Here is a 144,179-nt window from a genome sequence, read left to right as displayed (position 1 = left end):
TAGAAAAATCTTTGAGTTTTACGTCCCACGAATATGCCGGTTAGGCTAAAGGAGACGGTGATGATGAGTAATGAATGAAAATGGTGCAATGAGGAAAGTGGGAGGAAACGGGAGAACCCCGAGAAAACCCACGCACACGGTGTTTGTCCACCACAAAGATCTCTTGGCGGGGGCTGGGATCGAATCCGGGACCCCAAGCACCAGAGGTGAACGCTCTACCACTGAGCCAACGCGGCCCCTGCGGCCCTAGAGAGTTTGCCTTGTATGTCAAGTAGGAAATCCGACTCTGATAGAAGTTGCTATCTGTTGTGTGATAATATCAATGAAAACACTGATATCCATTTTTTAATTTCAAAGATAATCATTTAGTTAAAATTGTACTTCGAATAACATGTATACGATCTAAACCTAAACATGGCGACTTGAGTGATCGTCACCTGTTTATATAGAGGCCTATAAAATGTATTAAATCTGCATTGCAACGTGTTTAAGAGATTTGCGTATCTTGATTTCTTGACCGACTTCTTACCGTTTCTTAGTTTTTTCGGCTTAAATACTTTGATAGATTATTTGGAGCGTAACTAACTTTTCCGGAACCTAAATAAGCGTTTTTAATTCGACGTACTTAGCGAAGAGAACCAAAATAAGGCACATTTCAGTATATCTGTTCTGTTCATGGAACTGAGAACCACCATTCGGTATGCTTCGAGAAGAAAACGGAAACACAACCCATATTGGACGTATTGGTTCTGTTTGGACAATACCGAAATGGATTTTTGAGACATCGGTTTGGTTCACGAAACCGCTAACCAAAGTAAAATTGAATTACCTTTCTAAACGTTCGTATTTCATCATCGTTTGCGGACACCGTGTGCTTAATACCGTTACAATCTGCAGTTGCAGTATTGAGCAACAATATCTCGAGGAAACCACCTACAGTACACGAAATATTTCGATTTTGTTACAACATCGTTTTCTGTAAAATATTGGTTCTCGAAAAATCTATTTCGATTCTGGAACCAGAACTAATTTTCTTAGAAAATCAATTTTGATACCAAGTTCGAAAACCGTTTTTATCAGGACTATTCTTTCGGTTCCGCGTCTAGGATCTTTCTATCGGAAAAATGGATTCCGGTTCCGAAAACGAAACTGAGTGGAATGCATTTACTCTTATCGAGTCCGTTGTCACTACCAGTATTGTTCCTAGCTACTCTAAATGTTTAAGTTATTTTTACTCGATTTCTCCCCCCCTCTCCAAATTCAATACTGCACTTTTCCCCACGACTTCCTTAGGGTATAATTATTTTTAGTTTTGTTAATGTTGGCTGGCAGCCAACGCAAGTGGAAGGTTACAATACTTTGTGGTCATGAGCATAGGCATAAGCTTTAATTTCTTGAGGGGGGAGAACAAACGGAAGGTCAGACTAATTTTCGAGGGTAGCTTTTTGGGGGGGAGGGGGGAATAATTCTTGTCGAGAAGGATAATTTTATTTTACTTGACCTACAATACATTACAATTTCTCGGGGTAAGGGGAGCAGTCGGGGTGGGGTTGCCTATCTCTTGTCTCCTCTTCTCTGTCACTATCACTCGGTGCATCATGTTAGGATGTCATAATACCCCGAAGTTGATCTCAAGAACTCCTTTTCGTGAAACAGAGATACCTTATATTTCCCTCATGACTTTACGTTATAGATTCACTTCATGTGCCACGATATTCTAAACTGGATCATAACCATAAATTTAGAGATGCGCATAAGACAAGATTTGAGCCTATCTCCTCTCAAAAATGTGCTTTAAAAGTGATGTTACGGTTCTAAAATGTATATTTCTCTATTGGAAGAGCTGTGTCTCGATTTGAAATTTGTCAGGAAAATTGAAGACTCGCTGTAAAGTACCAAACACAATAGTTACTGTAACAGTAGAGATAAAAGATAGTAAATTGTGCCCAAGCGTTAAAAAAAAACTATTGCTTAGAAACAACCTAACATATAACCAAGTATGAAAATGTAACTAAGGCATAAACGTATTTAAAAAATAAAATAAGTGAAACAATTTCAAGGTGGCTCCTACATTGTTTTCTACAGCGAGTCCTCAATTCTGTCTCGTCTCGCTAGAAGTAGGAGATACAATTTTTCTAGTTTCAATATTTTATCTCCATAATAGCAAAAACTGTTAAAATACAGCGCGAAATTAGTTTTTTAATATATGGAATTAGAGTTCAAAGAATATTTACTATCTCAGCCTTTATTCCTGTATTGAAACCGGAAATTGCAACTCTATTGCTTTGGTTTTCAATATTAGATCCACACACATTGTTTGAAAGATTATTGAAATTTCGTATGATTAAACGAAAGTAACTTCTTAATCTCGCTATGTTGAGGTCACCTAATAAATTTAAGCATATTTTTCGATACATTATTATTAGCCTCACAATATACAATTCTTCACTGCAAAAAATAAATCACTATTTGAACCTTTTTAGAAACAATTTTTGGTCATTGTTTAACATGCGTAAATTTTCTTAAAGTATTCTATTAGCAAAAGATAGTGTAGAAAACCTCCTAAAAGTGGTTAATTTAGGAACTTCCCTAAGAGTGCAGTCACAGAAACGATTTTGAACAGTTTGAGAACACTTCACACGTTATCATTATTTGCACTTCAGGATACTCGTATACTCATTGAACGCATAAAAAATTCAGGTACATTGGACACTTTTAGGGCATTTCCTATTCACCATTACTATTATGCATTCCAGACATTTTTGGTGCACAGATAGAACACCGCAGAATATTTTTGAACATGGTAGACAATGGCCATAAATCGTTTCTTAAAAAGTGTCCAAACACTGATTTATTTTTTGCAGTGTTCCTTGTATTGGCCAATAAGCAGAGAAATTCGGGTACGCGTAAATAGTTTAGAAAAGAGAGAGGCAGGAAAACATAACTTCATAAGTTAAACGGTATGGACTTCCTACACATTCTATAAGGTCTACATTAAGAATAATGGGAAATATTCACGGAGTTTTTCTTGGATTCAATGGGATGTATATTACAAAAACAATAAATATTAGGTTCCGTTAAAGGTCGTTTTTCCGGGACATAAGAGGAGGTCCCAATGTTCTGGCACTGATGTTCTCTAGACTTCCAAGGGCATGCATGTGGTATGAGGCTTTTTTATTAATTTTTGAGATAAATTTTATAAAAATTAATGTCATTTTATGGGTTCTTTTTCTGTATACCAGCAAGTGATCTTTACCTAAGAGCACTTTCTATAATTTCCAACCTAATGTTATATCTTATTCCTTCGGAAAAATTGGTCTGAAGTAACCACTGTTAATATTGTATATTGAACGTTATTTTCACATTTGAAGAGAAACTGGAACAGAATCTTAGAAACGGTGCAATAGCCACCGACATCTTAATAAATGGTAAGACGCTATTAGTAATGTTTCGAAAATGAAATGCAGTAACTCTTTTTTTATTTAATTCTACCACAAAGGATGTCGCAAAAGAGTGTCTTATAAATATTTATAAACTAAGTTATAATTTTCAGTCCTAATACTTGTTTTAGTTCGTTTATACTTAGTATTATTAAAAGTAAAAAAGAAAATTTAGGAAGATGTTTCCTATTTTAAAGTATAAATTAATATGACAAGAAAGTCTTTGGTTTTCTCTGAAATTTGCCTACCTCAGTTTCTGAAAGATACCGAATTGGTTAAGCTAATATGTCTTGAATATCTGGTCGTGTTTGGTTTATATTATCATTTTAAATGTACATGTGTATTACCAACATTTATACGGTATAGTTTATGAAGTAATTACGCACACTATTCATTTCCCCGCAAATTTAGAAGTTCAGTTACTTCTCAATAAAATACACTATCGGATTCATGAAAGCATGTGCACCAAAGGCAAACGCCAGCCACCAGACCAGCGAACAGAGGACTTCCCAAAATAGTTGGGCGTGCTATATGCTACTGTTAAACCAAATAGCCGGTACTACTAGAATGTTAGTATAAGGAAAGTTTTCATCATTACAGAATTATACATTCTTTCCTACAATGCATTTGAAATGAATAGAGTAATTTATGTACTGTTTTTGTTACTTTTTTGATACACTTCATTACACAGATGTTTTGTGTTATTCTTCTGGGAAAGAGTGTCTGAAATAATCACTATTAACATTGTAGGCCCATATTGAGCATTATTTTCACTGCTTATAAAGCCTCTTTTAAAAAACATTCAAAGATAATCTTAGACATGATGGCCAATTACATCATAGTATACCCAAACGGTTTCATTTATTAATCATTAACATAATTAATGTTGTATAAGAAGACATCCAAATCAGCAAAAGCACGATCATTTTAAGTATAGGTTAGTGGAAAATTCCTGAAAGTTTCTCGTATAAATCCACAAACCTGTTCAATATGAGTAAGGTTACTATGTGCTGGTATATTCAATTTTTCTTTTCATTTAAAGATAGAATTGGGGATTTTCAACTATTGGTGTGTTAATAGCACCTACATCTCATTATCAAGTCATATAAAAATCATATAAAAATAAACAGTATTAGTTCAAACTGACTATATTAACGAAAAATGAAAAATATTTTGCATAAAATACGTAATATAGTTTCCTCTCTGGTGCGCCTTTGCTCTCTTTTACATAAATTAGTGCATTAAAATGTATATATTGCCATAATATTTTATTATTATTCTAGTATCTAGAGGTCTACGATAACTAGAACATGTTTCTCAGGTGGAAAATACACACAGGATGAATATAATTTCGGGATAGGTAAAAGTGTTTTTTTTTTTCTTTTAAATATTTATGGTAAATACCGCAAACCAGTTTCTAGAAAAATCGAAAACCTATATTCATTAGTAAGTGTTGCTTCTCAGGCAACATTCGTCTTATTTCTTAATCTCTCAAAATTAGCTAATTTGTACTATAGTAGTAACTGAAATGAACAGAAAGTTACACAGAGATCTAATTTAATCTAACTAATCTAACCTAACCAAACTTAATCTGAGATTTAAATTCTTAAAATCTTTGATTTTCGTTTCAATGACCTCCACAAAAAGTGTAAAACAAAGAAACTCTTCTTAATTATAATGTTGCCTTCAACAAATGAATATCACAAACAGAATTGATATTTCTAAAATGTATGGTAGAATTGCTAAAGAATTACAGGAATGCAAGTAAATACAAAAATTATAACATTGTTTAAAAAAAACTTTTTGGAGTTTCTAAACCGCCTAGGTAGTAACGGGTCTCTTTCGTTAAGTATAAGTTAGACATTACACTATTTCTGTAATAAACACAAGAAAAACTGGACTTCCATTTGATAAAATTGGAATAGAAATTAATTTAAATCCAAGAAATAAATATCCTATTTGTCTGAATGACTCCGAATCCAAGGTAACTCCCTATTTATTAACAAAGGATTACAAAAGAACTCAACAATACATAGTGAGCATAGTTTCAGAAATTACTATAATCTATATTAAAAGTCAAGCCAAACATTGACCTCATTTAGTCTTTTTCATGTTTTTCTAATTTTCAGTGTCACGGTCGATACTATTACGACCTTGATTTTCTTCGCATGGAAGATCACCCTTAGTCGCGAATGCTAGGCAACCCTACTCTTTTGCGACACGAAATGACAGGAAAGAAAAAAGTTCTTGATACACAAATATACAGTATTAATAATAGTATTACTTACATACTAGAGAAACGTTATATAATTCTATGAGATTGTGATGAGGTGTTTTGAAAAGAGAAAATTAATGGTGCAAACCAAAACATGAACTTAATTATAATTAACAGTTGTGACAAAATTGACTTCAGTCAACTTAGGTCTAAAGCTTAACGTCTTTTGTCAGTGCCGTGGGTGTACGGACGAGGACCTATCGTTTAACGAGGGATTCCAACCATATGAGCTCTCGCTGTGAATCGTGTGCGAAATTTTCTTGTCAGTTTCTTTGAAAGACATTTAGTTATGAGACAAGAACCTTCTGAAAATAATTACATATATCCAAAAGATATGCTCATATCTTTTTCTTAGTCCATTCTCTTCGAATAAGACAACAAGCAGGATAAGATCCAAGTGACATGAGACACATGAGTTTTGTGTACATAGATTCATTTAGAGACCCTTTTCTCTTTACCTCCTTCATTTTGTTTTATTGCAATTATGGGTAACTTAACAATGTTAACTATTTGATATTGATATGGAAATTAAATCATAAACTGCTTATAAATATTTTATATTTTACACCTACCATTATAAATATCCTTCATTTATTTGTGTTATCCGTGGTAACCGCCGAGTCCGTATCCTCCGAAACCGTACCCTCCATGGAAACTAGTATGGACTGGTACTGCTACTGGTTTTGGAACAGCTACAGGCTGTGGAACAGGAACTGCTACTGGCTTTGGAACAGGTACAGCTACAGGCTTTGGAATAGGCACACCAACTGGTTTTGGGTAAGGAACAGCTACTGGATGAGGAACTGGGTATGGTACTGGCTTCTCAACTGGGTATGGCACAGGTTTTTCTACTGGAACAGCAACAGGTTGTGGGACGTGTACTGGGTATGGTTTATCTACAGGTACAGCTACTGGATGTGGGACGGGAACTGGAACATTTTTAATTACAGGAACGGCAACTGGATGTGGAACTGGAACTGGAACAGATTTTGTGATTGTCACTGTTTTCACTGGAAGTGCATGTGCATATCCACCAAGAGCGATTCCATTACCAATTCCTCCATAACCACCGCCATATCCAATGCCGCCGACAGCTCCATAACCTCCATAACCTCCATAACCTCCATAGCCTCCATATCCCCCATAGCCTCCGTAGCCGAGACCAAAGAGACCTCGTTTCTCCTGTTTGCTATCCTTCTCTTTTGGCTGATCCTCTGCCGAAACGGCCAGAAACAGCAATGAGAAGCAAACCTACAACACAATACAAAAGAAATTCAATACTGATTCCACTTCACAGGTAATTCTGTAAATTCAAGCTACACTTTAAATACACGTAGTCCGTTTATTTAGTGATCAAAGCAAACGAGAGGTAAAATAAATACACTCAGTTTAATGTGTCTCATTTTTTCTGCAAAATATTCTAGATTTAGTGTATACAGAAGTATCTTCAACAGACGTTTTCAACCTTTCCCCTCTCGCGTATCACCAATGTATATTAATTAATAATAGAATCATAAATCGTACATACTACCAACAATAACTTACGAGTACCACAGGTTGAGAATCCATGCTCTATAAGACTTATGGCATACTATAACTTTATTTCACTTTATCTTGAACTGATCTGAGGCTATGTGCTTTGCCCAGTTGAAAATCTGGATAGTCTCAAATTTTTGTGGGCGTTATTTTATGAAACAGCTGTATATATATTCAATAATCGATTGTATAAATTAAAAGAAGTACTTAATATTTTACAGGCCTATCAGAATTTTATAAGTGGATTGTTCAGTTTTTAATTTTTATTTTAAACTAGCTGAATATACCCATTCTTCGCATGGGGGCAGTATTTGGAAGTTAACGCCTGTGAGAGTATCACCATTCATTTCAGCGACCGCGAAAACTATGGATTTGACACGAATATAAGTCATTTTGGATTACTTTTACATGTCTCGGTATCCACCCACCCCTCCGGTGACACCCGCCCTGCAGCCAAATAGGGTGAATTTGGAAATTAATACAATCGGAGTTTCACCATTGATTTCAGCCACTGCGAAAACTATGAATTCGACACTAATATCGGTCAGTTTCTACTACTTTTACATGTCCTTGTAGACGCCCCCCCTGAAATCCCCTTGGTTCAAATTTTAACAAAAGTGCTTCGCCTTGGTCTGGAGCCTGGATTAAGATATCCGTGACCAAAATTTGGTAACTCTTGGTCAACTTGTCTGGTCCCCAGACCGGTCCCGGTAAACGCCTGCCCCTTGGTTCGAAATTAAAAAAAAAAACTTGGACCTGGACCAAGGTAGTCGGTCCACTCGTCTGATTTTCAGATCGCACAAAAACAGACAAACACACAAACTCTTTATTTTATTTATATTAGAAGATTAGATAACAAAATTTCAATTTAAACGCTATGAAAGAAAAGGGTGAAATCTAGAATTCTCCATCCTTCCTTTCTCTGTACTGATAATTGTGTAATGTTCATACATTCACATAACATACAACAGCAGACATAGTATCATATTACAAACCTTCTTGCACATATTATTACGGCATATATCAATATGATAATTTTCAAATTTTCTACCGAACAGTCATGAATCAAATCCTCTCTTGCAAGCATAATTAAGAAGACGAAAAGTAGCTAATAGAATAGAGTTTTAAGATAAATAGCACTACATTTACAGTCATTATTTTGCTGCTCCGAAAAAGCTTTATCTGCACATGCATTGTAATGGTTCTTGTATTAATACAGAGTAGCAAGCAAAATATAGGTTATTACGAAAGAAAAAAAATGTATTTTAAAGAAAACTCTAATTTTACATTCATTATCGTTATTCATGTACCCTATATTTAAAATTTTCGCACGAGAGGGCGTAATAAATATTAAGGTGTAAATACAAAGAGCATTCTTCTGAAGGTAGGGCATGATTTGTATCTAAAAAGAATAATATATCAGTATCAATTTCTTGTAACAGGCACCTCGACATTCTGATTTGATTTTTTTTTTTTTTTTTTTACTTCTGTAGCTACTCTAAACAAAAGAAAACTATAAAAAATCATATGTGCATATAGTATTTATGTACGTGTTACAAAAGAATATAGTTAGCAATGCGGATGTTAGTAATTTCATTACAGTGTAAATTATCTGCATTGAAGGAAAGTGGTCAACTTCATAGTAGAAACCACACTGCCCCGCCTCTTTACGCGCCCACTGACGCTATTATGTAAGAGATACTTAGCATAATTAGTTGTGTCTTGGCATCTCAGGACTTGCTTAATGCTTTCGTTAATTACGGTCGATACACGAAAAGAATAACGGTATACATGAATATGCTATTCGCTTGTACATCGTATATTCCCACCAAACGAGTTTTTTTCTTCATTTACGCTTATGTAGCCAAATAATTAGGCCAATTATCTTCCGCGCACGTTGCTCTAGATTCGATTACTGTTAGGTACTGCAACTTTGATATTGACCCAGTGCAGTGAAGGAATTGAATAATCACTTGAGTTAGTAACGAATTTAGAGCTGAAAGCCATGGTTAACAGCAAAGCGTTGACTATCTTCTCCAGCTATTCAAATGTCTAGAGCTAAAAGCTCTTCCAAGACAGTAAACACCTTGAATTAGTTTTGTTTTGCTTTCTTTGTTTTAGTGGTTGCTTTTGAACACCGAAGTTACGTGATACGTGAGCCAACATTTTAAACTGAATGCTAAAAACACACACTTTCACCAGCAGTCCGGTCCACTACTCCCGTATTCAAAGTAAGAACCCTAACTTGTTATTTAGCCATATGAAGGAGATCTGTCCATCATCAAGATTGTCAATAACTGAAGCAACCCCGATAAACGTCAGAGGATACGGGATTTTGGGTGGCCCCTAAAAACGATGTATCTTTTAATTCTACTTTATTATTTTCAATTGTGATCCCTTATAGTGTGAAATTCCCATCCAAATCCTTACAGTGTGCGATCATATGCAGTTCAACTTTGCAGTGACGGTTATAAAATGACAAACAAATAAAATAAAATAGGTTGTTTAGATGGAATTTAAAGTTTCACAATGTCTGCGTAGCAAGAATGGATATCAGTTCGTAAATGAATGTTTACTGTTGAAACAGATTGAAATACAGCAACATAATGGTAGGGAATCAATTGCAATTAAAGTAAAGATTCCCTGGTTAGAACTATTAATGTTTACTTTCGTAACTGTGTTCGTAAGCTGTATGATGGATTTTCTTCTATGCTCATTGTTTTGTAAACTCTTTCATCACTAGCGGAGTTAGATTTTCTTCCACTTTCTCCCCTCCCCCCTCCGCACTCTCCAACTTAAAACTCTCATCTCTTATACGTGGAACTTTTATATCAAACACCCCATTTATATGACAAAATGTACAAAAAAATAATTTTCTCGGCAAATACGTTATAATGCTTGAAACTTCTTATGGTGCACCTAGTAGTATGTACATCATACTTTTAACAAAATTATTTTCTTAGTTTTGAAAGTGGCGGCTTACACGTTCATAAGTGAATACCATTTCAATGCATATTGTTTACAAAATTATTACAAATGTTAAGATAAGATTGCATAAAATCGTTGAAATTGAGAGAAAACATGCTGTAATATAAATGATAGAATGTAGTCATATCTAAAATTTAAATGAGAACATCATGTCTTTTCATCCAATAATTATTGATAGCTACGTTTTAGCACCACATTATATCTATATCTACATTTATATACATAACGTGTTTCAAAACAATACGGACAACGTTTGGGAGATGATTCCTGACACCAAGAATAGTATAGACGAACCTGGATGCAGAAATCTGTCATTTCGGAGTTACATGCTGCCAAAAAGATGAAAAAATGAACTTTAAATGTCCATAGCTCCAATACTATGGAACATATCCTAGTCAAGACTTCACTTAGGAACTAATATGTGCGCTTTCAAAAATACATTTTTGAGAATCCTGCGGTACTCATGCAAAAAGTTTTATAGAAGTAGTTGGTGAGTACTTCAAATTACATGCCAGCAGCGAAGCTTTCTCTATAAAAATTGTTGCGTGAGTAGCACAGGATTTTGAAACATGTATTTTTGGATAGCGCACATATTAGTCTCTAAGTGAAGCCTTGACCGGACTAGGGTAGGTCCCATAGTATTGGAGCTATGGACCTTTAAAGTTCATTTTTCCATCTTCTCGGCAGCATGTAACTCCGAAATGACTTATTTCCGCACCCAGGTTGGTCTATACATTTTTTGTCCTATCTTGGTGTCAGGAATCACCTCCTGAACGTTGTCGGTATTGTTTTGAAACACCCTGTATATGTAAGGCTTTCCATTTAGAAGTTTGTACAGTTCCGAATCTTTTCCGGAGTCTATTTCCGAATAAACTGTTATTCTTGCAAGGAAAATTAGCCCTGTATATTGTCATTTTCAAAGGAAACTGCAAATGTGCTTAATTCAATCATTAGACAAGCGGGAACATTCCATCTAACAGACCTTCAGCTACAATATATGTCATGTGGTGTCATTTAAACCATAACGCATTCCTTTTTGAAAATATTAGTTAAAAATTAAGTTAACAATTATTTTCTGTTCATTTTAAGATTTTAAGATGGGAAATAACGTAGAAACTGAAACCTTTCCACCAAGAAATAATTGCTTTCTGTGAAATATTCTAAGATACTTCTTATTATATTTTTGATACCCCCAAAAATAGTAAACATACCAGTACAATTTGCTCCCACTAATTCTAACCACTTTAAGCCCTTGAATAAAATGAACTGACGACCTTAAATCATTTAAACGACAATGCACCCGAAAGTACTACATTCTAAATAAATTAATAGTTTTCCAAAGAGGAGAACAAGACAATTTGTCACAAGATAACTACTTAAATTAGAGTGTGGTCTTGCCCAGGAAGGCATAAATTTGTATACTTCAATTTTACAGTTCGAAAGATTTCTTTGAATAAGAAAACTAACGAGTGTATGTTGTTTTCATTAACATCAGTTGCTTTGAGAATTAAAGGATATAAAACTTATGTGGGACTTCCTTTACACTAGAACAGCGGATAGGTCATTTTTGACACAATTCGTTTTTTTACTTATTTTGTGTAGCTCACATTTGATAAAGCCATGATGAGATTGTATAAGATTTTCCACTTTAATAGAAATACAGAATTAAGTTATTTGTTTTAAAACAAAATATTTGTTTTCTCTGTTGCTGTTGAAGATAAGTCATAATTATACCAGAACCGCGGCCAGGTCAGTTTTGACCCAAGACAGGTTAAAGTAATGCAAGTTAAAAGCAACTTCAATTTCAATCGGGCAGTTGAGAGTTCCGGTTGCTATAATTTTCACGCCTTCTTTTACACATACGGGGCCACTGTTGCTCATTGGTAGAGGGTTCACTTCTGGTGTATAGGGTCCTTGGTTCGATCCCAGATCACACCAGGTGAATTTTGGGGTAGACAAACATTGTGTGCTTGGGTTTTCCGTTTCCTCTCACTTTGTAAATGTAAATGTGGGACCCTAAAATTTGTTTTTCTTAATTTAAAATTCAACGTATGAAGTTGCATTACGTCAAAAGTTTCAGTATCTTTCTGCAGATTTCTGGAATTCTTAGTTTCATAAAAGAAAAATAAAATCTCTTATAGTAATCAAACTACAACTACAATAGTGCATTTGATTGTTTTTACAACCATTTTATCTTTTAGTGAAGACCAATCACTAACCAAGCTCATTCACATAGGTTATTGGGTCTCAGTATTTGTAGTCAATTTTGAAAGCAGACGTCGATTTTAATGGTAACTTCACAATGTTTTAGGACATTTATTCTGAACAATTTTAGAGCTTGCTTGTCATCATATGGTTAGGATTCTCGATTTCAGTGCACAAGACTTAGGTTCGTTTCCCGGTGGGAAGGTAAGAATTCCACGCTAAGTTAAAGGTTCCCGCCTCATACCCAGTTATGCGTCCTCGGTGCTGCAAAGAAACACTAAACTCCAATCCGCCCAACCAAGCCAATTCTCTCTCTCTCTCTCTCTCTCTCTCTATATATATATATATATATATATATATATATATATATATATATATATATATATGTGTGTGTGTGTGTGTGTGTGTGTGTGTGTTATGTTCAATAAACATGCAAACAGAATATCTTGGTTACTTTCAAAATAATTTATCCAGTATAGGTTATTTTTTAATTTTTATTGAACGGACTAAAAAGAAAAACACACTATTAAATACACTAATTAAAGAAAAAAACATAAACTGTCACACTCAGACAACTATTTAATAGCTTGGTACATTTCGAGCTCATCCATAAGGTTCGTTTTCAATCTATCAACAGAAACAAATCATAATAAGTAATACATTACAGTACACTGAATATTACGTAGCTGTAATCTTATGTCTTTACTGGGTCTTAATTCAGAGCCTGGATAGCTGACTAGTGAGAGGAAAAGAAAGGTTTCCACAACCATTCCATTACCCGAGTGTTCATCCTGTGCTGTTATGTAAGCCCGCAACACCAAAACGTAAAACTGGTTGCGTATATGCGCGCCGTTCTTTGAAAACAGTAAAATAATGTGGATTGATTTTCACCCTCCTGGAAAATTCCCCGAGACGAAAAATGAGAAAAGAACTTTGTAAAGGATTAAATCTTTTTAAAAGATCTATTTTGTACTAAATTTGATGGATTATTTTGGCCGCTCCTTTCAATGCTAAATCTTGCCCACAAACACAAAAACAAGCACTATTTTATTATGCTATAACTTTTAATATGGTATTTATAGGTAGCAATAGTGGCAAGTAAAAATAAATGAAACTCCATGACTATCTAAGCGAAGTAGTTCAACTCAATTTGGAACACATAATAAGTACCAAATTATTAAATAACTAGCAGAAGTATCCACTCTTCGCACAGGAAGAATAATATTTATGTCAAATATTCGAAAGCAATATTCTATAACGATGAGCAATTAACTAGACATTGCCCCTGTGAAGTATGTTACCTATGGCACGGGAAAAACGTTTGGGTTGCCTACCTCCCAGTCACTAGGGTTCACTTTATTTGTAATTTTTGCATAAATTTGGCTTCTCCAGGCTCCCTCGAATCAAAAATTTAGAAAAATGGCTTCTTATGCAATTAAATGTGCTGAAGATATATATATAAACGTTGGTGGTAATAGATGATTATTTTCTATGAGTATATCTGATCACATACACATACGTTATTACTAGAATCCCACAACAGACGAGAAAAAGAGGTATTCATCCCCAACTCCCTATAAGTACGAGAGTTCTACCCTAAATGATATCGGGAAAACGAAACGGTCACAATCTATAACGTTATTGCCTCTAAGATCAAACAAAAATAGTAGAAGTTTATTTTAAGCCCTTAAACTTCCAACTTAAGGGTGAATTGCATCAATTTTATATACTAACTAACTATGAGAACCCGTCTTTGCTTGTTACTTCAGGACCTGGATAAAAAGGGTAAAGACCAGTCTTTTCCGACTTAATTCAGAACACCGATTTGAACTCATTACTCCATTCCCCCGTATTTATCCTCTGCTGTTATATAAGCCCGCCCAAACTTGAGGTAGTAAGGGTTGCAAACCTACGCGGCGTTATCAGGAAGTGCTAGGAACATGCGTCATTTTCGTATACATTTCAACCCCCGAGACGAAAATCGAAACAAAGGGCTTGGTACAGAATTAGATCTGATGCAGATGTATGTGCATACAAACTTTGATGATTCTAGATCAGTCCCTTCTATCTGAAGATCAGACAACAGGCGGACAGACAAACAGATACATACATTATTAGATTATATTAGTGCAGATATATATGTATAGTTTGAGGGCAAATATTAACGTTCGATTTTAAACAAACTAGATTGATTAGGAAAAGAACTAAAACGACACGATTAGCTCTAATACATTCCTTCCCCGTTCCTCATGTCTTTCTATGTATGAAGCTGTCAAGCCCTGGTTTTCTCTCGCAATTATGTGATCCGTTGGTCCATTTCTTAATCTTGACCCCGCTATCATTTTGATTATTCATCAAATTTTTATCGTTCCTAGATAAATTTGGGTTTTTTCAGCGAATTTTCCCCGTTATATTTTACCTTCGTTCTATATGCCTCAAGGGGACGTTGGTTTCTCCTTGGTAGAGAGTTCACTTCTGCTGTGTGAGATCTCTGGTTCAATCCCAGCTCGCGCTAAGTAGGCTTTATGATGTGAATGGGTTTTGTGGAGGTTCTCCCGTTTCGTTACACTTTATTCATTTCACCATTTCATTCATATGTAGAGTTCCTTCGCTACTAAGTGGTTAGCTGTTCGCGCCTTTAGCGCGGGAGACCCGCGGGTTCGATTTCCGGCGGGAACTTAAGTGGTTCGAATTCCACGTTAATCAGTAGGTCCACGTTTCATGTAACCTGAACAGGATGTTAAACTCAATATCAATTTAACTCAACGCATTCAATCATTTGTATCATTACCGTCTTATTTGGCCTAAACGGCATAATTGTGGGGAGTAAGAAGAAGTCTTTTCTTTTTCTTTTAGATTCCTCAAATAAAAATAGTAAAGAAAGGTTAATTTATCCTGATCACTTATTAAGCTAACATTTTTTTTTTAAAAAGTAGATTCGTTCCTGCGTTTCAATGCTAGGTAATTATGTACCAAACATTGTCAACCACTTAGGCAGAAAGATTATTTCTTTCTTTCTTTTTTAAAATTTATTTTATTTTCACAAGAGATGCATACCTATAAGATATGCAACTATTTTCTAATATACAAGTTTAAACTTTCAGAAGTTATAGGAAAATTTTATAAAACTTCCTTTTCAAAAAGTCAATCAAAAACTGCCAGTGTCTTGTGAAAACTCCTCATTGCTACATGACGTAGATTTTTGAAACTAAGAGATCTACATTGTCAGATAAATTTAATCTTTGATTGGTTTATTTAGATTTACGCTCTTTAGCAGCGGCGAAGCTAAAGTGAGATCTGAACCCTTTAGTTAGTAAATTTTTTTCACTGGGAATTGAATCCAGTACACATGCACCAAAATTCATTCTAGGTATTAGGCTATAGAGAACTGCACGGGCTCGGCCCGAGCAGATCCAAGAGCAGAACTCGAGCCTACAAAGCATATATCACTTCGGGCCTGGGTCGGGCTCGGGCCATAAATTTTTAAATATATAGCCATATTTCTCGTGACTTTTCGGCCTGACTTTGTAAATATACTGTACAACGCAATTTATTGGACCATTCATTCTGAATAACTTTTAAAACACAACTGCAAAATTAAACCTCTAATTACTGTAAACAAAAATACAATTTTGCATTAATTATTAAGTTTCAGTAATTTGTCCTTATTTCCGGCTCATTTGATTATCACACGACCTCGGGCAGGGCTCGGACGTAAATGCTAAAACATATTTCGGACTCGGATCGGGCCTCAAATTATAAATTCACGGGCCGGGCCGGGCCGAGGCTGGGCTAAAAATTCCGGCCCGTGCAAACCTCTATTAGGCTAACCGTAGATAAGGGAGACGACGATGATAAAAAGAAAGAAATAGTAGAATGAAGGAAGTGAGAAAACCTATTTACACTATAATATTTTTTACTATACAAGCTTTGCTTTCAGTAGATTTAAATATAACTTAGACTACTCGCTGAGCAAAACTGTATCTTTATTGTAAAAATTATTACAATAAATGTATAATAATTTTTACAATAAATGATTGTTTTGCTCAGCAATTAGTTTAAATCAGATCTAATTACATTGTATTCATCCACCACAAAACTCACTTGCTGCAGGCTACGATTGAACCACGAACCTCACGCATCAGAGCTGAGCGCCCTCCTAGACTAGGCAATTAAGAATTCTTATTGTAACAAATAAGACATTTGATCGTTTATACATTTCTTTAGAAATACAAACGAATGACTAAAAGGTAAATTTAAAAATATCCTGAACGCCTTAAGATCAAAAGTGGTTTTGTCAGTTAGCACTTGCACGTAACTATAGAAGATCACATAGCAAACTTTGCCATTTCAACAAATATTATATAAAGGGTAAAGTCATTAAACTGTCGAAGTTAATGTGTTTCTTTACGAGTTTAGGACAGTCAATGGGATTACGCGTAACTAACTGACTGCTTTGTGCACAGTGAATTGATCTTCAGGCCACTTACTTCTCGTCATTTTTCTCTGAGTACAACCCAGTATCTCTCTATTCAACTAATTCCCCAATTGTCTCAAAATATCGGATGATCTCCGAATTTCTTTAGGATTTTTTCTCCCGAGGATTAAATACGCGACCACACGCACCAAAAAGCATTCGATCAACCTCACTCGGCTAAGTTGCGTGTGATCTTTCTTTAGCGAGTCACTAATATTTGAGAAGGTATCACTTTCTGATCCATGTATTTTTTATTTCGCGAATTGCACGGGATAATACTTAATACATGTTTTCGAGAGGCTTGTTAGTAGACGAAATATATTTTTCACTTAAATAGTTCACTGTTCACATTATCACATATGTAACGATGTTGGTTTAGAAATCAACAGGTTCCTCGTTGGTTGCTCTATATATGTATGCATAATTGACGTTCAGAAACATACAAATATAATATATGGCTACATACAGTACGTATCTCTATGTCACACTCACCAAGGTCCTCATGGCTCTGGAGGTATCGGTCGGACTCACGGATTTGAAGGAAAGAAAAACAATAGAAGCAAAAGACGGGAAAGATATATAAAATGGAAGAATAAAATATCACTGATGCTTATAGGAGCGTTATCTGTCTATATATAGGAACACATGAGTCCTTCCCACCTTACTTTCGCCTCGTGTCGATTTGCTTAGAGGCTTTTTCCTCCCAGCTAGTAACCGAAGACAATCGCCCATCCCCTCCCACCTCGTTATTCCTTGCAGTTACCCAAAGTCTCAAGTCTCTCGCATTCCCCTTCTCCCCGTTTTTCCAGCAAAATCTTTTTCCCATCTTCTCACGGCTATTATTATTTACTACGTTTCCTTCCCTCCCTGTTTCTTTCTCCCTCTTTCTCTTTCTCCTTCGATCAGTCAGCCATCTTTGGTTCCGATATAGACAGAAAGAGAAAGTAACTTTTATTGTTGGGAATTTAAAAAAAAAAAGAAAGATAAAATGGGAGAAATATATTCTGATACAAATTTCATGAATAACAAAAATCGGATGTGATTGTGCCCTAGTCATGCGTTTATACTTGCATTATTTATGCATTATGTATTACTGAATTATAAACATTTATCTCTTTTCTTTTTTGTTTTTTTGGTGTTACATGAATTGGATTATTACTGGGTGTTCTCTTCCCTTACCACACACACACACACACTCACACATATTCAAAACACAGAAACAAATAGTGCTTTAAAAAAACTGTTCTGTTTAAGGAAACAAAACACAAAGTTACACCTTCAAAAGAGAAAGAAAAATAACGGAAATGCATTCACTTAATCCATATCTGGTATTATTTTCCTTATCTGTGGTTTATACTGCATTCAATATTCGGAACAAGTTAATCAGTTCTTTTTCTCTTCTTCTTCTTCTTCTTCTTCTTCCTCTTACGAGCGATGAGAGGAGAGAAGATATTATGGTAATCCTGGAAACAAAAGTTGAATTCGATCATTTCAATGGATTGACATGTTTCATAGTTCCTAGATATGGCGATAATATGATTTTTGAATGTCTGTGCATTTTCTTCATGCCATTCGAGCTATATTTTTTTTATACTTCATTAACCATAATATTTCATTAATGACTATAAAATATAGTATAAGTAATTTTCTTTGGACTTCCAAAGATATAACTTAATTTTGGGGATATATATATATATATATATATATATATATATATATATATATATATATATATATATATATTATTTTTTATTTTTTAATTTATTTTTATTTTTATTTTATTTTTTTTTACGGACAAATTTTCTCAAGAACAACTCTGGCACTTTTGCTCGTATTTTATAAATAAATATTTCATTAACAAGCCAACAATCCTACAATGTAGCAAATCATTTCTCCCGGGAAGACCCGCACAGGGTATTTGCACTGGATTTGTTTTTTTAAGGAAGATTTTCTCCGAACCGACTAGCACAATTATGCGTATATTTACTAGGTAATTGTTTCAGTAATAACTCTACAATATGGCATCAATAATTTCTCCTGAATAGATCCTAACGGCTACTTTACTTTTGAAAGTTCTTTTCTTCTTATTTTTTTTTCGGAAGTATTTCTCATAAACGTCCCAAAGGTATGCTATTTAAGCTAAAAGGTGGATAAACGATTAACCCAAATGAGTAATTAAGAAATGAGTGATTAAGAAGAATGTGGAAGGAAACGAGAAAATCCTGAGGAAGCCCACAGACACAATGCTGTCCACTACAAGTTTGCGTGGCTGAAGATCGAACAAGAGACCTCTCACACTACAGGTGACCCCTCTACCTCTAAGGTTACCGTGCCTCTTTTAGTTTTTTTTTTTTTTTTTTTTTTTTTTTTTTTTTACATTGTTCAGTAATCATAGCAACATGACATTACTTAATTAGTGCACGAAAAAATCAGGTTCACTTTAGGTCATGTTGAACAAATTTCATCTTCAGAATCTCTTCCTGAAGTTCTTTTCCGAGATTAAAGGATTCATGTTCCAGTACTGTAAATAATTCCTTTTCCTTGTATTTAAACTTACCGTAGATTGCTAATTGAACTTGATACCCTTGTGTTCTGAAAGCCCCAATTTAAGAAATGAGAGCGAGAAAATGTTATTCACTCAAGATGTATCCAGTTTAAGTGTTTCTTAAAATATGTTTCGCATTATAGCACTGCTTAGTCAGTAAAATGGCCTTAGGGAGATAGTGGGCAAACTAGGACCAAGTGTTCTACTAGTAATCGAGAAACATTTCTTTACCGACATGTATTCGGGAGTAGGAAAGGAGAAGAGAAAAATAGGGGAAATTATAGTTATAAAGTTTCTGAGTGCTACATTCCCGATTGTAAATTTAAATAGCGGCACATAATGCAACCGTTAATTTTGGAAAGAGATGTGTTAATAGCTCCGGAAAGTTAAAATAAATAAATAAATATTGTACCAAATACTGACTGTATTATTTTTAGATCAAATTTCAACGAACTGGTGACAAATACGAAGAATTGTAAGCTCCTCCAACATCCAGTTTAAATTTACCACTTTTAAGTATGAGAAAGTCTTTAACTAGAGGTTTATTGTTATATTTGTAATGGAGTGAAAATACTGGTATTTGGTTGGTATAGAAAGTACTTATGCCTCCTTTACCAGTCGCTACTAACATCAACTAAGTCTAAATGAAATCTCCCTAAACGTCTTCAACATTAAAGCAATTATGCTTGTACTAATACCACGGAGCAAATTAGGCTTACTTAGGTATTCATTTTTTTCAATTATCATTTACCTTACTACTTTATAGAGTGGATCATATATATATATATATATATATATATATATATATATATATATATATATATATATATATATATAAAATGTATTATGTATTTATGTCTGTAAGTTCCAGCAAAATTCTGGAACGCCTAAGTCAATTTTAACCAAATTTAGTACACATATTACTTATAGTCCGAAATATGGTACTATAGGGATAAGATCCCCTAGATGGAGTCGGAGGAGTGGCATATAAAAATGATCGAAAACGACCTATATTAGTGCCGAACCCATAGTTTTCCAGGTTGCTGAGATGGTTAAGAATACTCCAGATACTGTTCATCCCCATTATCACCCTTAGAATTGAATCGAAAGATGCAAAAATAATCGAAACTATCAATATCAGTGTCGAAACCAATCTTTTTGGGTTCCTTAAGTTGATTGGTGACAGTTCAAATACCCTTTATCTTCAGTCCCAAAATGTAGTAAGACCACTAGCATTCCTAGGAGAAGTGGGAGGAGGTAACATATAAAATTAAAAACGGTTGATATTAGTGTCGAATTCATAATTTTCAGGGGCCCCGAGATGAATAGCAACACTTCCGATGCCGTTTAAGTCCAAGTTCAGCAGCCATTAGCACTCCTGGAGTCAAATGATGAAATGTGAAAACAATAATAAAAAAACTACCAATATTAGTGTCGAATTCATAATTTTCGGCATTCTTATATTGATTGGTAACAGTTCAAATGCCCTCTAAGTCCAACTTCAGCCCACAGTGAGGATAAGTCCATTAGCATCCCAGGAGAGTTTGGGAAGTCGGAAAAGTGTAAAAATAATCACTAATCACTGACTCGTGCAAAGAACGGGCATTTCAGCTGGTTATTATATACCAGGTAAATGTACCCACTTAGGCACACCTTAACACATGCAATTTTACCACAAAGTAACTTTCAAACAAGGTTTTAACTAGCCGGCTTTTGGACATAACTGCAAAACTTTCATCAAATTTATAGTAACAGTTAAATTTATAGTAACAGTCCTGTTACCCGTCATAACTAGGAAGTGTTATAGTTTTACACATAACTCTAAACATTACTTTACTCAAGAATCCAACAACGTCTTTACAACAGGTTGCCCGATTATTCATATACTATATTAATACCTGATTATGACAGGGAGAATTTGGAAAATCCTCGCCTCGAAAACCGAACATTCTAATAAATTATTTAACAAATGTCATAAGAATAGGGAAATTCCTGCTTTGCTTCGAAATAGTGGACTAATTGAAGCGAGCGTTAACGAAGCTTCTATCATTCGATTCGATTTGGCGTTTATGTGTGTGTGTCTCTGTCAGTCTGTCCGTTCGTCTGTTCCAATCTCGTAAAACTTGCCCGATTTTAACAAAACTCGATATGTACCTTCCTTAACATGCAGAAATAACCTTATGGTTTCGGATTACAATCCATCGAGTATAAAGGGATAAATCTATCCTACGTTGAAAGTTTGCACAGGTTCAAGCAAGAAAATTTTACATTATAAACCACGTTAAAATGGTTCAATTATGACCATATTTATTGTATATTTTCTTTATGGTATTGTAAATATCACCACAACTTGGAGATAAAATTTGTAAGAATGAAATGGTGAATTTACTCCCTCCTCAGTTTCAAAATATGTTCCAAGTATTTTCCATTGAAAAAAATGTTTAATTTTGGTGTAACGTGTCTTACATATTTTTTGAGGCTTAACAATCGTCTCCTCTGCAGAAAGTTGAAATCAATAGATAAATAAGTATAAAAGAAGCAGTGGATTTACTCTTCTATTCGCCATCCAGATTTCGTTTAGAGTACAACAATAAATTTTCTAAAATTAATAGATTTTGACACAGTGTAATGTACATTTTCTTAGACTCTTTTCCATAATCCACACTACTTGTCATTAAAATCAGTAAAAAATGACCGGTTCATCCCCTTCATGTGGTATGGATTATTCTCTCCCTCTTCATTCGATTTAAAAGATGTGATTTAATATATATTTCGTAAAAAGTTTAGATTTTCAATCAATAGCCTCTATTATATACGTATTTGAGGCTCAGTTTCGACCTCAACTTCTGGTCACTTGACCTCTCTTTATTAGTTGAAGCCAAAAAGAGGCATTTCATTACAATCATTCCAACTGCTTGGACTTAATTTCAATCAAGAATGAGAGAGTAAATCTCCCTATCGAATGTTTATATATATATATAAAGGTTTCCACATAATATCAGTTTTGCAATAGAAATTAATCAATTATGGGAACTCATCAATTACTCCACCTTCCCATTAATGTTTAAATTTAAAATCTATGATAACTTTCGTAAAAGATTCAATTTAGTCTGATATGATCTAACTTTATGTGAGAAGTTTCAATAATCTATGTTACTTGTAGTTTAAAGGGACCAACAATGATTAAGTACGTTCTTCTCAATTTTATGTAGCTCATTTTCCTCAATATTTGTTACAAACTTCCAGATTTTTGTAGAAGATTGTGTATGTTTTGACAAAAATTAGAAATTTACTATTATACTTTTTGTTAAAATTAGTGAGACGAAGAAGCGCTCCATTCATCAATTCACAATGTCACAAATATTTAGCTTTAGCATTAGTTTAAGTTGAATTAGAGTGTAGAAGGAGAAATCAAGATTTCCTATGAATTTATGCAGGTATCCGTAAGTTTACTCAGCAAAAACCAGAAAATTATTGATATAGTTCCATTAGTCCTATTTTTCGTCTTAGTCTTACCTTTTAATCGAGCTAAGTGTGGAAATTTGGAGCTTCTTCAACTATTGTACATAAATAATTGTTTCTAACAACTCAATATCAATAAGTATTACCGAGCTCAGTATGTTTATTTTCTTAGAAAATAAAATATTATTGTGAATAGGAAGTAGCCCAATTTTGATCTTTCCCCGTGTAGACAATTGTGGTATTTGGGTGATTGTAAAAAAGAAAATAACAAGGAATTCTTCTCTCCCTCTCTCTCGTCCTTTTTTTATTAATTCTTTTTTGTTGTAGCACGATTGTGGGATATTGACGCAGAGACAAATTCCTTGGTCGATCAGTAGTCTTTGTAAAATTCTAAACACGCGTTTCACATATTTGGCGTTGAAAGTTCACAGTGTGTATTCGAAAGCAGATGATAGGTATTTGTGGTTGGCTTCACTCAATTGTCCTTGTTAGAAAGTAAGCCAATTCACTTTTATTTGCTTAAAAAAAAAAGAAAGAAAGAAATATTGAATTCTAATACTATTTTATGGAATTATGGATATTGGTTATGAATTTGTGGAGAGAGGGGGAATTTCCCAGAAGAACGCAACAACTATTCTAAATTTAATAACTTGCAACTCTTGAATGATTTCGTAAAAATATTATTGTATTGTATTTTTAAAAAATGTGTATCTGCTGTTCGGCGTAAGACTACATATTCACACATTTTAATCACAGATACCAATTTAATGACTCAGTCAAAATATTTCATTTGAGAACACTTACATAACAAAAGCTACGTATTTGTGAACATCATTGGTTGTACATCTTTTCTCCTTGACATATTAATAATGTTGAAAATTTTAATGGACAAGCGGTGCTTCTTACCACTGTGGCTCCTGATATTGTTGCCCTCGAGACGGCAAACACATTTTCCAATTTTGAGACGAGATGAGACGAGAAATTTCTCTAAGTCTCGTGGCCAGGGACGTACGCAAGGGGTGGGTCCTGGGGTCCGGACCCCCAAAATTTCGACTTTTGTGTACATTTAGCCTAAATTTAGGGGCAATTTTAGGAATTTTAATATAAAATACCCTCAAATTGAGTTTGAACCCCTCCCGAAATAAATTACTGCATACGCTACTGCTCGTGGCTAACAATAATTTCATCAAACTCTTAGATCTAAAACGTTGTTTTAGTGTTGCATATTCACTGAATAAAGATAGTAAATTGATAGAGTGATTATACGAACATACTGAAGAGCATATGTCAACCTTTAAAGATACACAATATACTTTATTAATAAATATGATTCTTTCCTGTTATATCAGACCTTCGTGGACCTGTCGTGACTCAATAGAAATCTGACAACTTCTAGATGAAATTAAGTAGAAATTTAGAACATAAAATTTTATTCATAAATTTACAAATGAAAACGAGAAACCTTTCCGGCAATTGAGACGAGACCGAAACGAATTATTTGGAAATCGAAACGAGACCAGATTTCTACAAAATTTACGAGACGAGACACAATTTCTCGTCTCGTGGGTAACTATAGTTCCAGGTTCAATCTCTGGTGAGAGTTTTTACCCCTGACGCGGTACAAATTCTAGCTATAGTTCTGATTATACTTAAACAGCAGGTTGTGTCTCATATAGTCTCAGTGCTGAAAAGGAACGGAAAATTTTCACTGGCAGTATTAGTATTTCTTCTGCTTCAAAACACTTCCTTATATTTGAACTACAGCGAAACTTGTTTAATCGAAACATCTCAAATAGTTAATGAACAAACTTTCCGTGAGCATAATCCTAGATTCATGTCTTGCTTGTTCTCAGATACAAACTCGATTACTTTAATCGCCAGGTCTGGTCTCATTTAACCTCGGTGCTTAGAAAGGGGACATTAAACTTTAGTCAACGAATCAATCTGGTTATGGAAATTGTCGAACATGAGCAAGTGTTTATGTTGTTATTGTGTTGTGGAGTACGATACGATATGAATTTGGTTACTGAAACCTTATCCATTGCTGAAAAAAATGATTTTATTATGTTACACAACGACTTTATTAAATTTTAATATATTATAGCTATCAAAATTATTCCATCATTTTGTAAACTCTTTTGACTATTATTGAAATTATTGTAAACATTATGTTATAATGGTCGCGTCAAATTCATCGTTACAAAAAAACAGTACGTAAACAAATTCACAAATTTTCTTGAAGGGTAGTCAAAAGGTGAGAATTGTTTGTGTGCGTATTAAAAAAAAACAGCCTACTTTGATGTTGAAGTCATAGTATTTTCCAGAAGAAATGTACTCGTATAATAAATTAAGTGATACCAGTGATTTAACAATTGGAGCAAAATCGTGAAGGATATGAACTTCTCATCTTTGCAAAATGTGTTTCTTTGAGGAAGAGCGAACCTTAAGGGTCAACTCAAGTGTACATAGTTTGCTTTGAGTTTTGTGTAAATTTTACACTGGTTTTATAGCCATACGTTGTTAGGCTGTACTGTTTACCGAACTACATAATTTATACCGTTTACCGAACATTGTTAGAGTCATCAAATTTAGAAGGCTCAGGTGAGCAGGCCATGTAGCCAGAATGGAAGAAAATAGGGTCACTTTCAAAATTTTAACTGGAAGTCCAATCGGAAAACGATCTCTAGGAAGACCTAGGCGCAGATGAAAGAACAATATTAAGATAGATCTCGCAGAAATAGGAATACAAAGTAGAAACTGGATCCAGTTGGCTATGGATAGAAGTTAGCTAAGGATAAGGATAGGATGGAGAGCCTTTTTGAACGTGACATTGAACCTCCGGGTTCCATAGGCTATAGAGTTAGTTAGTTAGTTAGTTTTATAAACATACAATCTAAGAAATCCAGGAACAAACAGTCAGTAAGTAATAGAAACTGGATTACGTATTTTGTAATATTGGTTTCGTGCTTTAAAATCAAAAGATATATGGTACTGTATAACTAGGTAAAAAGAAACAAATGTAGGATTTGACCTCATTTCCTGTCGATTATCTGTGACAATTTGATTTAATGGGCTTTGCTCTCTTTAGCTCTTACAAGTCAGACATCTATTTTTTTAAACCATAAAATCTATTTGAGAACAACCTTTGTGCTACTCAGTACCACCAACACCATAACTATACACGATCATAAGAGTACTTTTTCATCTCCATGCAATACGTACAGATTAAGGCATCGTTTATGGCCATAAGAAGCACTTGCATAGGCAGACCGTTCGTCAAATGAAGTCTCAGAGACATTTTAACCACTCCATATTACGGCTAGCGTAGATAATTTACTTCAATCTACCTTCATCCTAAGGGAAGAGGGAGAGGGGATTTAAAAAAGTCGTGAAATATTCTTATATAATATCGTGACTATCATTCTTTGTCTCTTTCTATGGAAGTCACGCGTTTCAAATGATTACTATTATCTTTTTTTTCTTATTCTCCGGTTTAAGAGATGAACAGTACATACAGTCACTGTCTCAAACGGATGGAAGAAACAGGGGCGTGTCGAGGAAACAGTTATTTGGGGCAATTTAAAAAGTCGTTATTTTTCCCAGCCATATTACCGTACTTTTACTTTTCATTCTTTTGCCTTGTCAGATACTTTTTGGGCGTGTGGTTTTTGTGGAAGTCACCAATTTCTAAATGTGAAATATAACAAATTCCGTAACACTATTGAGTTTTTTATAAAATTAATAATGTGATCCAATATAACTGTTTACTGTGCGTATGAAGGATTTATGCGTTTTTCTCAGGATCTTTAAGAATATCCTTCTAGAACGGTAACACACGTCCAAGTTGCATTCTGCTTTAGATGATTTATTATCGTGAGAGGATTGGAAAACTACGTGACCTTCCCATCAAGAGAGGAATTAATTGCCAATTTACAATATGAAAATAAAATAATCCTTTGTGAATAATTGATAGATAAGAGTACTAAACCTATAGCTTACATAATCTTTAGCTCTGTATAAGATGAAGGAAGTTCTTTTTAATGTCATAATATTTGATTTAAGTTTCAGGATTTCCTTGAAATATTCTATAAATCTACATACGTACAAATGTAAATCTACGTACGTCTTGGGCAGTTATATTTTGAGTTTAGATGTACATAACTGGCATTACAACAAGCTCGTATGCAAGATGGGATTCTATGGACTGATCCATCTGCGAAGTGAATCTACGATTCTACTGGGCTTCATAGCAATATGTGTACGTGTCAATAAAGAAATAAAATATACCTCCTGTATCAACTAATATAATATGTAATTCATATCACATATAGAGATTCCAACTAATTATTTATGATTTGTATGCCTAATTGGTTTGAACTTCTTAAACTCTTTCATTTATATATAGTGTAACGTTCCTTTCCGGCACAATATACTTATATTTTATATTAAAATCTTCAAATTCTCACCGAAATTACGTCATTGGCGAATATAAAATATTCTAACCTTAAAAATAACTGGTTGCCTATAGCGAATCACTTTGCGAATCATTCGCCCATTAATATTCGTTAACGAATATTGATGACAGGATTTGTGAATTTCTGACTAAAGAAACTTATCAAAATTTGCTCGAAATGAATAGGGCATTACCTGGGAAATGAATAGGACACGATGGTTGAATTACAGTACATTGGCACTCCGTTTCCAAGTTGTAGCATTTATAGACTATTATTTTTATGGGAGTATTTGAAGGCTTATTCTTTATACAAAAAAGAGGTATGTGTGCTTTTTCTTCTCAATTATCACTTAAGTTATTTATTTATTATTATTTAAATATTATGTGTTAAATGTTGTAAATATTGGTTAATTGTTTATTTGGAAATGCCACGTCCCTATTCGCCACCAATAGTTATATAGTTTAGGTGTGACCCAAAGCATATTGTCATCTACTGATAATCGATTGGTTTGTTCGATGGATTTAAAAAAATGATATAAAATGAATTTTCTAATTGTATGTTCCATGTTTATGCTCTTTAGGCTAAAGGAGACAGACAATTAATGAAATATAATGGTCATGAAACGTGGAGGATGTGGAGGAAACAGGAGACATCGAGAAAACTCGTGGACACAATGTTGTCCGTCACAAACTTTTTTGTGCCCAGAGACCCTGCCAGGATCCAGAGACGTGGTTAGATTTGAGTTTAGCGTCCTTATCAGTTTCAAGGCTATACGAAACATCGATCTATAGTTTAAAATGGAAACCGGATTATAGTAATGCGTTCGAAGTTAATGTTCACCCACTGGAAACCGAACATAGGGCCTTGGACACCAAAGGCGCGTACAGTAGCTACTAGATCAGCGGGAAGAACATCGGTAATAGAATTTCTAACACTAAATGGTATGGTGTTAATTACTGAGCCACTGAAGAAGTCCAGGTCGTATCTACGATATATACAAATTAGAATCTGTACCAGTTTCATATGAACATTATTTTGTATATATTCTGAAACAGGAAAAAGAAAACATAACTAGAAACTGTAAAAATGTTATTATTGCTTTGTTTTCACCCAATACTTAACGGTATATGTAAAGTATTACATAAGATTAGAGACAATAATTTCACGTAATAATTAGTTAGCAACTCCCAAGTGCTAAAGGGTCTTCAGTAGGAAGTGTAAATGAGAAGTTATTAGCCCTGCAGACAGGATGCTTGTGTCTACTACATATCTTTCTCTTCTTTCTTACGTCTACAAAAAAGAATAGAAAAAAAACGTACTTTCTCTTTTTTAAAGTGATCTCACACATTCTCTTGTTTCATTCATTACTTTATTTATTCAGCATTTATTCATTCATTGAGTACAAAATACGATAAATAGCTTATCATCGAACAATTTGGTATTGTAATTAACTTTGTTAACACTTTTACAAGTGCTTGTTTTATAGGTATCTCATCACATTAAAAGAAAATGGTTCTTCACGGTTAGCTCCACAAATTTCCATACAAAAATATTCAAATTAACTTTGTCTCGCAGTAAAAGGCGAATAATGGACCTTCCTGTGTTCCTCTTCCTTGCTTCTTCTATCAGAAACGAAATATATTATTATCAATCTTACTTCGTTATCATTTTTTGTATACTTTAATATTATCATTTACAGCTGAATTTTCATAACATTAAAGATTTCCGAATAAATATGAGGAAAAAGAGTGATATTATTTTACTTGTTCAAGTTAAATAATGATAATAATTGACTGAACACTTCAGAAAAAGGTTAATTTAGGACTGTAAACGATGTGAGACAGGAATTTCAATGACGAGCTTCGAGAAGAGACAGTGCTCTTCCAACAAACGGACATACGGTACATTTTTTCGAGACGAGATATATTTACTTTATCTTTCCGAGACGGGCCAGCCTCAGCTCCTATCGTATGTAGAACACTAGATAAAGTAGAACAATTATATGACATAAGCGATCTTTTCATCAACCACAGCTTATGTCGGTTCGCTGTGAACAATGTCGTGTCTGTAGGGTTCTTTGATTTTCTTCCATATTCTCATTCCACCAGTTCTATCTTAATAATCTACTTTGTTTAAACTGTTATCTCCTTTAGCCTAGAGGTGTACGTATGTATAGTTTTAAAATAAACTCTGACCACATAAAAACAATATTCTTACACTTAACATAAATGAATAATATAATTGTGATACATTAATTTTCGTAAATTCATTGTGCCAAGAACTAATTGTATCAATGTAAATTAATAGTACTTTGTCAAAATTCAACAGATACGGTATTCTTTTATTAATTTAATCCTGACGTTAAAGACCAATGTTAATCAACCTGGAGGCACGAGGTATTGGCAGAAATAAACTAAATTCGTAAATACAAATACTACGAATATTGTAGATATGAAGCCTTAAATCAAATACACTAGAAGTAATAATGAACTTTTAATAAATGTTTCATTAACAACAAAGCTAGTGAAAAGTAATACTGCACTAAAAACGTATGCAGAAGTCTTGCTGGAAATAAATATAAGTTTCTGAGAACATGGCTATTATTATTATTATTATTATTATTATTATTATTATTATTAGTAGTAGTAGTAGTAGTAGTAGTAGTAGTAGTAGTAGTAGTAGTAGTAGTAGTAGTAGTAGTAGTAGTACTGATTTGAGAATTCAATCATCATCATCATAGGTATTCTGCCGTTATTGGCAGGTCACTTGCCGCAACTGAGAAGCTTCCATGCTCCGTGGTCTTCAGCTAACCTCTTCATCCTCATGTACAGATTTTCTATTTTGATATTTTCCATGAATTATAGTCTTTTTCGCCTCCTCCTCCCTCTCTTCCTTGACACCATACCCTCTAGCACGTCCCTCATAATACAGTTTCTTCTTAGAAAATGTCCCAGTCAGTGATTCTTCCTTTTCCCAACAGGATCTAAAATTGTTCTTTTCTCCCACAACATTTCTAACAACCTCTCATTCGTTTTCCACTCCTCCCAGCTAATTCTCTCCATTCCTCTCCACATCCACATTTCGAAAGCTTCCAGTCATTTTTCGTCACATTTGTGTAATATCCATGTTCCTGTTCCATACAGTACAATACTCCACACGAAGCGTTTTATGAGCTTTTTCTCAACTCTTCATTTAAGGTCCCACAAAATTGATCTTTCTTCCTCCTATGGGCTTCTTTCACTATCCCTATCCTTGGCTTTATTTCACGTTGCACTTTATATTATCACTAATAATACTATCCAAGTATCGAAAACTAATCGAGAATTCAATGCTGCACCTTAAATCGCCCAAAGTATCAGATAAAAAAAAAAGTGTGACCAACGACTGAGAAGAAGGGACTTATCAAGTATGTAATATTTACGAACGGGAGCGCCAAGTGAACAAGGTTGGTAACCACTTTTATAGACAAATCAAGTAGAATATGCCAGCTGAATGGTGCACTTTCTACTGGATTACGGGAATAGTAAATAGGACACTTCATCTCACTTTTGTGCCCTTGGTTCCCTGGCTCAGAACTCATGTTCCTGGACCTGAGGTGTAAGCCCGGATCAAGTTTTATTTTAGTATGAATAAGTTGGCACCCCATGTTTAATTTGGTAGGCTTATATAGAATAAATCGGAAAGTTTGAGTATTCATCTCCAAGGGCGCCCATCAAGGGGGGCTTGTCCCTCCTAAGAGGAAATTATACCTGGGAATATCGAAAACCCAATAGAATTTTTACATTAGTTACAGCAAAATTTGAAACTATATTTGAAATGTCGCCTATACTTGCCCCCTCTGGAAACCACAACATGGGCGCCCTTGTTCATCTCGTTCTATTATATAGGTAAAAATTGGCCAAAAAATCAAATTTGAGATATTTTTGTCCTAATTTATCCTCTACGATAAGACATTTTTGCATCATATGGTCCAATGGATTGGGAACTTGGTCCCATTCTCTTCCATAGGGCAGATCTATAATTTTACACTAATCTCAAGTTTTGTCAAAAGTTTTTTTGACTCATCCTGTAAATCTGGAAATTGTCAAAATGTAAAGTTCGGTTGTAAAAAAAAAAAAAATGGGTAGTTAATCTTGCTCTCTTCGAGATATATACCTTTAATTTTTTTTCTAAGGTAAGGAGAATAATGACAATAGAATGTAATGTTTTAGGTGTCATGGTTTACTCAGAACAAATCTCAATTTCACACCTTCCGATTCCTTTCTAAAGTTATCAGATCTTTTTGTCATATATTCCATATTACTTCCGAAGTAAGCTTCTAGAAAGGTTATCTATTGGATAATATGTCACGAAGAATTGCTCCATTGCTTGGCGTACACAGCAAACCAAATGCAGTTCGAAATAAACTGAAATTTTATATTTTAGATCAAAGCAATAAAATATGGTGTTAATGATCTGTATGTAGGGTGTTAGTGAGCTGTACCTTCAACCTTTAATATGATTCCTCACATCAAAATAATAAATTTAAAAAAGGAAAGAAAAAAGTTCATTTGGACTTGAGCGGAAAATTGCATAATTTGAGAGCTATGGACTCCCAAAACGCGAAAAAATACATCACAACAAGCGCTATTTTGACTATGAGAAACCAGAGGAGTTCTTAGAAAGGTTACAAGTGTTACCCAAAAATGCATATTTTACAATGTGCAATGGGTGCCCAAGGGATTCCTCACAAAACATGATTCCCAGACTTACTCGAAACAGAATTTTTATACATACACGGACTTAAAGGTAGATCCAAAGAAAGCAAAATGCAAGCCTTGACAGCAATGAATGTGTCAGCAAAAGCTCCGAAGTCTTACGATCATCAGCTCCTCAGTTCCCGAAATAAAGTGTGCCGTGATATATTTTTCATGGTTTGGACGGCCTTAGCTACGAAACTATGCATGCCCACATAAACTTTGTTTCTTACTTTGATATGAGCAACAAAAGAATTAATTTTCATTAGATGTATTACACTGGCTAAAACAGCATTGAAAAATCAAATAAATTACGAAAGTACTCTGTTAGTTCTACTATGTATTTCATCAGTATCTAAACTAGAAGTATTAAAATGAAACTTTTCCCGAAAAATACCGGAGAGTTGTTTTTTTTTTTCTCTCTCTCTCTCTCTCTCTCTCTCTTAAAGCGAAAACAAAGTGTAAAATTGTAATAATATGGTCTTCTATTTATTTGTTCGTTTGACATATGAATCTAAACATTTTAACTTGGGATCTCAAGAACATATGAGGAACCGAACTCTAGAGACCACACGTCAGCAAAAACATTTTCTAAATAACTATTCGGACACAGAGGTGGAAATGAAGGAGATGCAAGTGGAGGAAGTCTTCTTACAGTTAGTAAACCTTCAAGAAAGAAGGGAGAATAATTAGCAATATAATCACACGAAGATGTAGCACGATCAGACTATGTTGTAATGAACATCGCCTTAGTTCTGGCATTTCATATCAGCTCTTGTTTTGGTGATATTCTTATATAATGTTTACAAAAAGCAAATTTTAAAAAAATAGTCTCATGTCTATTAAGCATTTAGGAAAGAAAAGTATGTTTTATAGTTTTCTCAGTTTTAGTATAGTATCAAGTTAATTTATTCATAATTAAGTTGGTACAGCTGCAATGCAATTCGACATATGCATTTCATATGTTATTTCTATTCCTCCTCTTTTTTTTTTTTTTAACAAAGTGAATTTATAGTATACTTTAGATTTCTTTCTTTCTTTTCCTTTTGTTTTTTCTTTTTTCGTTTTTTTGATACAATGTACTTTCTTTCCTTTCGTCTTTCTATCACAGACACACATACATACATCCTGCTGTAGTACTACTTTCTGTGCACAAAAAAATTATAAAAAAATAAAAATAAATAAATACAAAAGTCTTTCTTTCCTGCATGTAAAACAAGCGCGCATTCCTGTTATCTTCCACAGTGCTTAAATTAAGGAACTAACTATGGTTTAGCTTCAAGACCTGAGGGTTTGTTACACATAACCATAGAAGGATATACGATTTGTTACTCATTATAGATATGAACTGATTAAGTGGAAGATGTTATATACGTAATATCCTGAGCAATTACAAGAAAGAAAGGAATATCTTTATATACTTATTCTAACAGAAAAATTCCAGTCAGATAGCATAAATCATTTTCATCGACGTCCTGTCAATATATTCCGTGTTCCTGGATGTTATTTTCTTTCACTTTGTGTCCTTACGTAACATGAGATTATGAATAACGAGGCTCACACGAATTAAAGTTTGGTGAGAACCAATTACTGTAAATTTGGGTATATACCGAGCGTTGTATTTCACAAGGTTTGAATCTGTAAGTTCCGTCATAACGTTCTAGAATACTTCTGAGTCCGTTGTTGTTTGTTGAAGTACAGCATCTCTGTTTAACACCGAGTAGTAATGGGTAATTCCGGAACAATTTGTTCCAAAAGAGCAAGCTCTTCATTGGAATGAAATGATCAAATCTCTGGAAAGAGCCAGATTGACTTGGACAGAATCAAAAGACGGATTTACTTACTGCCGGATTTGACGGATTGAATCAATGGATTCGGTCCATGAAACCAGATGACGAAACCGAACTACAGACGAATGGACCCAGTTGAAACAATGACCCAGAACCGGACAAAAGCAATACTTTAGAACAGGGAAACATTGTATGGCGAAGAAACAAATAAACCTACTGTGTATGTCTAGGGAAAACGCGCATTTGCTGCGGGAGACCTGGGTTTGATTTATGGCTGGAGCTCATTTGGTTTGGATTCCATGTTAAGCTGTAGATCTATGTCTCATATAGCCTCGCTGGTGAAAGAGAAGCCAAATTCAAAGTGAAACCAAGTCTAGAAAAAATAAATCTTCCTTCTCCGTAACAAACTTAAAGTATACTAATAACAAGATGTACTGCTCAATGCGATTTATTTTCCTCTCCGCTGGTCTGTAGTGGTTAACGCATGCACCTTTACCAGTCGTGGTCCTAGGTTTGGTTCACAGTGGGGAAGCATTGAACGCATTGCAATTGTTCAGTTTTCATCTTAAACTGTAGGTTCACGTTTCAAATAGTCTTCATGCTGAAAAGGACTGCTAAACTTTTAAACAAACGAAAAAAAATAAGTAATTAAATATACCGTACAACCTATCAGAAGATATAAATATTCTATGTGTATGTAATTACAGGTAATATATTAGAAGTATTTCTGTCCCTCTTAGGAGCACATATACCACGCTTAGAAAACTAACAAAAATATATGCAATCTGCTACTTAAAATGATGTATGGTTCTACATATACAATACATAAATAAGTAAATAAACAACCTGTCCCATTTGCATAAAAATTTGTCAGTTATTATTACAGCAAACTACATACAGATTAGTATATAAAATTAGTTCTTTTCTCCATTTCTTTCTAAAATTTTGAGTTTGAATTTACCCTTTGTAGCATCTGATTTTGTTAAGCTTGATATGTTCTTTCAATTGATATATGTCTTATTTTTGGACAATATTGATATATGTCTTATCTTTGGACAATATCAGGAAAACAATGATATATGTCTTATCTGTTGTCAAACAAAGATGAAACTTTAAGAGTTAATATTAATTGTAAGCTATATCTTCTTAACCATACTGTGTACCGTCGTTTTGTTAGTTAGACAATAAAAAGATTGATAAGAGTTTATTTCAGTGTAAATTTCATTTAGCTAGTGTGGTTATAGTACACATGTCTCTTTTTAGGTTTACAAAACATTTTCTCGGAGACTACATATAAGGATTTACACTCACACATATAATTGTCTGTTGATTGGTATTTGTCCAATCCTTGGACAAAATATTTTTCGTTAATCCCTTATAATATTGTAGAATTAAGGTATTTCAGCACTTCTAATATCATCAGTGCAAATGTCAGAAATAAGTTCTTTACACTGCACTGTAAATCATATGCGTTTTTCAAGAACAGACTAGTATATTCAAGTGATTAGCCTATAATGAAAACAATATTATTCAGTTTTTGTGTATGTCTCACAATTATGAGTTAACTTCTTCACCCATGTTTCTTAATTTCCATTTTCCAACTTTCTGAACTATATGGGAAGGAATTTATTACCTTATCAGTGTTCTACTGGAATTATAGTAGTTTGGTAAATGGATTGGAGCATGATTTTGGACATAATACTTAGAAAAAGCCATAAGCTTTCAGAAGAGTTTATTTAGGAAACTTAAAAGTTGTTAGTGACTAATTTTATTGCGATGGTGGTTATGATTGCTACTTATGAGATTAAGATCAATCTACTGGCAAATGATTCCTCAAATTTTATGTAGGTGTTTATGTTATTTTACATTCATAGGCGTGAAATGAAAACCAGTACTACTACTTTAGCACTAAGGTAAAGAAAGAATTGAAACAATTTTATTAAGTGAAAAGATCAGATTTCTGTTTCAAGAAGATCATCATAATAATAATCATAAGTATTCTGCCATTATTGACTAGTCACTTGCCGCAACTGAGAAGCTTCCATGCTCCACGGTCTTCAACTAACCTTCAAGGACGATTTCTCTGTTTTCATACCGTCCATCAATTATAGCCTCTTTCGCCCTCTCCCTCTCTATCCTGCTACTATACCCTCTAGTACTATTAAAAACAAAGAACATTAGAAGGTTATATGCCGGTAAATGGGGAAATCGAATGTAAAACTAACCGTTTTCGACGTTGACGATCTAGGATGTGAAGAATAAATATTAGTCCCTGATTTAAAGGACGATGGACTCATGATTCTTATTGATGTACTTAAAAATTTAAAAGAAATTAATATTAAAAAAAAGACGAGAATACGTCATAAAATAGTTGTTAGCATTAAATAACTACATAGTTCGATTTAAAGTTTAGAAAATATTTAATAAAAAAATAGAATAGTTATTCATTAACGAGTTGATTTAAGTTTTCCATGGACAAGTAAATTACAGAACTAGTATCATATTTTAAGAAATAGTTTCCGAGATCATAATTGATCAATGATATTTTAGTTAATATTTGTTCATTATTTCGTGATTAAACTTTAAGTTTTGATTTAACTTCCTTTTTTAAATATTGTAAAAGTAAGCTTTGTAAAGTGTTTATTTGTTGAAATGAATAGCATTCCAAATTAAACAGAAATGTCAGTTTCCAGAAACGAAGGTCAAGTTTTTTTCCTACAAAATGTTAATAAAAAAGCACTGATTGAAATGAATGTTCTGCAGAGATTTTTTAAGAGACTTAAAACATTCCTCGTTATTTTTACTAAAAAGAATAATTATGAAACAACAGTTTGTGTAATTATTTTTATTAAAAAAGCTTAATACAATGATTCAAAATAAATATATATAAAACAAACAAGGTGAACTCAAAGAATGTTGTTTTTTAATTCTTCGTATCTGTAAGTTATTAATGCTCGATCTGAAAGAGAAACAGATTCTATTAGTATAAAATTAATTATTTACTATCTATGACATTATACAAAAATAATATAATACAGTTACTTCATAAAATATAGTACTATAAATATAACTTTAGTTATCTGTTAGATTGTGAAAAATTAGTGAAATACCTTGGTAGAGTATCTATATTGAAAAACAAAATATGTATATTCAGTTCTCATAATTCTCTCAACTTTATTGAATAAATATGAACATTTCTACCTTTTTGATCACTGTTTTATATATCTATGCACTATTTTTTCATATAGAGCGCCCTCGTGGCTAAGGGATTAGCGTACGCGCCTTTGGCATGGGAGACCCGGGTTCGATTCCCGGCGGGAACTCATGTGGTTCGGATTCCACGTTAATCAGTAGGTCCACGTCTCATATAGCCTCGCTGCTGAAAGGGACACTAAACTAAAAATCAACAACTCAACTACTTTTTCATAAATTAATTAAAATATCTAACTATAATTGAAGCATACATTTAAGGTTTTGCTAGATATAAAAATATATGTATAAATTTATATTAAACAATAATAATAGATGTATTTTTCTCTTACTAAATTATAAGAACTAATTCCTCATGCATATGCCAAAGCTCTAGATTTACACAACACGTTCACTTAAATTTTCGTTATTATAAAAATAAGAATATACCAAGTAATTAGTATCTCTATGATCTATTTTTTATACCTATTAAATAAAGTCTAGGGAATTTATGTGTGGTAAAATATTTCCTTAACAAGAATTTTAGGAATGATCCAAAAATAATGCATCAAAACAATCTTGGTCAATAATTAGTTTTTAGATTAGGACACACAAAATTTTTGAACGGCCCCTAAATCGAGTTTTCGAATTTTCTACGGAATAAGCACATCATACTTAGTTAGGTTATAGTTTGGGTTTGGCTACACTGTATGTAGTTCTCCAGATGTAAGGCGTACAAGAAAATTTTTGATTGAAATATATTGGATCTTTTCACTCATAAAATAAAAAAAGAAATTGTGATTGAATTAACTTAATATATTATATTTTAGTAAATAAAAGTAAATTTATAATAATTATATAACATGTGTATTATAATTATTATTAATAATAATACAGTTTTTCTCAACTATACAGAAATCTTCCCTCCAGAACTCCATGAAAATCGTAAACACGATACATATCTTCCTCTGTTTAAAAGAGTTATATGTTTCTATACTTCGAAAGTAGTAAAAATATGAATCTGTTAATTCTTTGGTAAGATTGCTGGAAGCTTCTAAATTCTTAATACACCTCATTTTTTTTTTTTCGTGATGCCTACGTACAAAAACATCGTATGCGAACTTTTAATGATGAGAGCAAAAATTCTTTAGAGTTGGATTTTCAACATTTCACATACACCTACGGGAATTAATAGCAAACATAAATTAGAAATGTATTCATAAATTTGGTTTCTTCATTCTCTGTATTTTATATAATCAATAAGGAAGATTGAATCAAAATTAAGGGCAACTAATCTTTATATTTCTCGCATTAATTACAGAAGTTTTTGCGCTTTTTTTTTCTAAAACATAACTTTGTCTAAGTAACTTCATTATATATTCGTCTCAGTTTAGTACTGCTAACTTTACTTCTTTGGTTGTTGATTGCTTGTTGGTGCTCAAATATTTGTCAAAGAAAGTACTGAATGCTTAATATTAAATTTTATTTAACTTTAAGCTATTGGGAAAATTTGTTTTCATAGTATTGTAAATTGTTGCAAATTGATATTTTTTCAGTATGAAATAAGCAAATCATTATTTCATTTATATTTGTTTTTTATTTTGTTCCTTGTAAGTTTCAAACATTGCATGAATTCCAGTTGCAAGTTGTGGTTACAATGTAGGCGTCAAAAGCATGAAAATTATTTCCTGCATATATAGAGAAAAAGAATGCTTCTGTGTACCTACTTACATATATGCTAATATGTTCCTAAGTGCCTCATGCTAAAGCATTTAACATTTGTAACATTTGTTTTATACGGAATTTTCCAAAGCGTCGTCTACCCACAAACATACACACATTATTCAATACGTGACTTGTTTATTTTCTGCCGTAAATTGTGTGTGTGTTTTGTTCGGTTAATGGCTTGACTTAGTTCTTTTCTTTGGTCTCTCTCTCTCTTTCACACACACACACAAACACACACACACACTCTTAAAAATTTCCTCATACACGTGTACTAATGCTCACATGTTGTTGCAAAAGAAACTTTTACTCGGCCAGAATTAAGCAGAATTCCCTTGCTGTTTGTTTACCATTTATTGAAGTGCACATGCGAAAGTACAATTTTTCCTATGGGATTTGAGTTTTTAAATTTCTGTGTGCAAGAGAAATTGCATTAAAAAGACGTGTTTACAAACGAGAAACATGTGTAATACATATTTCTTTATTATTTCATACTCGAAGCTTAGTCACTGATTTTCCGAATAAAAGGTTTTCTTTCTTTCTTTCACTTTTTTTTTAAATCAAAAGATCCAATATATTTCAGGCAAAAATTTTCTTCTAGGTCTTATATCTCAAGAACTACATCTAGTATAGCCAAAACAAAACTAACAATTTACTCAGTATGATGTGCTTATTCTGCAAAATGTACGAAAGCTCGAATTAGGGGCTGTTCAAAAATTTTGTGGTCCATGATTCACAAAATTCAATATATTTCATTCAATCAAATATTTTCTTATACGCCCCATATTTTGAGAACTACATATAGTGTAGCCAAACCAAAACTATCACTTAACCCAGGATGATGTGCTTACTCCGTAAAAAAATGAAAACTTGATTTAGGGGCCATTCAAAAATTTTGAGGCCTATGATCCACAAAATTCAATGTATTTCATTCTATGAAACCTATTCTTTTATGCCCTATATTTTGAGAACTACACACAGTGTAGCCAAACCAAAACTAACAATTTACTCAATATGATGTGCTTATTTCGTTAAAAGAATGAAAACTCGATTTAGGGACCGTTCAAAAAATTTGTGGTCCCTGAACCAAAAACTTATTATTGGCCAAGATCGCAATCTTTTGATGATTTTTTATCATTCCTAAAATTCTTCGCCAAGATCGCAATCTTTCAATCCATTTTTTGGATCATTCCTAAAATTATTGTTGAATGAAAAGATAGCCAATAATAAAATAGTATCGAAATACTTAGTTTCCTAGATTATTCCTTTCGACACGATACTTGTAGTATTTATGTTGAACGGAGTTTAATATCCTTTTTCGGCCTTATAGGAGACTGAATCTACAGCGTAACATGGGATCAAAATCATATGAAACCCCACCGAAAATCGAACCCGTATATTTTTCTCATACTCCTATAATGTAAGATCTATAGTTTTACTAAGGATTTCTTTTCAAGATTAACCTGGTAAAAAAAATAACTCACTTTTAACGGGCAACGGGGGACAACAATGGTAATCCTCATTTAAAAATAACTGAATTTAGTACAGAACACCAATGGTAGCCCTCAGTGAGCTAAACTGTGGAAATAGTTCAAGTTAGAAACAACACTATATGCTGTTGCTTCAAACTGGAAAATTTTCCATAATTTCGCTCACATGAATGTTATCTTGCTAACTTTGTAACAGCGTTGCCTTAAATAAAAGTAAAATTTGACCAAAGCAAATATCTTTTAATAACTAATAGAGTTACAGGTTCGGTAATGCATCCTTGCCCTCATCAGACACATTATGAAATAAAACTCAAATGCTGCAGCTTACATGAAAATAGGCCATTTCTAAGAACAAATAAGATACTTTCTTTCATTTCTAACAGTATCTAATTGCATACAGATCCAAACTTTTAACGATTCAAACTTCCTTTAAAAAACAAACATAAAAGCTTTTGATAGTCACACCTGCGTTAGTAAATAGACATCTCAACTTTTAGTAATATTTTCGAAACTTCCACTAAACTTTATATTAAGAACATACCTGTGTTATTTCTTTTCTACTCTATCCAAAGATTATGGACATTCAGTCTACTATTCCAATCCGTCAGTTTCCTTTACTCCCTTTACTCTTCATACACATTCGGCCTCTTTTTACTTTCTTATCATGTTTGTTCTTTCAATTTCCAGTCCTACCACACCTTCTTATTTTATTTTGTGTCCTGCTTCTCTCATTTCCTTACTGCGTTATTATCCCTCTTCAATCTAACGTTGTCCTTGTGTTGTTTAATCCTTTCTTCTAACCTCTTTCCTGTTTCTTCTATGTAATTCACTTCGCATTATTTACACCTGATTCTATACACTACCCCTTCCTCACTTTGATCACTCTCCGATTCTCTTGTCTTCCTCTTCACTACATCTAATACTCTTCTATTACCTTTTACTTCTCCTTCCTTCAACAGCTTCTTCAGGGCTTTTTTCTCCTTCGCTTTCTATTCAAAAACATTTATTTTTCTTCTTCTTCTTCTTCTTCTTCTTTGTCTCTCTCTCTCCCTTTCTTTTTATTTTCCCTTTCTTGTTTTCCTTCTTCAATTTTACTGTATCCATCCATTCTGTTATAACAAATTATGGAACTTCTCTATGTCTCCCTTTCTCTTCACATCTTCAGTGTTTATCACTTCTATCCATCTTTCCATATTTTTAATAAAGGTTTTTTTAGTCCCTATATCACTGATTCTGTGACAATATATAATTGATGAGCATCCTCTATGGTACTTTAAGTATCCCTTCTTCCTTTCTTGTTGTTGTATAAAAAAAAATCATTTTGTCCTCTTCTCGTAATTCCACATTTAGACTTATTCCTTTTTCTTAAATTTTCGATCCTTCTTAAAACTGTTCCAATTGCCTCTTTGTTCCTTCCTGAATTCTCACGAAATCGCCCATATTTCTAGAAACCATAACTAATCTTCCCCTTTCGACTTCTTTTTTTACCTTCTGTTCCCATTTGTACATTACAATTTCTGATGATACTGGGCTTAACTCGATTCTATATTTAGTTCTTCCATTATTTTCATAATTCTCCTCTATTATACATACACTGTTCTTCCACATCACTTTAATACTTTTATTAATTTTCTTTCTTCCACTCTTTATTATCTCATCTTTCATTTCTTCTCCCACCACCATCCTTTATTAAGCTGGGAAATGTAGCTTTGAAATCTACACTAAACATCAACGTTTTCTCATTTCTTGCTCTTATTTTATCACATTCTTCTTATCCTTCTATTACTTGTTCTGCTGTCTTCTTAATTTCTTTCCCCAAAGGTTCAAAATATTATTTCTACAATCCATAATCAGTCTCAGCTTCACTTCCTTTTTTGTGTATTTTGTGAATCCTTTCATAACTGGGGGGCCGTGGTGGCTCAGTGGTAGAGCGTTCACCTCTGGTACATGGGGTCCCGGGTTCGATCCCAGCCCTCGCCAAGTGAACCTTGTGGTGGACAAACACCGTGTGCGTGGTTTTCTCGCAGTTCTCCCGTTTCCTCTCACTTTCTTCATTCCATTATTTCATCCATTACTCATCATCACCGTCTCCTTTAACCTAACCGGCATAAGCGTGGGACGTAAAACTCAAAGATTTCATTTCATTTCATTTTTTCCTTTCATAACTGGAATTCTGCCATTTTTGTTTAATTATTTCTTTAAGTCATTGTCTTCTCATTTTCTATTATCTTTTCATTTATTTCTTGTTTTATCTTTCTGTCCTCTTCACCTTTTTATATCTTGTCAAGAAACTCTTTTAATTTTCTTCATACCATTTGTTATCCATCACTACTACTGCTCCTCTTCTGACAGCTTCTTGGATTACTATGTTTTCCTTTCCCTTAAGATTTTCAACTCTTCTTTCTCTTCTTTTGTAAGATTTCCTAATTTGTTCTTCGTATTTTTCTTTACTATTGCTACGGTTTTTCTTCTTATCTCATCTCATTCTCCGTCTTCTTTTGTGTCCATAATTCATTACTTTACTGAATTAACTTGTTCTCTCGTATCTGTTTCTTCTACCTTTATTTAAACATATCATGAACTCAGGTACTTTTCTTTGTCTTCCTTTATTACTATGTTTACTATCGTTCTTAGAAATGATCTTCACTTGCTTACTAAGATATATTAGCTGTAGCATTTATATTTTATTTCGAAATTGCCTGATGAAGACAATGATACATTACCCAAGTTGTAACATCATTATTTATTAAAAATTATTTACTTTGGTAATATTTGGTATTTCTGTACTTAATTCATTCGTGTTTAAGATAAGGGTTACAATTGTTTTCCCGCACGCTCTTCCATTTATAACCAACTCGTATGTCAATCTTTCTGGATAGATACTGTTGAAAAAAATCTATTGTAATACATTTTGCTATTGAAAAGTTTGCTATTCTACTATTTTACTATTAAAACATTACTATTGGACTCTATTTTGCTATTGAAAAAATACTACGGGATTCTGAGACGTGTCGAAAGGTTATTTGACAGCACTTATGACCTATTATGTGCAGTTTGTTAACTTACAAAAACTTATTTTGATCAATTTACTCCTGTATAAAGAAAATTAACAGAATAATAGTTCATGTACTGCTTGCTTTAGACATTGTTAAATACAACTGTAATAATGTATGAGAACTATATTTAATTTTCGAAGCATTTGTCTGATCGACACTACTTACTATAAAAATTATCCCTGATATTTCACTTCACCGTCATTTGCTGGTACTGCGACAGGTTTCGGAACAGGCACTGGCTGAGGCACTGCTACAGCGTAAGGCTTTGGTACAGGTACTGCATATGGTTGAGGAACAGGAACTCCTACAGGTTTGGGCACTTCAACAGCTACGGGTCTTGGCACAGGAACAGCCACTGGTCTTGCTACAGGGTATGGAACTAGCCTTGGAACAACAACAGGATATGGTTGTGCTACTGGCACAGCATAAGGCCTTGGAACGGCTACAGGTACTGGATGCGGAACAGGTACGGGCACTTGCCTATCTACAGGTACGGCAACTGGTTGAGGAACTGGAACTGCTACTGGTTTGGTAACAGTGATGGCTTGAACAGGAACTTGAACTGCTGCCGGCGCTGGTGCTGGTGCAACATAACCGTTAATAAATCCAACTTCTCCACCGTATCCGTAACTAAAAGGTAAGAGTTCTCTCTTATCCACTTCCTTTTCTAGACTTCTTTGTTCTCCATATGCAGCAGACACAAGGATCAAAATGGTGAGTACCTGAAACAAGAGGTATAAATCTAAGTTTCAAGACCCAAACGGATACTTTATTTTAAAATAAATGCTTCAAATGTGATTTTCTGTCGTATTTTGTTCATCTTACTGTATTTACTAGTAATGAAGATCAACAATATATTGGTTGGAAGACGTGAGCTTACACAGACATGGGTAATACATATCGTTTCAGAGGTCCTTTTGTTAAAGAAATTATTCAAAATATGTAAAACCCCTTTCTGGCAGTAACGCTTGTCATATCTCTTCAGAAGGTGCAACTTCTCATGATGATTGGCATCGTTCCTTTTCATGCACAAGTGACGTCACATCAGTTGGAGAAGTAGTGAGATAGATGATTGTTATCCAATTCTATGGTATGTCGTCTAAAGTCGAAATGCACACAATAGATATTCATCAACAGATATGCAATGTATATTAAAGCATATATTTTGTTATCACTATTCTAGTTATGCAAAAATGGTAAGTACATTCTTCACCATGCATCAACATGGGTTAACAGAAATAAAATTGAGCATCCAAACGGAACAAATAATATGGAATATTAAGATTTTTTTAAATTAAAGAAAATAGTCAAATTGAATAGAATTAAATACAAATAAAGAAACAAAAGATGAACATTCCAGCGGAAAAGTACATCATACACACCGTATTACATTTATGAGATGACAAAATTTTTATTTTCTTAATTACACCTGACTAAGCATCACTAAGCAGATTTAACTAATTTCCCTCAGTAACGTTTCTTTACCTTTACGTGAGACTAAAATAGTATATTCTTAAAAGCAATAGAATCTTTGAAACTATTTTTATTATGTCTTATCTAACCCTCCTCTCACAAAGGTCCTCAAACGATTTGAAATGGGAAGAGCATATTTCTAGTCCGAATATTGTTGTTAATGATTACCTTGAGCAGTATCCACTTATTCTTTCATTCTAACGTCTCCAATTGTCCTCATAACGCTCAGAGACAGAGCAAGAAGATTTTGGCGAGTAGCGCAGATGTTAGGGTGATATAGCAGGGCGCTATTTATTTATTTTTATTTATTTATTTATTTAACAATCACCAGATACAGCTCAGAGGCCATTTTACACTGGATAACAACAACAACAACAATGGAAAGGATTTGGGAAGGTATCGTCCAGGGCCAGTTTACTAGGTACCATCCCGGCATTTGCCTGGTAGGACTGAGGGAAACCCTGGAAAACCTCAGTCAGGATGGTCGGCAGCGGGATTCGAACCCACGACCTCCCGAATGCGAAGCCAACGCTCTACCACTTGAGCTACTTCGCTCGGTGAGTATTTACAGACATTAGCACTTACAATACTTTCGGTAAGCTTACAGTGTGTTCAATGGTTAATTTATGTCAGCGTATACATTATTTTTTTCAACTACAACAGTTTATATCTTTCCCCATACGTTATAAATATAATATATTTTTCTTTGTGTATTCCACGTAATACGCTTGTAAAATTTCACTTCTTAGCCATTAACTTGTTTTTGTAGAAGCTGATTCTCCCTCTTCAGTACAGAGACATAGACCTACATTTTTAAGAGATTGGATCCGGACCGTCGTAATGCGTTCAATGTCCTCCTACTGGTATTGATCCCGGAACCCCTTCCACCAAAGGCGCATGTGCCTGCCACTAGAAAAACGGGGATGATTTTCTTTGATTATTTGCCTCTTCTCTGAAGTACATAGGTTTAATTGTGTTTTATCCGTTTAATATTCATTTTGGTTCTTATATATTTCCAACATACACATTATTATTATTATTATTATTATTATTATTATTATTATTATTATTATTATTATTATTATTATTATTATTATTATTATTATTATTATTATTATTATTAGTGCTTTGAACCATCTTGCAATTCCATATCCCAAATAAAGACGATGCAACAAACTCGGTCACAGTTACCTTAGTAGAGAAGACATTACGGAGCTACAAATATGCCTACAAATAACATGTACTAATTGTCAATTAATATATTTTAGATAAAAATCTGGTATGTTAACATGAAGTGTATCCCGTTTGACAAAACGCTTACAATGTATGTAGACATTTAAAAATATTATCCGAATGCCTGCTCACTGCTTATTCATAAATAAAGCTACACCCCTTCCTTCATAAGTACTAAAAAATTCGAAAAAAATAATATTTTTTTCTACTTACAAGTAGTATATACAGGGTTTTCAAAAGTCTGGACGGATTTAATTTGCTTATAATTTTCATAAAAATGCTCATAATGAAATCAAATAAAGTGCAAACGGTAGCGGAAGGATTAAATTTTTAGTTGGCAACACTGTTAGATAAGCGACAACTCTGAACACGTTGAGAGAGGGAGAGGGAGGACAAGGGTCAGTTTCTTACCAAATTCCATCCATTGTTGTTTTCATTATGGTTTCAATGTTGACTGTTAAAAGTAAGTTGTAAGCTATATTGGTGTGTGTGTCTTTTAAAGAAATAAATAAATGAATAACTCCTCTGAGAAGACTATTTTTTTTACCGTATCAAAGATGGCGTCGGTGAAAGAGAAAGCGCAATGTGTTCTGTGGTACGCAGAGCTAAAATCACCAATTCCGAATGTGTGGACGTAAATGGCGCCCAGTTGGAGGTGTGGCGGTGAATGAACTGAGCTGGTGCAGATTACAGGTAAAAATTTAATCCTTCCGCTACCGTTTGCACTTTATTTGATTTCAATATGAGCATTTTTATGTAAATTATAAGCGAATTAAACCCGTCCAGACTTTATGAAAACCCTGTATTAAATTGAGATTTGACAACGTTTTATGAGCACATACGGCACTAAATGTTAATCTTCTTTCGTACTTACTCTGTTTTTCTTCTTTCTAAGTAAAGTAATTTTGCACGAAAATATTCCTTAATGTATTTATTGCATGCACATTTATCTGATATGACCTTAGACAACGATACAGAGTTCTTTCCTTTATAACAAATAAAAGTGAAATCAAGTTCATGGTAAATAACATCGTTTCATTCATTTGATTGCATTACTCAATGTCGTGAATTGATATAATAAAACCAGTCAATCCACTCCTGTGTTACACAGGAAATGGGTTCTTGATATTATGGACAAGTAATATACACGATACAAGGCAATCTGAAGGTTATTTATTAGGATAAAGTTGAGTTTATAGCTCCATTTTAAAAAAAATATCCGACCAAGATTATTTTATTTTGAAGTTCACTCCTTTGAATATATACAGTACATTGTCATTGCAATACACAATTATTTTTATAGGTTATTTTGATGAAACTCTTTGCTCTATAAATAATAATGTATGCCACTAGTTTCCACTTTGTAGAGCAACCGACATTTAGATTTTTCTAGTACATTTTTTTAAAATAATTTTATTGTCGCTGCAATAAACAATGTATTTGTATCTGTTGGAACTCGTATCTCTATAAATAAAACAGATCACATCTTCCCTTCTTTGTGACGATGAAAAATGTCAATTGGTTAGATGTGAGTTGTGAGCAATCTAATGCGGACTACTCTCGTGGCTGGCTATAACGTCTTTCCGTAAGCGTCTTCGGAGTGCCAGATCACTGTTCGGCTCCTAGCGGGAGCTCATGTAGTTCGGATACTACGTAAATCTGTGGATCGAAGTCTCATGTAGCCTCGCTGCTAAAAAATGATAATAAAGTTCAATACAATACAACTAAACTGATACAAGTACCATGAAAATGGATGCATTAATGCAGGTTTCATGAATCTGTATGTTACGCAGACTCCTGCGATGTGTAACGAAATTTTAGAATTTGCATTACAAGGTATATTTTCCTAATATTTTATAAGGGAGAATCAAATGAAAACAGCAATTATTTTTCCAATATTTTACTGCAGGAAGAATGTTTGCTTGTACATTATTTTTCTACATAGTCCACTTACATCATCGTATAGGAAGTAACTCGATACCGCGTAACAAAAATCTTTTTGTTGACGCTGTAGCCACTTGTGCACCACCGATTAGACGTCTTCTTCCCAATACCCTCCAAGATGATCCTTTAACGAACCAAAGATGTAGAAATCTAATGGTGTCAAATCTGGTGAGTAGGTGGATGTGGGAGGCACTTGAAGCCTAGGTCGTCGATGACTTTTATGGTTGCATGAGCTGAATGAGGATGGGCATTGTCATGTTCACATGTACACAACAATCCCCTTCGCTTTATATGTATTGCTGATTCCAAATGGTTTTTGAGAAGATCGATGTAGGTTTGATTGTCGTACGTGGGGGCATGCAGTGTTCCACAATAGAACAAATCTTATCCCAGAATAATGTCAACATGACTTCCACTGCAGAGGACTAATTGCGAAACATCTTTGGTTTCGGAGAAGAGGAATGTCGCCATTTTTTGCTTGCACGTTTCGTCTCCGGTTGAAAATGATGCACCCAGCTTCTATCCTTTGTGACAATGAGAGCTAAAAAACCCTCACAGTTATCTTCATAACGCCTCAACAGCTCTTGACATGTCAACCCGTCTTATTTTTCAGTTCCCGTTGTGGAAATCACCTAGCGGATACTTTTCTGTAGCGTAGTTCGTCATGCAATATGCCTTTTACCGAACTGGAACTCATATTCATCAAGGAAGCCATTTTAATCGTGATGACACAGCGATTTTCCTGAATATCTGCGGCTATGGACTTCTTTGTCGCAACTCTATGAGCCTGACCTGGACGAGGAGCATCAGTCAATTAAGTCATATCTTCTGTGAATTTCTTCAATTGAATAATTCACATCTTCTTCCTTGGTTCAAATTCCTAGTGCTACCGCCATATCAAATTAGCTGTTACCAGTGTTGCCAGACCGATCAGTTGGAAAAGCAGGAGACTCCAAGATAGAAAACAGGAGAAAGCAGGAGACTCGAAAATAAAAAAGAGGAGAAAAGCAGTAGACATATACAATGGAGGCGTTTCAGCGTAAATCGACAGGCAAAAAAAAAAAAAAAAAATTGCCATTATTAAGGGGGCAAAGTCGAAACAAGCCGTCCAGAATTCATTATTACATTAATTTCAGAATAAAGCAATACACATAAACATAAATTTGAATTTTAATTACTTCAAAATTAGTTTCAAAAAGAAAATATTTTCCGATGATTAGGTAATCTTTTGGAGGTAGAAAGACCCCATGCCCATGGGCACTCGAAGAAAATTTTCTAGTGAAGGGATCTCCGTGGTTGCTATGTTACGTCTGGTATTTAATATTCGTGGTTTGCTATACGTATGTTTTCGCGATCCAGGGGACCCGAGATATCCCTGCCCCCTTCGGGCGCCTACACCTCCTAATTGCAGCCACTGGACGAGCATATTTAATTAAATTTAAAATACAGTTTAAATAAAATTTTAAGAAACTTACCATCTACGCTGGTCCCTCCTCCACCAACAAAGGAATTTATATTGTCACATCGTCTGTTTAATCTTCCTCACTGTCATACATTTCACTACTAATCTTCTTTAACAAAGAGTTTGTTACGGTAAAAGAATGGCAGTCCGATTTTGCCAACAATCTTTTCGTGTGCAGTAGTCCACATATTGTTTTCGTGCTTAAGCGATTTCTTAATTTTGTTTTTATTATATTCGTAGCTGAAAATACTCTTTCCACTGTGGCACTAGAATGGGGAAGACTTAAGAGGCACCAAATAAACTTTGATAATAGAGGAAATACCGGCGTTGAATCAGCGTACTTTTTTTTTCTGACTTCATTCCAGAAGTCTGTTATTGTACTTCTGCTACCACAAGCAATGTCTGTGTTACGCAGTAATCGCCACTCTAGGTCAATTTTTTGAAGCTCATCATCTTTCAGTAAGTGAGGGAAAAGGGAAGCAAGTGGAGCAATGGATCGAACCTCTTGAATTTTATTGGGATCCAACACTTCCAATGACTTAATGACTGGGTCATCGATTGGGAAACGAGCTAGTATTTGATGAACTGACTCGATATAGAAATCAAGACACCGTAGTTTAAATGCCTTTGTGTGTTCAGCCGGTAATTTTAATTTTTCTAAAGATAGTTGTACTTTTGCCCCAAAATACATTTCTTCTACAGGAAGAAAAATCCGTGGATCCCGATACTCAATTTTTGAAATTTCTACCGAGTTGAGGATAGAACCTTTAACATAGCAGTCGAGGATAGTTCGCAATGCGGAAACTATAGAAGACCTAAGATTATGAAGCTGAGGCTCCTCACTTTGCATCTGTTTGTTTAAAATATTGAAAATGGGTAAAGTAAATTGAAGAAACTCAAGATATAATTTATTGTAAGGGGATTTCAATTTTTGAAGAATAGTATCGGACATGAGCAATTTATCCTCCGTAACAGCGTGAGTAAAGAAAAGAATGAGAGCATCATATTGTTCTAACACTCGACAAACAACTAACTCAAGAGACAACCATCTAGTTTGGCTTGGATGTAACAATTTGTGAGGTTTTACATTGACAAAACTCTGAAATTCTTTAAAAGCTTCTATACGCTTTGCGCTCGTGTGAAAATAATTGAAGATGTCACGAACCAAATCTTCTGGTTCCCGTGGAAGCTTGGAACAAGCATAAGATGAACATAAGTTAAAAGAATGACAAACACATTTCATAACAAACAGATCTGGTATATCTTTCTTTAAAAGAACTGAAAGAGAATGATGTCTCCCCATCATGACACTAGCCCCGTCAGCAGCGAAACCTATAAGGTTTTCCTTGTACTTAATATTTTTCGATTCGAAAGCTTCAACGAAGCTGTCATATAAATTAGTGGCACTTGCCTCACTTATTGGAATAAGGTCAAAAAATGCATCTGTTATATTACCGTCTTCGGATTCGACTCGCACAACAATGCACAAATGTTTTATACAACTGGTGTCTGTTGATTCGTCTACAATTGCCGAAAATTTCTTTTTCCTTAGTAAATCACATAACGTGACTTTGCTTTCCTCCCCTAAAACGTGTTTTGCAATCGCTGTAGCTTTTGTTCGACCACACGTAATCTTCTTGGCAATTTGTGAATCTGGGCAAAGTGATTTAATTAAAGGAGACAAATGTTCCATAACATTAAAAGAAATGTTATGTTCGGCTAAGAAAGCCACAAGACGCACTTCTGCTTCTTTCGCGTTATCATTTAATGTGACAGACTCACGTGTGAAAGGTATTAAAGTTTTCTGTCCCACTAATCTCTTCGCGTTGTCAATGTGCCTTTTAGTTTCTGCATGTCTTTCTAGTGTAGTTTTCCCTCCAGATGCAATATTAATGTCACTGACACATGCATTGCAAAAGCCATAACCCACTCCCTTTTTACTGGATTTTAACCAACCCTTAAATGTTTCCTCGCTTTCCCACTCTGATTTATAGTTTTGAGTGTACTTTACCTTTTTACTCATTTTGTAATGCACACAATAACACTTAATACATATGAAAGAACACTAGAGCACTAACACACACAAAAACAACGCAACCACAACTTTCTATAAAACAAACTCAGTGGAGCTATATCTATAGAGTGAATGAATTTTCCGCTGAACCACGCTGAGCAAGATAAGATAAGATAAGATAAGATAAGATATGCTTTATTCCATTAAACAACGTTTGTTGCAATAGACATTGTCAAATATATTTTTTTCAAATTTAGAGATACTATATACAGAATTGCTTATGAGGAAGGATTTACAAAAGTTTTTGAAGTTGTCGTGAGAATTGTATTCTTGTATTCATATTATATACAGCAGAACTCTGTAACTACATGCTCTACAGACTTTTGTGAATGCATACAGAGAAATTACCTCTTTTTATGCGAAAAAAATAAAATTAAATATTAATAATAATAAATTTCTTTTAACTTCTCGAGGTAAAGAAAAAGCAGGAGATTATTCATTTTTCAATTTTTTTCGCAGTAGATCAGTAGAACGTAGAAAAAGCAGGAGATCTCCTGCAAAATCAGTAGATCTGGCAACAGTGGCTGTTACTGAGCTCCAAGCCCATCTACTAGCATTGTTTCGTAGTGCCAGCTCGGAAAGACGTCAAGGACTGTCTCCCAATTTTCAAATGCTTAAAAATCGGATTTTTAATGGCTCTTCTGCGGTTTTCATTCGATGATTCTCCCTCATATATATGATGTTTTATGAGTTGTATCCAAGGGCGCCGATCCTGTTGGGCCAAGAGGTCCCGGCCCCCCAAAGCTCATGTGGGCTTCTTACATTGTATTTATGAATATACAATATTGGGTATAATTTGTATGCAATTTGTCTTAAAATCCTCATATATCCCTTCTGCATCCGGATGCCCCCCCCCCCCCCAAATTTATAGAGAAATCGGCGCCCTTGGTTGTACCGTGTAACTGATTTGACAAACACAAATCAAATGGAATGGTAAAAACCTCGCTAACACTCGCGTAAATTAAAAGAAATTCAATATTAAAGAAGATTTAAAAAGTAATTAACGTTAATTCCTCTCTACTGTAGTGTTTTGTTTCTCTACGGAATGACAATATAAAATATTCCAATGTTGAACTAAATTGCTTTGTATGACATTTTTTGAGGGGGGGGTTTCATTTCGTTCTTCAAATAACCTAAAAAAATCATATAATAAGAAAAGAGAAATGAACGATGTCTATTGACTTCCACTGCTCCTGTAATCTAACAACACTTAAAGTAATGCAAAACGTCCCTGAATTTCCCCTTGTCTATACCCTCAATACGTAAACGCAGCAACAGATACTCTATAAAAGGAATACAGTCACTCATAAGATATGTAGTACCTATTCACGTACTAACAGTGTATTTTTAATAAACCTTTTCTGCGTTCCAAAGAGGCAGATAAAACTACACGTTCTACTTCTTTGAATTTGTCATATTTACATGCTGTCAATATTTTCATTTACAGCTGCAGCAGCAAAGTTAGTTAGACATATACTTATAAAAAGAAAGGATATAGAGGACTTTTTTCATCCCCTGCAGGTCCGTATCCAGGGGGGGCTAAGGGGGGGCCGAGCCCCACTAAATTTTTGTTGGTCCCACCTAAAATGTTCACGGTAGGTTTGCAAATGAAGTATTATATGGTGATGAACTACAATAAGGTTGGATCGGGCCCCCCTAACTTCTGCCGCCCCCCCTACATTTTTGGGTTGGCTACCGGCCTGATCCCCTGTAGAGGTTGGATTTATTTCCAAGTCCATCCTTGTTCCAGCGTGGCTCTTGATTATCTATCCTTTTGTAAAGCGATACATGACAAACCTCGGAGCGTGGTGCTGATTGCATTACCCCCTACAGTGTTATGTGCCGAAGTTTGAGAAAATATGTGTCCCTACTTCCACACAATCATTTAGTACCCTGCAAAGAACTGCTCAGTTTTTTCTCCCTCTCTTTCTTTAATTAGTGCTTAACCCCTTTCTCAGTCTTTGGATATCTGACAGTGCTCTGATTTAGTTTGAAAATGATTCAGCATAACGTATTAAAGCAAAGAAGGCCTATAATGAACGTAAGTGAATGATTATGGAAGAAGGAGCAGAATATGATTGTTTGACAAAACACGAGAAAAATCGGTGAATATCATATTGGAAATTGTCTGCTATAACTATGTCCCGAGATTCCGACATCATAGTTGAAAGAGTTGTTACCGTATCCTTTAGTTTAAATTAGGGTCGTAACCTGAATTGCATACTGTATCATTGAAGTTAGAACTTTTATTTATGCGCCCGCAGACACTAATTTTCCTCCAAAAAATAATATGGTGCGATTAACGACTGGGTGTGTATTCACTTGAACATTCACATTTGAAGCTGTGTGCTCCAATTTAACTACTGTAGCTCCGTTTGTGTTTGTGATTTTTTTAACGAAAACTGGAAACGTCTAAATTAAGTAAAATTAAAAAAAGAAAGAAAAAAGTTATTCGGAGAGCTCAAGATGAATAGATAAGCAGGAAATCGAAATGCATGGAAATCTTGAATTTGCAACAACTGACCTCTGAATGATGACGCAATAATTGCAACAATAATTATATTTTTGCTGCTGCTACCGATACATCTTGTGGAGCAATTGTCACCAGGAAAAGTGGATCCTTGCCTATGTAATTTCTTTCCTCTAAAATGTTAGTAAATTACCTGAGTTGAGTGCGGTTCTCTGCGACTTGGAAGAGAAAGCGAGAGAGAGAGAGAGAGAGAGAGAGAGAGAGAGAGAGTGTGTGTGTGTCGGTCAAACGGCTCTGTATCACTAAAAAAGAAAACCTACTTATAATACAACGTTTTCAAACATTTTCCTCATTTATCGTTTCTCTCGTACGTTTTCCAAAACAACTTACATGATAAAAGTTTGTAGCAATTTTTTTTTTCGTTTCACATTGTGATACTATGATAGACTTCCAAAACGATGCGGACTCAACATTTAAAGTTGTCGTAGAAGATCTTTAACCTCCAGATGTAATACAGGAATAAGTTCAGAAATGGAGCTTACTTTTGGGGGCATTACAACCATATTAAAAAGTCATTTCTTACTATCTCTTACTATATTTTCCTTATATAAACATTAGTATTCAAATCGGAAGTGGAGTAGATTTCTACAACTTTCGATTTCACTAGAGGTATATATTCCAAGATGGAATATATTCTTCAAACGCTTTAGCGATTGGAAAAGAACTGCTTCTCGCTATCTCTCGATTGGAAAAGAACGTTTTTGTTCTATAGAAATCCATAGTATTACTAGAAGTAATAGTAAATTTGTACCATTTATGGTTTTGTATAGATATGCAGATGAAGATAGTATCTTTCGTTCAGACAGCTTGAAATGAAATGAAATGAAATTTTTGAGTTTTACGTCCCACAGTTATGCCGGTTAGGCTAAAGGAGACGGTGATGATGAGAGATGAATGAAATGGTGGAATGAAGAAAGTGGGAGGAAACGGGAGAACCCCGAGAAAACCCACGCACACGGTGTTTGTCCACCACAAATTTCACTTGGTGGGAGCAGGGTTTGAACCCGAGACCCCTAGCACCAGAGGTGAACGCTCTACCACTGAGCCACCGCGGCCCGGTTCAGACAGCTTGTCTCTATTAATTACTGCGTTTATGTTAATGTGATCAACATTGAAGCCGAAAATGATTAACATATAGAGGGTTACGTATGAGATGGAACCTACTCTTGGGATACTGTATAGATTTTTTTTTAAATTGTCGCTATCTCTCAGATGTCAAATAGATTCCCAAAAATTGCGTGTTTGTATACAGTATATTACCGCGTTTGTTCAATGAAAATCGACGTTGAATCCGACAATTAATAATTTCCACCAGTTTAAGTTTGAACGGAAAGCTAATAGATAGAGTAAGTGAAACCTATCCTTAGGACGCTAAATCGATTCCAAAATGACCGCTTCTCCTCATCTCTTGCCGTTTTTATTTTATGGCGATGATAGCTGAAACCGGGGATGGTTAATTTTTATCAATTCTGGTTTGAATAGAGGGTTAATGAATGAGATAATACCTGTTCTTAGAACTCTGAATAGATTCCGGAAAACAGTTCTCTTTATCTTTTACCATTTTTCCCAGACATCTATTGACAGATAGACGGGCATAGTCGTCCTATATACTTCTGCAAAGAGATGAAAAAACGGCTTTTTTCATGGGTATTTTCCCATTTTTCTCACAAAAAGACAAATTTGGGGGGGGGGGAATTAAAAATTTTCAATAATTTAGCTTTTTATGATTTTAATGTGCAAGTACTATTTTCGTTTTCTTTTAGTTATTCTACAATTGAATCGGTGAGTTGAAAAAGGTACACATTCCAAAAGTATAAACTTTCGGAAAACTAAGAAAAACTGTTTTGTGAGAAAACTAATTGTTCTACCAAAACATTTACTATTGTCAATTTGTGTCGTTTAGTGTAGCAAACCTATTGCACATGGTACCTGTACATAATTTTTTAATATGTACCATATAATTGTGTAAAAATGTTTAGGAATATGTTCCTTTTTCAACTCAATGTTTTTAAATGCACAATACTTTATCCCAATTAGCGGATTGTGTTAAACAGGTTTCAGAAATAAGTGAGTAATATTATTCAATCTTTATATAAAGGCAAACAAATGTATTTCATAACTGTTAGCTACATATATTGACAAAAATAACAATGTTTTCCTAAAAACAATGGTCATTGTTGAATTTTTCAGAGTAGACAATCGTCAATCATCTTGATCTAGCGGATAAGCAGCTGAAAAACAAAAGAATTGATCGAAAAACATTATAAAAACATGTTCCCTTTCAGTTTGGCCATCATTAGTAATTTTTTTTATGTGATTAAAACACACCGAGCTGCGAAAAAGTGCTGAGATAATAATATTAAAACGATTTATTTTACTTTGCCATTGCAAATCAGTCTTTTTTTGTTACATACACGGCCCAATGTCATAACCTACCATAAAACATGTCTGTTATAAAGATAGTAATACTTAGGTTAGATTGTATTATTAAGTTTCGTGTTATATTCAGACTGTAGTTAGAATAGATAAGTTCAGGTAAAATGAAAATAGTCTAAACTAATTCACAAAATAGAAAATACTGAATATAAAATTTACATGTTTTTCATTGTCATTAAGCGTGTTTGATTTAATTTTGATCTTTAGGTCTTCACAGGTACTGTAGACACCGACCTGAGGTCTGCCAAATCGGTGACCAAAGTTTTTCTTGAAATATTCTAAATAAAACTCATACTTAATTACATTCTTCAAGTCAGGAAATTTTTCTATGAAAAGTTCATGCATTTTTGCCACATTAGGCTGAGCATCGAGATATATGACTGATGTAGACGTATAATGTGCAATATATTTATGAAATTAACCAATATGTTCATGTATTTTAACTAGATGTGAGGCTGGAATAGCATTAGAACGGTGTTCGTGTTTACCTCTCATGTCAATAGGAAATTTCCAAGAAGCCAAAATCTTTGTCAACCTAATAACAACTTTGTGTGACACCGCATGAAGGCTTATGTACGCATTACGACATACTTCAACTCTGCTTGTCCCTTTCATGGCAAATTATTTGAATGAGAACTCGTATTGCTTTGGGTTTTGATTTGATGGTCTGAGCCTTGCAATCTCATGCCTCTCAATTAGGCTCACTAATAATATGTCCTGCTTGTACTTAGGTCTGCCATTATATAGGGATTTAATCATGTTCTCCTTTTCCTCAATAGAGAAAATATCCATGGATTTTCTCACAGCTTGGGCCGGTTGTTTTGGCTGGAACAAGAACGCCTGCTGAAGTTACAAACTTCTCACCTCGACGCCTTGCTAACTTTTCCATCTTCCGTACACGTTTTTCTTTGTTAAGTCTACCTTTTTAAGGCTTGGTTCACCACTGTCACTGTCTGTTTCGGACATTGTTACTAGGTTAAAGCAAAGAAACACTAATTAACTTCACTACACTACTTTTCGCTATGATCTTCACTTTCCACTCTAAACATAACCAACATGACCTTAAACAACAGCTCACCTGTTAAGTCATAACACATAACTGAGCACTAGAGCTGTGGCGAGTGCAGCCGACACTAGCACGGCTGTGAGTTGAAGAAGGGACATATTCCTGGAATATGTTCCTTTTTCAACTCAATCGCATCTACATATTTTTGGCAAGCTCATTTGCAATAGTGAAATATGTTTCTTTTCTTGCTCTATGGATGTAGATACGTCCAAAGAAAAAAATGGCTATCTCAGTTTAATTTGTGATATTTTTGGAATATGTAGCCTACCTTTTTCAACTCACCCATTCAATTAAGAAAGTGCGTCTACAACATTCAGTACTTGTGACTTCTATGTTCAATCCAGACTTGATTGTATTGATTTGTTTTCAAAGTGGCATTGCGCTCGTTGTCAGCAATTGTAACTTATGCAACCACCACATTCAAAGTATCGTTTTGGTTGTCTAACCATTTCATCAAGTACCGTAATATCTTATTTAAATACGTGTTTTATTGGTTGCCTAAATCAATCTGACAGGGTAGAATTAGATATAAGTATATTGCGTACATCTCGTTCCTTATTCGGGAAACATTTTATCCTCAGCTTTAGAGAATTTAGTTTACAAAATTAAAGCCTTAAACGGCTATTTTGGGTACCATGTTTATTTAGTACGAATATCCTCAGAATTTCTTATTTTCTTAACTGGTATTCTGTGTAGAATTTTTAAAAATAAGAAACTTTTGGATAGTGTTTTGTTTTTCTGCTCACATTTAAGAGGCTTCAATAAGTGTTATATATTATTATAATCAAGAATTAATTTATTCATACATTTTAAATGAGATGCTTTTTCCCATTATAATAACAACGTTTTTACAAATTGTACTACACTGTTTACTAAAGCATTTTGTCATTAAATTTTAAGCTAATAGTCCTATAAATAATTCGTTGGAACTAGAAATTCCATTGCGTCCATTAGATGGACATCAATAATTTTTTGTTGAGAGAGACCAAACTTTGTGGAGGGGAGTCCAATATTACTAGCCACTACGTCTATAAAGTATTGAACGGATATTATTCTCCACCCGAAAACGCGATAAATAATTATAAAATACTTCCTCCTATATTTTCAGAAAAAAGAAATTGCTAAAAGATTGTTTTTATAAGAGAAAGAGTACAAGTGAAATGTAAGATTAAATTTTCATACTACATCAATCATTTCCTTGTTAAACAAGTATTGTTTTATTGACAAAGTGTATAAGTGTATGTTGAGTTAGGAAGTTTTGGGAGGAGGGTGAGTCTGAACCTGATGAACACCCGTGGCGTCCACCGATTTGCACTTTTTTCTTTCCTATCTAAAGACCGATTTCCTTTCATTCTTAATTTTTCCCCCCAGGATTTTCTCTTCAGATTCAATAATTAAATGTTGCCTTACATCATAGTAGGAACACACAAAGGAACGTTATGTTCTCACTCCATTTAGATATTTTTTAAAAGCCCAAAATATTCCACGCAAAAAAGCAGAGGATTTTTTTTTCTGTAAAAGCCTTTATTCTTCCAGCCCTTGCGTCTCTACTTATCCATAACATAACTTGGAAGTTTAATGAACAGTTCTTTACTTTAGTCAATATTACATATACGTTGTAAAATTTTTTGATGTAAGCATTTGTTTTGCTGAACCAATATTGTAGCAATTAAAACTAAAGAATACCAATATAAATGTTGTAGTCAGACAGGTATTTAAAGATTTGTTTTTCTCATTAATTCATTACGTCTACCTTTCTTTTGCAATCTAATACTAGTGTTCTTTTTAAGAACTACACTACTAGGAGACTAAAATTAACATCACTATATATGTCCAGAAGCAAAAGTCTTTACTTGTAAGTCGAGCTTTAAATCGCTAAATTGACTACACAGTTTATTAATCTATAGCGCAGGCAGCGTCATCTATTTTAGTCTCAGACAGGCAAGTGCTAGCTCAGCGAACATCTATTTTAGTGTCAGACGTGTAAGTGATAACGCAGTAAATGAAATCTACTTGCGCCAGGCAAGGAAACGATAGCACAAGTAGCGACATCTATTAGCATTAGATACGCAAATGATAGCGCAGGTAGCGACATCTACTAGCATTAAATAGGCAAGTGGTAGCGCAGGTAGCGGCATCTCTTTGTATTAGATAGACAAGTGATAGCGCAGGTAGTGACACCTCTTTGTATTAGATAGGCAAGTGATAGCGCAAGTAGCGACATCTATTAGTATTAGATAGGCAACTTATAGTGAAGGTAGCGACATCTATTAGCTTCAGACAGGCAAGTAGTAGTGCAAGTAGCAACATCTATTAGCATTAGATAGGCAAGCAATAGCGCAGGTAGCAACATTTATTAGCACCAGGCAGGCAATTTGTAGCGCAAGTAGAGACATCTATTAGCATTAGATAGACTAGTGATAGCGCAGGTAACGACCGTTATTAAGCGTGATTGTTTACGATTAGAATTAGTGTGACGCACTGCCTGAAATGTTTTTCCTTTATTATTAGGATACATACGCTTTCATATTTGACCTTAATTATTGACAGAAAATTTTTCATGTTATTATTGTCAGAAAAATTGGATAGTGGCTCATTCACTTTTACCATATTGGAAATAATGAAGATCTTCCATATGAGATCCTTTTAAATTGTTTTCTTCAAGGATATATATAGTAAGAGAAAGCATGAAACTGACAATACTGTGCGGTAGGTTATGATGGAAATTTGCTTGTCATCAAACGCTGCTGCGTGCCAAATGTTTCCATTTGTATTCAGGAAGGAAATGCACATACTAAATCCTTAAAGGGAACAATGTGTATCAAGAATGGGAAACATGACAACTTTACGACGAATATACTGTCCACGTAATATTCCATGCTCACTCAGAGAATTTTATTTCAGTGTTAATAGTAGCATAAGTGATTCAATTGTCTGGTTCTTCTAACGGTATAAACATGAAATCATTGAAGTATCCACAATACGTGCAACAAACATTGTCGCCATCATCATGAATGTTTACTGATATTGGCAGATCCTTTGCCTTACATTGAGAATATTTCATGCACTACGATTCCTCTCGAATGTAGATGGACAACTTCACTCACTCTCACTTCGGTAGATAAAGGTGAGGGCTAGTGAATGTGAATCTGAGTGTCAGAAAATTGATTGAGGGTGAGTGTGAGTGAAAGTGAGTGTAAGGGAGAGTCTATTGAGTGTACAACAAAATACTTTGGTTTGTGTAATATTTACCTGTACCTTGGGCAGAAAGTACTCATACATATGCACTATACCTAGTAGAATGTTCAGTTCATATTAACAAAAGAAGAATGTTTTTAATATATGTAAGTGATTATTATGGGATAGTTGTTGATATGGACTTGTTTTATGGTTACCTAGTCAGTGAGTTTGTGTACTCAACAGTTTTAAAAAAAGGATATTATAAGTTATATCAAATAATAAACCAGTTTAACATCGTTTATAGATTTTGTCATTCTTGTTAAAAAGGTGAGATTAATGGTATTCAAATATCGAAGCTAATATTTTAAGGCCAAAGAAATACTACCACTTCGAATTTTTATCTCAGCATACGAACCAGGTTGACGACTATCTTTTTGATAAGTCGTTGTAAAAATTTGGTTTACCTCACCCGGGACTTTGTAAATTCAGTTCCCGAAGAAGAAGAGTAAGGTTGAATTTACTTTTACTACAGTTAATGAATACGAACTTAACCATATTGCGAAGTGGTAAAGTAATCATAAGAAAAATGGACAACGAAACAAGGCAGCATGAATAAAATACTAGTGACCAAGGTGAAACTAGTGTAACACCAGGTTTGTCATCGGAAGATATCTTGTTAGCTTTACAGCGACAATTAATGCAGATGTCTACCGAGATAAAGAAGCAAAATGAAGAATTAAAGCAGACCATAGATCAAAAGTCTGACGAAGCTAACAAGCGAAATGAAGAATTAAAGCAGACCATGGAACAGAAGTTCAACGAAGCTAACAAACAAAATGAAGAATTAAAGCAGACCATGGAACAGAAATTCAACGAATCTAACAAGACCATGGAACAGAAGATAGAACTGAAGTTTGACGAAGCTAACAAGCAAAATGAAGAATTAAGCAGACGAATGGAACAGAAGTTTGACGAAATGGAACAGAAGTTTGACCAAGCTAACAAGCAATATGAAGAATTAAGTAGACGGATAGAACAGAAATCAGATGAAACGAAACAGACAATTGTCCAGGTGGTGAACGACATATCCTCACAGTTCGAGGAAAAGTTAAAAAGGATATCCGATGATTGTCAGGAAAAGCACAATCACCAAAATCAAGAAATCTGTGCTGTAAAAAAAGATTTAGAAGTAATAGAATCTTCCCTTAAGCAGCAAAAGATCCAGGTTAGCAACAACTCTAATAACATACGTGTAAATACACAGTTGTTAGCTACTATTCAGGAAGAGATTAGAACGTTACAGGCTAAAGACAACATTTACCGAAATAACTTGGGTAGTGATCGCTTTGAGTTGCCCCAATCACCTGAGATGAACTCGCCTTCGCCGGGGTCTGATGAAGATATTATACTAGAAGAAAGTTGTCCGAAGAGTACTGATGAGCGAAACATAGATGGTGTCACGACACAGCACGTCACGGATAGGAACTATCACTCAACAAGAACAAGGAATGAGAAAAAGAAGGTAAAATTAAGTATTAAAATGAGTGAAATTAGAGCTATGAGCAAATTCAGTGGTAAGTGTAATGAGAATGCTACTTCTTTCTTAGAGAAATTCCAAGACGAATGCAATATAATGTGCATCGATCGATCCCAATATATGAAATTAATACCCCATGTATTACTCCCACCTTGTTCCTTATGGTTTAAGGCAATACGTGATCACATTAGTACATATGAGGAATTCAAAGCGGCATTGATCGCTAATTATGAAAATGACTTTTTGCTGGCAAATAGAGATGCCACCCTTAGAAATCAACACTTCAATCCTCGATTGCACAAATCTCTTGTAGAGTTTGTTGTAAATGTCTACAACGAATTAAAGGTCGTTAATCCTTTGCAATCGGAATCGAGAATAATAGCATCGATTCGAAATTTGCTTCCATTTAAACTGCAACAGATCTTATTTTCCACACAGTGTATGAGTTTCAGCCATTTATTGATGCTTGTCCAATGCTACGAAACTCAATACCATGCCATGAACCCACAATCAGGAATGGGTAAAAATAAGAATAATTCAGATCATTTGGTGCCTGTTCGGAATTTAAATATTCGGAGTGTGAATAATACAGGACCTAACCTAAGCCGAGTATACTCTAGCAATCAAAATGCGCACAATAGGCAAGGTTATGTAGAGAATCCGCCTAACCTAATTAATAGTAGCAATTCGTATGTTAGACCATATAGTCAAAATAGATTTAAAAATCGACGTAATGTATGGCGAAATTCCAGAAATGCAGCGAACTACGTGGATAGACGTAATTGGAGATCAAGAGATGGGACTTCATACCAAAGTCAGAATCACGATGAAAGACATGTACAACACAATATAGAACCTAATCATGATAGCGCAGTACAGTGTACTTTATTAGAACCGTATGCAAGTTCGAATGTAACCTGATTACCGTTACTGAAATTAGGTTAAATTCATGTTAACTATAGTTTCTTGTAAATTTTCATTTTAAAGTTTATGTGTTAATATCAATAATGAAAACGATTCTTAAAAATACTTGAAATGCTTAGATAGAGTTTTAAGTAGACTGGAAAATTGATTTTCAAATGATTTTTATTCAATTTAATTCTCTTTAATTCTCATTAATCAATGATAATTTTCAAATGTTTTTAATATATGAGGAATTATAATTCGATTTATAATTAATTAAAAGCAAAGATTATTTATATTAGATTGATTTGTGTTGAAAACTTAATTGTCAAAGATTATGTTAAGAATAAGATCCATTCTATAAAATCAATTATTCAACGACTACCTTGAATGAAATTCTTCTTTATTATAACATCTTAGTGCTACGATGTATACCTTTAAATGCAACATCTGACTTATTTGTTATTTAATGCGCCCTTAAAGATTAATATTATTTGTAACCCACGTTTGTCCTTTACATTCTTTGAAATCGTACCTTTCATCGATTAATTAAATAAGCGACGATATTTTTAATAAGAAAATGTAATAATAATATAATGGATAATAATGAAATAAATATAATTAATGTAATTAAAGATAATTATTGATGAAATGAAAGATTTGTTATGAATGTATTTATATATATGTATATGTATACGTGAAATATAATGAATAGATATACAAGGTGCGATTAAAATATGATGGGCATATGTAATGTAAACAACACTAATGTAAACGGACCAGTGGTTCTTGAAGATAAAAGCCAAGCCTACTCATGACTTTTATATTCAGTCCCTTTGTCGAGCGACATTTTATACAACAAAATACTTTGGTTTGTGTAATATTTACCTGTACCTTGGGCAGAAAGTACTCATACATATGCACTATACCTAGTAGAATGTTCAGTTCATATTAACAAAAGAAGAATGTTTTTAATATATGTAAGTGATTATTATGGGATAGTTGTTGATATGGACTTGTTTTATGGTTACCTAGTCAGTGAGTTTGTGTACTCAACAGTTTTAAAAAAAGGATATTATAAGTTATATCAAATAATAAACCAGTTTAACATCGTTTATAGATTTTGTCATTCTTGTTAAAAAGGTGAGATTAATGGTATTCAAATATCGAAGCTAATATTTTAAGGCCAAAGAAATACTACCACTTCGAATTTTTATCTCAGCATACGAACCAGGTTGACGACTATCTTTTTGATAAGTCGTTGTAAGTGTGAGTGAGGGTGAGTGCATCAATAATGTTTGAGTGCGAGAGAATGTGAGTGAGAGTGAGGCATTAATATAATTTGAGTGCGAGGATGACTGAGTGTGAGTGTGAATGAGTTGATTGAGGTTGAGTGTCAGTGAGGGTAAAGGCATCAATAATATTTGAGTGTGAGATCGAGTGAGTGTGAATGTGAGATAGTTGATTGAAGGTGAGTATGACTGTGGGTAAGGCGTGAGTAAAATTTGAGTACGAGGGCGAGTGAGGGTGAGAGTATCAATCATATTTTGAGGGTGAGTAATGAGTGAGGGCTAAGAAAAATGCCCATCTCTGCTCTCTAATGTATTTTCCTTGACATAAAAAAATGCCATTTTTAATCATGGCATTTTTGGCCATGAAAATGCTATTCATCTTTTCCTTCGACTAATTTCTTCCGAAACAGGATTAGTGATAAATAAAGATAATCATCCATCTAATTCTAATACATCTAAAGATGATAATACATCTTATTATGGAGGCCACGGTGGCTCAGTGGTAGAGCGTTCATCTCTGGTACTTGGGGTCCCGGGTTCAAACCCTGCTAACGCCAAGTGAACTTTGCGGTGGACAAATACCGTGTGCGTGGGTTTTCTCGGGGTTCTCCCGTTTCCTCCCACTTTTTCCATTCCACCATTTCATTCATCTCTCATCATCAACCGGCATGACCGTGGGACGTAAAACTCAAAAATTTCATTTCATTTTAATTTCACATAGTATTATGACATCAACGGTAAAGCTACTTGTATAAAAGGGGGTATCGTCGATCAATAGCACACCCTTAAGTGAAAGTATAATACTCATAATTGAGCCGGTGTGATGTAGTCGAGCGGTCCGAGGCATTACACTGCTGAATCGTGAGGCGAAGCCAATTTTGGGATTTTGGGTACATCCAAACACAATGCTCTTTTTTTAACTGTCCTCGAAATTTCTGTGTTTCTGGCGTATTGGCTTAAGGAGAAAAGTTAAATAGAAGATCATGTAGGTAAGCGTCTCGGCTAGGAAACATTCAAAAGATAAAGTGGTAGAGCTCTCAATTCACGAGCAAGGTATCATTCGTTTGATTCTCGGCCAGGTAAGTTTGTCGGGATAACTCATGTTCATAGGTTCTCCCACATTCTGCCACATTGCCATTCCATCAGTTGTTTCAAAATTATTCAGTTGTATTAATGATTCGCCTCTTTTAGTTTAAAAGGCATTATCTGCGGAATGTAAAATTAAAAAAAATTTACTTCATTTACTTAGGAACAGAAAGCAAACAAAGAACATCTTTATCTCAAATACTTATTTAAAAGATGATAATACATCGTACTATGGGGGCCGCGGTGGCTCATCTAAAGATGATCCATCCCATCTATGTTAAAAAACAAAATGTACCGAATGCAATGCTTTACTGAAATTTTTGCTAGCTTAAAATAGCATTTTCTTCAGCTGTACCACTTGAGCAAATTGTTAAATATATTTTTATAATTAATTTGTAGATTTCCAAGGTGCCAATTTGTCATTGTTTTCTACAGTAAATCAGTTTATTGTAGCGTAAAATATATTTTTATATCTTAAAAATGCAAAGATTTTGTAACCGAACTTTTTAGCACTAAGATACAAAATACCAGAGTAAATTAAATATTGAAATTTTATAACATAACTTTCTATACAAAATACTAAAACAAATTAAAAATTAAAATTTTGTAACGTAACTTTCTATTACCACAATACAGAAAACATTAAAATACCGTAATGTACCTTTACAATGTTTAGAAAATTCATATTCTATCCTTTTCATGAAGAAATATTTTATTGTAAACCAATATGTTAGTTCTGTGAGTTGTGATTTAACCAACATTCAAGAACCCCTTCAAAAATTAATTATTTCATATTATAATATTTCGTAAGTACTAATAAGTTATGTTGTAGGGGAAGGTTGTCTGGTATCGGACACCTCAGCTTTTTTTTTTTTTTTTTTTTTTTTTTTTTAGTTTTTCAGACTGAAAAATACCTATACCAAATTACTTAATGCACAAAATGATACCTTGGTATCTTACACACAACACGTTAAAGGTGATTTGACAGGTAAAAACTAGTAATATATATTTTTGTAAAAAATCAAAGGTAACACAAATTAGTGTTCTTAAAAAGTGGAGAGTGGTATCGGACAAACATAAAGCTACAGAGAATTGATCTTTTGAGGTAATTTAATAACAGAACGAATTGCAAATATTAGCTGTTTGCTTACAGGGGTTCTTACACACAAAATACCGTTTTATTACGGTTAGTAATACAGCCTAAAATAAAAGTAAAAATAGATCTTAAAATTCTTAGTCTCATCAAGAGTTGTTATTTTTTATTCTGACACAAATCACAATGATAAAACAGTCTGCCTTCAAAATTTGCACATTGTTCATGGACCAAATCCTTATATATATTGCGCTGAATCCAATTATCAAAAGACTCCCCGCAGATTATAATGTTAATTTTTCAGCAATTTTGTAAACTAGTTTTAAACATTCTATTATTCTTAGTGGCATTAGACTAGTTAACTATACAAAGCCTTCACACGATTGTATAGTATTTCTTCTTGGTCACGTTCTGTTAAATGTGCCTTTCTTATCCGAGCAGCGAGGCTTAGCTGTTGTCTCCTTCCCTTCCGACAGTTTTTCGACACGATCTCCTAAGTACTCTAAGGAACACCATATCTATCACTGGCTGCACGTGCTTCTTTGGAAATAACTTTGCCCATGGCAAACTTCATATTTTCTTCATCCAAATTGCCACCTATTTTCCACGTGGTTTCTTGAAAAACCAGAAACCATTAAAAAACGTCAAGTTTTGTCCGATACCACCCGATTCCATTTTGTCCGATACCAGCCGAAAGTCTTGCAACTTATGAATGGCTAATTACCGGCTTGTAACAACACAAATGCAACTATATGCCCAAATTATACTATATATATATATATATATATATATATATATATATATATATATATATATATATATATATATATATATATATATATATATATACCCTAATAAATGCTGTGATAGCAATAATATATCAATACATTTACTTTATGACAAGTTGCAGAAACACAAATCTATCTCCATGCACCTGATTACTCGCAAAAATACAAAAACCTTGGAGCACGAGATATACTGTTCATCGGACAAATCCATTATGGCGTGGGTTTGGCTAATTCATTCTGATCAACTAAATCTATGCTTGATAGGTGCCGTCTTAAGCAGGAAATAACGAAAACTGCTATTGTCCGATACTACCCGCTGTCCGATACCACACAACTTTCTTCTAGATATTGCTTATTATTCACAGCGTTTGAAATAAGTGATAATGTTCTGTACAGTTCAGCAAATAGCCATAAACGAAACTAATTATGCTCGAAACCTCCTGTAAATTCACCTGCTAATTGAACCACTGATTGGAAAAAGGGAATAAGTACATTTTTTTGCGATTTTAACCTGAGATAGCAGATGTGTTCCTTTAAGATAGTTACATCGTTGACTAGAAAATAGGAATGTTTGGGCAACTCTATATGACCAATGTAGAAGACAAAATCTCTCGCTGATTAGAAAAAGGGAATAACTTCGTTTCTTATTTCCTTCTTCCAGTCACTACAGAACACCACCACAACTGTGAGACTGTGTGTAAGTAGACAACCACCATAACCCTCTGCTGGCGTTACGATACTTCGCCTTCTTTTCGCATTGCATAATCTATAGAGAACTTTTTGCCTCAATCAGTTACAGATTTACATGTTTTCAGTGATACAAGTGGTAGTCAAAACTGCAATCTTTCGATGACATGGATGCTTTCCAGCCTAACCGTGTCATAACGGTTCAACACTATACAGCAATATTTGCCTGTCAGAGGTCACAGTTTTTACTATGTGACCGAAATTTTGCTCTAATCAAACCAGAACTCAAACGACACAATCGGATTTATTTACCAGCGCAGTATAACCTCATGATTGCGAATGCAAGAAATACTGATACTCCATTTCAGGTTTACGAAGTTGTCAATGAAGAAATCTTAGATTTTAAACATTCGTGGTAACCGTTTTACAAGAAATCTTCAGGTAGCAATGTGGACAAAACAGTGAAATTCCAACTAAGTAAACAGAGACATTGTTTACAAAACAAAATCTCCAGGTTATGTGTAAGCTCAGAAGTTTATCAATGGGCTAAGAACTGATATTTTTCGATTACTCAAAAGTAATGTCACAAACGTTCCACTTCCAACGTCAAAGGCATACGATTGGCAAGTCTCGATCAATCAGATAAAGATCAACGATTCTTCAGAAATCATCAAATACATACCTGACCAATACAAACAGTTTTATAGGATGATTTGTTCATGGAAAACCACTGACCAAGAAACTGTAGAAGAGGAAGATTCTGACAGACAGGACCCTATGTAAACCCATTCTACTGTGACAACGTCAGTTGTCTATTGTATTACTTTTGTTGCTGTACGAATAACATGTGCTGTACAGAAAAACGAACGGTGGCAATTAAAGTGTTAGAAACCTAACATGTGTGATAGTTCGAATACATTTATCCAAGATTAACATACAACATTGCATTCAACATGTACATTTTCATAGCTCTCTATCATAAACTGCACATTACATACGTTACACACAATTACAATTGCGTCCAACTTTAATTGATTGGAAAAAGGGAATATTTTTTCCATTTTTAAGCTTTTCTAATCAATTATAGTGCTGCAATACAATATTCTTCTTGTTGTCTTAGTGTTTGTTAGTTGTTTTGCTACAAGTATTCAATTATACACTTTTGAAACAAATACAAACAACGCCTCGAGAAGGTTTTATAGTGTTATTGAAAACTTAGGTCTGATGCACTTATTCCCTTTTTCCAATCAGTGATTCAATTTATCTAAAGTAATTTTAAAGTCCCTACTTTACTGTATTAAAGTACTATAGTTTTGCTCTATTAAAAAGTGTGTCCGCCTTAATAGTGGAAATACAATAAAATGTTTTTACTTAATTTCTTTGCTAAGAGACCCAACAAATAAGCTTTTATTTTTATTAAGCAATTGAGTTTATTAAGGATATTCGCTTGAAGCATATTTAACATTATACATTCCTTATTCTCGTAAATTTAAGGTAAAATTAGGTAATGCGGTGCACACTTTAAAACCTAGTCAGTAACACTCAATTTTTAAAATAAATGTTTAAATGTAGCAACCATTTAGCATAAGCACAAGCTAGTTTCTACCATTCAACTCTACATGATTTCTGACCGTTACTGTCTGTTCAAAGATATATAAATTACCCAATTCTTTGATCACTAAGAAATAACCTTATTTCCCAGGATTAAAATACTTAAAGAATAAGAGATTGGGAAAGGTAAATACCATTGTAAATTGACAGTTTATACCTAAATATGTGATAACAAGACATATTTCCATGAAATTCTTCTCTAAAAACTTTTGATAATGATGCAATATGGAACATATTATATTTTACTTCAATGTTTTTCTCCATTGTTTGGGTTTGAAGTTAGCCATAGTTACGGGGTTAAATTAATTCCCAACTTGGAAGTTTTTCAACATACACAAATGATAGGAAAACAAATTTTCATTATCCCTGTCGTTAGAAAGAAAATGTTCGATTTTGGGAAGATATGAAATATATATTCATCGAGCTTTTACACTTACTTCCGTTACTTGGATTGAAGGATAAGAGGTTACCCATTTTAAAATTTTTCCGAGGTTCACCAATTTTCATTAAACATAGCGTGCTCAGTTTGCGATTTAAGAGCCGAATTCCTTAGGATAGAAATTACCAGTCAAGAGAATGAATTCAAATTGAACTTTCAGAAGATACTTTGGGATATCTTACTTGAACAATTTAAAATTCTCACGAAATATTGCATGAGTTTTTTTGTTTTTTTCCTGAAGCTTAAGAATTACTTTTATTAGAATGGGAGGAAATTGATAATTAAGCAGGTTGAAAAATCACCCCGACTTACATGAAACTTTTTCATTTTCTTTTGCTACGTATGGTACCACGTAAATTCCAAGATGACTTGCAAACAACGTATAGCACTAGTTCTTAAAATGAAACAATAAAATCCTCTCACTTTGGAAACATTTTACGGTAAAACATTTTAGATAAAATTATTTAATAACATGAGTGAAGAAAATAACTTTCTACCTTTGACTAAGAGAAACTTTAATTAATCACAGCTTTTATCAAAATCAAATGAACGATACTGCCTATCAACACATTAATTCTTCTTCCATCTTAAAGCGCTAATCTGAACCCTTTCACCGTTTACCCATTCAAGTTTAGTACCATCTTTCCTTACATTCTATAATACCTAATGACGTAACGTGCTGGGGAAGGGAGCAACTGCTCCCATTTAAACTGCACGCCATTTAAAGATAACATTTTCTTGCTCCGTATAACCCAATACAAATATGAATGAAGCATGGAATAGATTTACCATTAAAAAAAAAAAAAAAAAACTCTTAAAGAATGAAAGTGCGATCTGAGTCCATTTCAGTAAATTGTACTATTAGTGCCCTGTATATATATATTTAAGACTGACTTTTGAAAAATATTGTCTCCTCGATTTAACCAGTGAAGCATGGAACAAGCCTACTACAAAATTTCCAAATGAACTGAAAATAGTTTAAGGTGCTGCTGATTCCGAACATTTCAACAAAATGTTGATTGATTGATGAGGAGGAAGAAGGGAGACGTCGGCAGCATTGTCATCTCTCCCCACCACAACTGAATAAAATATATACTATTTTTCTTAAGATAATGCATAAATGAAAAAATCAGGACCCTACTTCAATAAAACGTCAAACTGGACCCTCAGAAGTAATAAAAATATTTATTAAGGTTTTAAATTTTAGGAGAGAGACAAATGAAATATTTCATATTTTTCAAGGGAACCCAATTGCATATTCTATGCTGAGCTAAATGCAAGCAAATATTAATGATATTAATGCTTGTCCTTCCAGAAAAGAAGTTTCAAATTACGGTGCTGTACCTTATTTTGTTCATTTATTACAACGAAAGTATAAATTCAATGAATCTTACAAGATCTGATTTCTTAAATTTTGTTATGGTAATTAGTTAGAAATTAAATTAAGGAGTAGAAATTATTATTATTATTATTATTATTATTATTATTATTATTATTATTATTATTATTATTATTATTATTATTATTATTATTATTACATGTCCAACTCTGTCGCCACTGGGAATGTTTAATTAACCATATGAGTGGGACTCGTATTTGTGATCAGATATATTGCACTTATCTCTTTATTACTTCAGATCATTACGTTAATAAATAGATAGGGTTATGTCCGAATTCTGGCAGGATTCAATAATACATTTGTCACTTTACTGAAAACTTAAGTGTGGATTTTCTCTGGGTTTTCTTGTTTTTCTATCATTCTTCATTTCATCACTTCATTCATTATTGCCTTCACCGTCTGACTTAGCCTAGTGCATAATCGCGAAAGAGTAGTGGGTTCTCTTTTGGGAGGATGAAATCGCAAACTACATTAAAACTAAAATATAATCAAGATTTCTGAGTTTCATTTATGCGAAAAGTATCTACGCTATTAACACTATTAACATCGCTAGGAATTTATAATTCCTTCATCTATACAACCAAGAATAATCTCTAGAGATCAAAGTGTTTTCAAGTAGCAGAGGTTTGCAGAAAGAAGAAATATACTGAAAAAAGAAAAAAAAACACCTACATCTTCAGAACGAAATTAAGTAATAAATGTCTTTGGTGGAAATTGAACCAGTAATTTCTTACCAAAGAAACCAACATAGAAAAACCACTTCCGACTAGAAAGTGAAATAATTGACAGGCGGGAGGAAGCATGATATAATGTGAACACGCAGTCATATGCATGTAGACAACATAACAAAGATATATATGTACCTTGTCCTGCATCATTATTGTACAATTTCGTGGTTTTTCAATAGCATTTATTGCCTAAGGTATATGATTGATTGATTTATTATGATAAAATTATTATGATAATGACTCAATCATTTACAACCAAGAAAGAAAGTACAGTGAGTACTTTCAACGTATATCGCTTACCTTCGTCTTCATGCTGTTATATCTTTGTACAAAAGCGAGAGAGAGATTAGCACAAAACACTTCCTATACAGGAAAACAATACCAAACAACGTACCACTAAAAGCTCTGGACTTTTATATACACAAATATGCAATGCAGGAACCTATATTGTGACCGATGATGGGACTTTCTCCTGTAACACGCCCTCCATTCTGTTTGGGTCAATGCTACTTATCATCTTCCCCTTTCGCTTTAAGACTTTCGGGTGGGTGAGGTGAGAATCTTTATGGATTTTTTTTGGCACTGTTTTGTTATATGCGTTTGGTTTCAATTGTTAATACTCGTACTCACTTTCTCGATCTCACAATTGAATGCCAATGTTTCAGATGCAAACATTTCGGTAGTATCATTGACACGAAGAAAGTACATATTTTCATAAAGATACAGTTATGAATACCGAAAACTTTGTTGATGATGTCACAGTAGTAATTTTCTGATAATCGTTTTATAACATTGAAGTACTTTGTTCACTATTCATAATGATGAAATAATAATTGTACAACTTGACTTCAATTTTTGTTTTTCTTTCTTTCTTTCTTTTTCTTTTTTGTTAATTGTATTATTCAGTACATTGCTTATAATTCGAATTTGATATCCAATACTTGTAATAGTAGAAATGAGGGTGGGCCATAAGTCATTTCATAAAAATATATTTCTAATGAATTATTTATCAACTTGGAAGCTATGAAATTATTACAAGTTGTAGGTTAGGAGGTTAAATCACCTAAATCACGGGAGCTCATGTGGTTCGGATTCCACGATAATCAGTAGGTCCCGTCTCATATAGCCTCGCTGCTGAAAGGGACGTTAAACTCAAAATTACCTCTTCACCTTAACATGAAACCAAGTGAATTTTGGTCAAGAAAAATGGGAAAAGTAGTAAACCAATGTAGTGACCATATATTAATCAACCAATTGACATCTGCTTAACCACAGATTGAGGTCAGTGGCTGGGATGTCAGAGACTTTAGTTTTATATTAGTATCCAAGGAATAATACTTGTAATATAATATTTACAAAAGGAACAATCTTTAACAATAGATACATACACTTAATTCTTTTATTTCAAACATTCTTTGATAGTACATATGAATTATAAATGTATACGTTATGCTAATAAACTAATTGTGCATACTTTTAGAAACAAAAGTGTTTACATAATAACTTAAAATCGTTAAATTTGTAATAAAGAGTAGTATTTTTATGTTATATACTGCATAAAATGTTCCTATTTTAATTATACAGTGTACACTTCCTCATAAGAATACATAGGTTTTTATTCCACAACATTAGTTAGTATGGAATACAGACACTGTACCTGTATGACATAAAACATACCCTAGGACAATGATATTTTATTTCTTTTAAAACTAATAAATTAACTAAGAGATAATATCCATCAAAGACAATTAGATGGTGCATTTGTATATAAGTTTAAATCTGGCTACTATTAATGATATATTAACCTTTCATATAGATAATTCACCCCATTAATTGACTTATTATTTAGTATGAAAAATTAAGATATTGCTTTACTAAATAATGCATTCTAGGATGATAAAATATAGTCACAACATTGTTTAGGTGATGAAGGTGTTAGTGTTATTCCACCTCTAAACTTAGCGGTATATGCTTTAGAACTAAAGTTCAAAATTCTTTACCTACACGACAACAATTTCAGTAAAATTATACCAAACGATTGGCAAATAACCAATTTATTGTTTTCTAACATCAACTTATTACGTTAATATCAATAGTGTTCATCACGTTTTGATTTGTAGTAATTTATATTTTAAGTTATAGCAGTGCAATATTTTTTATCAGTTAATCCAGCATCTTAAATTACTGGAACGTACATTTTCCCGTAAGAAGGAAATACAGGTTAAGGAAAAAAACTATTTCATTTTGCCACACCGAAAAGAGCTTTTTTCGTCATCGCGTCTTATATAAACAACTATAATAATTTTACAATATTTCCCAATTATACGGAAATTAGAGATTATGTTAAAATTTTTGCCATGAAATGTTAGTACTTCAAATACATTAATACTCTTTTAATGTGTATTATTTACAACAATATACAATAGTGAATGAGCACACTTAAATTGACTGACAATATATTTTTTAAGGATCTCCTGGGAAGAACAATAAGTAAGTAAAAGTTTTATATATAATGGAAGACAATTTGAAATACTGTTCCAGTACTACTACTAATTTGCTCTGTCATTTACCATTTTTTACTTATGCATTCCTATTGCATCTGTCTGATTTTGAGGTTACCAATTGAGGCCTGTTATTAGCCTACTTTGTTCCTGTAAATCGTGACTTACTCAGCCCACTGAATGCATCTCGGGAGCTTCTAATTGTCATATTAATGTCCTGCATCTCAATTTAACAATAATAGTTACTCTTTCTTTGTCAATAAGAAGACTCAGCAATACAACTACATTATCCAGAAAGGGTACATTATATTCGCCTTACGCAACAATAGGGCAAAAGAAAGTTAACTAAGGACTTTGTAATAATACTTAATAGCATATCAGATTATAGTAATGTTTTTAGTTGTCATACAGTCATTAATATATTATTTGTTAATGTAAGAATCAAAATTGAACTAAAAATGCAAAACAGTTAGTAAATATAGTACTTCATTATTGTTGTACGATATTTTAAACCTAAAAGAGGATGCTAATCTATAATTTAATAATAATAATCAATTAGGATGTTGAAACTATCCATTTCTCTAAAACTTACTCATATAATATGTTAAATACACTTTCTGTTTAATATTTTCCATCGGGTTAATTATTATTAAATTCTCTGCTGCCTTTAGGTAGGGCCTTAAAACCAATGATCATTCTAACTAAAGAAAACGATAAACAAGAATTAACAGTATTGTACTATGTGAATTAGTTAATCTTTTTGAGCAGATTAAAGTTCTAAAAATTCGTATGTATACACTAAACCCTGAGTTTATGTGAATGATAACTGAATAACATATAAAAGTCAAAATTATTATAAAGCTAAAGAACGTGATAGCAACATATGTACTAAACTTGTCTTGATGAACAAAACTATTGAAACGTTTTCAACCTTTATTTATTAAGATTCATGTTTTTCAAAAGGTGGAGTTATTTTCTTCGATTTATGTACAAAGAAGACTCTTCGAATTGGAAAGTCAAGTATGCAACTTAGAACGTGCACAGGAGTCTTTCTTTAGTATTAATACTGTATTACTTATTCAAGTATATTTTATAGATAATATATTCATTGTTTCGTATATGTACACTTGAAGTTGCAAGCTTGATTATACAGTTACATTTCTAGGACTCTATATTTGTGGTCTAAATTGTAACATATTTCATATTTTGAATGTATGAATCGTCTCTGCAGTTATACGTGATTGTTACAAATTAAAGACCAATGCTGACTTTCTTCAGTTCTATTTTATACATTTATATAGTAACAATAAAGAGACTAAAGGCTTTATATATTTGGTAATCTACACATTAATTATTGCCGCAATATATCTCCAGGTATAAGTAGATACATTCGAAGAGAAAATGCCATAGATAGTGAAGTACACATTTAATATCTAAGTTTATATATATATTTTATATATTTTAGTTAAAGAAATTTTAAATTTATATCTTCCTGAAAGATTCCGGAAAGCAAATATTCATTTTTTCGGCTTCTTTCTGGATTCATAATCTAATCAATTTTTAATGTTCATTTAAAATTTTCTACATGTAATCGATCGAGCAATAAGTGCTACTTTACGAACATTTTGAAAACTTAATCATTATACATATACCGATTAATTCAGATTGTTATTTTGAAGTTGAAATACATATAAACCTTTCGTTTGTTAAAAAGTAATTAAACTCCTTCTATAGTGTTTATGATGTCAAGATTGGTTAAAATACACTCTAGTAACTCTCTCTCTCTCTTTTTTTTTTATTTTTTTCACTTATTTCCGGAAATGTATTGAGTATATGGTAAACTAAGTTCCTGGAAGAAAAAATAGATTCTTTGCAAATATTTTTGGCATGCTATGTAGTGATAAGATCATACTACAAAGTTCCGTATCCTTATTCGAAATGGGCGGGGTAGAAACAATCATTACAAGGATTTAATTGGCAAGGATACTGTCTGGCAATAATATGATGTTATGGCTTCTTTAACAATTGCAGATCTCATTCCCGCATTAAGATCGTTCTTTGCACTTGCTTTATGCATACTGTAACTCTCTGCTCGGTTTAATCAATTTCTCTTTAGTACAATACATTTATACGATATGGGAGTGTTATGGTTGTAAGATAGTCTTCAAATATCGTTTTAGCGTTTAGGTAACTCATAATAATATTTGAAGAATATTTCAGCAAACAACGCAACCTTTTATTGATCTCTTCCATGTAGTAAACAAAAATATTAGTATTAAAGTCCAACTTTATGTACCTATCATTATTTGGAAACAAATCAATTGCAATATTAATAGAAGTTCAACAAATATTAAGGAGCTGTTAGGAAATGCAAACAGTATTTACAGTACAAGATGAAAGAAATATCTCGTGTTGACCTTTGTAACCGTATTGATCAATATGCCAATAAAGCAAGTGTACATATGCGAAAGTGACAGAGGTGAACTGGTTCGTCGGGTAACTGGACAAATGTTAGGCAATAATCTGCGTATCTTGTGTTTATTATTATTATTGTTATTATTTTAACGTAGCACTATTATCCTTTTAGGCTAAGGGAGAATATGCTGCTGGTAATGCAAGACAATGATATAATGAAAAAAAAAACATGAAGAAACTAGTGAACCCTGAGAAAACTTATGCACACAGTTTTTGTGTCCAAAAAAGCTCACTTAGCAGGAACTGGAATTGATCCACAAACCCCCAATCATTAGAGGTGTGCGCTCTACCACGGAGTCACTTGTGAGTCTTTGTTGGTAATAATAAGTTTTCAATGTAGGTGTACAATTGGTTCACCTGAAATTACAGCTATATTATCGAGCCTCCGGGACTGCCTTCTGTACTCAAATATTAAACTAAAACAGCTCCTCAATATCATTCGAAGTTAGTGATACTGGTACCTCTCGCTTCTCCAATCAATGGATATGGCGCCTTCCAAATATATGTACCACTACTCTTTTCGTAGAGCTCTGTATGAAGTAGCCTGACAGCGATTTCGCAATAGAACAACTACTCTAGCAAAGTTTCTCTAATTTTCTGTATTACTTGTAATACGGTATTGTGGCTATGGGCATCTTCAAAACACAATAGTTTCATTATTTTCTTATTTATCATTATTATTTTACATTCTAGAAACCTATCATCGGTCAATATTTACTTTTTTAACGTATGTAAAATGTAAAAAAACACAATGACCACTCAATGTTCACATGTATAAAAATTATTACACTACACTACAAAACTATACTGTATCAAACTGTAACTACAAAACATGCATTTGGCTTTTATTAAGTTAATGAATTCTACTTTAACAATACTATATATAACAGCAATTGGGCTAAAGATTGATAGAGCATTTTGATCTTAGTCATGTATGTCTGTATGATATGTGTGTCCATAAAGGTGGTGATGTCCGTGAACATAGTCGTGAGCATCTACAAGATCATAGTGGACATGATCGTGTTCATGATCATGATCGTGCAGCACAGGAACGAGCCTGTGACCATGGTGGCCATGATAATGATGACCATAATAATTATATTCTGGAACTACAATGGGACCTTTCAGCGGAGCGGAATATACTGGAGTCCTAACTTTCACTGGAATGGCCACAGGTGTTTTATAGGGAACAGCAACAGGAGTTTTCACAGGCACGGCTACTGGCGTTTTGACGGGTACAGGAACTGGGTCGAGTACAGGAACCGCAACTGGTTTAGCAACTGGAACAGCTACGGGTTTAGGAACAGCCACAGGCTGAGGAACAGGTACAGCTACAGGCTGTGGAACTGGGTAGGGTACAGGCTTTTCTACTGGTACTGCAACTGGTTTCGGGACTTCTACAGCAACTGGATGCGGAACTGGAACACCATATGGTTTTGGAACAGAATATGGTACTGCATGTGGAACAGGAATTGGGACAGGTCTCTCCACTTCGACCGGAACGGGATGTGGAACAGGGTAAGGAACGTCTTTCGTCAACGTAATTACTGTGTCAATCGACGTAATTCTTGCCGGAGAATCCACATATCCTGTTGGATATCCATATAGTCCAGCATAAGAACCTAACCCTGGGTATGAAAGATCACTTAAACTAGAAACAATAGGTTTAGCAAAGATAGATTCTGATAAAGTTGCAGGAGCTGCAGACGGAGTCGGAGTGACAACAGTGGTTATGGCTTCGGTGACGGTTGCTACAGTTGGAGTTGCCTCAAATAAAGCAGCTCCTCTTTTACCAGGCTGTTGGGGCTTCTGTTTACCCTTTTGCTTTGGAGGGATCGGTCGAAATGGTTGAGGACCAGTACCTTGTGACGATCCTACTTTCTGTTCTTGTTTCTCTTCTGGTTTGATGTCTTCCTTCTCTCCAAAGACCACCACACATAGTGTAAGAAGAAAGATCAACACCTGCAACAGGAAGAACTTCTATCATATAATTTTTAATACATTTCCTACTACTATAGAAAAGCTTTACATAATGAATATTCCTACAGTAAGATCCAGTCATGAAACTCAAGTTTCTTACACAGATTAACCACATACTATATAATGAATTTACTGTGCTTCTCAGGCTTTGTTTCACTCAACAAGGTAAGTTACAGTATTGGAATTATTTCTTTACACATAAAAGCACTCGAAATGGTGAGAATTTATTTAATATTTCAGTATATTCCAAAATAGTGAATAGCGTTATACCTATTTTTTTCTTAAGAAATACCATAAAACATTGTACCTTTGAAATAATTTGCAAATACTGACATTAATGGATATATGTCAATACTTCAATCAACTGAAGGTGGATTTTTTAATACTTGTAGGGGAAAGTGGGGGAATACCACGCAACGAGGGAATACCACGCACCCTATTTTCTCAGTTCTAATGCTTCGAAACTGATTCAGATTAGTGCTACTATCTAGTTTAGACTATGAAAGACATATTGCATGAGCGAGGCGCCAGTTGCTGCTAGGTGTGGTTCATGGCATGGCGAAATGTTGTTTTGCTGTAATTTCTTCTAATTTACTTCGTTTGCAAATTTAGAGGTATGTATTGAAATACTTAGTTCAATTTTATATTGTGCATACAGTGTTTTAGCGTAGTGTGTTAGTAGTAAGTCCATGCTAAATCTGTTTATATGAAACGGCGTGTAACTTCTGAAGGTTTAATTTTTCTTTCTCGACTTGGAATGAGGTAATTGCACGCATGTCGTCCATTGTGCGTGGTATTGCCCCTTCATGAAGCAGTTATCAAAAAAGTTTATGCTTCGTTTCTTTTCCTTTTTTTTATGTATATTGCAGATGCCATGATCTATATTAGGCAAACAGAGAAGTGCAAATGGACATTAGAACGACTACCAAACGCCATAGGAGCAATAAATGGCGGAAGAAAAATTAGAGAGATAGCAAATGATTTTGGAATACATGAGGCTACATTAAGAACAAAAGTAAAAGCTGGGACTGTCTGTTCTAAGAAAATGGGAAGAAAAGCTGTATTGAGCTCTACACAAAAAGCGGGACTTGCTGGTCACGCTTTACATTTAGCCAAGTTGTTTTACGGAATGTCTCCAATTGAACTACTCAGAATAGCTTATGAATACGCAGAAGCTAATAATATCAAACACAATTTGAATAAAGAAGGTCGACTTGCTGGGAATGATTGGTTGGAATTGCTTTTAAAGAAAAATTCCACGATAAGGTTAAGGAAATCTGAAGCAATTAGTATTAACAGGGTCGACGAATTCAATGAAGAAAAGGCGAAAGGGTATTTTAAGAACCTGACAGAAGTTACCGAAAAATATCATATCTGCGAAGATTAGATCTTTAACGTTGACGAAACAGGTATATTCATAGTATAGACACCAGGGCGTATTTTGGATCCAAAGGGAGTGAAACAGCTCAGAGCACTAATATCATGGGAAAGAGGTAAAACCGTTACAAAGCTGCCAGGTCTTACATACCCCTATGTTTATCTCCCAAGAAAACGCATGTCACCTCAGCTGGAGAAAGGAAAATCTACTGGATCTATATATTCTTGGGTGGAGTAATGAATCTAGTGGCTGCAACATTTTGCTCTTATTGCGAAACCGATAACAAATGATCCAGTCCTACCTATTTTGGATCACACGAGCCATATTTCATTAGAAATTTACAAATTTTGTAAGAAGAAAGGAATTGTTATGGTTACAATACCACCGCATACGTCACATAAACTTCAGCTGCTAGACCTCACCTTTTTTGGTCCCCACAAAACATATTTCAACCAAGAATACACACTGTTTGCGAAGCGCTACGTTAATGAAAAATTTCTCCATATGACTTAGTCGATATCTTTAATAGAGCTTATCTGCAAGCAGCAAATACGGACAAAGCTGTTAATGGTTTTAAACAAGCGGGTATTTGTCCTTTGGAGCTGGACACTTTTAGAAAAGATGATTTTGAAGCTGGTCAGCAATTCCAGGCCGTAGAACTTGAAGATAAAAGAGAGACTTCTGAAGAAGTGAATTCCCAATTGCTTTCCGATGCTCAAACTATTATAGGCTTACGCCAAAATGAACAACCATCTTCGACGAAAATAGGGCTAAATCGAGAACATTAACTACCCGGAACATCATCACAGCAGATACCATTGCTTGTCCAATCGTCTTCTTTACAAAATGAGGCTGTGAAAGTCTCAGATTTCTCCTATCTCCAGGTCTGCCAAGTCAACTCCTCGAAATAACAAAAAGCGTTCAGAAATCTTAACTTCTACTCCAACCAAGCGAATATTGGAAGATGCTGAATTCAGAAAGAGCACTAAGCGAAGAAAGCACCAGGAAAGCAAAGTTGAGAAGAAAACTCAAAAATTCGATGTTGGTGGAAAACGTGAAGACAACCTGAGGAAACAAACTAGAAGTTGACCTAAACGTACAGTCAACAAACGACATAAGCTTATGGAAAGAGATTCTAATGCTTCACGTTAAGGAATTAGTGCGTGCCAATACCCGATGTAATGCGTGTGATTACCCGATGTGGTGGGGAATACCACGCACTTGTTGTTTTCCACAAACTTTATTTTTACAGAATCTATGAAAATCAAGGAGCACTGCAAACGACCGAATATGAAACTAGAATGATTAAGTTACAACATACATTTTCCTCATGTTAATTTGTTTGATTTGTAGCGAGATATTGGAAAATGTACCTTAAGTGCGTGGTATTCCCCCACTTTCCCCTACTTCTTTTCGTAAGAGCAATAATATAACCTACGAATTAAAATGAATACATATTTCTTTAGATCTCAGGGTTGGTTTGAACCCCATTGCTCTCTTCTAGGCTAAATTACTGAAGTATGGCTCTACTCAAATTTTAAGCACATTCGAAAATCTATATTACAAATGGTTCAATCGTTTCCTATGAATCACAAATCTGAAATTCAAATATATTGATCCTCTTTCCTCCTTAAGGAGTAGAATTTTGTACAAATCTAGCATGCGTTTATTTATTTCTTATTTTTAATGATGAATTAATGAACAGGAAATCATCTATTTAACTTGAAGGGCTCGTGAGATATTTTATATGAGATATTTTAATTGTTTTTCCACCCAGGTTTACGATAAACATTTCAACCAAAATAGACTGTCATAAGAAGTTCTTGATTCGAGTGCTTACTACGTTCAAAAGTTAATTTGGAATGATTTTTATGTGTCAAGATGACCTACGTCAATTTCATTTATATATTCAAGGGTTAATGAGCTAGGTATATATAATAATATACTAAAATAAAAGTTGCATAAGTAGTATTTATTGTGCAAAATAGTGATCCGAAAATATCCTATTATATTCTAATGTTACTCTATAAAGACATTTCCTAAGATACTGCATAAGCAGTAATAAATTTTGTTAAGGGTATGCATAGTTAATAAGTCCAATCTTTAGAATTTGAATATTTAAAAGTAAATTCTCTTGACGTAACAGAAACCCTTAAGCGGTTTGGGTCTACCAGCTGGTTTGCGGTACTCATGCGTTTGGGATGGTGAGTGGTCAGTACACCTTACTCTCTCGACGTTAGTGGTGACCTTCTAGAGTGGAGTTCGCTCTTTCTTCATTTCAACTAGTTCCACGATTGTCCTCACGACACTGGGTGGGCGTCACAATGCCAATACCATCCAGTTAGTACGTACGGTCTCCAGAACCTTTTCTCTGATCAGACTACTTGATTTTGCTGGTGTCACGAAAAACGTTATTCAAGTGCTGCTAGAGCGTTGGGTGGATATCAAATCTATAAATAAGCCTAGAATTCTATAAATAAGCTTTTTTAAATTTAATAGCTCAGAAAAGAACTATGCTTGTAGATTTGGCTCCAATTGGAGGCAATGTTCCTATGCAAAGGCAAATATCCGTACAAATTTTAAGATTAATAGGGGAAGATGGGATAATAAGAGACAAAATGGCTGGTAGTTTGATTTATTATCAGAAAAACAGAATAATAATTCTACAGCTTACTATATCTTTCTGTGTATATCTTAGGCATATCCCTTGTAATCTCAGTTTAATAAGAAGGCACAGCATGAAAGAAATATGGGCAGCGTCTCTTATTACCCCATACGGGGTAATAAGAGACAACTGAAATTATATACATATATTCGGAGTCTTTTTGTACATTGGGAAGACATAAAATATTTTTTCTATTATATTGGTCAGTAACAAAGTATATATACACAAAGAATCAGAAATGTGACTTGAAAATTCTTAACATTTTAAATTACTTTTGTCTCTTATTATCTCGAGTGTCTCTTATTACCCCATCTTCTCCTATAACAGTTTTACATATTTCGGTGAAGTTACGCCTATACAAATAATATAATTTAAAACTCTAGAAAAAGATAATTTCTTTCTCTACTCCCCTTCTGTCAGAACTTCTAGCACAAGCCGTGATTCTCTTTATCGTAAGGACCATATCGTCACTGACAGATCACTTGCCCAAATTGTGAAATGGAATGCGCTATGGTGCTCCACTAAAACTTTTGTCTTCCATGTTATCAACAAATTGTAATCTCCTGAAAAAAATAAATTGAACACAAGTAGAAGCGTTACGTGCATACCGCCTGAAGGATTTTTTTTTTTTTGTATGACGTGATACTTTTTCAATTAATACTGAAACCGGAAGTGGGAGACTGGGAGTAGATTTCCATTACTAACAGTTTTAAGAATGGGGATGAAACGCATTGTTTAAACACTTGTAGCCCTTAAACAAAACCACTTCTCATTATCTATTACCGTTATTCCTTTATGGTAATTAGTGTTAAAACATGAAACCCTTTATTTTTACCACTTCCGGTTCGAATATCGCCTTCATCAACAAATTAGGTACCGGTACCTAACTTTTGACTCTCTACATCTTTGCTCAAAATTGACGATTATCCAACAAGTAGTTTTTAATCCGGACTGATTTTTTTCCACTTCCGCTCTGATGTACACACGAACAGTCAGTGTAAAATATATAAAGGAGTTTTGATAAACTAAACTCTTTAAAATAGCGAGAAATATTGTTTTAGAATAAGATTTAGCTGTCTAAGTGTAGATTCCATCTTCTCTCTTACCTCTGTTGCCACAGCTGCCGACATAGAAGACGGTGTTCTACTCCAAAGAAAAGGACAGTTTCAAAAGACCAATACTAACCACAACACTGTACTAAAGGCAGCCCCAACAACGAACGCACTGCTACTTCTAATTCTTCAAAATAAAATGAAATCATGCAATAAGATTCATAACGACGGTATAAATGAGCTGCACTTCAAATAACATTACAACATGCCATGAATGAAACGTGGCAGTCCTATCATGAAAGGAACAACAGCGTAACATTTAGTTAGAATAAAGTTAATATAATTTTATGTAAAACCGGAACACTTATTTACTTCTCAAAAGCGACAGTCTCGGTGTTAACTCCCCCACGATTACGAATACTTCCGCAGGACAATATCAAAAGAAAGGGCTACAAAAGTTCAAGATTAACAAGCAACAGTCAATGCAACATAGCCAGCAACAATAGAGAAGTTCTTCAATGACAAATACTTCCACACGCAGAAATCATCGAAAACTTAAAAACAACGATAAAGGTGAAGGGCTTTTAAACAAAAACCAGATGCTTTCCCCAAAAATTTTAATCATCGTAGTTTGTTCCTGGAGTGGCATTTATCCACCATTTTCGCTTTCAAGAATGGATCCCCGAAAAGCAGAAATGGTAAAGTGTAACATGATAGGAAGAAGTTTTGTATTTTATGCTGATGAGAAAGAATTAGTTTCCATTATTACTGTCGCGTTTAAAACGTTTGGTCACCTGGCTCAAATTTATAAATGCTGTAATGTGTCCTTGATCGGCTCTTCTAACCACCTATGATTTCTAAATATGACTGATCTAAAACAAAATAATAATTGTTATTGTGTGATCGTTACTGTGGTCGTTAAACCTGCCGTATTTTTTTTTCTCATGAAAATACGAGATACCTTTGATCTCCTCCCTCTCCCCAAACTTTTCACTCAATACATTTTTGGCATACATTTTTACTGGGTTATTTGAAATGGATACAAAGAAGTAACAAACAATCAGTAGTACCAGTGGAGTGACTGAAGGCTTTGGAGCCGTCCCGCAGATAGCGTGGAGCGGGGCCCCTTCTCTACGTCCCACTTCACGATTTGAGAGCCCCCTGATGGGTTGAGGCCCCCCGCATGCGGGGTCTGCAGGGCCCTTATTTACACCAATGAGTGGTACAATCTGTTCTCAGGAAACTCTTATGCCTGAATTTATGCCTCTCGATAACTCTTATGAGCAGTTTGCATTTACATGAATGGTTGCCGTTCGTTCCGGAACATCCGGGACAGTCACGTAATCAAAATCTGCGACCTGGCGTCCCGAAAATATTTCCCCGGGTGTTTATAGGTCCCGGATTTCAACGAAGAAGGAAGGAAATATTATAGTTTTTCACAGGATTAGATATATAATTATTCTCTTAAACTTCTGAGTATGACAATTCAAAAGTTTAAGGAAAAAATGTAATACATAACACATGGATTTAATTAAGTTCACGATTTAACTACTTTGACATTGAGCAAAGCATTTGTGCGAGTTATTGAGTTGTTAGTTTGTTAAAAATAACATAAATAAACTGAAAATTCAGGGAAAGAAGTTCTTTGAAGATAACAAACGCCGCCAGAACATATTGCCAATGAATTAACCGTTCTAAAAAAGAAAGTGAATACCACGTACAGACAAAACATGTGAAAGGAAACATCATACTTTAAATGACTCTGAAAGCCAGGAAACATAACAGATCCTGAGAAGTTAAAAAAAAAAAAATGCTTACCGAGGGGAAGGGGTAAATCGTTTACGTTTAATTAACGAGGGAGGAAAAGTTCTATTAAAATGACTAAAAATGTGATTACCTAGTACTTGAAGAACTTTATCCAATGGAAGAAAGTAAATTAGTATATAACACTTCTTTCCACTTTAAGCATTTCAAAGATTCTCGTAATTTAGTAGCGTCCTGGATTTTCATTTATGAAATATGACAACCCTATTTACATGAGACTTTTTCATCTGAATACGCTTAAAATTTGAGATAAAGTGAATTTCCGTTTACGCATTTTTGTTCATATAAAATTGGAACACTTCACTTGTATCAACAACAGGTAAGCTCGTGCACTTAATCAAAGATTGCAGATCCACTTGACTGCCAACCAACAGCTGCAACTCTGTGCTACAGACTCTTGTCTATTGATTTGCTCGCTATGAAATCGGAGAGAGTGGTGTAGTGTTAACTTGCTCCAAGCTGTTTTATGTTACAACTTATTGTTCATTCACTAATAACAGGATTTCTAGTCGATAAGCTGATATTGTTTGCAGAAATGGGACGGAACTAAAATACGGGACATTTGCATGTCCCGGCAAAGTTTACGGGGACACGGGTCCAAAATCGGGACTGTCCCCTTTTTTACTGGACGTATGGCAGGCTTAGTGGTCATGAAGTTTGAAATGATTAGCTATCTGTCTCCCTCTTTTCTAGTTCGTACTGTTAAAATAAGTTAGTTTTGTCTCACATTATGGAATTACGGTAGACTTCCAAACCACGTTATTTGGATTCTGTATTGATAAATCCAGATTTATCACATATAGTTCTTTTCTTCCTTTCTATTTTATTTTTCTATATTTGCATTTAACGTCCCACAATTATGCACCGAGGTTAGAGAAGATGGTGATGATGATAATGAAGGAAATAAGTGGAATGAAGAAAGTGGGAGAGAACGAGAGAATCTCAAGAAAACCCACGCAGATGATGTTTTCCAACTACAAAGCATACTTGACGAAATCTGAGATCGACCCAGGCACGCCATGCACTAGAGGTGAGGATTCTCGCACTGATTCACCCTGGGCCCAACTTGTGGTTCCAATACATTGATTGAACTCGAGATTTACCTTTTCGAATTCTAAGTTGACATCGAACAAACTGTTTCTCGCTATCTGTTACCATTTATGTATTGTGGAGATCAATCTTGAAAACGAAAATATTAATAGATGTCAACTATTCTCGGATTCAACAAAAGCATTGGGGGGCGCGGTGGCTCAGTGATGAAGCGTTCACCTCCGGTGCTTGGGATCCATGGTTCGATCCCAGCTCGTGCCGTGTGACTTTGTGGTGGACAAACACCGTGCTCGTGGATTTTCTCGGGGTTCTCCCGTTTCCTCCCACTTTCTTTATTCCACCAATTCATCCATTTCTCATAATCACTATCTCCTCTAGCCTAACCGGCATAAAAGTGGGACGTAAAACTTAAAGATTTTGTTTTCAACAGAAGCATTATATCTGAGACTGAAATTATGTTTTTGGACACTCAATTCATAACAAAATTCACTTCTCGCTATTAATTACCGTTTTTGTTCTACGAAGATCAATGTTATTGAAACCGGAAGTTGCAGTGGATTTTAACCACTTCCTGTTCTAGTATAGTGAAAAGAGCAGAGAATGGTGTATATTTCTTCAGATCCTAATAATTACATATCATAAAAGCGCTTACTGTGCTACTGTTTTTGCTTGCCATCTTAACACTGAAGTCAGAAATGTTAGATTATATCACTTCCAGTTCGGATAGGGGGATGAGGATGAACATCGAATGTATTTTATAAAAGCTCAATACGTATCAAATAACTGTTCGTCACTATTTCTCACCATTTTTGCTTTGATCTCTGTCAACAAATTGATGGACAGTTATAGCTCATTTACTTATGTATAGTGCGCACGTTTAATTGTATATTTCTCATATTTCACGCTCTTCTACTTCAAAATTTAACTCACTCTACGCTTTGATCACACTATCATAATGTTCTAGTTAGTTATATGATCAGTTCGCTTCTTCAGTTGCCAATATTTTATGATTTTTTTTTTAATGTTAGTGCCTTTAAAATAAATAGTATTGCAAATTATAGATTAACAACAGGCTGTATTTATCATGCTTGCCCGTTTGTAACATCAGAAATTTTAACAAAAAATAGTCATTCTGATTAATACTTAAATGTATGTCAACAGAAAATCACATATTTTAAAGTAATTAGACATAGATATACCTAAAATTTCCATAAATCTTCTCACTGAAATGATATGGTGCGTTGCTCGTCTATTTTCATTTTTTTTTTTAATTAAAAAGGCGGAGATAGTTCGTTGATTCCTATACGTATAGATCATAGCCAGAAACCAGTGCATTTTCCTGGCCTTTAGTAATGAAACAACTTTCACTCAACGTTATACAATACTTTTACCTGCGAGCGCACCGAAGAATCTGACCCCAAAATATATATATTTTTTTTAATTATTACGTCACCTCGTCATAAAATGACCGAAAGAAACAACCATATGAGTCGCATTCATATTTCATTTTATGTATTTGTTTATTTTTTCCCTTTGACAAAAATACGAAAACTGATACGATGTATTCTTGTTCTTTAAATGCTTTATGGCATTCAGCAAAGTCGTTATTTTGAAGTTTGCCCTAGATGCGAAGTATTTCGTGCGTTTATCAATAACTGGAATGCAGAATTATTACGTCTTGCGTTGTATCGCTTATCTTCTAGTCTGGCTAAAAATGTGAAATCACCTGAAAAATAGAAGTACGATCAGCAGTGTAGCCAGAAAGATTTTCTAAAAGGGTCCCATTAATTTTTCTGGGGTCGGACTTTTACATACTAAAAGTAAACCAAAACTCTTGTTGGGCCTGCGGTGCCTCATTGGTAGAGCGTTCACCCTCTAGTGCGTGGGGTTCCTGGTTCGATCCCAGCTCTCGTCAAGTGGACTTTGTAATGTGAGAGTATCACCATTGATCTCAATGATCGCGAAAACTATGGATTTGACTAATATCGGTCATTTCGGATTATTTTTACATGTCTCGGTATCCCCCTCCCACGCTGACCCCCGACCCGCAGCCGAATGGGGTGAATTTGGAAGTTAATGCGATTGGAGTTTCACCATTGATCTCAAGAGACTCCAAAAACTATGAATTTGACACTAATATCTTTCATTTCCTACTACTTTTACATGTCTCGGTGACCCTCCCCCCTGAGACCCCTCTGGTCCGATTTAAAAAAAAATACTCTTCGTCTTGGTCTGGGGCCTGGACCAAGGTACCAAACCAAAATTTGGTAACTCTTGGTCCACTCGTCTGGTCCCTAGGCTGCACACAGACGCACAGATGGACAGACAAACACTTTATTTTATTTTTTAATATATATATATATATATATATATATATATATATATATATATATATATATATATATATATATATATATATATATATTAGATTTTGATTTTCTGTAAGAATTAAAATTGTTCAATAAACACATATAACAAACGAGCTCGAATTAAGAGACAGGAAGAGTTCGTTTGAGAAATGGACCTCATCTGCCCCCATGGATACATTCCTGCCCCTGTGTGCCATTTTAGAATACTTGTACCGTCCAGAATCTAATTCCGTTATTTTGCAAATCTATCAATAAATTCCGAAGTAGATCTGGATTCGATTCTCGATAGGAGCATATATAATTCGGATCTCATGTTAAGAGCCTGCCTTACTAAAAATAATACACAATTTATCATTTTTCTTTTCCTTGTTTATTCATCAGTGAAAGGAGATAATGGAATGCAAGTCACCACAATTATAGATAATGCTATTCTACAACAGAAAATATTAATCTGAAGGATGTTCAGTGTTGCCATCCATAGAAATTACAGTGTTGCCAGAAAAACAATTTCCCTAAAATCTAAGTTAAGACAGCGAGTAGAGGAACAAACTCAACTGCATTTGGTCACGTATCATGTTGTTTTGGTTTCCTGTGAACTACTTTTTAAATAATAGTTGTATTTAGTTTGTAATAAGCAAAATAGTTTTAACATACAGTTATTAAAACTAAATAATAATGTTAATTAAAAAGTAGCTCACAAGAAACCAAAACAATATAATACGTAATCAAATGCAGTTGAGTTCATTCCTCTACTCGCTGTCTTAACTTAGATTTTAAGGAAATTGTTTTTCTGGCAACACTGTAATTTCTATGGATTGCAACACTGTACATTCTTCAGGTTCATATTTTCTGTTATAGAATAGCATTATCTATGATTGTGGTAACTTGCATTTCATTATCTCCTTTCACTGATGAATAATCAAGCAAAAGAAAAATGGTAAATTTTATATTATTTTTAGTAAGGCAGGCTCTTAAGTTGTGGATCTACGGCTCATTCACCCTCGCGGCTGACATGGACGCTAAAATTGAAGCGAAATCGAAATTCAGAGGTTATTGATTCAAATGTGAGTTTCAATGTTCTTTTTTTCCTCACTTGAGTACGTGATTAACAACATTAAATGTAGAGGATGCGGCAGGATAGTTTTAGAATTACAAAGTTGTGTTCTTTGTTAAGACCTTGTAGCAAGCAGTGTCTCGGAGCTTATGAACAAATAAACAGGTGGACTAAAAGTTGTAATAAAATAACTTGTTTATGCAAACGAAATAAACAAAACATTATTTGGGTATTGAGAAAGCCTGAGAAGAGTTATGGTATATGACATAAAAAAGAAGAGAAAATATAAGTTACATATTAATTCCTGTTTTAGTCCTTCGTTTTCTTATACATTAAGTCCTAAGTATTGGTGGCATTTTTCTGGACATAATGTCTATTGACATTTCTCTCTACCGAATATGGCTAGGTACATATTGAAAGAACCTGAATATGTTTCAATAAAGTAGTAAATATTCAGGTATTTCATTTGATGGACATCTGCCTTGGAAACCAAACATTGATGTAATAAATCTAAATGTGAAAACAGTGACTAAGTCCATAAAAAAAAAAAAAAAACTAATTAGTAAATCTTGGACTTTCATGACTGTATTTTACTACAGAAACATAAGGCTTTTATATACAAGATTCTCTAATTTAGACATTCAGTTTGGACTTCAGCTCATGGCAAATTATGGAAGTCATTGTTAATTGATAGGCATGCTCTTTGAGTAGCCTATTGCATTCGATGCAGGAACTTTACAAACGGTTCATGTACGATCGAATTGATTTTATATTATTTACATATTAAATATATAATCTGAAACAAATTTAAAAAAACGTACATTAGTTCACGTCTCCTGGTTCAATATCGCATGTTTGAGTTTTTGTGTTTTGTGTCCTCATCTCACATCAAGGTTATGTCGGACGGAGCCTACTATTAACGAGGGCTATGAACCACGACAGCAGCTTTAATACGATGCAGTTGTCGGGTGCACCGATCATCAGCGCCGTAACTTAGATTTTTTCGGGGGGGGGGAGCATTAATACGCGTATTTGGTCCCCCTAGAAAAGTTGTTTTTCTAATTCTTGGGCCCCCTCTTTCCATCTTACTGTTTATGGGTTCATCGGAGGCTGTGAGCCCTCCAGCACGGTAAGGTTTGCGGGGCCGTTAGTACGCCTCTGGGCCTGTTCCATACATGACAAATTAATTATAGGGACAATATTTATAAATCTCAAAGCCATACAAATAAGTATTACTTCTAGGGCCCCTAATAGTAGACATTTTTTACTGAAATGGGCCCACGACTCATTTTTGTTTTATTTACCATTTGTATACTGTTCTGTTTATGTAATGTAATGAACCTGTTTGATGTTTCATTTATAATTCAATGTTCGTATCGTACATGGAGTAATAAAATTTTGTCTTAAAATGGGGCTCCCTCGAACGGCAATTGCCTCCCTGCCCCCACAACTTACGGCCCTGCCGATCATCATTCAAGCTACCTCACTATTTCCTCAAAGAGAGAGAAAGAGATTACGTAGGTAGTGTTGCCGAGAAAGGACAATTTTCGTTTTGTCTTCAATCTCGTCTCCGAAACCAGACGAGAAGCACCTCTTTCAATTCGAGGCGAGGCGAGAAACTTACAGAATCATCACTGATTTGAATAACCGAATGATAGATTTTTCGAACATTCGATAGGAAACGAAAAAAAAAAAACTATTAAAAGGTTCGAAGGGAGTAAACTTTGTTAATTGGGTGGATAAGTTGTCCGGATTAACTGAAATAACATAAAAGAATAGTAGAAAGTAGATTAAAACTTTGTTTATAGTTAAAAAAAATATTACCATGTATTTAAAGGCCTAAATAGCCCTTCATTTTCATACATATACTTTTTTAGTACTATAACATGCCGCCATCTGTATTATAAAGATGTACTGCATTCGTCAAAAATGAGTAAATACGATATTGTATTCGACAACAACGAGCAAATACAGTACAATATTCTTAAATATCATGAAGGTACATGACGAATGCTATTGTTTACATCTAACTGCATTTAAAACCCTGCATTCTACCAACTATGATTGTCTGTCTGAATTAAGCAATATTCGGCGTATCAAGGTCTAGATTAGCGAGGTTTTACTGTAATTATATATTAAACTTTAATGCTTCATGATTATACTCCGAGGCTAAGGGAGAAAATGATGATAGGATGGATCATAACAATGTAATGATCAAAGTGGGAGAAACGGGAGAACCCCTAAAAAAACCTACGCACAGTATTTCCCTAAGACAAAGTCCACTTGCCGGCACCTGGGAATAAACCAGAGACCCTAAGTGCCAAAGCCCACAGTTCAAAGCGCTCCACACTCAGTCACCGCAGCTCCTTCGAAAAAATACTTGAGAATAATTCTAACTATATTAACAAATACAAAGTTTTTATATACTTGATATTATATTTGGAATAAGTTTTCGAAATAAAACATTTTGGCGGATTTTGGAACACTGTTTACAAAATGTGCCTAATTTTTGGTATTATTCGTATTCACTGAAATGATTCATATGGTGTTTATTGTGTTTATGATATTTATGATATCCTTGTATGTTTATATTTAGCTAAAGAAAATCGAAATAATAAAACCAAGTTATATATATAGTGAAATGTAAAAAAAAAAAAAAAAAAAAAAAAAAGTAGGAAACAGTGAAAACATTCAATAATATTAGGTCCGTTACACTAAACTTTTCGTCCCATAACTTGTTGGGTGAGACAAAATGAAACAAATGGTGTTTCAGTGTAATTAATCTTCTATAAAATAACTAACGTTATTTCTTCTTCTAATTAGTTCCTTAAGCAATAAATAAATAGAACAAATTGTACTTTTAATACGGTAGGTAGAAAAAACATGTTATGTAACGAAAAAGTAAATAGTCATTCTAATATGACTTACGTATAAACAGGGCCGTCGCGTGGGTTGTAAGCGCTCGGGGCGAGAATTTCCATCCCCCCCTAATGTGTTATGGAAAACAATCAGAGTTTATTCTGTACTCCTAGATTTAAATAAGGAATGTAAGATAAAGGAAGTTGGTATTATGTCAATTTTAGTTAATGAAAACATGGTTTTGGATTATTGAAATTGAGTGCTATTTTTTGTTTATTTTGAACTTGATACTCACCAAAAGAGTAATAGCATGGAATATACAAATAACAATATAAATGTTAAAGCCCCCCGAGTACACAAGGTCCAAAGTACTCCTCGAAACTTCTTGTAAAACTTAAGCCTTAAAATTGCAACGTATTGCCTTTTTAGAAACTGTTTTCAGTTTAAACCAATATAAGATAGCCTAAATTTGAATTTTATTAAGATTTATTTTTCCATTTTAGTGGGGAGGGGCCCTTGACTCCCTTTCATGGCTACTTTCCTGATAGTTAATAAATACAGTTGCTGTATGAGGTTATTACGTATTCTGTTATTGATCGGAAAGTACGTGCAAAGTTGTATTTGTAATGCTAACCGGTTATTATCAAGTGGTGTCAAAATAAGCAGAATTGTAGTATTACAGTTATTGTGGTATTACTTGAGCATTTCTTGCAAGGAATAGAAATAAAGAAATGTTATTGAATTCTACTGAAGTTTTTTCAGTTTGTACTAAACTATCATAAGGATAAGAAATATTGGTAAGGAGTAGCAGATCTCGGTCTGTTCTTCTCACAGAGGGCTGGAGTTTTAGTTGAATAATCCTAGACAATGTTTTACATTACCGGTAATTTTACTTAACCGTGGCCTGGTCTTTATTAAAATATCTTAATTGTTTTTTTTTTAAATTTCATTTACCAACATAACCTGAATTCCTTGAATTTTGTTAATTTGTCGCCGCGCCCGGAGCGATCGCCCAGGTGGCCCCACCCACGCGACGGCCCTGCGTATAAATTCAACTCGAAAAGAATCTACAACATTAGCTACCAGTTGTATAAGCTTAAATCCGCTGTTTATCATAGATGGCGTTCGTGCGCGTATGAAGCTACCATGGGCACGCCAGACCTGTTGTTTTTATGTGCTGGACATCTGTCAACACGAATCAGTACACATCGTCAGCAATTGCAGACAATAACACAGTGTTACGTTGGTAAGCATCTCTAGTTTTGTGCCAGACAAAGAGCATGAAGCTCTGCTTTTCTGCTTCCATTATAAGAAATCGGCTGCTGAATCGCATCGAATGCTTGTGGAGGCCTATGGTAACAGTGCTGTATCGGAAACAATGTGCCGAGAATTGTTTCGTCGGTTCACGGACGGCAACTTTGACCTGAGAGACAAGAAGCGTGAAAATCTGCCCTGAAAGTTCGAGAATCATCAATTGCAGGATCTTTTGAACTAGGGCGATGCCCAATCGCAAAAAAGCATGAAGAGCAATTGGGTGTTACTCAAGTAGTCATTTCCATGGGTCTACGTGCCATATTGGAAAGGTTCAAAAGATCGGAAAATGGGTGCTGCATGAATTGACCGATCAGCGGCAGCTGAAGATACACCAAAACACATGCGAAATCTTGCTCGCCAGACAAGGAAGAAAGTCGTTCCTGGGTCGGATGGTGACGGGTGATGAAAAGTGGATATAATTTCGGGAATCTTAAACGCAAGAAATCGTGGGTTGATCTCGGCCAACCCTCAACATATTCCTCGAGACCAATTCACTTCGGACGGAAGACGATGCTGTGTGTTTGGTGGGATCAGCAGGGTATCGTCTACTTTGAGCTATCGAAAAAATCGTATGTCGTGTACCTAAAAACGTAGGTTACATATGTAAATCCTGTAGCTTTTGGACTTAACTTACAGCAAATGTATAACTGAAACGTATATTTTATACTTTATTTTCAGCTGCTTTCTGAAATCTCGTGCCAGTAACGCTACATTGAAAATTGAGCCCCGCGGTCACTAACCTACAATATGCTCTTATGAGCTCCTCAGGAAGACCATCGAAGCGGACCCTCAGAAAATTGTTCGTGAAATTCCAGGCGAGTTACATGTACACGATATCACTGCCGTTCGGATCCACCGCGTAATCACTAAACCAAAAATTTGAACTCATTGTTGCCACATGATAATTAATCAGCCAACATGGATTTCCGTCTGTAGTTGTGCAGTGCTTTGAGTGTACAGAATAATTGGGAAGGTTTCTGCATCGAATTGTCACTTCTAATCAACATTGCAACTCCTATAACAACAGTAGACGGTCATCGACTGGATTGTGATAAACGTTCAGAGCAGTTTCCGAAACTAACCATCCACCCAAATTAAGTGTTGTTGCTAGCACAATGGTCTATGGTGGGTGTTACTCATAATTTCTTTCTCCGTGAGGCGAAACTATCACAGTGATGAATTCCATGAAATTCATGCCAAATATCATATGTCCGCAAGCTTCCAACAATAGTAAATGCATGTCCACATATCACTCAAAGGACTGCACAATCCCTTGATTAATTGCAATGTTAAACTTTTCCTTATTATTATCTCCTAGGGAAATCTGCTTACGTGTTTTCCACTAATTACCATTATACGGCCACTTCTTACCAGGTACGAATTCCCCTGATGACCGGGCCGATCAACTTGTAGCTCTGAGGATTTCTTCGCATGGAAGACTTGAGGCTGCCTCTGTCATTGAATCCAATTGTTGGCTGAGCGAAGACAGAAGTGTGTGGCTACACCCGGATGCCACTTTGACTAAACAGGTGTGGTTACTTTCTTTTATCCATGAAAATGGCGTAAGTCAGCTAGACATTTCAATCATGGCAGCCCAATATATAGACATCGTTATCTATATGATCATGAAAAGGCAAATAACGACGTCAAAACATAGTTATCTATATCCATGTTGTAGTCTATTAATGAACCAGAACAGTTAGTTCAAGTCCTTCCTGAGGAACGTTTGTAACCGCTTGCAATTGTTTCGTGTTTTGTTAATTTTATCTTTAAAATAGTTTCTTCCTAATAATCAAATTTTAAAAGAAGAGAGGGGAAGTTAATTTATTTGTTTTCAATAACATGCTATTATATTTCCTGCTTTATGTCAAATTATAATGCCAGTAGTAAAGCAGTCACCTTAAATTAGGATCTCTTTCAAAATTATCAGTGCACTACACCTGTAGCTCTTTGATTTTCTTATTTTTATGCAAATCTACTTCATTTCTTTTTTCTATAAAGCTTTGGATCAAATAGATAGAAACAGACTATTGAATTTGGAAAGTAAATAATTTTTCGAAATACCCTCATTTTATTCAAAACAATTGATTTATTCTGATTTATAATCAGGGTCAGATTTAGGTTTGGTGGGACCCTAAACTGTTGAAGCTAATGAGGCACTTTATGTGTACCGATGAACATAGACACCCTAAATACAGAAATGAAGAAACTAGTGATATTTTAGGAAGCAGACTAACAGAAGGGGCTCCATTATTTACATTGTAGTAGCCTACACAGCACTGTTGCTACCTCTATGTTTATTTTATTTATTTATAAAGGTAACCAAGAACGTTCTGTCGCTTTTTCACCCACCACCTTCGAACATCGATATGCCACCTAAGACGTACCTGGAAGATAAAATATAGTCCCCATCAGCATCGACGACTTTCTGCCAACGATCTGGAAGGACATGGATTTCATCACGGTAGAACTTGGTGGTGAAGCGAAGAAGGTATCAAGTGCATTTTGCACCTCTACTATGGATTTGTACTGGTATTCTCTAAGGTGATTGTCCAAGGAATGGAACAGGTGATAATCGGACGGTGCAATGTCCGTAAAGTATGGCGGATACAATAGTGTTTCCCTCCAAGGCGTAGAATGGTGTCCCGGGTCATCCTACCCACGTGGGGCTTAGTATTGTACTGTAACAGAAGGATCCCTTTGCGATTCAGAAGTGCTGGCTCCAGAGTCTTGAATTTTCTTGAACACGTGTCAACTGCTGACAATATACAATTGCATTGATGCTCTGACCAGCTGGCAGCAGTTCCCGATGCACGATCCTTCGTGCAGTCCACCAAACACACAGGAGGACCATCTTCTGGTGCAGTGCTGGTTTCGTGTGTTTTGGAACCGGTTAATGGGATGCTAACCAATGATGACGGCTGCGTTGAACCGTAGTAAATCCGGAAGCGAAAACATTCACCGCATAATAGTTCATATTTCCACTAAGCTCACCAAAGCCAATCATCATTTCAGATATTGTGAAGTAGACATTTCTGATTTCCGAGTTATAGACCATCCAAATTAGTGTTTATAACGAAGTCAAAGATTTTGCAAAAGATATTTATTAAACTCGACCAATGATACTCTTATGATATAGACCAAATTTGTCAAGATCAGACCAAGATTATGGGGAACAAATATTGAATTCTCAGTTATTTGCCATCGAAGTTGAGGTTTGGAATTATTCCCATAAATTCCAAATTTTGGAGTCTTAATTCAAAATTTGATTGTCAGTAACTCAGTAACCAAAGCCCTGCAGGAAACATAGCCATATGCACATTAAACATATGAAGCTGTACCAACATTTCACATTCTATCAAGCTGTGATCTTTGGTTCCCGAGTTAGGGGTCACAAAATTTTAGGCTTGGACTTAAGAAATCTGTTAATGGTAGTACGTAAGAGCAGTATACATCTAAATATAGTAAATAATGCTAAAAATCAATGAAAGACATTTTCGCTATTTTGATTTTGTTGTTACTAATTAAAAACTGAATTAAAATGGATAAATTTAAAAAAAAAAAGAAATAAACGAATTCAAAACAAAATAGTATATATATTTAGAATTTTAATTTTAATTAAGACTTTATTTTATTTTTTAAAATATTTTAAATTGTTCTGTGTTTTATTTATTTATTTATTTTTATATTATATATTATTTCTTATAACTCACTGTTTTCCGTGAAACGAATCATCGTAATTGTAGAACGATACAGAACTACATGTACTTGATTAATTCTACTTGCACCACAAGCTGCTCCAGTGACACTTAGTTGAACGAAATACGGTACTTAAATTTAATAAGTAACAAAAACGCACTTTCTTCGGTGTACGTGTACTGACTGAAAAAAACTCAAAATTGAAAAAAATATAGTATTGTGTTACATTATTGTCGTGTGTATGTTTATTATTATTATTGTAGAGCACCGAACATGGTTGATAGCGAAAACTACCTAGTTTCTTGCAACATGCTCTGTTAATCTAACGGGTAATTAAAGAGCTGGCGGTTAAGAGAGAAAATCAAATTAAATATTTGAGTTTTCCGTCCCACGCTTATGCTGTGTGGGATAAGGAAGACGGTGATGATGATCAGAGTTGGCGTGGGTCAATGTAAATTTGAGCTACGACCCACTGACCCACCACTCATCGTGACCCACGACCCACTGACCCACCACCCACCGTGACCTACTCTGACCCACCACTCACGGTGACCCACTCTGAACCACCACCCACCATGACACATTCTGAACCACCGTGACCCACCACCCACCATGAACCACTCTCATCCACTGTGACCAATTCTGACTCACCAAAATCCATCGTCATCAACTCTGAACACTATCCAAGGCCTCTTCTGTACTGACTAAAGAATTTACACTTGTAATAAAGCAAGACTGTCAAATTGTCACTAATCGGAGTTTGAATTTCTAGTCAATCGCTCAAGCACCACTCTGTTACAATAACGGTGGATCTGATCTTTACGATATAAAATGGTAAAGTGTTTGTCAGTGATGAAATTGAAACAATTCGAGGTGGGGGGAAATTAGTGTGTGCCTAAAATATACTTGTACTAAGAGAGTATTCTTGTAAGTGTTAATTTCTGAACGCATTCCAAAAGAAACTTCTATTCGCAGGAAAATACCCCTGTACAACATGGAAAAGGTTATGGTTTGTCAGTTCACAGTATTTTTCTCACAGAAGACTTGAACAATCAGTTTTTCATAGTGTATAAAGGTGCTCGGGTACCCTATGTGAGAGCATCTCCACAAAGTATGCTCATAATTGTAATTTGTGTAATCACTAAAACACCACAATAAATTTAAGTTACAAATATGCATAATTGCAATTATTATGAATATTTATTCAAAAGTAGTTTACCTAAAGCAAAGAAGAGAGTTACTAAAAAGTAGGTACAAAGTTGAATAACACAAATAAGCCATTAGTAATACAAATATACATTTTCCGTAACTCGTAATTTTCCACCTTAAAACAAATTTGAAATCGGATTTATTTCCTGTTGGTAACTTTTTAGCGGTAAATCATCCGCAGTGGAATGATGTCCATCCTTCAGCCAAGAAATAACTAGCTCGTCTACTTTGAGCTTGTCTAGCGGTGGGCCATTAACATTGATAAGCAACAAGTAAAACAATGTTTGAGCGCTTAATCTATTTCTAATGTCAGTCATCTGTAAATGCATAAGGGAAAATCCCCGTTCGCACTCTGTCGTGGAAATTGATAATACTTCTACCAGTTTTCTTAAGTCTGATAATTTTTCTTCGTCAGTTTTGAAATACTCCACAAGAAGTATCATCTCTCTATCACCATAAGACACCTTTTCCATATCGACCATGTCAGTTGGCAATGTCGACTCATGGAGAACAGAAACTTCATCTATACCCCACGTCTTCGATAGGGAATCTTGTGAATAAATTATCAATTAAAGCCTGATAAACTGATGATTTCTTATTTGTTTATAAATTTATTTTCTTGTAATTACATATGAAGGTTTGATGCCATTACGAAGTTCCCTCCCCCGTTTAGAAAGCGAAAGGGAACGAGGTTCCTGGAAAGTGTTTAGAGGTGAATGGGAATTTCCCTCCTTCTTTCATTTCAATTACCACATTGCTGTTTGCTATGTACCAGATTACGATGAATTTCAATTAAATTATCATAGAATTTCCTTTTATCAATACTTTTCAGTGGAAAAAAAAAGATGAAATTTGAAAGTTCCAAATCAAGGTAAGAAGACCAACATAAAGGGAAAAAATTGTAAAATTTTCCATATAATTACATGTACAATCCAAATTTTAAAATTCCGTTTAATTAAGCTTACAGTACAAATTTTATGCCTATATTTCTCACAACTTTATAGGTTGATTGCCCTGTGTTGTAAGCTCTCCATATAATAAACATAAACTTCAGCAATTATTAAAGTAGAAAGCAATGGATATATGAAGCCGAGCACTGTATTTCTTGTTTCTGATTTTTTTCTTAAATAACATCGATCGTTTTCGATCATTTTTATAAACCAACTCACTACCAACTTTCCCTATATAGAAAGTGCCTCCCCCCTACATAAAGGAGAATTTAAAAGATGCTAGGACACATTCTTTTTATTTTCAATAAAGAGTTAATACACTGAATTTCAGCTTCGTAATTTTAACGGCTTGCAAGATACTCATTTTGCACACACTAAAACAATTTTTAGTCATGTGGGATTTATCGTTGTTCCTCTAAATAGGGGGAATCAATGGATAAGTCCTGCTATGATAGCAAATACAGCACCTATAGATAATACGTAATGAATATGCGCTACCACATAATAAGTGTCGTGTAGAACAATATCTAAAGATGAGTTTGCTAGTACAACTCCTATGAGACCTTGCTATGTTTTCGCAAAAATTCAGATCCTCACTACCTCCTTAGGATATTATGCATTATAAAAAAAGCAATATAACATCCCAGTTTGGATTAAGGCCTAACTATATACCAAAAGTAATTTCATTTGACTTTGCAATTTGAGCATGATGATCCGGCACATATAGTTACATTCAATTTTTATGTAATTATTTATATATTACAGTGATTCAAAAATGTATTTTTTCCAGTAGTTATCTCCTCTAAAAATTCACAGGTCTCGAAAGCCAAGTAGTAGTAAAAGTCTTATTGCTATTATTACAATTAAAAATATCAATATCCAAAAGTGCCTGAAGTTCTTTTCTCACTTGGTTAAATATACTCACCTCAGGTAAGTAAACAGAAACAAGTGGAAAAGAAAGGGAAATGAAGGTCTTGAAAGTAAAACGGAGACAAATTTACCAGTCTTTAGAAGATACTGTCTACAATGCAGTGAGCAGAGAGGGTCGGTAGATCATACTGAGTCGGTGGGTCGCAGTGGGTCATGGTGGGTAGTGGGTCTCAGTGGGTCACAGTGGGTGGTGGGTTACAGTTCGTCATGGTGGGTGGTGGGTCGCAGTGGATCACGGTGGGTGGTGGGCCACAGTGGGTCACATGCTATTGACCCACGACCCACTGACCCACTCAGAAAACTTGACCCACTGACCCACTCCATCTCGATGATAAATGAATGAAATGATTGAATGAAGAAAGTGGGAGGAAACAGGAGAACCTCGGGAAAACCCAAGCGCACGGTATTTGTCCATCATAAAGCCCACTGGGATCGAACCAGGGACCCCATGTATCAGAGGTGAACGCTCTACCACTGAGCCACCGCGGCCCTTGCAGTTAACAGATACTCTAGTGCAGGCCCGTATCCACGAGGGTCTAGGGAGCCGGGAATCCCTAAACTTTTACTGCGCCCCCTAAAATTTTCACGGTAAGGCTGCAAATGAACTACAATATGGTTGGATCGCCCACCCCCTAACTTCTACCGGACATCCTTTACATTTTTGGGCTGGCTACCTGCCTGGTTCACTGTATTTCAGTCCTTTCAGAGCTTAAAAAAGTCGTGCCCAGTTATTGGCGCAACGTGCAAACTTTGCCTCTTTTTCTCATAACTCGGTAACTGGACTTAATTCCCCTTGTGCTGTGATTGCTCCATTACTAGGTAAGAAACTAAACATTTTGTGTACTGTATACCCTATAATGTACTGCACAGGTGCTTTCGTTCAATTAGTGTTACTATATGACGTTTACAACTAAATCTGTGTTGTGTCAATATCTACTTGCTGTCTCAGATAAATTAACACATATAATGCAACGTTAATAGAAACTTTTTAGCATTCTCAGTAATCTGGCGCTTCCATAAATTCAGATCCTTTTGCACAAGAACTAGCGAAACTAGAAAGAGTGTAATGTTTTAACAAAATCTTCTATAACTTAATTCACTTCCAACAAATTTTTTAGTTCAACTCAGAACTTCAGTGCGAATTTTAGTAGCAGATAGGAAGAATATTATTTCGTGGAAGTTAAAATGTTCGCAAACATTGGAAAACAAATCTAAAAATGAAAAGAAATCAACAAACTACGTAACAGTTAATAAAATAGAGCACATTACAATTATTTAACAATAAATTCAATGAAAATCGAGTGCGAAACTTTTAGCTACGAATTTACGAACTAACTCAGTCCCATCTTTTGATTTTTTAAATAACAGATATTATTGACAATAACAAATTCCTAGTTTAGAAAAATAATAATAATATTTAATTTAGTGACAAATATTAGGTATAATACCTAGTTCGTACCTGAGAGATAATCAAGAATCTCAGCCCAATTGCGAACCCTTTCAGTCCTCCCCTGAAGTGTTCAGCTGTTTGTTTACATATATATTCTGTTCATAATTGTATGTTCAGAAAATAAGTAGTGGAGTTTTTTTTTTTTTTTTTTTTTTAAAGTTTAACGTTCAAGATTTTGCAACGAGGCTAAAGGAGAGAGTAATGATGAGATGTATATTAGTGATGAAATTCGAAGCAACTCCCGTACACAGTTTTTGCCCACTACAAAGCTAACTTGATGGAAGCTAGGATCGAATCACGAACCCAACGCGCTAGAAGTGAGTGCTATACCACTGAGCCACCGCAGTCCCATCAGGCAAGAATATAAGATGAACGGAAACTATCCTCTCAAAAAAAATCTGTCTCTCCATACAGTATCCCCACCCTAACTTCTGGATTAGGAGATACAATCCCTATAGGTTACTCACTCTTAATGAAGAGCACGGCTGACTGCACTAAACTTTCTCGCCCGAATAAATTAAATAATATCATGTTGCAGTAATTACTAAAATTTGTAACATAAATTGTAATACTCAACTCTAAGAGTAAACCATCCAATATGATTTTCTCTTTTTCTTTTTATCTAAATTACTTATGCCATGTTCTATAGTTTTTAATGAAACATTTATTTACGAACTAGCTCAAATACTCATTCTTCGCATGGGGTCAGTATTTGAAAGTTAACGCCTGTAGGAGTATCACCATTCATCTCAGCGACCGCGAAAATTATAGATTTGACATTAATATAGGTCATTTTTGATTATTTTAACATGTCTCGGCATCCCCTTCCCCCGGTGACCCTCGGTCCGCAGCAGAATGGGGCGAAATTGCAAGTTAAAGCGATCGGAATTTCACCATTGATCTCAGCGATCGCGAAAACTATGAATTCGGCACTAATATTGGTCATTTTCTATTCCCTTTACATGTTCCGGTAAACGCACCCCTGAGACCCCCATGGTTTGAAATTTGAAAAAAAAAAAAAACGCTGCGTCTTGGTCTAGGGTCTAAACCAAGGTACCCGTGACACAAATTTGATAACTCTCGGTCTACTCGTCTGGTCCCTACGCCGCACACACATAGGCAGACAGACAGACACACAGACAGACAAACAAACTCTTCATTTTATTTACTATATTAGGTTATGAACAAAGTAGAATGAGTCGTTTCTGGGAAAATTGTACAAGAAGTCTCCAAAATGATCACACTATCCTTTGTAGGGCCTAGTCAATGTTTCATGAGAAATGACTTAATACCTTATTGTAGAGTTGTTAATGAAATATCTACAAACTGAAATTTGAAGAAAATCGCCTGAGCTGTATTTGAGAAAATTGTCCAAAAAAGAACTTGTCTCTAAGAATGAAATACCTCCTCTCTAAGAATGAAATACCTCATCTCTAAGAATGAAATACCTCCTCTCTGAATTTTTCCCAGAAAATAGCTTATAAAGCATCATAAGATTACCGTTTATAAACAATCCTTAAAGCCATTTTTTTGGGGGATTATATTTTATTTTTTTCCTTTCCTATTCTCGTCTTTCAGTGAATTGCCTTTATTTTTAGCTCTTAAAGAAGATTCGATACCCCCTTCTCTGGAGAATCCTATAAAAGTCTGAAGACGTGATCCAATCACGTTTAACGCTATAACTTCAAGAAGTGTATACTTAAATTGGAACGAATGAACAGATATCGAAAAATAATTTTTCTCCATCCAGAGGTTATGTATGAACTGTGTAAATCGGTTGAAATTTCCAATTCAATTTTTTTTTTCACGATTACCGTACTTTCTTCTTACTTATCGTCGATCGGAAGTGAAAGAAAAGAAAGAAAAATGAATTATTTAAAATGATATTGGTGTGCAAGAGATCTGTAGAATACCAAAGAATTTACTCGTACCCAACCTCTAGCTGCTCATTCCTACGACTATGCGTACATATGATAACATGTGTTTATGATTAGGGCCCGGAAGTTGAGGAAAGATGACGAGGCTTAACATGATATATGCTCATTTTGGGTCACTGTAGGCCAGAAAATAGTGGACTTTATTTGTCCTTTTTTGCCTTTTTTGTTTATTGGTCTTTTTTAAAGCTTTTTATAGGTCTTAACGTCTATTTTTTGCACTTCATCGTTCGACAATAAATTTACTGGCCATTAACTCGAATCACCACTACCTCTTAAATATATTTTCTTTAGTAAAGAAAATTCAAAAGATAAGACATTCATGAACGACTAGACTGATAAGACAAGATTTGCAACAATCTCAAGTCAGATAAGGAGGCGTAACAATGTCCTCTAGCAAGAGGTGGGGGATAAGAGAGGGGAATTTTTCTTATTTTAGTTTTTACTTCAGTTTCTGGAAGAAGGACAGATCGTTAACCTACCAGAAGCTTGTATTTCTTAAGCTTTATATTCATTAAATCTGTAATTCTAATTAAATTGGGTCTTTTTTCCCAAGTGTTTAGGTCCTTTTCTAGATTTTTAGGTCTTTCTATAGGCCTTTTTTTTTTAAAGCCATTTTTAGGTCTTCAACTTCCGAGCCCTAGTTATGATACATGTATGTTTAACAGTACAAAATTTGAGAGACTCAAAGAGTTCTTTTATGTGCCTCATGTAATTCAGAAATAATCATATTTTGAAAGACGTTCATTGTGATGTGCGTCGCTTACAGAGAGGTAAGCAAAATATTAGTATATTTAATTTCTCACGGTGTGGATTTTAAAAATCTACCTATATACAAGTTATATTGTATTTGCTTAGAAGTCAAGTTTTATTCTAATGCAATTTGCTTTTCTTTAACACTTTGAAATCAGTAATAAGATATCCTTCTAAGTCATTGACTTAGACACTTGAGCTCGCAATTAGAAACGCCTTATCACTTAGAGTTTCTTAATTCCCACTTTCTGTATGTATTATAACAAATATTAGTCCAAATGGCACGGAGTATATAGTGGCATAACCAGAACCGATGTTTAGAGGAAGAGAGACAAAGTTCTAAGGATCCCTAGTTACGCCAATGTGCGTCCTTCAAAACTTTAGCTCTATCATAGATGACCATTACAGCTTGGTTCGCGACCAATCTCTCTAAACTTACCTTACATGCATATAACCCAAAGCATATAATCTCCTTTTAAATTTTATTGAAGGGTGCATAGTGGTTCAGTGGCAGAGCGGTTACCTCTGGAGCTTAGAATCCTAGTTCGATGCCCGACCAAGTAAGTTTGTGGTGGACAACATCGTGTCCGTGAGTTTTCTCGGGGTACTCCCGTTTCCTCCCACAATCTTATTCTACCACTTCCTCCATCATCATTCACTTGCCTTGATCATCTGTCTTCCTTAGCTTAACAGACATAATAGTGAAATGTTAAACTGAGATATTTAATTTCATTTCACTTTTCATAAATTTTACTGAATGTGTAATCTACCTAGACATATATACACCTGAGTACAGCCCTTATTCAAACGCATAAATTTTATTTTCATACATTCTTATTAATTTTAACTATTTTTTTTAGACTTCCCAAAATATCTGTGGCACGGTTCCTTGTGGGCACTATATTTCCCTACCATGTGCTGCAGGCCTAATCACAGATTGTTCAATCTCATTTTCACGAGTCAAAGTTAGAGAAAGATATACATCGATTTGAACTGATATAGGACAATACTTTTTAAAACCTCGTCGAAAATAATAATAATAATAATAATAATAATAACTGATGAAAGTTTAGGTGCTTTAATATCATATAACAGAAACATCCGGTGAAAACCATACTTTCCGTAAATAAGCATTTCAGATGTACACAAGAATCCATTCAAGCATTAAATAACAGTTACATAATATTTAACCAGAGGCTGTAAAGTGCTTCCTAATTGATAATGTTTCCCTGTTACCGTTGATATAACAACATTTTAAGCTTGTACTTCTGTTTTTAATATTATAATCCTGAATATAATTATTTAAAAAATGATTACGATAAATTAAGAATTACTTACAAGAGTTTTCATTGTTGATATATCCACTGCTGAAGAAAGAACCAGGTCCAGTTCTAAGACTACGAACTGTACCGGAATTTGGAACAGTCACCTAGTTTATGTTTATATATCCAAGAACATAACGCATCGCGTCACCAGTGTCCGAGCAATTTCATTTTTCTAGATCAAGCCTTTCCCTCTTTTATCTTTCTCCTTGTATCGCAAAACACACAAGACACACACTCACTTAATATATGTTCATATACATACACACACACACACATACACGAATGAATCTTGTAGTGTGAGAGGTTCAGTTAGATATGTGAAAGAATGCATTTTAACTGTGCCATATGTATATTGAAACCTTCTCCGAATTACTACTTTAGTGGGCTGGGTTCTGCCAGGCCAGTTACAGTTGCCGTAGGGTGTATGGAACAAAAGGTTGTGTATAAACAGACTATGTTACAGACAGGTTAAAAGAATCAGACACACAAAAATAAAATAATTAAAAGTGATGCCAAGTAAATTTCACTGGTGTTGTTTACATATAGATAAAACGTATCACGTAAAGCATAAGAGAAAAGTAGTTTCCTCAAATGATGTCCATGATTCATGATGGGTGCAACTTTTTAAAAAATAATTTCTGGTTATTTTTTAATAGTTATAAAAGGAAGACAAAATAAAAATATGTGTAGGTTGTCTACAGTACAATGTAGCTGAAAATTACCACGTGCTGAAAAAACCTGTTTCTCTCTTTAAAGAGTTAAATGAACAGGTAGAGAACAACTCTTATGTAAAAGTGTCTTGTGTGTATATATGTAGTTTTGCACTTTACACATGTGCTATATCTTTGTTACTTAGATAGGAAAACGTAATAACTGATTGGAAACTTTACAAGATTTACTCCATGTGTGTTCGTTCTCCTTAACTGAATTATATAACATTGACTTTTCTAAGGCTTTCGATTATAACAATGAAGATAATCTATTTCTTAATTCTTCTTCTGGTTTTGTGATATGTAATGACGATGACGTAGTATTTCATAATTACATTGTAGATCTAAATGTACAGTGGCTGATAAAAAATAACACTTAGTGCAGTGTTTTCCACTAGTGATGATTTAAAACTATTTAGCTCGAAGGGAATTTTAGTACATAGGGGATAAAAAGTACTGCTGCGAAAATATTGATAATCCACAGTAAGCAAGATCGGGAGATGATGTGGTAGTTCCAGGAGAGGAGGCTGCATACACTTTAAAACTTGTATTTATTGAAATAGTAGGACCTAACATTACATAAGCAAACACATTTTTAAATATATCGTTAATATACTGTTCTCTCTGCGCTGCCTAGTGTTTAAATAATGAGGTACTTAGGGATTTTTTGCCTGTTAGATTTTAATTAACAGATTAATATTTTTTTAATAATAAGCAAGACTTTATTTTCGGGGAGCCATTTTTAAATAATGAGGTAGTTAGGGATTTCTTGCCTGTTAGATTTTAATTAACAGATTAATATTTTTTTAATAATAACCAAGACTTTATTTTACATGAATTAAAGACTAAAAATACAAATTTAGACTATGCTCTTTCGCAGGAGACCATTTGTCCATCTTGGAGCCTTATATAAATTACAGCGAGTTAATATAAATAAAAAATACAATTTACGTTATAAATGTTCATATTTTACCCGTGTTATGCAAATTGTGGTTGGTTGCTAAAAATGATTTTTAAATCTTTTCCTTACCTTTTTATATTGTATAAATTTTGTTAGCCAGACCTTGAGGTTCTCCATAATAGTCTTGTTTGTTTTCTTAATTACTTTTTGCGCTACGTAACTGCCGGAGAACCTTATTAGTTTACAATAAGTGTAACTGTTTATTGAAATTTTTTTTTGTAATTTAACTTAAAAACACACATTTTTTATTACTAAAAAACAATGTTAAAAATTTTTTTAAATATATTTTTTTTAAACTGTTAAACTGATTTCCTTTTTTTTTTACTTATGTTATAATTTTATTACACTAGAAAACAACTGAACCGCTTACTGCAGAAAGCAAACGTCCACATTTCATAATGTTTGCAGGAGAGGTAAAATAAATAAATAAATAAATAAATAAATAAATAAATAAATAAATGAATAAATAAATAAATAAAACTATCTTTACATTTCCACCATAACACGGAAAACTGAAATCATCGCGATGCCATTGTTATTGAGCGGACAAGTGTCGTTTCGGTGCTACACGATCCATTGACTTATTAGAAACCATTATCATCACGCAAAAGAAAATGTGGACATGTTTGCTTTTTGCAATAAAGGGTTCAATTACTAGTATAATAATAATTACAATAAAGAGTTATATTTTAAAACTGTTTAGTTGTGTGGGATTCTAATGTAATAATCAGGCTTGTCACTTAGAGGGGTTATGGATGCCAATTACCCTTGTTCCTGAGTTTGAGACATAAGTTATATACATTTTAATATAATAATGTAGAAACCATTACACTCACGTCATTGAAGAATCTTGCCTCCCACGCCCCACTGAAAGCAAAACCTGAAATGACGACGCAAATGGTAAAAATACGCAGTCATTTACCATTAAGAATAAAATATACTTTCCAATATTTAAAAAAATCTCCAAATTTGTTTAGTAGTTTCTCATATTTCCTGAGGCCGCCGATTTATGAGCAGCTTTTTTGGGGGAAGGGGAAAGGTAGCGTTCGTGCATGTAATATGAGTTCCGTTGTCAGATATCTAAGCAAAGGTCTAAGCAAGGATATCCAAATCCCAAGGGGGGCAGGCAAACTTTGAGGGAGGCTCAGCGCCCATGAATATAGTGTATATCACTGGCGTCTCTGGTGAGTGGACAGGGAGACGACGTGTCCTCAAAATTTTGTGTAGATGAGGAAATAGATGGAGGTTTGTAACGATATCTTTGTATTTTTCAGCTTAATTCTAAATATGTTTTATTATACTTCTGGGCAATGTGTAATTTTAAAATGTGCACTAACTAGTTAGAAGAAGAAGAAGATACGGAAAAAGAAATAGAATCAAAATTGATTCTAATATGTCAATTTGATGAGTCTTTTTTGTCTGTAAGTTGTCATAACAACGTTTTATATATATAAAACGATATAATAGTTCACGAACCACCATACAAAGTATGTATGCGCAATCATAGAAGTGTATTTTATTTCAATAATTGTGTGCCACCGTAAAGTACGGAAAGATAAATACAATATAAATTATTTTTGAGGGAATTTAGTGGTATAATATAGCTAAAAATATGACTGAGGACCTGTATATAATAAGTTATGCTGTTATAGGCTGTAAGTACTTATAGGAAAAAATAAAGAAAGAAGGAATACATAAATGTTGTATTTGTTGATAAGAGAAGTATTACACTGCGTATTTATTTGTATAAAACTTTTCTTCTGAGATGGAATTGTTTCTTGAATCAAATGGTATGATCAGAGTAAAGCAAAAGGGATAAAGACAAATTACAATTAATGGATGGCATTAAATCATATAATTGCTGTATCAAGACAATGGTATTGAACATCAATGGTTAGGAAAAAATCGCAAGAGTTTTTAGATCATAATCCTGAGATGACTGAGGTAGAATTCTACTAAAAGATATATCTAGGAAGAAATGTGTTTGAAATCTTTAAGAAAGTTCATCAGTTGGAAAAAAAAAAAACTAGTATACAGGAACTAACTAGTTGTTGGAAGATTTTGAACTTTGAGAGCAAAGGTACAATATCATGAAGGTAATACAGCTAACAAATATGGATTATAGATGAAACATTGCAAAATAACTTCAGAATGAAAGGACAATTTGAGTACAGTTTTCAGTAAATTAATAAGAAAGTAATTTTCTGAATGTTTCAGTCATACCACCGTTATTTCCCAAATAAATTTTACCACATGGAAAGAACTTTTGTTGCTGACTGTAGGAAAGATGTTCGATGGATCCACCCTTAATTACACTTATCTTGTTGTCCGACAATCTTTGTATTACTAACAGCATGTCCTCTACAGACACCACTATCAGCCTGCTGTTTACGGTGGCCGGTGTGCTGAGACATTTAAATTAAGATGAACAAGTCCTCTATATACACTCATTCGTTTCTTCCTTTTCTTTTGCACCATTTTAAGATAATTTTCATCCATATTGTGTTTTGCATTTCGTATCACCTCATTTTACAAGTAGTGTGTGCGTGCTAGGGTTGTTTTACAGGAGTATGTTTGTCATCATTACGAGAAGACAAACAAAAGCAATCTTCTATTTAATATTATTTTTTATATATGTAGTACATAAATAGATAAACAATTTCTTCTAGGATTTAAAATTATCAATAAATATAGGAAATATCTACCTAATTATTTTAGAAGCAAAAAATTCGTTTTTATCGATCTTCTCGTAAACATTAGAATTTACTTTCAAGCATCTTACAACCTCTGACAATAAAGTTCGGTGAATGATCCCGTCAATAGAAATTAGATACAATATGAATGACTTACCTTACTGTCCTTCGAAGTAGTCCCTCCCGCAGCTATGCAATGCTGAGCACTGTTGTATATGTCCTGGAAACTTTTTGAGAAGTCTTCTTTCGGAATGGTGCTCAAAAGCCTCGTCACGTTGGATGTCTGGAATATCGTCAAAAACAAGTTTAAGGCTTGGGAACAGAAAGAAGTCGGGATGATTCAGATCTTGCGAGTATGGTGGATGGTCAATTTGCACCACCCCCTTTTGGGCCAGGAATTGGCTATGTAAGGGCGAGCACTGTCGTGAACTAGAAACCATGAACCTTGTTCTGAGTACTGGGGTCGTACCTTTTGTACTCGTTTCATGAAACGTCTCAAAATCTCATCGTACGTAGCAGCATTCAATGTTGTTCCCTCAGGTAGAAATTCCCTGTGGATTATGCCATTACTGTCAAAGAAGGTGATTAGCATCGTTTTGATGTGTGATTTTTCTGCTTTGACCTTTTTCCCACGAGGTAATGCAGGAGAACGCCATTGCATGCTTTGGCGTTTTTCTTTTTTTTTTCGGATCGTATCTCACACACCAGGATTCATCCTCAGCAACAATACAGTTCAAGAAAGGGTTTTCATCCGCCATAGCGATAAAATCCTGTGAGACAAAAACACATGCGTGCTTCTGGTTACCAGTCAAGTAATATGGCGCGAGTCGATAATACATTTTCCTTTTCCATAAATCGTTGGTGAGGATAAGTCTCGCAGATTCACGGCTAATGTTCAGTTGGTGAGGATATCTCGCAGATTCATGGCTAATGTTCAATTCCTCAGCAATCATTCGCACAGTTAATCAGCGATCGTTCATGATTAATGTTCTCACCTTTTCAATGTTTTCGCCTGTGTCTTGCCAAGCTTAAAACAAATTTTCAGATTGATTCTTTGTGCGTTCATTTTGATTATCAGTTTGGAACCGCCCACACTAACATTTATTTCGCATAACGCGTCTCATACAGACCACAGTTGACTCACAATTGAACAGTGGCAACACCTTTCGCTTCTCGTGTGCAGTGTTTCGTTGCGCCAGTGTTGCTAGGTCGAGCACAGCGACTTCATTCACAGAATTATTGTCAGAGGTTGTATTTGTTTAGCTTTACGTGTTCTGTTGATTGATATGTCCCATCTTTACCAAATTCTATCTATCCGTGCAAGTTCTACATGAATATTTGCTTCTTTTAAGACAAAAAAGTCATAAAGATGAATTTTGTATTAATTACAAGGTTTATATAGGCTCTTTTCGTTATGAGTTGAGATATGAAAACATTGAAAAAGAGAGAAGTTGCTGGAAATTGGTGGTTTTGAATCTAAAATGCTGGATTCTTCCCCTATTGCTCCACCTATTTCTGCTCCACACTAGTAATTAGCGTAATGTTAAACAACAATGTAACGTTGCCAGTTCAGCAAGTTGATCGAACGGAATCAAATGCCACTCAAATATAGCATTGAGAACGTGCATATTGTTGTGTGAGAGAACCCAGAACATCTTGAAACCATTCCACAGCAATGTTGTATTGTGGGTATGGTGAGGGGCCAAAGGAACAGCCTGGTTAAACGGAGACGCCCCTTTTTCTTAAAAAAAAAAAAAAATGAATAAAATGGGATATTATCAGTGTGAAACCCAAACGGCTGGTGCAATTGAAAAAATCCTACCATTTTAGATTGGAAACCACCTGTTTCCCACTACTTTCTGATAACTATTTTACTCATAACGAATGTAGCCTATGGTCCAGGACCTTCGTTACACACTGGTATAGCCTGATAAAAGCAAGATAACAATATCCTAAACTAATTTAAACAAACCGAAGTTAAGCTTAACTTATCCTTCAAAAATCTCAGTTGTCCCAATCTAGGATCGTCTAAACTAAGTCAACCTCAGCTAACCTAAACAAATCTAAAGTAACAAAAGGAAATCTTACCGAAACTAACAAATCTAACAAAATTAAGATAATGAGTGCTAAAGTGTTGTACAGTTAACACTTTAATTATTATATGTATGCATTACTGATATAAGACATATGCAACATATAGACAATTTACTTTATTTTATATGAATTTAACTATTAATGTGTGTTGTTGAATACAACTAATATATAGTCGCCAATATGAAGTAGTATGTATGACATGGTGTTCTTTTCTTTGCGAACAATATTCTAAAGAGTGAGTATTATTGGAAGAAACTCAACAAAGTTTACCAACGTTCAGCTAATGAAGTATATGGTAACCACATCTAAACATTGTGTTTCTATTTACCACCTTAGATTTGATTCGCTTAGTCCAGGTAAGATCTAATTATTTTGTATTTGGTTAGCTTAATTTAGGTTATATTGTCTTGAGATAAATTTAGCTTAGGTAGCGTCAGTTATGGTTGGCTTATTCTATTTTCTTTCTTCAATTGTTCGTATTACTAAGTTATACATGAAAATTAATCATGATCTCGTGTGTAGATTTTTTTTCTAAAGCTATATCACTGTGTTTATATCTCGAACTTACATGAGCCTATAAAAATTGGTCTATAATTTTAATTCCACTATAACGAATAAACAACTTTCTTTCTTTCTTTTTATTACACTCGGTCTCTTTGTGTTACATACTGTACGAATACTTCTGGGAGACTGAGAATATGGGAGAATAACAATATAAGAATAGATCTATCAAAGATAGGCAATTCAATCCTTAGTATATTGAATAGCATGGGAACAGATCGACCATTATGTTTTAATGATGCAAGACATAACGAGGACCATTTGAAAATAAAACTTGTTACCTGATGATTTTACCAACATATTAATAGGAGCACATTACACTTTTAAGTTAGACCATTCGTGCACCAAAAACAGAAAAAGATAGACAATCACTATACTAAAACAAGGGACTATTCTGTTTATTTTGTACATAAGACAATAGAAACAAGAATTTTAGAAATGATCCAAAAAATGGATCAAGAGATTACGATCTTGGCAAATATTTAGTTTTTGGATCAGGAACCACAAAATGTTTGAACGGCCCCTAAATCAAATTTCGTATTTTCAACGGAATAAGGACATCATACTGAGTTAAGTGATAATTTGGGTTTGGCTGCTCTCCAGATATAAGGCCTACAAAAATTATTTTTGGATCGTTGATTTAAATATATTCTATCTTGGATAAGAGGCCACAAAATTTTTGAACGGTCCATAAATCGAGTTTTCGTATTTTTACAGAATACATTGGATCTTTTGATCAAAAAAAACACAGCTGTAGTGTAGCCATATGAATCACTATAGTGAATTTCTTGCTCGGGGAGCATGCACTTAACTCATTAACACGTATTATACTGCTACATAGTTAAGTATAAACTGTGAATAAAGTGTACTAAAGCTACAGAAATGTGATTTTATTTACAAATAAATATTTTGATGTGTGACCAATACACTAACAAAACATTTCTATTTACATACCAACATCATGATATTGCTTTTGTGTAGATTTACGTGTGTTAGTCTAGTTTTTTTTTAAAGAAATATTTTTCTAAACTCACTTTTTGTTTCATTGTTAAAGACATGAATTTTGTAATCATATTTAAGTTACTATGTAACGCACTTGTTTGCTTCATATGCGAAAACGCTGAATCTATACTATACTCGTTCCATTTTTTAGTGTTAGTCAAAAAAAAAAAAAAAAAAAAAGAAAAAAAGAAAGAAGAAAAATGTTGAAAAGAAAAAAGAAAAGAAACGATCCATTTTCTTACATGAAAAAGAAACCAAAATCTACCAATGTATCTTCCACCGTTTCAAAGAAGAACAAGGAAAGGAAACCATCAATTAGGAAAAGTATACAGTCTAATCAAAATAAACTGTCAACAGAATCAGCTTTTAACTATGCTTCTAATACATATTTTAATTCTACGAGTGAAAGTAATGCCAAATCAAACTACTCAAAAGATAGAAAAGAAATTGAAGAAACTATGGAATCTCTTCGGTCATTTAATACTACTACTACTACCCGGCTTGATGTCGGTGATTATACCCCGCTGAATACACTTCCTACAACTACTAATAATATCCAGCTTCTTGTCGGAAGCTCTACTTTAGTAGATCCATCGCTATTAACGACTACTTCTACTTCCCAGATTGATGTCGACAGTTTTACTTCATTGAATAGATCGTCTACAACTATTAATAGTACCCAACTGGATATCGATAGTTTTACCCCATTGAATAGATCGCCTACAATAAAAACTACACCCGAGCTTGATGACGAAATTTTTGCCCTAGTAAAGAGTTTGCCCTTACCACCAACTACATTACCATGTCTACCTGAGCAAGACGAAGCTCCAGAAAAAGAAGACCCAAACGTGTTTAATGTCGATTTCGCGACTACTTCAGCCATCACAACTAATGTTCCTGATGATAGTAGTAATGCTGTAGCATTTAAAAGAAGAACACTTGAACCTCGCTTGAGAAACAGCTACGTTGATATTACCAACCCAAATCTTCCCTTGAATCTTGTTCAAATCAAATTAACTCCATCAGCATATGACATACCCATCGGGTTAATAAGTTCGGCATGGTATGAAAATTTCAAGTTTGTTAAAAGCAAGTTAGGAAACAAAGGGAAATTTACCATAAATGAAGACATCTTTTGTCGCCTTCCAAATGGTGCTTGTGAAAATGAAAATCATCAACTAAGATCTTCATCATCGAGACCAACGCAAAATGACTTTACCATTGGATTGTTGGATTCCAATACATCATCAAATCACCCAACCTGGGTATCACTGGAAGCTAGAACGGAAGAAAATGCAGGTAACTGCAAAACTAAAGACACTATCTCAGAAAATTTGTACTTTTTAAATAAAACGTTGGTTGATTATGTTGATTATTGTATTGAAAGTGATCCATATTGTGACCTAACAGATATTTTCGCTCAATACATAGAATTTGTACACAAGATATTCGGAACGTCATCAAGTGCTCAACAAATTGGCGAACCGAAACAACAACTTGTCCCATCTGAGGAGATTGCAACACATAATAATATCGATGAAAATAAAATATATGCAAAATTTTGGGAAACACAACAGTTACCAGAATCATCAACTGATGCATTAGTTGAATCAAGTTGTTCTATGAAGGAATTAACAACGACATGTAGTAGCATATGCTCTTCCCAATCTATTGAATCTTTTACGAACAATGGGCATGCAAAACCACTGTCTTGTGATTCGAATTCGGTATCGACAAGAAAATCAAAGAGAGTTCCTATAAAATTAACATTGTCAGATGAAGAGGATAATATTGATGATTTTAATAATATAATGAATGGCAATATGAACAATCAGAATACTGACACTGTGGTTAATACCAAAAAAATAACATTTACTGGCACTCAAGGTGAGGACTCCGAGAAGAGAATGGAAGAAGATTCAGCAGAGAGCCCATACTTAGCATTGCTGAAACAACTGAATGAAAATCTTTCAGCGTATGTAGAAACATACGTTAAAATGAATCCACATTCTACATTGTCTAATGCGTTCCAAGTGTACGAAAGGTCTGTGGCCGAAATTCAGGGACTTCGTATTGATACAATTTCTGGGACAAATAATCTCAGAATGGAAGAAAATTCAGCACAGAGCTCATACTTAGAATCGCTGAAAGAACTTAATGAACATCTTACAGCGTATGTTGAAACATACGTCAAAATTAATCCATATTTTAAATTGTCTGACGCTTTTCAAGTGTACGAAAGGTCCCTGGCCGAGATTCAGAGACTTCATATTGATACAGCCCCTGGGGTAAATAATATGAATCCCTTTACTTCTTGTGTGACAGAACAAAGTACAACAGAAGATGGACTGGAAACAAAAGAAAGTGCAGCACCGGATATAACAGACATTCAAGATGAAGGATATTATGGGATAGGAGTAGATGATAGTGAGGAATCGAATGAAGATGAAGAGAATGAATTAGAACATGTTGAATTTATTCCGTTTCAAAACTGAACGTATTGATGTACTTCAATTTTTCTCCTTATACATTTTGTTACGAATAGAAAAGAAAATTGTGAGATACAACATACAAAATAATATGTAGTGGTTATATGATTGCTGTTTGTTTTTCTTCTTTTAATGTTTCCCAGGTTTCCCAAGATAAAAGTTAGGTAAGTACCAGGCCGATGCCTCTCTCATGTATACACCCTGTCTGGAATATGTATATCAATTTGATGCACACGGCATACCAGAAAAATCACCTTGTGTATCAATTTGATATACATGGCAGCCAACGTGTTAAAACAGTTGAGTGTATACTTACCAAAGATTCTAGCATTACATCACTGTACAGTGTATCCATCCATAACAAGATTAACGTTGAAATTAATACTCTACTGTCATAAAATTCTATCCTGAAAGTCAGAACAGTTAAACTAATCTGATTATGTTATTTAAATACACACGGAAATATTTTTATTTTTCTTTCTTTTTTTGTAAATTTACATGATATTTATTTCAATACATGTTAAGTTCTCAATATGTGTTAAACAATGGAAATTCATGCTAGCTAAGAGACGTCAAAGTTATGATGGGCTTTTCAGGGCGAGGCTTATTGACCGGGGATCGGAATAACGTATTTCCGGTTTAACTAACGAACTTTTCTCATTGCTCATAATTCTCTGCACCATTCAAAACTTACCAGCCAGGCCTCTTCGACTTTGTGACAGAGGCCAAAATCTATTTCGTGATCTCTCAGTATCTTTAAAATAAAAGAGTATGCAACTCCTGCTATTTTTCCGTGGTAAGCGTGGAGTCGATGCAGTAGTGAATAATTAACGTAAGTAAGCTATTTTCCTATATCTAAGCAAAAGTACGGACATTTTGACACTGTTTTAAAGAGCACGATGCGGAGAATACAAATTGTCTGTACAAATAACAGATGTCTAGCAACTCTTTACATAACACACTTTATAACTCAAAATTATCAAAGCCTATAAGAACAACAAGATATTATATATATTTACAGTAGTATTATTGTCACTTTCAATCTCAGATACTTCTTTAAAGCTTACGAGTTATTCTTTGATTTTCTTCATTACTTCTTCTTACACTCATTATGTGATATACTATTCATTGATATTATGTGATAAATGAGTTGTGTAATATAATATTTATCAATTATTTACAAACAGTGAATACGTGTAATTTCTTTTTTCTCTCACATGCTTTCGCTAATGTTTAATTTGAAGCAGTTGCTTCCATCTGAAATTACAGAAATGAAATAAAATATATAAATGATAAAATATGGTCTTCGAGAAAGAATGATGGAGTTTGGTGGGGCTGCTGCTCTGCATGAGTTGTGACCTTTTTCGGGTGGATTAATACACCATTTTTTTTTCAGTTCAAATAGTTTATTCATTGCTAAAACAAATACACTGCTACTAGAATCGAACATATTGCGACAAATGAAATATGTTAAAGTGTATTTGGATGCCAATATGTTTTCACGTCTGCACCATTCAAAGCATGGCACGTTCAAATGCCACACTACATGCTGCCGAGGGATACCATCTGACTTTACTTGTATTGTGTTACGTGTTTTGGATGTTCCTTTTGGAAACCATAAAATCTGCCCTCAGAGACCCATTCTTAGCTCTCAAACAGCCCCAAGCTCACAGCACTGGATTTTTTTCTTGTTAAGTTTTGTCAAAGAGATTGAATACCGTGATAAAATCCACAATGTGAAACGCCTGAAGTCAACAATCAACTAAGCAATTGACACCGTAACACAAGTTATATCGGACCGAAAAAGTTAACAGTTGATCATCACCTGTTCGTATGTATTGCTTTGCCTTGCATACAAAGAAACATATTAACATGGAAACTCACTTTATAATGTTCCTTGTCACAGAAGAGTAGATCCGTGTAGCAGCATGTGTTGCTTTTGCACTGAGTAAACTGAGTTGTCATTCGTGCACATTAGCCTCACGAAACTCCACCATTCTTTCTCAAAGATTATCGTCATCTATGTATTTATTCATATGGTTTTACATTGGGATTGAATTGATCTTTCAGCTTATTTGCGAATGTACGTAGGTAAATTTAGTTTAGTATCTCATGGAGTCCGCCAAGATGACAAATAATGTTCTTGAGCTTTTCAGCGAGACTAATGTATAAAGTTTTATTAAAAAGGATAGAGATCTATTTTCCGGCAATGACATGACAAACAGTGAGGATCGCAAGTAGGTCGGTACGAATCTCGATTTAGAGCATCTAGGTTTTAGAGTAATAGCATGGTGCTTTGTAAAGATGTAGGCAAAGAGTAGTTGGAATGTCAGATTCAATAGTCCGGGATCCGAATCATCTAGAGAAGAAACTGGTATCTGATATTAAACATGTACGAAAGTGGAGATTAGTTTTTGTGGAGAAACTTGGTAAGCGGATATCAGGTGAAGAATGTCGAGAAGGTCACTTGAGACAAAGTTGAGATCTGAATCCAATGCAGTAACCGATTCTTGGTTGCGTAGGAGGACAATGCATGTAGAAGGTCTAAACCAGGATGGTATTCCATAGCGATAAAAAGGGGTTGGCTACAGATGTGGTGTTGGAGTGAGATCCAATTGGCCAAGATAAGTATTTATAAGAATTCGTGCATTGTTGTTAATGAAAAGGTTCCAATTGCTACATTTGGGGTTAAGGTCTTTAGAGTGAAGTATACGGTCCTAAAGTTGCGAAGTTGAAGAAGGCCGTGGAGATCAAGTGAAGTTGCTGGTAACTTATATCCTGCAATTACAAAGAGTGGAGAAGCCAAATATCGGCGAAATAAGCGCAAAAAGTTGCAGTTCTTCATAAGGAGAACATGTTGTGTTGTGGATAATGTATGCTGCCTTTTAGTGTGTGTAATACGATTGATGACAGGCACAGTATAATCTCAGGTATTTTCTGTAGTGGCATGCTTTTAAATTATTCTAATTGGTGAGTGATACATCTGTATCCAAGCAATTAAGAAGGCAAAAAAGTCCTGTTTAGATCCTAAAATTGATTCAAAGATCATGTGTTATGCGTGAGTGCGTGCCATTGTCAAGCAGATCAGTTATGGTAAATTTTGTAATAACGTCTGGTATGCTGTAAAGTTCTACTATACTCTGGCAGAATTTCCTAAAGATCCTGTGAAGATTACAACCTTCGAAATATGAGAGGTTCTTAAAGATAGAAGTACTGTAGTGTAGAGTGGAGCGAAATGGGGGTAGATTATCAAAAGCTGTCTAACTATATAGCACTAGCTGTCAAAAGTTGTGTACTGACTATTCGCGATTTTTTCATAATTTTTGTACTTCACTCCACGCAAGGGTCTCAAAATTCCGCAGTCTTTATGAAAATTTGAATTTTAGAAAATGTTGATTTTTTTGAAAAAAAGAAACTGCCCAATGAAATCGAACTAGGTGACAAAAGTTGCATAATGACTAAATTAGTTGCACCATTCATGATTTTAAAAATAACTAGCATCTTCATTCCTCGCAAGGACATGAAAATTTGCAGTTTTTATGGTAAATTTCGAAATTTCACTTAACACATTAAAAAAATGTTTTAAAATCAGCCAAATCACTTTACACTAGCTTAAGAAAGTTGTGTTCACTACCATAACACCCATGGTTTTAAAATATGTTTTGTAGTTTATCTTATACCTGCACAGGCCTTAAACTTTTGGAATTTATACAGTAAATCCCAAAATTCACTAAAGACACTGACAATTTTTAAGAAATGTCAAATAATATCCTACTAGATGTCAAGCCTTGTGCGTGACTAGTACAATTTCGATTATTTTTAGAAATATTTTTCCTTCATCTTCATTACCTCCAACAAGTTTTAAAATGCAGTTTCACAGTAATATCTAAAAATACATCGAGATTAAGATACATTATGTAAATCTAACAATTTTGCATTGAAATTATTTTTGATATGCAGCTATTTGCTGGTTCATAGAATCAACCAGAACTCACCCCTAGGAGGTGACTACGTGTAGAGTTTCCCGAATCCTCCCATCCCATCCACCCTACGTTTGGAAAGTATCTCTTTATCTCGTTGGTTTGTATTCAGATTTTGTTTCGAATGTGGACATAATTGAACTATACAAAAGTTTTGCGCTGGTAAATCCTTTTCGAGTTAAGACAGCACACACTTCAGACGAAGCTTCGGTAACAGTTTTAACTCACCTGTCGACTGCTTGGGTAGACATGGCAAATGGAAAACAGGCGAAAGGACAAACGAATATTTTGTTACCCATTTCTGTAGGTCCTCCTCCGACAAATGGCTCGTCAGAGGTGGCTCGGTTACTTCGCGTTCCTGCCAGTTGCTTAAATCAATGTAATTCTGAGCACTAAAGTATATAGCTGGAATACTGAACTTGCGTTTAGGAAGTGTTTGGTTTGACCTTTTTGACCTTGCGTCAAGGATTCTAGGCATAGCTAGTTCTTGAATATGTTTTCGATCATCGGCGAGCACAGATACCAGTAAATTCTCCGGATGCGCTAAGAAACCACTGCTCTGAATTGTCCTATCTACAATGAGTTTCAGTTCATTGTTGAAGTAGCGTGAAAAGGCTATAGTACGATATAAGTTCTCAGAAGCATCCTAGATAGTATTGTTACATTTAATGTAAAACCACGTCGGATCATACACTTTCATGATGAATGTAATCAGCTCCTTTAAGTTCGAAGATGGGTCAGTACTGCTTATGTACACTCTAAGCACTCTGTTGCCAATAGTGATCCATCTTGCATGGGTTCATTTTCCAGGACTTCTTGATGCGAGATTCGGTGAACACTCACCAGCAGAGATTGCTTTGCAAATATTCCACATATATCTTTGGTATGTTATAACGACACTATAGAAAAGCGTCGTCAACCTGGTTCGCCTTTTAAAACATAAGTTACGAAGCGATAATTACTTTTCTTTATGCAAGAATCAACTCAGATATTTAAAGATCATTAGTCTCACCTTTATTGCTTGATATGTCTTAAATATTCTCCTTTTAAAACCGTGAAATACATAAATTCACTTGACTAGGTCAACACATAACCTGTACGTAGTCACAACTATCCCATAATAATCTCTTACATATATTAAAAACATTCTTCTTTTCTGTTAATTTAAAATGAACATTCTACTAAGTATATTACATATTTATGAGCACTTTTTGCCCATGGTACAGGTAAATATTATACAAACTAAAGTATTTCGTTATAGAAAATGTCGCCCGATAAAGGGACTGAATATAAAAGTCATGAGTAGGCTTGGCTTTTATATTCAAGAACCACTGGTCTGATTACATTAATGTTCGTACATTACATATGTTCTTTATATTTTGATCACACCTCGTATATATCTTCATTACATTTTGGTTAACCCTCATATATATAAAATATTAATTATTATCATTCACAATAAATACATTCACAATAAATCTTTGATTTCATTAATATTTATCTTTTATTACATTATTATTTATTCTTTATTATTAAAAACATCGTCGCTTATAAATATAATTAACGAGGGTGAAACACAAATTATCAAGATTACTAGTTTCGATCATTATTACAAACGGTGATATGACAAATAATATTTGTTCTTTTCGGGCGCATTGTATAACAAATAAGTTAGATGTTGCAATTTTAATGTATACATAGTAGCACTAAGATGTCATAAATAAAGAAGAATTTCATTCAAGGTAGTCATTGAATAATTGATTTTATAGAATGGATCTTATTCTTAACATAATCTTTGATAATTAAACACAAATCAATCCAATATAAATAATCTTTGCCTTTAACTAATTATAAATTGAATTATGATTCTTCACATTAATAAGAAAGAATAAAAATTAAACATAACCTACGTTTGAATAATCAAATAGAAGTAAATAAATTTATTTTACAGAAACAAAAGACACCCTTTTGTTATTATATAAACACATTTTTCATTATTATTATTCTTTTTCATTCTTATTTATTTGAGCATTTCAAATACTTATAACAATCGTTTTCATTATTAATATTAACACAAACTTTAAAACGAAAATTCACAAAGAATCTATAACCAACATGGGTTTAACCTAATTTCGTTAGCGGTAATCATGTTACATTCGCACTGGCATATGAATCTAATAAAGTGCACTGTACCGCACAATCGTGATTAGGTTCTACATTAGGTTGTACATGTCTTTCATCGTGATTTGAATTTTGATATGAAGTACCATCTCGTGAACAATGATTATGTCTATACATAGGATTGGTAGCATCTCTAGGATTTCGACATGTATTTCTATTATTTTTGTGTCTACTTCGGTTGATTAGGTTAGGCGGATTCCCTACATAACCTTGTCTATTTTGTTCATTTTGAGTGCTAGAGTATACTCGTCTTAGGTTCGGTTCAGTATTATTCACACTTCGGATATTCAAATTCCGAACAGGGACCAAATGATCTGAATTATTCTTATTTTTACCCATTCCTGGTTGTGTTAGATTCATAGCATGATATTGAGTTTCGTAGCATTGTACAAGCATTAATAAATGACTGAAACTCATACATTGTGTGGAAAATAATATCTGCTGTAATTTAAATGGAAGCAAATTGCGAATCGATGCAATTATTCTTGATTCCGATTGCAAGGGATTAACAACCTTTAATTCGTTATAGACATTTACAACAAACTCTACAATTGATTTGTGCAATCGAGGATTGAAATGTTGATTTCTAAGGGTGGCATCTCTGTTTGCCAGCAAAAAGTCATTTTCGTAATTCGCGATCAATGCCGCTTTAAATTCCTCATATGTACTAATGTGATCACGTATTGCCTTAAACCATAAGGAACAAGGTGGGAGTAATACATGGGGTATTAATTTTATGTATTGTGATCGGTCGATAGACATTATATTGCATTCGTCTTGGAATTTCTCTAAGAAAGAACTAGCATTTTCATTGCACTTACCACTAAATTTACTCATGGCTTTGATTTCGCTCATCTTGACACTTAACTTTACCTTTCTTTTCTCACTCCTTGTTCTTGTGATGTGATTGTTCCGGTCCGTTGCGTGTTGTGTCATGATACCATCCATATTTCGTTCATCAGTGATCTTCGGACAATTTTCCTCTAATATAATATCCTCCTCAGATTCTGGCGAAGGCGTATTTATATCCGGTGATTGGGGAAACTCGAAGCGATCACTGCTCAGATTATTGCGATAAATGTTGTCTCTAGCCTGTAACGTTTTAATTTCTTCCTGCATAGTAGCCAACTGGATCTTTTGCTGTTTAACGGAAGATTCTATTAATGTTAAATCCTTTTTTACAGCACAGATTTCTTGATTTTGATGATCGTGCTTTTCTTGACACTCATCGGCTATCCTTTTTAACTTCTCTTCAAACTGCGAGGATATATCGTTCATCACCTGGACGATTGTTTGTTTCGTATCGTCTGATTTCAGTTCTATCCGTTCTATCCGTCTGCTTAATTCTTCATACTGCTTGCTAGCTTCGTTGAATTTCAGTTCTATCTTCTGTTCCATAGTCTGGCTAGATTCGTTGAACTTCTGTTCCATGGTCTGGTGAGATTCGTTTAACTTCTGTTCCATGGCCTTGTTAGCTTCATAGAACTTCTGTTCCATGTTTGTGTTAGATTCATTGAGCTTCTGTTCCATGGTTTGTTTTATCTCGGTCGTCATTTGCATAATTTGTCGCTGCACAGCTAACAAGAGTCGATCCTCAGATGACAAACTTGGTGTTGCACTAATTTCACCTTGATTACTAGCGTTTGATTCTTGCTGCACCCTTTCGCTATCCATTTTTCTTATGATGATCTTACCGCTTCGTAATACGGTTAAGTTCGTATTCATAAATGGTAATATCAAAGTAAATTCAGCCCTACTTTCCTTCTTCGGGAACTGAATTTTCAAAAGTCCCGGGTTTGGTAAACCAAATTTTTATAACGACACTATAGAAAAGCGTCGTCAACCTGGTTCGCCTTTTAAAACATAAGTTACGAAGCGATAATTACTTTTCTTTATGCAAGAATCAACTCAGATATTTAAAGATCATTAGTCTCACCTTTATTGCTTGATATGTCTTAAATATTCTCCTTTTAAAACCGTGAAATACATAAATTCACTTGACTAGGTCAACACATAACCTGTACGTAGTCACAACTATCCCATAATAATCTCTTACATATATTAAAAACATTCTTCTTTTCTGTTAATTTAAAATGAACATTCTACTAAGTATATTACATATTTATGAGCACTTTTTGCCCATGGTACAGGTAAATATTATACAAACTAAAGTATTTCGTTATAATGTGCTAAGGTTTCTGACGTATTTTAATTCCATGGCCGAGAAACTTCCTTCAATAGCTTAAAAATTAACGATTGACAAACCCTCCCAATTGGTTAAACTTTATCCTATAGTTCCTGAGAATTTTTGAGGACCCACTGTTGCGCCATCTAAATGTTCTTAGAATATACTTTAGAAACTGCAAAATTCCAGACCCTTGCGGCGGATGAAGATGCTAATTATTCTAAAAATCATGAATGGTGCAGTCAATCTAGTCATTATGCAACTTTCGTCATCTAGTTCGATTTCATTGAGCAGCTATAAATAAAAATTTCAATATTTTTTTAAAAAATTCACATTTTCGTAAAAATTGAAAATATTTAAGGCTCTTGCGGGGAATGCAGATGAAGTACAAAAGTTATTAAAAAATTCACGAATGTTATACTAATCAATACACAACTTTTGACACTTAGTGCTATTTAATTGGACAAATTTGATTTTTTCGCTCCACCCTAGTGTAGAGTATTGGGATTAATGGACACAGACAGTGGCGTATTTAGGGGGGGGGGGCTTCCGGGCTTAAGCCCCCCCCGAAATCTTACTTACTATAGTAAAGTATATGAAATATCTTGCAGAATTTTCACATTTTCAGGCAAAGCCCTCCCCGAAAGTTAGCAAAGCCCCCCCCCGAAAGAAAATCGTAAATACGCCACTGGACACAGATAAAGGATCCTGTAGAGCAGGGAACTGTTATTGCGTAGTTTGTTACGGAGACAGGCCAAGCTGTAGTAGTGGGAGCCAATGGTGGAAATGAAGAGTCGTCTGATGGTGCTGACGTTGCATTGTGACAATTCCTCTTGGTGGTGGAAGCGCTGGACCCACGGAAATTCACAATCGTATGTTGTTATTTCTATTTTCGATTAAACTTTTGTAGCATTTGATTAATGATTTTACTAGGTTCTAAGTTGTATTTAATACTTATTTAATTGCTGTTTATGTTCCTAATTAAGATATAAACAAAGCACTGTCAAAATTACTCTTACTAATTTTACTACGGCGGAGTTAACACTTCGAATTACATAGATTAACGGAAAACGAGGCTTGAGGTATTTCACGGTTACATTGACACGATAAAATGATACAACATTTCTGACATGGTAGGAATAACACATCAATTTTTAAAGACGATTTCATGTTTCTTTTATTACGCTAAAGAAGAATTAATAACTGAATTGATCGTTAATTGTTTGAAATCGCAATAACCAAGGCTATGTAAATACAGTATCTAGGGTAGTCGTCGTATTCATCCCGTATCTTCGCCAGGGTTAATAAAAAAAATACAACTTCGACATACCATAACCGATATGGATCACAGATGTACGATACGTTCAAATCCTGCTTGGACAATGTGAATGAGAAGTTAATAATATTTCCTGTTTGACTCAAATTTTAAATAACCATTCATTGTCAAATTATGAAAAACTACTGGAAGCTTTCCAAATGTGGGTGTGGAAAGGAATGTACAGAATTAGCTGGATCGATCAGAAAACGAATGAGAGATTGTTAGAAATGGTGGGGGAGAACATTTTTAGATAATATTAAGAAGAGGAAGAGAAACTGGTTAGGAGGTTGGCCAAAAAGGAACTGTACATGAAGAGGGTGCTAAAGGGTATGGTGGCAGGAAAGAGAGGGAGGGGAGAAGGAAGCTACAATTAGTGAACAGTGTCAAAACAAACAAACAAAAAAACATACGTGAAGACGAAGAGATTAACCGAAAACCGTGAAGCATGGAAGCTTCTCAGTTGCAGTAACTGACCTGACAATTATGGAAGAATACCTTGATTGATTGATTTGCAATTTCCTAGCACATCCTTCTAACATGGTGATGTTGGGTAGTCAATAGCCATAATTGCTTTACGAACCATTAAAAAAAAAACGTATAATCATGTTAATCTTTCTTGCCAACCATACGGTTATATTGACCTTCTTTATTTTGCTTATAAAAGTAAAAGGTAAACTAATTCTTCAGGTACATTTAGTGTCAAGTGAAAGTTTTCATATTACAAAAGATAATGAATTTTATTTATTTCTTTCCTTACAAGAATACATAAAATAAAGTTATTACTTATTTTAGATTTCTTAAATTACATTTTCTTTTTTATTTGTTGTTCATTGTTTCAGTGTGAGAGTCTCTTGTCATTGAAGTTATCATCGCTGTTTTAACCTGTAAAATAAGAAATAAAATAAGTATAATAAGTATTTATATAATGATGGCATTCGGTATAATTTACAATATTATTATCATTTAACGAGAAAAGATGTCTGAATATAAGACATATAGATCTCATTCAGATGGGCAAAATTGATTTGGGTGGATGTTAATCCTCATGCATAGTAGTAGTTTTTTTTTTTTTTTAATCTTCTTTGGTAAACTCAAAAAATTGATCATATAATATGATAACTGTGTTAGCTGTTAAGATGAAAGTTGATTCATTGAATATTACTAGAAATTTAATAGTTAAACACAGATTAAAAATATATTAGATTGTTTCTTCTGTTATTATAATTTATGTTCATAACAATGATCGAAACAGGGGTGTGTGGATGTATATACGAGGACAAGTCAGAAAATAAATATCTTCTGATGTCCCATGGTATAATAATTGCTCTGAATCACACTCCAGTTGGAAGTGTCTACTCTAACTGTAAGAATAAAATGAAATTCCGAATTTAAGGTCCTATAGACACCCACTAAAAGAGGCGAATGATTAACCAAAGTGAGTGATAATGAAATAAATAATAAAATGAGAATGTGGGAGTAATCTCGAGAACCCGGAATAAGCCCACGAGCACAATGTTATTGACCAGAAATTCATTTGATCTGAGATCGAACCAGGCACCTCTAACATTTTCCACAAGTTCCCTATCATCACTGAACCTCTTACTCCATTCAGAAATACGGCAATGAGAAAGGCAATTGTCCCGTTAAACCGTTTTAAAAGTCTCCAACAGGCCCGTATCCAGGAGGTCTAGGGGGCGGGTCCCCCTAAAGTTTTACTGGCTCCTCCTATTTTTCACGCTAGGCTTGTAAATGAACTATGTAATATTCGGATTCGGGATTCGGGATTAGATTTCTGGACTTGCGACATCTATTGCCATGCTAGCCCGTCACACATTCTTCGGCTATCATACTGCCTGGAGAATGGGAAAAAGGAATGAGGAAAGAATGGGAATGAGAAGTGACCTGGGACCATTATTTTAGGTACCATCCTGACATTTGCCTCGTGTGAATGAGGAAAACCCAGGAGAAACTTCACTCAAGATGGCTGGCCTGGAAAAGCTGTTACATCTTTTCGATCTATTGTCCGCACCGGGAATCAAACCTGAAACCGCTTGCATCAAAGGCGAGAGCAGTAGCGACTACGCTAAGCGACACCGCCCACAACAACCACAGAAAGGCCTTGTTGCATAATTGCAGCACTATGTAATTGCCATAAAACCTTAAATTGAGTACACGCATGCACTACTACTACTAGCAGTAGCACTAGTAACATTTAAATTTATAGATATTTACCAATACTCAGAATCTCCTAATTTAAGAATATCTTTGAGTTAGTGACATGCCCGTAGCCAGCCCAAAAATTTAGGAGGGGGGCCGGTAGAAGTTAGGGGCGGCCCGACCCAATCATATTATACTTCATCACCATATTATAGTTATTTGCAAGCCTACCGTGAAATTTTATGGGGACCAGCTAAAGTTTAGGGGGGAGGCCCCCTTGCCCCCCTTTGGATACGGACCTGGTTAGTGATTAATTACGAAGAAAATGGTTGCTTGTACATTGCGTGAATCCTTATTATAAAAGCAAAAGATGTCAGATCAAGTAAATAATACTAATTCCTAATAGTTAACAGTTGCATTAATATGTTGCCAGTGTTGCTACAGTCCTAGCTCTGGAGTGGGCTGAAAAATAGTACAAAATTCAAACAAAAATGTCTAAATTCATAATTTTGTTCCAGTGTAGACCTAATGCATGGCCCTATATCACGAAACTAAAAGAGGTAAAGTTCTAGAACACTCTCTACCCCTTCCAAGAGTCTAAATAAAGAAAGTGCTATTTTTAAAAATATCCAAATAGAAGGACCCCGAACAACCGTGGAAAAAGAAACTTTTCTCGGACGTAGGAAGTATAACAAAGGCCGCAAATTGAAAGAGAAAACAGTTATCAGCTTCAGTATGTATAGTAAGGAAACCAAACGCGCCTCTGTTTCAAAGTGGCCAATAAACCAAAACGTTATTATGGCCATATATGAAAAAAATACATAAAACGAGGAACAAACCAATCATCTCCGCGTTCATGTGTAAACAGTACGTTATAACAAAATATTAAAATATAAATTATTGAACCTTATTCTCACTTATTTTACGACCGAAGAAGGATAATAGACTATAACAATATGAGGTAAGTAAACTGACATTTGTAAAACATGTAAAACCGGTCCAGAGTCCTAGCACTCTCTCTGAAGGATATCACAACACATTATGCGTGCATTTAGCGTCATTTGTTTTCCGGTATAGTTCGAATTACGAATTTTCCACATAAAGTTCGTAGCGTTATGCGGTAGAACGTCACAGAATGAATGTTCAACACAGTTTTTGAGAGTCCAACACACAGTATGAATAACGTGAGATGTAGAGAAAGTCTTACTGACACTTCAGAAAATGTGACAACCAGGGCCGGATTGTCTGAGGGGGTGCACCAATAACTACCAAAATAACCAATCACAGTGAAACTCTTCAAAGTGGCATGTGACAACATTCTTTACACCTGACAACACTGATACATAGAATCGGGTGGGGGGGGGGTATTTTAAAGAGGGTCGCAAGTGTTATACAGGAAAAAAGTTCTTCTCTTCTCCTGGTTTCTGTTTTCTTCCCTACTTGACAAATGCTACATTTTTTTGCTTGGTGAATCCGTTTCCTTCAACCTTTTAAAAATTGACTTAAACTATTGCTTTTGCAAAGCTCTGCTTTCTTTTAAGCCCCCAAAGGAGCTAGCTTCTCATTTTAGATAGTGTATATTTACAACGAAGGGGGTGGGTGCACGTGCACCTTTGCACCCCCTAAACCCCGCCCTGGTGACAAGTACTTATTAAATACTGCTGAATTGGGTAGAATTGTACAAACTTTTTTTTTTTTTTTTTTTTTTTTACAAAAGGGTCTGAAAATGCCAGCGTGGTACCAACAGGCAAATGAATGACAAAAAGGGCGGAATTTGGTACACTAGTACTAAGTGTGGTAACACTGATAGGTGCTGCGGCATCCACGACCTGTCTAATGCGGATAAATGACGCTATGTGACCAACCTTGATGTTCAATTATTTAAATCAACACAATGTTGTACATAGCAAATTTAACTGCATAAACGTACTGTGGAGAAACTCAAATAAAATAAATAAATAAATAAATTTATTAAACAACTAAATCTATAACCTATAGTGTACAGCGATTTAAAGGCTTGGCGGAATAACTAGAAAAACTTGCAAAAAAAAAAAAAAAAAAAAAAGTTAACAGAAAATGATTTGAGAAACCAGGAAAGCTATATACGATTCGACAGAAATGTCGACCACACGTACTTTGAAAAGGAATATAAAAGAAGAAAGAATAAGGTTAAAACTTACTACACATACTTATCCTTAAAATGATCCATACGAGTGTACACCATATCCGCTATCATGATGACTATGGACATAGACGGGGTATGGCTTAGGCACATGTACAGGATGAGGTACTGGCACCGGATGCGGCACAGGAACTCCAACTGGTTTTGGAACTGGAACATGTACCGGGTGCGGAACTGGATGTGGGACGGGATGAGGTACAGGATAGGGTACCTTCTTTTCAATTGTAACAGGAAATGGCTTATCAACTGGAACAGGATAAGGCTTTGGGACAAGTATTGGATAAGGTTTATCAACGTGCACTGGATATGGTTTAGGAACTTTCACGGGTACAGTTTTCACAACTGGAACAGGATGAGGAACTGCAACTGGAACCTTTATTGTTTTCGTTATGGTATGGATTTCATGATTTCCATAATGTCCTTCTCCATAGCCTGTTCCATAATCGCCAAATCCTCCATAACCATAACCAAAACTGCCAAATCCTCCTGAAAATCCACCTGATAAGCCACCACCACCAATATAATTTCCAAGGCCGCCCAGTTGTCGTTTCTTCAACTGCTTATCGTCTTCGGCCATTGCTAGCATCGCAATAGCTGAGACGACAGCAAATACCTAATTAAAGAAAATTTCAAATTTTAAATGTGTGTGAACAAGTTAAACATATTTCTAAGTCTAGCTTTCCTCCTGATGATATGATATGAACAGAAATTAATTTTATATGTACACAGAAAAAAAGCCTATAACTACACTTAAAGGATCATATGTGTAACATTTCATTGTAAAAGTGTTCGTTTAAGTTTCATTTTCAGTCGAAATCGTGTAAATCAGTATATTTTAATGACTTGGTCGTGACTTATTAATGGTTTTCTCGAACTAGAATAAACATTTGGGCAAACTCTTGGTCTGTTGTTTCGAAAGACAATGCTTAATTACCTTAAGAAAAGAGACAGAATAAATTTTTGTAGTTTCATAGTATGAAAACAACTTACTTATGAGATCTTTTGGAATGATTTTGAACATAAATCTGTACGTTACTGTTTAAAATGTCTCCATTTTCTTAGTATGATAGTCATAAAAATAATTTAAGGCACTAATTGATCGGTTGAGTATAGATAAACTTTTTGTTACAACAGCATAAGTTTGTATGAGACAGCCACTTAAAGTGCAATTCGAACCGTTGTTCGGGGTTTAACTCGTACCGGAGGTCGAACTAAAGACAACATACTCATTAAGCATACTTATCTACCATTTGGCCAGGAAGGAACACTAAGTAACTAGCACTATGGCCTTTGAAATACGAAGGTTCAATGTCACACCCACAAAAACATTTCATTGACCTTCTGCCCTTAGCCAAGTAGACCCAGTTTACTTTATATTCCTGCAAGATCCATTTTAATATATATTACTCCCGTCCCGCAGCTAGATTTTCCTGGTTGTCTTTTTCGGATTGGGTTTCCAAGGACAGTTATTCAGCGATAGAAATTTTGAAAGTATTCAAGTATTCAAACTATGTCGACTTACGTTTGTGGTCTTCAAGTTGTTTCTCTTACTAGGCACCTACAATAATGTGATATCATTGACACTTCCCATCGACCCTAATACCTCGTTTCTATCTCTTTAATGTGTTATTGGAACTTCTTTCCCTGTTCTCCATTCAGTTCACCCACGTTTAATATAACGTAGTCAGGGTGAGAGTGGAGGAAATATAATTTCAAACTTACATGTAGTTCGTATACGAGGGTATGGTTTATTTTCGGTGCATAGGTCACGTTTGAAATTGCCTAAGATGTTTTTGACAGTTTCGATAAACGATTTATACGCATCAGGCTCAACGTCGTTAATTGATTGATTTGATTTAATTTTGAGCTTAACATTCTTTTGAATAGCGAGGCTGTATGAGACGTGGACCTACAGATTAACGGGGACTACATGAGCTCCCGCCTCCGATACCAAAGGTGCGTATGTGAAACTTTGATATTTGTGAAAGCAGAATATTTTATGAACTTGTTAATCTGCGAGTCATTAAAAAAATCTCTCCTTATTGTTTGCACTTTACAACGAGAGAAATGAGCTGTTCAGACAATGGCCATCTTTGTCCACGTAACCGCTTCGTCAAGATGTTTCGTTATCCTTAGCTTCATATGTAGGAAATAACAGAACATTCTGAGGAACATTAAAAGTGAATGCTCAAAATTTCTCATTCTCAGGAATAAAATGTTTCTTTTGAGTCAGTTCTAAGTTTTGAGTTATATTTCTTACGTTTGATTGTCCCATTTGCACAGAAAGCACGGGAATTAAGTCAGGCCTTCTTGTTGGACCAATAAAGAAAGCACAACCTCCAGATCACAGCAAATATATTATTCTTGTTCACTATATTTAATTTTTTTTTAATACTGTAGATAAAGTGTCGTAGGATTTTTCTCCAAGGGATGTCGAATAAAGTATTGGCTTAGAGGCTAATTGGTTGCCGTTCTTCCAATGGAAGAACTTCCTTTAAAATAACTTTGCTTAAGTCAATAAATACATGACAGGTGTTAGGTTCATAGACTGTTCCCAAGCCGCCAATCAAACCTTTACACTCACATATATCGGGTGTTGCAAAATAAGTGTTACAACTCTTGGGAGATGATTCCTGCCACTGAGACAAGGAAAAAAGTTATCTTGAACTTTCGGCTATCGCACATAGTTTCAGATCTACAAGGTGCCGAAAGCGTGGGAAAATGACTTTCGGACGCCAATAGTTCGGAAACTATCCAACATAAAGAGGGCGGGTAAAAAATTCACTGAAGAAGTCATACCTGCTCTATTGAATTTTGCATGTTTCACAATCCTACCATGCACGCGCAAGGGATTCTCCAAAGGAACGTAGGGAGTCCCGGATAATCTACCAAATGAAACTTGGTCTAAATGGATATGAATTGATAGGCTTTCTACCAGGTAATAATATTTCGTTTGTATTAAGTCGATATCTGGAACAAATACAAAATGGCGGACACCTTCATGCCCGTTGTGTGTGGTTGCATAATCGCCAGGTACGAATGCTGGACAACAGTGAAGTTCTGAGTAATAAGTGTAGCTAATTTGTACTCAAATGCTCTACAAAGACATCTGGAGTGTCGGTAGAGCATAACAGATGAAACAGGGTGATTCACATGTGTGGTAACACTTAACGAAAAATGCCCAGAAATGCACTCATACTCAGTAAACGCGAGTTCAAAGCGTCGGAAATGTAAGGATTAGCGTCAAGAACATGAAAGCCATTGCCAATTCACCAATAATATTTCTTCAAATCGATGCAATATGATGTGCATTGTTGCATACCAATAAGGATGCAACAACTGAGACCAAGTTGAAATTGTGCAATTGGACTCACTAAGAAACTGAGTAAACTAAAGGAATGTCACTAGTTGGATCGCATGATCGATATTGAAATGTGGCCAATGTGTGTGTTGATATCAATATGTAGCTAATGGAGAAATGTCAACATGTCCCACTACTGCTGGGACACCGTCCCACGTGCGAAAAATAGGAAAATAACTACTCGGGTCTTGAATCTGAGGCCGTGGGTTCCCAGTAGGATTGGAAACTGCAACCACTCGAGCAAAAGCGATTGCTCTAGCCGTGAGGTTCGAAGGAGCCTCACTTTCTCTGTATTCATTTCTTTGAGGAGTACTCACTTTGTTTGGCAAGCGCCCTTGTACAGCCTCCCGACTTGCTCGTGTGTTTCATTTTGTTACTCTACTGCACAGTTGTAAACAATCAGAGCTTTAGGACGTTTCTTCCTGTTTCTCATGCCGTTTTATTTTCCATATGTATGGTGTTCCAGCTGTAGTGTTACATGTGCCAAAATGGTTCATTTTCGTCTTTGTGTTGGCATGTGCACTGTGTGTAAGATACGAATTTCTGGAGGTATTTTCCTATATTTCGAGTACGTCATATGTCCCAGAAGACGTGGGACATGATACAAGTTAGTTATTTTCACGCTCTGTCAGAATTTGAGCCATGCATTAAGAGATTTCTTTTCATATGTGTTGACTGTGGGACAATGTCCCAAACAAAGAGGAACATTGATACAATCGTGTTCTATTTACGCTCTACCAAAAGGTGCACCAGATGAAATAGCAGAATGTACAACCTTATTTTCCTAGTTTTCGCACGTGAGACGGTGTCCCAGCAGTAGTCTGACATGTTGACATTTGTCTATTAGCTACACACACATTGGCCACATTTCAATATCGATCATGCGATCCCACTAGTGACATTCCTTTAATTTACCCAGTTTCTTAGTGAGTCCAATTGCACAATTTCAACTTGGCCTCAGTTGTTGCATCCTTATTGGTATGCAACAGTGCACATTATATTGCATCGATTTGAAGGAATATTGTTGGTGAATTGGCAATGGCTTTCATGTTCTTGACGCTAATCCTTACATTTCCGACGCTTTGAACTCGCGTTTACTGAGTATGAGTGCATTTCTGGGCATTTTTCGTCAAGTGTTACCACACATGTGAATCACCCTGCTTCATCTGTTATGCTCTACCGACACTCCAGATGTCTTTGTAGAGCATTTGAGTACAAATTAGCTACACTTAATACTCAGAACTTCACTGTTGTCCAGCATTCGTACCTGGCGATTATGCAACCACACTCAACGGGCATGAAGGTGTCCGCCATTTTGTATTTGTTCCAGATATCGACTTAATACAAACGAATTATTATTACCTGGTAGAAAGCCTATCAATTCATATCCATTTAGACCAAGTTTCATTTGGTAGATTATCCGGGACTCCCTACGTTCCTTTGGGGAATCCCTTGCGCGTGAATGGTAGGATTGTGAAACATGCAAAATTCAATAGAGCAGGTATGACTTCTTCAGTGAATTTTTTACCCGTCCTCTTTATGTTGGATAGTTTCCGAACTATTGGCGTCCGAAAGTCATTTTCCCACGCTTTCGGCACCTTGTAGATCTGAAACTATATGCGATAGCCGAAAGTTCAAGAGAAAATTTTTTCTTGTCTCAGTGGCAGGAGTCGCCTCCCAAGAGTTGTAACACTTATTTTGCAACACCCGATATAAGAAAAATCTGATCGAGTTGTTCACACACCGTCTTGTAACTCCATTTGAGCTTGAAACGTTACTCATCAAGTCGTAGCATTCAAGTGGATAAGTAACACCTCTTGTCTGATTACACGCTATAAAGCTGATTAAGCAACATGGACGAAGTAGTAGGGGCCCTCTTATCGCAGAAATACAAAACAATAATAAGCGTTCTTTAATTCATATAGTGGTATATGCATCGACCACATGATAGGACGAAACAACTAACGGTTTGTAATAATAGCAATCGATTTGATTTTTGACGATCTGTCGAAACATATTTTATACAGCAAAATCTTTGCAGACTTGTATGATTGTTTATTTTTTTAAAGGGAGATAACATTTAGACCTTCTACTAAGCCTTATGAACGCCATACTCTCTGTATTTCTAAAATCTTCATATAAAGTTAAATGATCGAATACTTACCAGAATTCTCATTATGTCTTCGAGGTAGTCACTGTATTCGTAGGAACTATCAACATAAAATAGATCATTCAGAGCGTGGGAATATCTTTTTATATAGACCTAAAGCAGCAGTAAAATAAAAGCAACCATTCTCTTACTACTACGTACAGTACATTGGGACATTATTATCAAATTATCCTACCTTTCTCTCAAATACGTAAAAGTCACTCATTTCAATTTGTTTTGTGTAATATGTATCCGTATTTGTTTGTTTGTTTGTTTGGCGTGTCTATTCGTGCAATAAGATACGGAGACTGAAATCAGGAGTGCTTTTGTTTATTTCCCAGTAAATGGTACACAAATGAGTAGATAATCGTTGCTTACCAATACTTTCAATTTAAAGTTGTAATAGTTTCCTTTCGTCAGCAATTACAAGAGAAACGATCAGCACGCGATAAATCTAAGTCAAGGGATTTAAAATGCAAATTCTGAAAGGAGGAAAACGTGAGATAAAAAAAAAAAAAAACCCTTCAGTAATAATTTTATTACATAATTTGGTTCCGTTAGATAGTATTATATCATTAGAAATCAATTTATATAGTCTGTGTTATAAACTCATTTCTTTCGATAACAATTGTATCCTCATTATGCAAATTTATATTCTGACTGACTGAACTTTTAGATTATAAGGATTCGTGAAGACGTATCTTTACATCGTACCTACATTTCAATTTACAAAACAGGAGGATATAGTTACTTAGTGATAGGCCTTTCACCATTGGTGAGAGGGGTTCCTGGTTGAATCCTAGGGTATGTGAGTAGTGGACAACAACGTATGTGTGTGAATTTTCTGAAGATTCTCCCGTTTTCCCCCAATATAGTCATTCTGCTAATTCCTCTATAATCGCCCGTCTCCTTTACTCTAAAGGACATAAACGTGGGATGTCAAATTAAAAGTTTCATGTATGTGGACCTATATATGAAGTTGTTCTCATTTCGAGACAGGCTCAGTGGTAGAGCGTTCACCTCTGGTGCTTGGGGTCCCGGGTTCGATCCCAGCCCCCGCCAAGTGAACTTTGTGGTGGACAAACATCATGTGCGTGGGTTTTCTCGGGGTTCTCCCGTTTCTTCCCACTTTATTCATTCCACCATTTCATTCATTACTCATCATCACCGTCTCCTTTCGCCTAACCGGCATATCCGTGGGACGTAAAACTCAAAGATTTCATTTCGAGACATTGAAAGTTTGAACCAATATTTTCATATGATTTCTACTTGTCTTTGTTTTCACTTGCATTTAATTTTATGTAGATTAACGTTCATCTGTCACATTCATTCTTTCAAACATTCGAAATAAATCTTACTGTAATATTCAATTGGGTAGATTTTTTAAAATCAAAAATCGACTGGTTGGGTCAGGAAATTGAGTCAAATCGAGTATCGACAAAGACGAATTTGTTCCTCTTGCAGGATTATCTATCCTTCAGGCTACTTTGTCCAATCTATTTCCTATCTCTATATCATATCTCCTTTTAAATTACGATAGCCTTCAATCTCTGCTTCTCATTGGTGCGTGGGTGGCCCGGATTTCCTTTCTGGTGTGGACATTCGGTGCAAAAGTGTATAAGCTTTTTCAGGGCAGCCATCCTGCCTGAGGTTTTCGTGGATTTTCGTCATTCACACCAGGCAATTGCCGGGATGGTACCTTACCTATTGATACCACGCCGCGTCCTTCCTTCTTCCCCAATTCCCGGGTAGTATGATTGCCGAGGGACGTCATACTTCATAAATGAGGGGCTAACATAAATTCCGAGAGCCCAGAAACCTGATTTCCAAATCTAATCTTACATGCATGCTGTTAATTCTTATGAAGTGTGTTTATTTCGTTGCAAAACGTAACAGATAAATAATATGTAAATACTTATCTGTATTTGTATAACATAACTGGAGTATGTCTTAAAGCGATCTATCCGTTATTGTTAGAACAAAGAATAATTCTTACTATTAAAGCAAGACGCCTCTCCCTGCAAAAGATAATTCCTAATAGCTCATGCTCAATGCTACAATGTGATGCACGTATTACAATACGTAGATATTACAGTGCTTCAAATTCTATCTTCAACAGTAGATCCGTGTCTCACATAGTCACAGTTAGTGTTGCCAACGAGAAGAGATTCAAAGTAAAGCATCTCATCTCGTCCCTTAAATTTTTTGTACGTACAAATTTTGCTTCGTATCGATTCCCAGTACTTTTTTTTCTCGTTTCGGCCCAAAAATTTATGCCGTGAATTTTTTTGTTAATTTCATCTATAAGTTATCAGAACTCTTAAGCGTTACAAAACAACGACGAAGGGCATGATACAACAACATTTAAATCATATTTATTACAAGGGTCTATTGTGTAACGAATTTGATATTTTTCAACGTTGATCAATGCTCTTCATTATCCTCGTATAATTATTTTATCAGTTTATAGTATATAAAATGCGAATCATGTAACGTTAAAACGTTAAAAATGGAATGAAATCTTTCAGTTTAACGTCCCACGATTATGCTCTTTAGACTAAGGGAGACGGATGGTGGGAACAAGTGAATGATGATGGAAGAATTGGCGGAATGAAATTGTGGGAGGAAACTGAAGTACCCCGAGATTACCCGTGGACACGACGTTATGCACCACAAAGTTACTTGGCAGGGGATTGAACCAATAATCCCACGCGCAAGAGCTAAGCGCTTTTATCACTGAGCACTTACTTATTTGTATGTAGCTTCGCATGCTTGCTTTCACAGTAACGTATGAGAGTTAAATCAATTTAAAATCTATATATATATAAAAGAGAACGTACAAATCCTTTGTCCGCTCATCACGCTAATACGGCTGAACCAATTTCTTTTATTTTTGGGGGGTTATTAGGATTTGGACCCTAGATGGTTTTTATCATATCACTTTAATTTTCAATTACCAGTGTCTTGAGATAATTGACCATTCAGGTGTCCATTACGTACAAATCCTTTGTTAGTTCATCATAGGTATAAAAATAAACGTATTTATATGCAACCCGCATGACCGTGTCACTCGGCGGGTTAACATAAATGACAGGCGTTATAATGGTTTTTATCATATCACTTGAAAGCGAAAAAGTAAAAATTATCTAAGTAACAAAGTTTATTGCGTTCGGGGGTGACCGCAGCGAAGCGGGGCGGGTTAACATAAATGACAGGCGATATAATGTTAACATTTACTGCAATCTTCTATGGTTTTTATCATATCACTTGAAAGCGAAAAAGTAAAAATTATCTAAGTAACAAAGTTTATTGCGTTCCGGGGTGACCGCAGCGAAGCGGGGTGAACGCTGCTAGTGAACTTAAAGAATATTCATCCGTTTCCTATTTCTTGCAAAAGAAGAAAAAACAATTATGGTAGCATCTATCACGTGTTACTAATTTCTGAAATTGTAAAGTACATTAAAAATATTTTATTTTTTCTTTCATAATAATTTGTACATAAAGCGTAGCTAGAGATTCCGGCGACCGTGGTGAAGTAGAATTCGCCCCCCCCCCTACACTCACTATAAAGAAATCTGCTTTTTTTTAATATAAGAGAAGCAGCTTCTGTTGTTATGCTGAATTTTTATCAACCTGCTTGGACAGACCATTGCAACATCCAAAAACGATCATTATGTATTCTTTTACAAATAAGAGCTGTTTTCAAGATGCTTTTTTGTTACTATTGGTTGCATACAAATCCACTTGGAGCACAATTATTAAAATTTACAGCTATTTACAATGTTTCATACTATCGATAAGAAGTGAAATTTCAATATATTAGAAACTATGTGCTTTTAAAATGCAAAATAGGTGACAGCATTAACTTCTGGTAATACAAGTAATTGTGAACTTTTGTAATTTTATTCTGTATATTACCCTCCTGCTCCTCCCCTCCCGTAGGGTGTTTTTTCTGGCATCTGGCATTTTTGTTGTCAGTGATGGGTATATACTCAAAAAATATCGGATGCCAAATCGTTACATGATTTGCCCTTATACTCGAAAAGGAGAGCACTTTTGTCTAGTTGATGCCTAGACTATCACGAATAGTGTCCGGATTTTTAAGTAATATCAACCCCCTAAATACATAAATATGTAACAAAAATTGCTTAGAACTGTAAGAAATATGTAATATTATATAAGAATATGTAACATTACATATTTTACATATATGAAAACGTAATATTAACATGCGTATGAGTATGCAATATTTAAACGAATTATGAAAATAAAAAGGAATATCTACTACACTTTATCCTGCTTAATGCAAGTCCCCCAATGAAGTGAAATGCTTGAACAGCTGAGACAGCCATACGTCACTGACGTGACTGATTGCAGGATAATAAAGATCAGACGCGAATGAAGGAAGATGTGAATCGGCTAGAGAGAAACAGGACAGCAATGCATACGGCATTTGTACGTCAGAAATCTCATGTGGTGGAGTGTGGTCCCGTTTCAAATCTAGAACCTTTTACACTAAATGCGCATCCGCCATCACGGCCCAAGTTTGAAATGAATTATACGCAATATACAAATTTAAATACTAAAAGCAACTTAAGGCGTAATGTATTGTTATATATATATATATATATATATATATATATATATATATATATATATATATATATATATATATATATATATATATAGATAGATAGATAGATAGATAGATAGATAGATATATAGATATATAGATATATCATGCAGGGATAAACAGTGCTATATCTTTTAAACAATACCAGCTGAACTAAGATTGAAGAATATTTCCACTAATGAACATTTTTAATTTGAAATAAAGTACTTACAGATGTGCCTGCAGTTCAACTGTGTGTTGTTGCACAATGGGCTACAAGGTACATTTCCAAATGATCAGAAGTAAAATTTTGTCCGCGATCGGATAAAATATTCTTGTACGCAGAGAACGATCTCTCCACATCACACGAGGTAACAGGAGCGTATTTCAACAGGGGGATGTAGTTCGGTGAAATATCTTCAGGGGGGTTCTTGTTTCACCACTGAGAATTTCACACACTGCCAATAGGCTGTCGTAACCCGGGTTTCTTTCCAGCAGTGCATTTAGTTTCTTTCGAACTTTTTCTCCTACACCTCCATACATACCTTGCAGCAGTCTCTTTACATCCTCTATGATTTCCATGGATTCCGCAAGAGGCCGCCTAACAGTCTCTAGCTTTTTAAAGCTTATAGGTAGCCAACCAAAATTGCTGTCTATGTATGGAATATCACAGAATACTTTTGAGTCATTAAACAGTTTCTGAACAATGCCAAATGACACAGCACACTCAGATGGAAATGAATGAATAACAGGCTTAATTTTTTGAAAATGTTCATTGTAAAAATGTATTGCCTGTATCCAAGTGCCCCATCGCGTTAGCACAGGCTCCGGAGGAAGTGGCACATCTGGCAGTTGATCTCTGTAAACTTGAATACCTTGTGGCGCCTTAACAAACATTTTTTTGTGGAAGAAACTAGTTGATTTACTTCGCAAAAGTTGTCTCTCACCTCTTCAGCAACACGCTGAAGAGCATGGGTCATATAGGTGAAATGAATTAAGTGAGGGTAAAAAACTGTAAGTGCTCTATCCGCTTTTAACATGTATGCTGCACTGTCTGTATAGAGAACAAGGACTTTTTCTTCCTGAACTCCTTCTGGCCACAACACTTTAAGACCATCGTTTTCAAAGCGAGTAATCGTGGAATAATTCGTGCGTTCCAGCAATTTACTCGCAGTAAGATAGGATTTAGATGGAGCATCTTCACTTAACTTCCCAATCACTAAATTTGCTACATAACGTCCTGAAACGTCTGTTGTTTCGTCCAAAGAAATCCAAATATGTGAACTACCTATTTCTGCCCTAGTGGTATCTATAGCTTCCCTATAACAAACTTCGAGATAACACTTGCGAAGAGTGGATTCGTCAGGAATTCGACGCCCGCAGTACTTCTTCAGAAAAGCACGGTATTTTGACACTTGAACTTTGTTTCAAGGAATGTTTGCTGCTATCATTGCATACCACAAGTCTTTGAAAAACTTACTCACTGAAGTATCTTGATGCATTTGTGTCAAGAGTACTTGTTTTTTTGCAGTTCGCAAGTTTTTATTTCTTGAATGGAGTGCATTTCGTACATGTTGTTCTAACTGAGATTTCATTCAACATCCATTTTTTTTTTTTATCACACACTTAGCACAACACCATTTTACAGTCCGTAGTAAACGCATCACCAATAGTTACCCACGACAGCAATTTCACGGATAAAGTTGAGGCAACCGGAGCCACTTCTAACTTCGACGGTCAATACAGAACACGTGCGTTTTGCAACTACAATACTAGAGTACTGTTCTTCTGTCATTCAGTTGAACAAGCGAAGTTCTTTAAAAGCTTAGGTTACCTGCTATGATATTGCCATTGTCGCCAGCTTCTTGGAACGAACTCTTGCAGTAAATCCCTGGAAGCACACTAGCATACAGTTTTAACTTGAATTGCAGGATTTGCTTTCATCTTTTTTGCCATCCGACCTCCGATAACAATCAAATAGACTTCATTTTAGGAATTTCCTGGCCAGTCGCCTGTCAGGCACGTGATCTGTCGTCCTCCAGAGTTGAGAATAAAGGGCGCTGCTAATGCATCCCGGAGGGAGGATTTTTACTTGTTTCTTCTTATATTTCTTTTGTTATCGGCGAAAATTTAGCGAAACATAGTTTGACAAATAAAAAAAAAGAGAGAGAGATTTCTTTTTCGGTAAAGAAACTAAAAGATAGACATGACAAAGTTGAATCTAGATGCAAGCCTTGCACAGTTGGAGAGTTTATTTTTTTTATTTTAAATTGAAATTTTAGTAAACACAAAATTTTAAGACAGTGTTATGTAAAAATTATGTAGAAACGATAGAAATATGTAATATTGGTCAAAATATGTAAACATATGTAATATGAAACTTGAGTTGGAGCACCCTACAGGTGTGAATCACAAACATTTAAGGATTTGACGAACCTACATAT

General features: G+C 34.7%; 3 protein-coding genes across 3 annotated transcripts in view; all 3 read right to left on the bottom strand.

Annotated features, from left to right (window-relative positions):
• LOC145695031 (uncharacterized) overlaps positions 1 to 17,568 on the bottom strand; it is an 18,345-nt gene extending 777 nt beyond the window's left edge. The window contains exons 1-2 of the mRNA XM_081771859.1: positions 17,414 to 17,568; positions 6,288 to 6,966 (exon numbers count right to left, since the gene is read on the bottom strand). Coding sequence (XP_081627985.1) covers positions 6,316 to 6,966; positions 17,414 to 17,425 — 663 coding nt within the window. The 5' untranslated portion in view covers positions 17,426 to 17,568 and the 3' untranslated portion in view covers positions 6,288 to 6,315. The remainder of the gene's footprint in view (positions 1 to 6,287; positions 6,967 to 17,413) is intronic.
• A 19,170-nt stretch (positions 17,569 to 36,738) lies between these two features.
• LOC145661023 (uncharacterized) lies at positions 36,739 to 137,220 on the bottom strand. Its single transcript, XM_081726459.1, has 8 exons — positions 137,139 to 137,220; positions 131,630 to 132,226; positions 121,819 to 121,958; positions 117,927 to 118,017; positions 111,622 to 111,747; positions 78,239 to 79,267; positions 43,534 to 44,090; positions 36,739 to 36,867 (listed from the first exon to the last, which is right to left on the bottom strand). Exons 1-7 carry the CDS (start codon positions 137,148 to 137,150, stop codon positions 43,542 to 43,544), a joined length of 2,544 nt encoding a protein of 847 aa, XP_081582585.1. The 5' UTR covers positions 137,151 to 137,220; the 3' UTR covers positions 36,739 to 36,867; positions 43,534 to 43,541.
• On the bottom strand, positions 43,976 to 51,584 carry LOC145695030 (zinc finger protein 862-like). Its single transcript, XM_081771858.1, has 2 exons — positions 49,494 to 51,584; positions 43,976 to 44,090 (listed from the first exon to the last, which is right to left on the bottom strand). Exon 1 carries the CDS (start codon positions 51,501 to 51,503, stop codon positions 49,551 to 49,553), a length of 1,953 nt encoding a protein of 650 aa, XP_081627984.1. The 5' UTR covers positions 51,504 to 51,584; the 3' UTR covers positions 43,976 to 44,090; positions 49,494 to 49,550.
• Positions 137,221 to 144,179: the final 6,959 nt, after the last annotated feature.

Source organism: Thermobia domestica, chromosome 9 (genome assembly GCF_964235325.1).
Source record: "Thermobia domestica chromosome 9, izTheDome1.hap1.1, whole genome shotgun sequence".
In the NCBI taxonomy this organism is placed as follows: domain Eukaryota; kingdom Metazoa; phylum Arthropoda; class Insecta; order Zygentoma; family Lepismatidae; genus Thermobia; species Thermobia domestica.
The sequence above is the reverse complement of the archived record's forward strand: the minus strand, read 5'-3'. Positions and strand labels throughout refer to the sequence as shown.

Coding starts and splice junctions, on each gene's coding strand:
- LOC145695030 (XM_081771858.1), bottom strand. CDS start 51,503: ATGAGTAAAAAGGTAAAGTACACTCAAAACTATAAATCAGAGTGGGAA.
- LOC145661023 (XM_081726459.1), bottom strand. Junction 118,018..121,818: donor TCTACCCAAGCAGTCGACAG/GTGAGTTAAAAC, acceptor TCTGACTTTCAG/GATAGAATTTTATGACAGTA. Junction 79,268..111,621: donor CTACTTCGAAGGACAGTAAG/GTAAGTCATTCA, acceptor TTCCTGTTGCAG/GTGTTGATCTTTCTTCTTAC.